A 144,179-nucleotide genomic window follows, 5' to 3' on the forward strand; every position below is an offset into this window, starting at 1 on the left:
AATTTTTTCGTCACAGATTTCAATAAAATCATTTCGGAAATTGTTGTGCACACAAAAATAAAGATCTTGGCAAACTTCACTAAGAATAGACAGTTCTGAAAAAAACAAACAAACACCAAACAGAAAAAAAAAAACCAGGCAAGTAGCAAACTTGAGACTTCTGTTTCTCAGTAAAGACCTAAATATTCTCTTAGATCAATCGTTTGGAAGCTTCACCAGAAATAGGTTCTCAAGTAGATTTTGATGCTTTGATCAAGTACTGACATATACATCTATGAAGAATTCTTCCATCATATTAAAATTGTTGGAGAAGTTCCAAAACAGGGAAAATTGCCTTTCCCACCACATTCTCCTCTATGCTGACTCCATATAGCCTTCAGGAGCAGTACAGGAGCTCATCTTCTGCTCACTCTGCTGAGGGCAGTCCTTCAAGCTCTCTGAAGAGAAGCTAGCTGTGGTCCCCATCCAGCTTTTTGGGGCTCTCAGTCAGCAAACTAACACAGTCAGCATGTTGTCCCTTGCCATCTGCTGTCCTAAGCCTCTCCCTACTAAGCTTAAGTTGAGCACTTCCAGGGAAATCCAGCCTCTCTGAGGTCTGGGGGAGTTTTGTCACTGGCATCACTGCACCAGGACACCAGTCTGAAGGACCTCTATGAACTTAAGAGAAGCCCTCAGTGCTTGCAGGTTTCATTTTTTGTCTGCCCCCGGGACAACAAATCACATCATTGTGTACTCAGCTTTAAGCCCACAAATGCTCTGAAGCACTTGTTTCGTCAGGGCAGGACAGTGCAACACATCAGCAGACAGGTCTGTCTGATGCAGGGTCAGGTGGAGTGACCTGGTGGTCCCTGGAACAGAAGGCTGGGAACAAGGGGGACAGTGACCCCCAAAACAAACAGCCACCTCTGGTCACACCACCAGACGTTTGCCTGCACATGCCCAGGGCTAAACCAAGGGTCATATTTGGGCCAGAGCAGAAATTCCCACCTCTCTACTCCTGGGTGCACTGAGACACCCTGAGAATGACTGGGACACAGGAGAGGACTGCCGCAGGAGAGGCACTGGCATTCACAGCACAGGTCATACCCACATGGAGCTCTGCTTTCCCTTTATCTTCTAAACTGAAAATGAATAACCATTTAAGCACATTTGTTATTTAAATAAGGCCAAAAAAAAGAACGTAATTATTATGAAAACCACTGCACTGTGAAACCTGTAACATTTAAACCCAATTGTTGACCTTAAAGAGTTTCAGCTCATTACACTTCCCGGTGGTAAGAAGGGGCAAGCAAGTACTGCAGAGGGCAGCTACGGTGGCACATAATTCTGTGTTGTAATGAGCTCCTCAATAAACCTCTGCAATACATTTTGTTAACACCTACCTGCCATCCTCCCTTGTCATTTTCTCCTTCACCACTTGATTCCTGTCCGAGCATCTGAAGAGACTGCCTGAATTAATCGAAGAAATATTTCATAATGTTTCCAGGCCTCAGAGCACATCAGAGTTCTTTCAACTCTTCTAATGTCTTTGAAGAGCTGACATGCTCCTGGGACCAGCCTCCAGCTCACAGCCCTCAGGAATGCCGGGAAAACTGTCTTTGGTAATGCGTTATATACTGCATGTTCGACCCACACATCAGCGTTGCCCAAGCCGGTTTTCTCCATGCCAGAACCAGGACCAGCTGAGACCCATCACTGCTGGGCTGCCTGGGACAGGGAGAGCAACACTGTCTGCTCTGGGTCAGGGTGAAATGGATGGGAAATGCTGCTGTGACTTAGCTAAAAGCAGCTGGCTGAAAGGAATACCTTGCAGCAGGAATACCGATGGTACTCAAAGGCTGATAGCAAAGTCTGATTCTTCTCTCAGACATCCAAGATGCTTCACCGTAGAACTGGTGAAAGAGGGAATCTGACCGCTTCATTTATGCAGCAGTCAAGAAATTATGTTAATCAGCCTTGGCAATCAAGAAATGCTTAATGCGACACCAGACACTGCCTAATGCTGCCTCTGCCAGGGAAGCGGAGGGAAGAAGCAAAGCTCTAGGGGAGCCACAGGGCCTGAGAAAAACAGATGACTTTGTTACATGAAGTCCACATTCAACTGTTTTATGTTTTTCAACTGGGTTTATGCCTACTTGGTTAGAACAGTGCTTAACGCCATGCCCAGCTCAGAGGCGGCAGCACCTCTGAGCTCTCCCCACCCAGAGCAAGAGTACATTGAGTAGTTGAGCGCTACTGCAGACCTGATTCCTAACTTGTCACAGAAGGTCAAGATACGGCAACACTTGGACTGTTTCAAGCAGTGCTTGCATTTCTTGCCATCATGTTGTATATCCTTATGGAAAATGCACCTACAGGGAAACGTAACAGCAGCTGCTGTGTGCTCAGCAGGAATCCAGGCACCGACAAACACATGACCATGCAGATAAAGAGCGAAAGAGATACAGTCCTCCTACTTTCTTCTACATTAACACAATCCACAGTAATCAGAAATAACAGGCAGCCCAATTTAGTGAGTTAGTCACTGCACAGACACCCAGCAGAGGCTGTCCTTGCCCTCTGTCACCAGTGACACACGGACACCATGTGGCACTGCGCCAGGGAGCTGTCTGGGCTAGCTCCAGTCCCACGGCCCACCTGGGAGCTGGGTGCACTGCTGCACCCAAACACGGTGTCCCAGTACTGAAGCCAGCTCAGGGGCCTCGATGCAAAACTGTGTCGTGCAGGGCCCTTCTGAAAACCGGTCCCCAGTGGGAAATGCAACTTTCTGGGAAGTGTCCCAGAGGGGAGAGAGCACACTGGGGCACCCCTGCAAAACACGATGGAGTCTTAATAACTGGTAGGCAGGTTTCTCAGCAGTATGTAATGCCAAGTAAAAGTAAAATAACAACCCAAGTCTCACAGTTGATTTGCTTTCTTAAGTTTTCTTAGTCTGAAAATATATTACTCAGTGTTGCCATTTACTCATGATAACTATCAGCATAGCACCCTCCTGCATGTCTTCCCAGAGCCACCCTCTGCCTGTTGCATGTCAGCTGTGAGAAGAAGCAAGGACAAGCAAGTTCCCCTCTAGGCCAAAGGAATAGGAGGAAAATAGGAGACAGCAAAAACAATGATTGGTAAGAGCCAAACAAGGGGCAGAGGAGGAGCAAAAAGCAGAGCCAGAGAACAGGTACCAGCCCTACTGAATTTCAAACACATGTGATCACTGCCCACAGGCTACACTTCAGTGTAGGGGAACCTCCATACTGACTGCAAGAGCCATGATTAGCCCCTCTCACTCTTACAGTGTGGGGAAGCCCCACCCTGGGCAAGGGCAGGGAGGACACAGTTGCCTAGAAGTGAGAAATGAAGTTTGCTATGCTGTAATGCTTTAAGATTAGAGTAGTGCCTGATCCTGCAATGCAGTCGGGGAATGGATCACATTTCCATCTCTGCCTGTGGCACCAACCAGTTTACTTCATTCTTTGGACTCAGTTTCTGCTTCTCGTCTTGGACTTTCTTGCTTAAATCAAGTCTTGGAGTGACGGCTGCCTTCCCCTGTGTGCCTGCACACCCAGACCACTGTTCAGTGAGTTGCTCCCGCAACAGAAACTGCACAATCAACCGTCAGTGTTAAGGTCTTCACTTTCCAGCACTGTGTCTCTCCTGACACAAGGGCCTGCTCACATCACTAGGTCTGGATCAGCAATGCCCAACAGCCTGACCACAGATGTTATCAAGCAGGAAGGCTCCTCCTGCATAAACTCACCAGCTGCCGCAATACCAGAAGAGCCAAACCGCACATGTATGGGAAGTCCAACGCTATGTGGTATTTACTGACTGTGTCCAAACCAAATCCTGAACATGCCCGAGAAGGGTCATCTGCCATGGACATACCTCCATGTGGCCCAAAGAAAAGAAATCAGCTAGCACAGGCCTGCTGCTACATGGACAACATGTGCAGGTGATGAATGAGATCTTCTTCCCCAAGGGCTCTTTGAAAGCAGATAGTGAGCCAGGCACAGGCCAGATGAATTGTGGTGGCAGCAAGCTCCTCCCTTACCACTGTCGTTCCCCTCAGATTTTCTCCATTATATGATGGGGGAAAATGGCAGAGTCTAGGAGAAATGGTGACTGGGAGCAGGCTGCCAGCACAGCAGCCTCTAACCTGCAAGTCTGAGGCAGGCAGGAGTAGGCCAATGGCACACAGCTGCCCTCCAAGTCCCCACATGATTCAGGACGGGCACCTCAGTTTAGATGCCATTAGTTACAGCAGCAATGACCTGCCTATACCATAGATCTTGCTACAACTACAGGCAATGAAACAATGAAAAGCACACTGAGGGCATAGCCTAGCAGTACTGGCTTCCAGTGGCACCAATAGCCACTCACCCTGCAAAAGCCAGTCCATTATATTTTAATTCTGGAAATGCATTCCAGGTAGCATGCTCCTTTGACAGCACAAGAGCTGTGTTAAATAAATTGTGCTAGTCGTTGCAGGCAACGGCAGCAACGGCTGCTGTGAGTCAGCCAGCCCAGCATCAGTTCCTCTCCAGTCCAGTTTTTTGTTCTTCTGAAGTACAATAAATAAAACTTGTTCCACTGCCAAAATTTAGGGGTTGAAACTACCCTGCAGAAAACTTGCACGAATATTGCATTCACTTCAATCTTTTTCCTTTTTTTTTTTTTTCTAGGGGCATCTGCACTGTCACTCCACACCACGAGCCGTGGTGCTACAGGCACAGAGCCCTGCGCTCACAGGAAGGCAGGCATTTAGCAGAGCTCATCAGGGTATTCCAGCTGGGCAACTGACACCTCAGAGGAGCTTTCAAACAACACTACAATGAAGACCTAGAGAAATCTGGGGAGTGACAGCATGAACTGTAGGTGCTTGGGGGTGAAGGAAGAGAAAAAGGGCTGTGGTATCCCCACTGGCTTTCCAGTTCCCCTTGAGGAAATCATTATTACCATGACCAAGAGAGTAAATTCCAAACTGAAAGAGATCTGTGACCCCTGACAGACACCAAAACAGGCTGGACTGAACTTCAGGCAATGTTTTGACTCTTCAGCTAAACTCCTTCACATGCCATTCATTACCTCCTCCCTGACCCACAGTTTTATACCGCAAACAGCTTTACTTTTCCTGCCTAGAGCTCCATTCCAATTAGCTGTGGGCTGCAGGGAGGCCACTACAGCTACACCAGCATAAACTGGTGTAGGAGAAGGGAGAACTGTTGCCGAAATCCAGAATAAAACTCCTTAACAACAATGAGAAGTTAAGAAGCAGGCACTCCTTTATTGCAGCGCTGGGCACACGGGGGATCGCTCCACCTATCGTGTGCATCTGTCTGGTTTAACTATGCAGGTTAAATGCACACCTGTTATACATATTCACTAGATTTCTGAGAAATGTTATACATAATCATTAGTTTTCTGGGAAACTATTAACATATGTAAATGTCCATTACGCAAGCGCAGTGAAGGTCTCTGGTGGTATTCAGAAGCCCTCTGGTGGTCTTCCATAGTCTTCCTCACTTTTCCGCTTCTTGACCTCTCTTAGGTGATTCTGTGCAGTACGATTCTCACCATCATCTATATTAGTTTACATAAAAATGCATACTATGTCTATTCTTAAATTTAACCTTTCTAATAATTGGTCCTTCAGTCACACCATCTTATTAATATTCTTATGTTAAAACAATCATTGGTTAATCTCACTTAACTCTACTGATTAGAATCCTCGATAATTAGATCGAGGTGGGAAGGGTAAGGGGTTTCCAGGCAGCAAACTGGTGTCCATAACGGTTTCCCTAGCTTCCTAAAACAAAACACTACAAACCAACAAATCTTTGTCAAAGTTTCTGTGGTTAACTGATTTTAGACAATACTTGAATTCTTATAGTCACACATAGTACATTTTCTAAAGTTCCTAAGTTCCTATGACTACATTTCAAACTTAATACTCCCATACCTATGCTTCACAATTTTTTACTTCTTAATCAAACCAAACTCTTTTATATAATTAGATTTTAATTTCTTTATCAAAATATTTTCAACAGAACCAGGCCCTTTTTCTTTAAAAGCTCAACACTGGCCTTACTGATTTCCATGGCCAGTATTTTCCTACTTAATCCTCTTTGCTGTAATTCAAAAAAGTGAAATAAACGCTGTGCAGAGGTAGTATCCAAGTTTGGCCATTATTTTGTTAACATATGCACAAAGTGCTAGTTACTGTTATTAACTCAATAAACAATCTTTATTCTGCAATTTTAAAAGAGGTAATAGCTGTAGCCTGCATTAGAAATACCTTTCATGCTGTAAAAAACAAACAAAACGCCACAGATAGTGGAGGAAACACCACAGGCTACAACTTTTCTAGAACCACACACCAGTTTCCCTGATCATAGTAACTCTTTTGAACCCTCACACAATCCAGGGATCTGCATGCTGCTTCCAGTTCCCCTTCACAAAACACATGGTAATAGCGGTGGAAAACAGGGCTGAGCTCTTGTGATTCCTTGGAGCCAGCTGGAGACAACACTGTATCAATGCTTTCCCCTTTCTTTTTAGTGCCACCTTTCAGGTGCCAGGGAACTAGCAAGTCTTGAGAGTGAAAGGAGGTTCGGTTAGTGTGAACAGGCAGTCTGGAGTCTGCTACTAACTTTGCAGCACAGCCTTCATCGTTCAAGTCATTAAGAAGTCGGTCAGAACACGCTGAGTCTTGGCTGCTGCTATCAGGCATTTGATCGCTAAGTGGTCTCTGGGCTCCGCCAATATTGATTTCCTCCTCTTTGTCTTTACTATCATTCTTTTCCTTAAGGTATTTAGACTTCTGGTTTTTGTATTCTTGTTCCATTGCCCAGACATAAATGAGTGCCGTTCCACCAGGTCTTAGAAGCCGGGCTAGTTCACAGATAGTAGCCAGTCTCCTCTCCTATAAGGGAAAAGTGTGAAGCTAGTACATAAATAAAAAGACAGGAGAATGGAATGTCCCCCCTCAGGATACAATAAAAATCAGAGGAATTTTTTTTCACTATTCACTTTCACTCACTCGTAATATAGTCCATCACTATGCGCAAGCCAAGACATTTTCCTAAACACAATTCTCACTGAAACACAATTTCTTCACTGAAAGCCTTGTCAAGCATTGGCACAGGCTGCCCAGGGAAGTGGTTGAGTCACCACCCCGGAGGTATTTAAAAGACACATTAGATGTGGCACTTAGGCACATTGTTTAGTGGTGGACTTGGCAGTGTTAGGTTTATGGTTGGACCTGATGATCTTAAAGGTCTTTTCCAACCTAAATGATTCTGTGATTCTCCTTCCATTTGAAAGTAGTGCTGTGCTGAGCAGGATTTCTTGGACATATCAGCCCAGCTGGAAACGACACATGCCTCTTCAAGAAGGTTGTTCAGTATCTAAAATCCCAGATTCAAATCTACCATACCTGATGATACACACGCTAAGTTTGCAGCTGAAGGAGTCAGATGTACAGCTTAAACACAGGTCCTCTGACCACTCGAACAAAGATACATCAGCATTCTCCAAAACAGACTTCTTTCTACTTTTTTATATTGGGTTTGGAAATATTCACTGTATTTCTGGTATGGAGAGACCAGTAGGCCCCACCTAAGATTATGGCACCATGGTCTGGAAGCTTGTTACAATCACACAGTTCCTGCCAGGAGAAGCTTACACAGCCCAGAGATATGGCAGACTAGCGAGTAGTGTCCCTGTCGCTTGCAGATGGACAATGAAGGCACAGAGAAAAAAACCCACGAGATCTGCTCAGGATCTGAGCTGGGAAGTAACATATCTTGGGTCCCAAAGCAGAGCCCCCTTCTCCAGTGTCATTAATTGTAAGCTGACAAAAATGAAACACAAACACCTTGATCGAAGTGCCAGGAGGAGCAAGGGCATCTTACAAGCAGAGGGAGAACGTGAAGAGAAAGTCTAAGAAGCAGCAGCAGCACAACAGTTTAACTCTGCTCTGACAACTGTTTACACCAAATGCAAACCTTCGATTTCTCCCCATTTTGTTCTTCCCTTTTGCTTTCATGAGCCCAAACTAGCATTTTTTTTGTAGTATTAGCAGCTCAGCACAGCAATACAACAGTACAGTGGAGCACAGAGAGGGGTGACTTACCGCTGTTGAGAAATGGTGGATTACAGCAATAGAGATGCAGGCGTCACAAGAACCACTGCGGATTGGCACCGACAGGGCATCACAGACAAAAGCCTGGAAATTTTTTTCTCCACAAATATCCGCCAGGTTTTTGCTGCGATCACAGCCAACCTATAACAGAAAGTGTTTCATTAAATTTTTCATAAGAGGATAATTACAAAACTGGAAAATGATTTTCACTTGATGTTTACAGTAATAGAGTCACCACAGTCTCCTACTGAGGTAACACATTTTAGTTTAAAATAAAAACAAGACCAAGTGTGAGAAAATAGCCTTAAGAGGAATATATGGTTCCTAAGTATACACAAAAAGAAAAAAACCCCTGACGCTTACTTAAAACAAAGATGGCAGATTGGATATTAGACAGCTCATTATAGCACCCTGATTTTGAACCAGCTTAAGACAGAGCAGATTTCAACCTCACTTTTCCTCAAAACTGGCTCTTAAGGTATCTTGAAACCAGCAAAACGAGAGGTGACCTAACCTCAGTATTTTCCTTTCCTTTCAATTGCTATTTGTAACCTGACAACATTTGAAGCAGCCAAATACTGAACTCACAAAAGCTGAATCTACAAGTGTAAACGACAATCTGGTGACTTTGGTGGCATCACTGAAGTATGTTGCACAGCTTCACTAGTCACCCAGGTTTTGTCATTTCAGTTTAAGTAAGGAAGTGTTCAGGTACAGTCCTCTTCACCCTCAGTATCACAATCCACAAAAATTTAAGCACAACATAATTTTTCAAGTTTCTGTACAGTCCAAATGAAGTGACCCCTAGGAACCATTTCAGGACACCCCATAAAACATTTCTTTTTTTCCCCTTTGAACCTTGTCCAGTGTCCAGGTCAAAGATGGTAAGAAAAAGCATCTGGAAGAGGTTTTTTACATGCTTGCATAAAAACAATAAATCCAAACTGATCAAGACCCTTCTGAAAGAATAAATAGAGCAAGGCATGCACCACCCTCATTTTCATGCCTGCCATGCACATTGAATACTCAAACCAAAGCCCTGCTACCAAGTCATATATCAAAATCAGCTTGCATAAGAATATTTAATTTATTTTTGTTTTCAATGACCAGCAATAAGTAGATAGCAGAAAACAGATTCAGAATCCTTAATAATTACTGCTGACAGTGTTTATTGCATGTGACACAGAAAGAATACTGAAGCATCCTTGATGCAAGAAGAATAGCAAACAACTTGCTCTGGTTAATCAACCCAGCAGAGACAACAGTACTGCTAAAATTAAAAATCTCTTTTGCAATGATTAATGAAAATACATTTATTTTCCATTGTGTCTTTTCATTTTATGAGTTCAAATCATTTCAGCCTTCAGTCTACCACCACAGTTTTGAAGAAAACCAGGATTCTGTTCCAGTCATATGTCCTGAAAGCTTTCAGGTGAGTTGCTTTCTAGTCAGGTCCCTGACTTTTGGTCCAAAGTAACTGAAAAAGTTGTGACAATGCCAACCTGACAACCCAAGATAATCCTCCACAAAAACAGTACTATGAATATGTACATATTGTCCTGCCAATTAGCTCTAAACAGACCTGAAAAGATCAATCCTAGCATTGCTTTCTTCCCATTTATTCCTTGGCCTCCTCTCCATGTTCACTGAAGCACTGGGTGAATAGTGTTATTTATGAACAAAAAAAGGAAACTCTCGTTTACTTGGAAGTAAACATAAATTCCCATAATTACACAGTGGAAGCCAACTGAAGTGTCTTTAAATTACTCTCATCATGGAATGGATTTAGCTGACAACCTGCATGTTAGAGATTCCATGCCTCGTTACCAGTGCCTTCAACTACTTTTGCAATTAAGACATTAGCATGCAGTATTTAATAAAACTCAAAGGACCAAATTCACTGCTGGCAGTAGGAGTGATGCCTTGAACAAAGGCAGGAGAAGGAAAATTTTACTGTATCACTGTACTAACGAACTTTTGCTTGCTTGAAAACTTCAAAATTTCGGCATGTACTAATTAGGTAAGAAAACCTTGAGCTTTGTCAATGGTATGTGTTGGAGGTGCCAACAGACAGGAGGCTTGGGCCTGATGTGCGTCAACAGACAAGAAGCCTTGGGCCTTGATGATAAGTTTTGAGTTCTACTGAGTTTTTGTAATTAAAAATTGCCAAGGCCAGTTAACGAGGAGAAAGAGATGACCCACACTGCACGTGATCAAAGGGTGGACACTATGTAAATGATAATATGAATACGTATGACTGGAATAATATAAATTTTGCTTGCTGCAGGTAATGGTGTGCACGACAGGTGGAGCAATCCCCTGTGCACCCAGCGCTGCAATAAAGAATGCCTGCTTTCTAAAACTCCAAAACCAAATCGAGTCTTAGAGAGTTTCTTTGACCAGCTTTTTCGGTAACAGGAGGGAGAAGAATACTTGCAACTTCCACTGACAACAAGCTTTCCCAGAAAAAATTGCTTTGGCCCTGCATGTCTATAGTAAAAATGGGCTGGATAATGGAACTCAATCCTCCCCTCCCAAAACAACCTTGAAGAGGACTACGCTGTATGTTGATGAAATCCAATGAACTGAGAAAGAGAACAAAGGCGTGACTGCCAGAATGTGAAGTCCTCATTTGCATCTAAATTATATCAAATAACTACAAAGTCAGGCTTACTTGTATTGTCATACTTATTAAAGTGAATCTACATCCAGAGCAAAAAGATTCTGTTTCATAATGAAAATGGAGACCTTGAAATGGATCACTTTGAAGGCACAGCTGCTCTAAAATAGGTATATTAGGCTAAAACTTTATGTGGTTTTAAATGTAAACATTGTAAGAGGTGCTATGCATATATGCATAAATGCTGAACACAAGGAGTCACCACAGATATGCCTAGTGCTAAAGCTAAGCAAATTTAGCATCCTTACTAGAACTACCTCTGCATGATATTTTAAAAGAATTATCATCACCACATTCTTGCATTTTCTAGCTTACAAGAAACATGCATTCATTAAAAACCAAAATATATTGGTTTCAGTTGCTTAGAAAACAATAGGCTAGAAAAAGTAGCTAACTTCAGTGGTGCAATGCCAGCTTACAGCTAGAAAATAAGCATATCAGATTTTTTTATGAGTATAGAAAACATTTACAGCAAGGGGCAGAGACCCCAAACTCAACTTTTCCCAGTCCTGTTACTAACTGATTTCTACATTCTGAAGCATGTGGAAGCTTTGATGTGATGAAGCTTTGTTTACAGAAAACAGCTGAAAGCAATGTTTTAATTTAGAATAGGTTTATTTTTCTCTCTCTAATTAAAAATGTAATCAAAACATTAAAAAAAATTTCTCAAAATATAACTGGAATGCTTTAATTTTTGCCAGTTCATATCTCTTATTTTGATGCTCAGCACAGGATACTGTCCTTGCTGACATCTCTTCTAGAAGAGCGGAGAAAGGCAGATGAATTACTATTAGTTCAGTGTCCAAAACCAAGAGAATCTAGTGCATCTCTTCGCAAGCCAGATTGTATACATTTTTGAGGTTCCCTATTTCTTATTATCTGTGAGTCTTCTCAATCATTTCTTATACCTGTTTTCCCAGTTTTCCAAATCAAATTCCTTGCTCAAACCCCCCAACTTCTCATATATATCTCAAATAGCATGGCTGACTATTCAGCTGAATCCACCTCTTAGCAAGTCCACCTCTCAGCAAGTTGCTCTACACCTTTTAATATTTCCCCAAAGGAGGTTGGCTTCTCAGGTTTCTCAGATTTCACTCCAGACAGCCATTCCCACATCTCTGCCTTTTCGGCAGGTACCTCCACCCCTCTCTTCACTGCTTTTTGTGATGTGGACAATGGCTCACAGGAGCTCCAGAGACTCCAGAGACTAATGGAAGTATCAAAAAAGACTAAGATAAAAGAGGATAATGGAAGGGAGAAACAAATGTAACACCTGTGATCTGTCTGAGTTTGCAGCAGCTCTGTACTGGCTTCCTGGGAACTGGATAACACAGGCAGGGATCTCATCCCGCTCCTTTGCGTTCCCAGGCACCTTCACTGTTTCAGCCAGGAGTAGCTAAACCAAGTTTTATAAAATCTACTTAATGCAGTGGTTTGGAAAAGATCATTAGGGGGCAAAAGACACTAAATAAATAGCTTGTTTTATAACGGTGCCGCAAATCTGCAAGAGATAAATCCTCTTGCAAGCTTAAATAGATAGGTAAAGACAGGTCGATGTTGCCCACCATCATATATTTTGTTTCTACATTATCTCATTATAACTAACTCTACCTGGTAGAATTAGTTCATTTAAGTATCTGGAAACCTGACTGATTCATCACATTAGAAACTGATGAAGAAAATGATATCTAATTCTGAAATCCAGCCACCAAATGGAATTATGTGGTTCCCTGGAGAAACACCTCAGCTATAACTAATAGCATGAGAGCCTCAAGGAACCAAATTACATTCCAGCAAACACATACATATGTAGAAAAAGAGACACCAGCACAGCCACAGCCAGACAGATATAAATGTCCTTGCTCCATTTGGTCTGAGTCAGGCCTTTAGCATTCCTTTCACATAGCATTTTGGTTTTCCATTGCATACAGTCAGGGTGTCTGTGGAAACAAAGTGCTATGTCTAAAACGTGAAGTTCATTTCTCAATGACAAAGCACCAGAACCAAGTTGAGCAATTCAGCTTTCATTCTGGTTTTGTGCTGTTGTTGCCCAGTTCCTTCTGAGCTCTCTTCCCAGATCTCCCATCATTTTAATGACTCCTATTCATTGAGAGAAAAGGGCAGGCAAGGTTCCTCTGGCCCGCCCTCCAATCGCTAAGATACAGTGAACTTGCTCCAGATATACCTTTACTAATTAGTTTTGCCCTTCCTGCTTTTGCCCACTACTACTAAGTAGGAATCTGTTCTCAATCAACACAGACCCAGTGCAACTAAAACCCACCCACCATTATGCAACCATACCGCAGCAAATATTCACCCTCCCTCTTCCCCACACCCTGGTTATACAGTTCTAGTGGATGCTAGTTTGGGACAGTAATGCTGAAAACAGAGATAGACATCTTGCAGAAAAAGGGCGTCTTACAAGGTCGTGTGAAATACAAGCTACGTTACTGATTGCCTTTGAATGACACACACTACAGAAATAGGAATGTTCGTATTAAAGCAAACTATTTGGGCTCCAGCACTGCCATAATTTTTCTTCTTAGCGTCAGTATTCTGGCAAAGAGAGTAATTCTTTATAGATAAAGAAAAAATATCTACTTGAGGGCATTTTCAGTTATTTGTAACTGGATTTCCCACCAGTTTATCAGTTCAATTAAAAATGTAAACCACAAAATTGAAAGGCTTCAATGTCTTTTACTCACACCCTAGCCCCATGAGGATGCTGAATGTTCCTGTGGGGATTTACACATCACCACACCTACCTGAACACTGGAAACTGGGAGACAGAGCTAAAGCTCATAAATTTGATGAGATACATTGCAATGATGTCGACTGGCTCTGGAATGAAACCCTTGTGGTGATGGAGGGGATGGGTAAGGCTGAAACATAGCATTCTGCAAAAATAGAAGTCCTGCTTACAGATGTGAATATTAAGCTTGAAAGCACTTAAATATAAACTGTTAAAATAGTTCCCCTAAATGAGGTTGGGGGCGGGGGGGATTGTGTAAAAACAACCCTAAAACCATTTCTTTCTTTTGCATTCATTCAAACAATAAAAAAGCTGGGCAAGACAAAAAAAGAAAAAGTAATCTGAAACTTTATTAAATTTAATCTTTCTCCAGTCTTTGTCCTAACTACACCAGACTTGGATTCCATCTCTCACTCAAACATTGTAAATCTGAATTTGCTTGTCATGAAATTGCTGCTCTTCCACTGTGTCAGAATAATGCAGCCATTACAGCACTGTCATTTTCCTTCAGCATAGCTGGACTCATGTGCATTTCATTTTCACACAACAATACTCAAGTAGATAAGGCTATATGTAATCATCCAAAGAAACTGAAGCAAATAAAATAGCACCGGCCACAGTGGAGACATTTTCATGCAGTGCCTGAAGATTAAAACCATCAAGAGAGCTACCTTAGCTTTGATCTACCATTAGCACTGCTACTTGAAGTATCCTATCTAAAAATGTACAGTAACCTTTAGAGCACATCATTTACCTTCAGAAAGTGCTTGCCTCAAGTTTTCAGTATTTCTGAGTCAAAACACTCCAACCTACACAGCTGTACTAACAGTGCTCTACCCAACCCCTAAATAACTCCTAATTTCACAGCACTGCTTTATTGCTTCTTTCCCAACGGGACCTAGGCTAACAGCTCCAGTGCACTGTGCATAAAAACTTACCAAGAGCCACAGCAATTGCTGTGAAAGAAAGGTTGCAGCAATTGATTAACTTTCTGCCTGGATTTTATGCCCCCAAGTCAAGAGGAGTAAATGAGGGAGGAAACTGATGCCCTGCATCTAGAGAGCACTCCCCTTATCCCAACAATGCACCTGATATATGAAGCATAGTCTGTAACCTCTCACCCTCGGCTCCATGCCCAGCCCATGGTAAGTGGAAGTAACACAGTATGAGAAACAGCCCTGCATAACCAGACCTTTCTATTGAGCCCAAATAAGAACCCAGGAGGACAACAAAAAGTGGAAAAGACTGCTCCTTTCTCCCTTAGATAAAAAGAATAGTTGAACAGGCTGATTCATCCAACACAGTCACCACACCAAGGAGACTTGCTACCAGTGATAATACCGATACATCGCTGACACTTATTCTACAGTACTTCCTATGGAGCAGTACGGCAAGGGAATAGAGGTTAAAATCCCATTAAGGAATACACAAGTACTGATTTCCCATGAAGGAATAAATGAGCACTGATTTCCCACAAATCAGAATCCACAAAATAAAAAACTGATGTCAGTACCTTCCGCAATCACAGAAACAGCAAAGTATTTAAAGTAGTACCTTACTTCAAATAATAGCCATTACCAGTTGCTTTAGAGGAAGATGCACAAAAAATCATCAGGACAGTTTACTCTCTAAAAAGCTGACCATAAGAAAAATGCCTTGCTAACTCCTGTCTATTGGCACGTTCCTTCAGGTCAAAGAACAAGGGTTTGTATTACTTATGAACAAAGTGATTTTATGTCTCTTAGAAGAATTTGACTGGATCCTTATGACTCCTGTTCAGTGCTTGGCTTTCTGGCTTTTTGTGAGCATAAGTTCTATCTGACAAATGGCACCAAATGTGCCCGAAGTATTTTGTTTTCTCAGCAGAAAACAGTTTGCTGCAGTTTAACCTGCTCCCAAACCATCAGGTCCCCTTGGATCACCTCATTGTTCTCACTAGCAGCAACTATGTATATCCATACTAGGTGATCTATGTGACACTGATAACCCTTCAGCAGTACTGAATGACATCCAACAGTCCTACTTTCCTTTGTGTCCAAACCAGTGTAACACCGCACCGTTCCTCTCACTTATGATAATTTAGTTCTCTTAGTCTTTTTGAGATAACTTGTCAAAAGTTTAAAAAATCTGTAAACACGATATACACCGATTTTTCTTTAACCACACTTTGGCTGACACATAAAAAATAAATATAGTAGAAAGAAGGAGTCACATCCACCTTCCTGAGACTCTGTGATGGCTTGCAGATAAAAATAAGCAAATGCAAAGTCTAGAGTCTAGCTCTAATCAAGAACAGCTAGTTGTCACCAGTAGAAAAAACAAGTCAAGCGAGGCCAACTGAATGAAGCAATTCCCAGATTCTGTTTTTCAACTGTCTCAACTGCTTCTTTAAAAGTTTCCTCCCTTTCACTGTTATTTTTCAGGTTTTGGATTTCTCCTGCCAGCGCACATGAAACAAGGTAACTCCTAAAGTAGCAGCGGAGAGGGTCTGGCTTTCATTTGACTGCCAGTAAATATGTGATCTTTCCTTCCCTTAGTTGGTTAACTGTGGGCTCCAGAAAAAAGATTGGTGCTGGCAATTTCTGAACACAGCATCTTGCAGAGATTTCACCTTAAAAGTCTACCACAAACCTACACAACAGCAATTTACCAAATTCATTCTAAGACCAGGTGACTGTCATGGTACCCTGATAAAACTTTTCTCCTCTCCTGTTAGGTTTGCTGATTATTCTTACAGGAGCCATGAGTGAAAGACTGAGATGTACTGAACATTAATAATTATTTTCAGGCTACAGCAGTCAGGCATAAACATGCCTACTTGTAAATCAGTTGATTTTGTTCTAGCTTATAAGAACAGCAATGCAAATAAATCCATTACTAATACAGACAGGGCTGTAAATAACAACTTAGGTTTTATAGCTGAATATAAATAGCAGGACAGAAACTTCTGAAACAGATAAACAAGTCTGACTTCTACTATTAATAATGAATGTTTTGCCTACATAGAAAATTTTCAAGCCTGATGGATTTCAAAGTGTTTCGCAGTACAAGCACGTGAAAGAATCAGACAGTGCTGGAACGGGGGAGAGCAGATACCATAATGCACACCTCTCAGAAAGATTTCTTTTGGGCAAAAATAACAGGAAGTTTGACCTTTGCTAAAAAGTCTTTTAAATATACGCAATAAAAACTATCTCTTGGTTCATATTTGTATGTGCTTCGTGTCTCCCTGATAGAAGTAAAACTGGGCTAAGTACAGACTGAGAGACAGGGAAAGTGATGAGAACATGGGCAAGAATGATGTCAAAACTGTCTAAAAGTGAAGAAAAGGGAGCGAGTGAAAGACCAGAAATCTGTGCTGAAGTTGAGACTCCCCCATGAATTTTATGTTGGCATATTTACTGGGCCTATGCACAGAGTCAGAGGTGGGAGAGCCAAACACGACAGCAGTCACAAATGAGCCACGCCACCAGGCCAAAGGAAACTGAAGAGGATATAGGAAAAGTGATATAGGAAAAGTAGTGCTGTCCACAGAGATTTCAGGGACATGTACATTGCATTCCCCACGCACCAGTCAAGTGAAAAACTTTTTGGAAGCATTCAAACTGCCCAACCATTTTCCCTTTTAATAAGCTTATTCAACAACAACAACAAAAAAGGCTAAAGCATCCATTAAAATTTTTCAATCCACTGCACCCATTACTATTTTTTTTTATTAACATATTTTGACTTGCAAAGCAAAAGTGGCTTTGAGAAAAGGAAAGGGTAATGCAAATAGTGAATGGATATGGAAACCTAACACAATTGGTAATTGATCTTGGATCAGGAAACAGCTTTCTGTTCTTGGCACTCTTCTCACAACTGAAGCTCCAACACGCTAAAACTGCACGATAGAATAACCAGTAGTACCAATGAAAACAAGTGACAGTAGCTATTACTTACCATGTACAAATCCTTGTTGATGCCTAGATATTTCCCATTACCACAACCAACATCAGCTACTATTGACCCTTTTGGTAGGGACCTGAGAAACTCTACAATTCGGGGCCATGGGCTATGCCTGGTACTGCTGAAGTGTGTGGCAATTTCTTCGTACACCTTGTGTACATATTCTTGCTCCAGCTTCGAGGCCTCCATGTCATTGTGGGGAAATGAAGGTTGTACCTGTCTTTGCTGTCCTTTCTGGCTGTCACAGACAGATGGGTAAACTAGATATAGCAACAGATACACAAAAAATAAATTTTTTTAAAGTAATTCCTTGTTGGTTAAACTTTTTAGCAAAATAAAACTAAAAGTGAAATATTAAAATGCAAAAAATGCTTCATTTCTCCTTTACCTTTTAGAAACTGAAATGCAGGTCAAACTGCAGAAGTGTTTGATGACGTTAAAACAAGCAACCTGCCCGCATGTACCAGAGGCCATTTGCAGTGATCATTCATCCTGCTATGTTAACAAGGTTTATGTTTTCAAAACTGAGACAGTGTCCCTAATACCAAAGATCATGACATCACTGCAATTCAGCCTCTGAAATTCTGTTCTGAGGGCACAAATGGACTTCAACTCCATGTAAGCATTGAGGCACCTATTATTATCTGTGCTGCCCTAAGGCACTTACATGGCTCTATCACTGCAGATCTGTCTGCTTCTCCTTCTCTCATGTACTTATTTTCACAAAATTACAGTCCCCTTCAAACAAAAAATAACCAATACTGATGAGAACCTGAAGAACAGTAGCTACTTCTATTCTGTTACATTATTCTGGCACTTGAGGTCCCAATGAAATGCAAGATTCTAGACTACTTGCCTGGCTCTGGAGCAAGCCAAATGCCTTCCTGTATAAACTCCAGCAACCACACAGATGCAACCAATTCAAGCCATATAGTACGCCTAACCCTGAGCCATTCAGGAATGGCTACCAGGACCACCAAAACTACCCAAAGAGATAAACCGGTTTGCTCAAAAAAAATGCTTACATATTGGTGATAAATAATGATTTTGACTTGAAGATCACCTCAAGACACTTACTGCAATTGCAAGGGCTTCTCCTCACTTTCCTGAATGTAAATGATGTCCTTGTTTCCCTGCGATTTAGTGTCAAATCTCCAACATCAGCAGTGATTGTTCCAACTTTTTGCCCAAGCTCAGATGCTTGAATGATATCATATTTTCGGGGTGTAATCCTAAAACAAAGTAACACAAAATAAAAGAATAAATCAATTTGCATCAGAAAAAAAAAATCCATCTTTATAAGAATGCGATTCTTACATACTGTGACAAGTGCGATTATAACATGCTATTTAATGTACTGCTGCTTCTCAGTTTTCAACTTATTCAATTTCAGAGAAAAAAAGAGGAGCTGACACAAACTAATGATGTTAAAGTGTTATTTAATTGCAAGTAATTACATTTCCCTTCCCTCCCTTCCTTTCCTTCCATAAAGTTTGATTGTTTATTTTTCTAGGACTTTTTTTTTTTAGATATTTATTTTATATAAAAAATATATTTGTTAAAGATAAAATACACTACTAAAAATTGTGGCTATAGGTATAAAAGCACAGAATTGGCTGAGCTCTGCATTAGCAGACTGAAGTTTCTTGTTACAAACGGGCCTCTGCAATGAATTCTGCTTTGCAACAGAATTGCTTTTCCATTTATTGACAACAGAAGATGCAAGGAATGTAGCACTTATGAGATTTGCTAAAATGCCTAAAGGGAGAAACTTTGCTGTAGATCTTTCTTGACCAAAATCTATCTATCTATCAAGCAAACTGGGAGCAAAACTTCTTAAGCTACTTCTGGATTTGGCATGGATCTTAATGGAACACAGAAACATTTTTGCAAGGACAAAATTCATAAAATGAAAGTGATTTGGAACTTTCTTGGGGTGACAAAAGTTTCAAATAATTTTATGAAGTGGTTTACATTACAAAAAAGTACCAAACCCAAGAATTTTTAATAGCTCTACAAATGGATCTCTCTCAAAGTTGAGAAGAGGAAAATGAGAAACTAAAATGCAAAACATAACATGAGGGAAGACAAACAGCTGCACCCACACACGGTTTCCCATCACTTGCGCATAGGAAAAAGTAGATACTCTTGGAACAAAATGGAAACTCTTCGGGGAAACAGCTTAGCACTTCAAAGCTGTTACTGTCACACTGAAACGCTTCCTGAACTTAGTCATCAAGGAGATTAATGCAGAAATTTCCTCAAGGAAAAAAAAAAAAAAATCTCTAAGGAATTGGCCTCTCAGTGAAGCCCCTTCAGAGCTTCTGACTTCAAAGTACTTGACTCCCAGCAGGACAAACTCTCAGCATAAAACTGACTTCGATATTGGTTAGCTGAGTTTAACCCTCATAGGTTGAGCCAAAAGGGGGGGGCGGGGGGGGGAAAGTCTTACATCTTTTAATAAAACGGAGCATTCAGTCTCATCTCAAATTTCTACTGGAACTTTTTTGCAGGTCACATGAAGCTGCTGACCAGTGCCTGTACTTAACCAAGAAGAATGATCCAAATGCTCAGAAGACAGCCTGCAGCCCAATCAGCATTCCCATACTTTGCTGTATGCCATCTTTCCTACCACAGGGAAGCTGATCTTTAATCCAGTCACAGGGAGAAAGAGTGCAGGTCCTTTCAGTCTGGAAATCAGGAAGCAGCACATTGATGCTCCATCTAAATGTTGCAAAAAGCAGACATGGAGCAGCCCTGAGAACGGGAATCTCCCAAAGGCAGCCATGGAAAGGATGGAATCTAACAAAGAACTGCCTTGTTCGTGGTGGATAATGAAGCTGCGATGAAATAATCAGCTGAGGGTGCCCAAGACTCCATGGACAGGGGAACTTCAAATCCCAAGCATGGCAGCTAATATTTTCAGAAATAAGTCTTCTTTTTCAAGGTTCTAGTTTCAAACTACATCATTTCCTTTTGCTTATACTACAAGCAAGAGCTCTAGATAAAGGCTGGGCTAAAAACAGGATTTCCAAAGTCAGAAATAAAATGCTGCACATCCTCTTGCTTGGCACAGAGTTGTTTTACTATTGCAGTGTCAGGAATGGTGTTTTGCCAGGTTACCCAACAAAAATGAACCTCATCAGAAAAGCTGTAATTTTACTTTCACCTATGAGACAAAAAGAGCACGTCTTTTGTCCTTGATGATACTGTATAGCTTATTTCTTAACCATATATTTCTCTTTCAGAAAGAACAGAACAAAAATCCTTTTCCTGTGCACTTTGTTAACAGGGTCAAAATGAAGTCTCTAATTCCCCTGGCATCCAAATATACACACTGAAAACATTTCCAGAATAATTCCAAAACTGAACCTTTTGCTCTCTAATTTGACTTCTGAGTAGATAAAAGGCATCACGAATGATCTTAAACACATCTAGATGTTACATACGCAAGTGAATTAACTACACTTGCTCGCTGAATGATTAATCTTGTTGATGACAATAGTATGCTCCAGTAGCATGATGGAAAGCTTACTCCAGTTGAGTATCTTGACCCACTACTGCTTTTAAAAATATACAGAAAAACTATTTTTAGGGAAGGTGGACAAGCAATGGGACAGGAACAACTTAAACATGAGTAGAAAGATCTGGGATCTTCATTTTAAATGCAGTTTACGTTATTGGTTCTCAAAAGACAACCATCACTTGAAGGTACAAGTAAATTAAGTAATAATCTCATTCCAGTTCTTAGTAGGCAGGTACACTACCCCAACTTGAATGCCTGCTGGCAAGTATTGCAACTGCCCTGCATGCATCCTTCCCCCTCCTGGGAGTTTGGCTGCCCAGGGCCAGCTTGGGAAGAGCAGAGCTGGTGGCCTTAGAGAAACCTGTCATGAAGAGAGCCAGAAGCCTCAGCAAGGGCCATCTCTCCTTCCCCTGGGAGCTGCTTTTAAACAGAGGCTGTCTCGCTGGGCCTTGCCTCAGCTACAGCCCCAGATGCATCCCCAGCTCTGTCTGTGCACAGCCACTGCCACACTGATCCGGGCCTTGACCCCCAGGCTGACGTCCCCACCTGGCCTCAGCCCAGCCCCATGGAGCTGCCTGATGCCCCGGGGCTCCCCTGGCCAACAATGTCACTGACATGGAAACTGCACTATGTTCTCAGAGTTGTAGATAACCTTTCCAAAAGACAACTGACAGTATTTGACAGGACAGAATAAGAAGCTTATAACACTGGTATCCATGTTCAGTTTTGTATACCAAAAAACAAAGGACTTCACTGCCCTGGGCTTCTATGATGATGCACATCAGAAATACCAGCTGCTTTTTACAACTATTTAATTTAATGAGGGAATATACAGGTGGTGTAAGTGGTCTATAAAAATGAACAATGTAAAGGTCATTGGGGAGTTCATATTCACCCTTCTTCATAATACAAATTAACCAGTAAAATTAAAAGGCAGAAAATTTTCTGCCAATAGAAGGATTTAATGTTTAATTTACACAGAATGTAATTAGTGTCTCCAGTTGACTGCTGTAACCTGTGACAGCTTGTGTCAAACAAAGGAAGAAACATTTACCATGGGCATTTCTGTCCAATATGAGGGTTTCCATATTCTCCTGAAGTGCACTACTGTCACTCTCAGAGCTTGCCAAGGTTTTAACCTTTTTGCCAATTTCAGTGCTCCTATTGTAAGTATCTCCCAGTGGTGCATGATTTAAAAAGCATGTATTTAAACTCTACAATAAGCAAAGCCTCAAGACGTATTTCAAGATATCTCTTTTCCAGGATCCCAAATCTGCTCAGTATAATGCAGCCTTATCAGTAAACTGTCCCTAAAGCAGCTGGGAAGAGCTCAGGAAGACTCCCCTTTGTCTCACCGTCATGCCCCCTGCCCTCTGCGCAGGGGAAGTCACCCTCTTAAACCAGCCCTTCTCTAAAGCCTTTGGCATATGTGATCCAATGGGAAAAGCTGTGGGCTGAAAAGAAAGGAAACGGGGAAGCTAACTGCACTACAATCAACTCTTTGCCAGCTCAGAGTCATTGAGGACTTTCATACCGCAGAGGTAAGTGAGAGCAATTTCCTAGCGAAACTTAACTTGTGACAGCAGCAGGAAACTGCAGCTCAGGGACTGGCAATTAGCTTCCTAAAATCCCCAATTTTTTCCAATTTAACCTGAGCAGTATCTGAGCAGTGGAGTGAATTTGTATATTAATTGTAAAACTTGACTTGATTTCTTTCAGAGCAATTTTAAATACAGAATTTCATTAACAAACCAACCAAACAACTCATATTATTCTTCTATTATCAGCAATACAGGGGCTCTTACACATACCCATGTGTCCACAGGTATCTGGATTCTCCAGCCATCACCAATAAACTGCATCGGGGCAGCATAATTGCCACTGTATGGCCATCAGGGTGTTTGAAATCCATCACAATCTAAAAAGAAACAAAACCAGCCACCATGAATGAGCATGACTTACAGAGCTTCGTATCCATGCCAGGCATTCTCATGTCCTAGCTTTGTTTGCCTCTTCAATGTGTTCTCATCAGAATATTGTCACGAAACAATTATGTATTTCCTAGGGATGCAAAAGCCTCTATGTCTCTGTCCTTAAGATCTCTCCCTTTCAGCACTGTGTTAAAAAATCTGAGGCCGTCACAAATATATGTGTATATACAGATAATTGTAATACTAAAAATATATTTTTCTTTCCTTTTCACAGTAATAGCTTTCTTTGTGAGAACATGGTAGCACCATTTAATCTCTGTGTGTACCTGTGAGGTAGAAAAGGGTTGCTAACCCTCAACTAAAGGCAAGGGCAAAAGAGGAATAGAGGGCTCATTTGCTCAGGCATACAAAAGTGAGGTACCTGGGTTAAGGCAGTCAGCCACTGTCTTTTTATGAAGTCTACGCAGAGACAGACAAGTATCTCTGAGGAGAAGGACTTGGGGGTGTTGGTTGACAAGAAACTCAACATGACACAGCAATGTGTGCTTGCAGCCCAGAAAGCCAATTGCATTCTGGGCTGCACCAGAAGAAGGGTGGCCCGCAGGTCAAGGGAGGTGATTCTCCTCCTCTACTCCACTCTGGTGAGACCCCACCTGGAGTACTGCGTTCAGCTCTGGGGCCCCCAACATAAGAACATGGACCTGTTGGAACAAGTCCAGAGGAGGGCCATGAAGATGATCAGAGGACTGGAGCATCTCTCCTATGAAGACAGGCTGAGAGAGTTGGGGTTGTTCAGCCTGGAGAAAAGGCGGCTCTAGGGAGACCTTGTAACAGCCTTCCACTACCTAAAGGGGGCCTACAAGAAAGCTGGAGAGGGACTTTTTACAAGGGCATGTAGTGAAAGGACAAGGGGTAATGACTTTAAGCTGAAAGAGGGTAGATTTAGATTAGATGCAAGGGTGTTCTTCACTATGAGGGTGGTGAGGCACTGGAATAGGTTGCCCAGAGAAGTTGTGGATGCCCCATCCCTGGAAGTGTTCAAGGCCGGGTTGGATGGAGCTTTGAGCAACGTGGTCTAGTGGAAGGTGTCCCTGCCCATGGCAGGGGGGTTGGAACTAGATGATCTTTAAGGTCCCTTCCAACCCAAACCATTCTATGATGATGATCTCCACAGAAGTGATTCATCCTACTCTAAAATGTAGAGCTAAGTGATGTGGAATGAGCCTATGCCCTCTGGAAATGCCCATCCATTCACAGCAGATTGATCTGAGACAATTAACTCTGAGTAGATAGCTAACATTTAGATAACCAGTATTAGGTGAGAGAAATAATCTCCAACCTGCCCACATTCTTGGAGATTTGCAGCACAACAAGCACATGCAGTCTCCCAAGATCCTGACTAACGTGCCAACTACCAGATCATCCTTTTATTATTTGCCAACTGGCTTCTAGCCATGGCAATATATTGAGGTAACGCTTTCGGCTTTATTCCAATTTCGCAGCCCAGATGGCAGTGCTACATTTTGCTTCTGCTTGGGCTAGGAATGTTATCCTTTTACATTTCCCAAATGAGAGAAACTCTTGCTGTGGAAAATAAGGAGCAGGTCATTTAAGCAAGCCAAACAAGTTACGGAAGACTTACCAAAAAAGAAAAGTCGTCAAAAAGTATTCAAGTCAGCGGTTACAGCTACACTGGAGAATTAGCACCATGAAAGTGCTGCCACCTGATCTGTAACCTACTAAGTATGCAATTTAAAAGCAGACTTACTACAGTATGCCAGATCACAACAAATTTAGCAGTTCTGCTTCTGCATACAGATGCGTTTAACAAAGGAAACAGTGGTGCAATGATCACTCATTCAGCACAAAAAACCAGCAAGATAGAGACTGAATAAGCAAGACTTTTAAATGCTACAAATTACCACTTAGAACATTTACCATTTAATGTTGTGCACTGGAGCAAACTACAATGGCATTTACATTTTTAGGAAAAAAATTATTTATGCTGTACTACCACCCACATAGAGTGACACAGCTTCTCCTGTTGGGCTATCTAAATTTAAGACAAGAAATGATGAGGGTGACAAACAGTGGGGCTGAAAGGGGAAAGAGATATGGGGGAACAGGAATAAAGCTTACCTATAAGCTCTGATTAATGATTATGAAACGCTTCAGTAGCTACACAAATAGATGAATGGCAGCCACTTGCTAATGTACTCCTTCCCTTGCACTTAGCAATTTCTTCTAGGTATCCTCAAAGAAGCATGGGGTCAAGAAGGAGAAAACACAGTGGCTTCACAGATCTGATGGGGAGGCTGTCCCATAAAGCACGACTAGGTGCAAACCTCTGTAAAAAGATGCAGTTATCTGGCAAGGCAAAGAAACCAGAGGATAACTAAGCAGGACCAGCAAGTAAAGAAAGGAAAAACATGAAAAGAAGTGGGGAGTGAAATGGTTGGATGAAATGGGTGAGATGGTATCTCGGTCTGTCTTTTGCCCCTGTGGCTCACTGCTGTTGGGGGACAGGTGTGAGTGGTCAAGACAGAGACTGGGTTCTTCAGAAGTATGGCTGAATAAACTGAACATGAGGCTCTGTCTAGGTTCCTTCCTGGAGGCTCAGTTACCCCACTGTCCTTCTTTCTGGGTCAGTAGCAGCTATAAAGCTCTGTTCTTGCAGATGACGTTCAAGAACTGCCCTTTCTCCAAGAGTCAACAAGAAGACCTCTATGGGGTCCCCTACACTTCCAGTTCCCACCTCCCTCCAGGGCCCGGAGGAGGACCTCGTTCCCTTCCACTTCTGCATGCCAGGCTGAAGTGGTGGGAAACAGTTCCTCCAGCTCCCAGCCTTCTCCGCTGCTTTACCTCACGCATCTCCAATTCCTTTTCCCCCACCAACTGCATGGCCCCAGAGTCTCTTCACAGAAGATTCTCCTCAAGTTCTGTCCTGTTAACAACTGTGCATCCAAAATAGCACATGTTCAGAGTACTCTATAACAGATAGCACATTGGGAATGAGAGGCCGCAAAGCTATCCCTGGTAGCTGGATTTTCAGGCAGAAGTGGCAGGAAACTAGACAGTAAAAGAGGAGAGCATGTCCTCCTGGCTGAATTTCAGCTGTGCTAAGCCAACAAGAAATACGTGAAACAAAATTTCTGATGGTGTAGAATTTGAGGCTGAAAAGCAGATTTATCTATGTAACATCTGGCAAGTCTAGTCCTCGCCAGCCCAGGATCCCACCTCCGTCCCTGCCCCCTGGTTTTATGTGGAGGAAAAGCTTCTGTACTATTATGTCGCACTGTGTGGCTGCTCCCCTTCTAAACAAATAACATCCTTATGACAAGCCATGATGATTTGGAGAGGAAAATATAAAAAAAGGATTAATTTACTTGGAAATGGGCAATGACATTAAGTACTTAGCAGTAACTGGAAGAGTCAAAAATCCAAATCCAAAACTGACTTTTGCTTACGAAGCAGAGAGAGATCCTCAGCTAGAATATATTAAAGTTTTGCACTTTCTCTATTAACAACAAATTTGACATTGCAATTCGGACAGAGAATCAAATTTAAGGAATCCACTGTGAATATCTTAAGAAAATTAGTGTAATTCCTATGCTTCATTCCTTTATCTAGACTAACTGCACCTGAATGCTTAAAAAAACCAAACAAGAGTACTTCCATCCTTTGTTTACAGTACGGTGAAGAACATTTAACCCAGAAGGGTTTTGGAAGAACTCTGTTCTTATCTTTGACAAGCCTATTACTGACTGAAGTAGATAACTTTCCCACACTCCTATATGTGTCTTTATCCTGGCAGAACATTCTGAATTGTCACACACATACACACACAAAAGATTAACACATTTGGTCCTCTTTTTAATTTACTAAGGACTCACAACCAATAAAGCAACTCTGCCACTGCTGAATCAATCTGCTTCATGACAACACTGCTTCATGACAGCTTTGCTCCACAGGAGCTATTTCCAATTACTACTTTTGGTTTTACCTCTTTTCTTTTTTCTCTTAGATGGCAGAGTCAATAAACATCAAATTTCCAGCTAGCCCATGGTGCATCATCCAGGGATTACATTCAAAAAATAAAAATAGTGGATGCTTTGATCTTATACAACTTTTACCTTCTTTCTTTGTACTATGGAAAAAGTGTGTCTCTAAATATACCAAAAAACTTAAAAGAAAAAAAAAGCTAATAATACCTACTTGCGGTTTTAAATAACTTGTCATGATGCCAGGTTATTTAAGAAAGAGTGTTCCTGACGAGGGAGCACATGAAGCAGTGAACAGCTTTCAAGGGTAGCTAAACATCAAAGCAAAGGGACACCCACATCATGAACATTGTTCCTGTGGCATACAATACAGCAAAACGCAAAAACCAGAAAAGAATCCAACATAAAAGAAAAAGGGAAGAAAGTATGTTTTTCTTAACTCCTCAGGGAATGAGAAGTCTGCACTGCCTTTCAGTGCAATCGTACTGCACTTCATGAAAGAGCAGGAGGATGGAGGTGAATGACTGGTCTATCAAATAAGTAATGATCCAAAGGCAAAACGGAAATAATGCAACAGGGCTATAAGGACAATGTTGATAAGGATTTCACTGCTACAGAGTGGAATGACATTGTTTTTCTAAGCTTTGGCTATGATGCAATTTGTATTTGATGTTAATAGACCACCTTAGACGAAACATACTCTAAAGCTAAAAAAACTACAATGTGGAACGCTTCTCAAGTCTCTGACATTATTTACTAAATTTTCAGAGAGCAAAGACAAAGACATTATCAGCCTACATAGCAGTTTCCCACAAGTAAAACAGATGAAAAAGAATGTCTACTTCAAAGACAGCTGAGAAGTTTAAAGCCCACACATGGAGCTTGAACAACACAGTGGGGCTCTATGCAGAGACAAGAGCCTGCTGGCTTACACAGGACTGAGGCAATCAATCAGTAACACACAGTGCCTTTCAGGGCATAAACCATGCTAAATTCCAAAATTTGGAATTCAGAAAAAATGCTGACTTTTAAGGGAAAACAGAATGGGATTATCTGCTCCAAATAATCCACATCATAGGAAATTTATCTTATGTAACCTATGCTGATACTTACAACCTATATCATGGTCTCTAGCCATACTTCAGAAAATGAGTGCAACGTTGACAATAATGATGATGAAATACTTTAGTACTGCCTACCTCAAAAATCTCTCAACACATGCACAGGCCTCCCCCATATCAGATTTATGCCAAAGCACACCATCTCTTGCTAAGCCAGCAGGCACTTTGGCACTACAGTGATGCTAGTCAGATGCTTATTATACTTACTAGGTTTTCTTTCTTCAAAAATTGTATTCAATTTTCCATCCATGCAATGCATTACTATCTTCCTGAATTTTCTGTGTCATTTTAAGTATCTATATATTTCTTCCTCTTAATTGAAGTCTAGCATATGAATGTTTAAAGACTATTTCAATATACAGACAATACTTCATTCTTTTCTCTCGGAGGTCTCTCTTTGTTATGATTTTCTTCATAACCCCAAGGAGGAGAGTGTATCCACTGAACAGCATACCAGTATCTCTCCTAGCTATTACGTATGCCATTGACTCCATGATACAAATCCTCTTGCTGTCTGTACTGTTTACAGGATTTGGGTAGTGCACAAGAAGAGGAAAACTACTGCAATGTCCAAGCTAACTCCTGTTGGATGCAGAAGCTTCCAATCCTCTGCAGGCCCTGTCACAGCTAGCTGGTATATACACCGCTCTCCTTTTGTACCCAGGGATGCACCTCTTGAGGTTCATCAACTCCAAGTTATTAGAAGTTATTAGTCACCCCACTAGCTAGGTGCTGGCTCCTCGTGATGTCCAATGGGGTGGCTGCTCTGCCTAGCCTCGGCAGAGGTTGGGATGCTGGTGGTACTTCTGGCAGCGTCACACCAACTTCGGATTGCTGCTGTTCCCACTCCAAGGTCTCTCCCTGCTGCTACAAATTTTTATGATTCACTCATACGTCTTCTCAAGCTGACTCTTCTTTGTTTCAAAAGCCTCTTTGTAAATCCAGGGTTACTGTTTAATCTTGCTGATTGAACAGCCAGACTAAAAGAAGAACACAACAAATCTAATCCATTAAAGCCTATCCATCAAATATGCCAGTTCCTACTAACTCTGAAAGTATCAAGTTTCTTTTGTACATTACAGAACATTATCTGTGGCCTTTGCACCTTCCCAGATCATTACCTGTGTTAAAACTCAATGTTGAATATTAGACTCCTACATAAGAGATTTTTCAATCCCTACAGTAAAAAGCAATAGTTCCATTACCACTGCAACCCTCTCTCTGCCACCACAGGTATAAATTTCTCCTTTCCAGAAAATGCTACCCAACCCCAGCATATGACCTTGATGTCCTTTTGTGAATCCAGAGACAAAGCAGCAGTCAAGTTCTCAACAACATCCAGTTTATTCAATTTTGCTAACATTCCATTTTCATCCTTTAATAAATCGCCTCCCTAGCTCCTAGCTTAAACTCCTTTAGGACAAAGAAAGCAAGAGGCTAATGCTGTTAGTCTTCATTTAATTTCTTTCATTGACTTAGCCTCCTCTGCAATATTTTCCATTCTTTCAGTCATATGACTTCCCTCACATCCACGGGTGCTTCTACACTGACATACAGGGAATTGCATCCACCTACACCAGGGCAGAATGTGCCTCAAATGTATGAAATCACTCATTTTCCTTTCCAAACGAAAGGACATTTCCAAGATTTTGTATCATTTGCTCTCAGAGTACAGTTCAACGGAAGAGCAGAAGAGGACTCTTATACCTCCTGATCCTAGTGGCCTCCAGTTGGCTTAATCTGTTCAAGAAATAATGCCCAGACATCACAAGAAAGCAGTTCTGCATCCTCAAATACATCTCCTCACACTTGCACTTAATGTATTACTCTATGTCCTGAAAGCAAATAATATTTATTTACATGTTTAGTGCTGTACCAAATGTCTACCGAGAAACCACTGAACAAGTCCTTACAACACAGACACAGCTGTTCCGTAATGAGTACAACTTTATATGCAAGTATGATGACATCTACAGGATTCTGGTATGCACCAGAATTACGGAATTTGTAATTCTTTCACACATTAAAAACTTGCAAGTTCTCAACAGATTTTCAGTATCTAAGTAGAAAAGGAAACACTTCAGGGTTCAAGAAGAGCATATCACCTTTTAAAATCATTTATCATTTACAAATACCTATGGAAACACACACTATAATCAGCAATTTCCATGGTACTGAGGTTGCAAATACATGTAGCAGGCCTCTCTTCAATGATAATTTTATTTCCATGCTACCCTACCTGTACACTTATCACCCTGTCACAGACCACTACAGCCTCTAATTGCAAGTTTTCTACAACAGAAGTGGTGTAAGGGACTGTGAATACGGCCTCCACGTAACATAAACAATAATTGATACAAGACAAACTAGGCCTTGGCTCAGTAATACTGCCAAACATGGAGTAAAACACCTACAGTAATGGGAGAGTCATTTACAGGAAGAGGACCTGAAACAGTTACATTCAAGGTGTACACTCTTACCATGTGCTAGTGTGGCACAGACCAACCAGCTGTTGTGTAATAGCCCAAGCCCTTACACTTTCAGGGTATTTCAAGGCATGGGTAAAACATGCTGCATGTTCATTATCCTGCCTAGTGGAAAACCATCTTCCCTCACTCTCTACAAACATTGGGGTTGTTCATCAGACTTTAGTCTCCTCTGCAGGTCTCAGCTTTCTGCCTGTAATGTTGTAGTAAAGGAATCCAAGCTAAATGTAAGTCATAGGGTGGGAATAGTCAATTCAGTTCAAGATTAAGACGTCTACGTTTGGGCACAGATTTTTAAAAATCCTATTAGGGAACGGAAACCTGTGAAACCAGAGACTAGATGTATAGTTTAGCGTGAGCTGAATCACCCCCTAGGCTGGACTGACTCTATCCCCATTTATTACAGAGGAGCTCAGGTGTGCAGTGCACATGTACACACCTACTTGTACACACTAAAATTTCAGTGTCTTAATCCTGGACAGAATACCACTGACAACAAGTTATTAAATAAGGCACCCAAGTATAGATTCAGCAGATGCCTCAACTCTGTTTAAAACAGTCCTGCCCTAATTAAAACCTCTTCCTGCACTATATCACTAATCTTGCCCTCTACATACTGAGAAAGTAGTACGGAAATAGTCCAGTGCTGAATATCTGTAATTCAAAAAGATTAAATGATGAGTTTACTCAGCCTGAGTTTGAAACAAAGGTCAACTAGCCCTTCTCACAACTCCATCTAACAACTGTCCCAGAGACCACTACCACAGCAGAGAATTGCCAAAATATAAGACATGCAAACGGTGCCTTCCTGAACTAATTTTTGCATCATACCTCACAAGAGCTGACAAGACACAGTCTTTAATCTATTGCTATAGAAACTACCATATGGCCTGTTTCTTAATCCTCTACATCTTCACTGTAAAAGGAAAATCTACTGAGGAACAAAGATCTGGGCATAAATTTACAGAAATGGCTTAAATACATAAAGAAAAGTCATTCCTTAGCAGATAAAAGCATGTAACGCTTTAAAAAAAAAAAAAAGGAAAACAAACCAAACACCAAAGAACGAATGAAAGCCATCTTCTTGGTTAATGATGTCTCCTAGGGCCATAAAGTATAATTCAAAACACAGCATGACACAGAAAGACTTCTTTAAAATAATTTGAAGAAAACTGTTTTATCAATTCACTCAATTACTATGTTTCACCCCACGGAAGTACTACACATCTGACATATACATATTACTTTAAAGCACGTAAAACAATCAAAAAGGAAAAACACATTTTGAAGTTTAGATAGGCAGTATTTCAACACTGCTGATTTTCATCACAAGCAACATCATGTCTTTATTCTCTCATTCCCTCCATTTGCTTCATTAGCCCAGTGTCTTCACATAATGCAGCCAAAAGTTATACAAAAGGACTCTACCAGGGCCTCAGCATCTGGCCCTGAATTTACAATGGCTTGCATGAACGTGCACTGCAGATAGAGGTACACAGTAACAGAGGAGGAGGAGGAACAACAAGAACACCTCACAAGGAACTGTGAAGTGTCCAGTTTTCACTGCTTTCAACTGCACCATCAACCTTGGTTCCTCCCAACCATTCTTCTGTTGCCCCAGCAAACAGAACAGAGCTTCACCTGCACTGCCCCTGCACTGCACCAAGAGGCTGCCTGCCTACTTGCTTCTCCTCTAGGAGCACACCTCTCCCCCTGCCTTGAATCAGAATCTTTCTGTCAAGTGTATCAGCATCACAGTTTTGACAGCTCTGGCTCCAGCATACTTTTAACCACTCTAAATTGCCAGTTCCTCAATGAAAATTTCCAGAGTCAACTCTACTGAAATAAGTCTGTGGAGAAACTCCTTCTGAAACACTCAATATAGCTGGAAAGAAAAACAGAAACTGAACATTACAGTATGCAAAATGCTCAGATTTGTAAAGCTAATATAAATGCAGACAGACTTCAAACCCCATTTGCTACACTTACTGGTATTATAAAAGTCCAGTTCAAAGCCAAGAGACAATACACCACAGCAGGAGCTTAACAAGTTAAGCTTGTCTCTTTCCTTACTGACTACTTGTGATTATTATTATTGACTGACTATTTGTCATTTCTACCTGAAATTTGCCACAGTCTTAAAATAGGCTCCTATGACAATAGAGATGACATCACTGGCTAATGAAATTAGATTTCTTTATTGAATTCCAGAACTGAAGTACAGCTAAAATGTAACAGCTAAAGATAACGACTTTTTAATGCCCCAGAGTTCAGTCTGTTCCCTGTTAATTTGTGGCAGATACCAGGATTCCATTTCATGAATCAAGTACTGATCTTCTAAAAATATCATGGGGAATAGAAATAACTTCCACTGATAAATCTTTCACAGAAATTAAAAATTCTTTAAAAAAAATAAAGACATTAGTAACTACTCAAAAAACAATACAAAGGTTTCTATTAAAAAAATTTAACTGTATTTCAAGAATTACAATCCAAAACCTGATTCAAAAATAACTTCAGCTGTAAAAATATTAATTGAAACGTAAATTTAAATGCTCTGTTAGTTTTCTTCTATTACAATGATTACATTTTTCACAGGAATAAATAGCAACTTCATATTTAAACAGTTAATTCATCTCACCACCACTGAAAGGTAGTTCATGTATCACAGTGAAGAGTACATGGGGGGGGTGAAGTGGAACAAGAGAAAAAAAAAGTTTTAGTTTAAAAAAAGCAATATCGTGCATAATAATCTTTTTTTCAAGATTTTTATCTATCTACAAATTTCCTACCACATGAAAAACAGCTAGAAAACTCTAGCAATAGCAAGACATTTTTTAGAGAGTACATTTGCTTCCACTGAAAAATTCAACATCTCTATTTGTCTGTCACAGTAAAGCTATAACAGCCGGACGTCTAAGAATTGGAAATGAAATGATGCTGCCTCAGCATACAAAATAAGCACACAACAGAAACAGCAAAAGCCTGGAGACAACAGGTTCTGTTCAAACAGAATCAAGTTGATAGAGCAATTATGCAAACGTTTTCCTTCATTATTTAGCAGCTATGACCACAGTCAGAAAATCTTAAGGCCTACTGCAGACTTCAAACATTTTAGAAAGTGTTTGTTTCACTCACAGTAGGATTTTGGTGTGATTGTGAGAAAACTAACTGGAACTATATGACATTTTTCATAGCATCTCTATGTATTTTTCCATGTGAAACTGAGTGGATTTCATTTTCAAATTCCTCCTAATTGCAATTTTTTTTGTCTCTTTCCACATTCACCTCAGATGCACTGCTGATGCAACTGCCCAGAGATGTTCAGGAGACCACGAGAACATTCTTCCCACATCCCTTTCTCAACACTACCAACTCCAAGAAACCACAGGATGCTAAAAAGAGCAACCAGCTGACTGGGAAGAAAACAAAGTGGTATGAACCAGAAGGAGCCGCAGCTTTGCCTTCCCTCTCAGCAGGCAAAATAATGGACCACATGCGAGACACATAAAAGTGCTATACAGAATGCAGTAAGGCAACTTCCCACTCTAGCAGACCCAGGAGAAGTATCTCAGCAAGTCACAGCATATTCTGCACATCAGAGATCCCACAGCAATCATACAGGCTGCCCTTCCTTCCTCAGCAATGAAGTAGGATTCTAGCCAGTTTAGGAGTTATTATGCCTTGCATAGTGGGGAACAGCTTTATGGAAATGCACTGTACATGACAAGTTTTCTTCTTTTGTGGAGAGGAAGGAAGGCTGGTATGAATCCAACAAAAGGAAACAGAGCTTTGCAGGGCTATTTGCCCAGTATTGGCCCCCTGGTAGTAAATGCCAGAACTCATAGACTTACCACAGGGACAACTCATACAAAGAGGCACCTGGAAACTATAATGTCTCTCCAATATGAAAGGGGAGAAAAAAAAGGATATTTTTACATACAAAACTTTAAAACACTGGCTCTGTCATAGCTTAGCTTTGATTTTGTTCCTCCCAAGTAGCTGAGGAGGTAGTGGAGAAGGTAAGATCTCCATGCTGTTGTCTTGTTTCTCAATAAATTACTGCCACACAGCTTCTAGAGAAATAATGTGAGTATCATTGCTCTGGGGGCAATTCTGTCTGAATGCTCTTCTTGTAGCATCTCACTGCAAATCAAGATTGGTTATCAGATTCCTACAGCACCTGAGAGAAAAATGCTTGTCTGCATTAGTTGCACACAGCAGGTGTCTTGCTGTTGTTACCTTTCGCTAAAATAGGAGTTAGCCTATAAACAACCATGGCTGTGGAAGGAGGCAATTAGGTATTGCAGGACAGGTTTCCTCTGAACAATTTCCATGAAAGCTGAGCTTCCAAGGTCCTTACAAAGGTTAAAATAACTGATCAGGTGGAAACATCAGCAGGACATGTTGATATCTGTGAACAGAATCCTGTATGCCAACAGGCAAGAGACATCCAGCACAGAAATAAAAACTCAGAACAGTATGTTTACTGAATATTCACCTTTCCCAAAAAAGACAGTAAGACTATTACAAATATTCTCATGAAGGGCTGCAGGCTTTGTTGCTTATCTCAGAGGGCACAATTCAACGTTCAATTATATCAACAGAAAGTTCTCCCTTGATTTTGACAGGTCTTGTATCTGATCCAAGCTCAATGACACTACATTATGATATGACATGGACGGAAACACACAGGACATTTATAAGAGCAAACGCAAACAGGAGAGACAGATTTACGAAGCCTGATGCATTTAACTTGTGGTGCTCAGGACACCTTTCACACGGAGAAGCTCTTCAGTAGTTTTCAAAAATGAAATACTGGTTTAAATGGAACAAACCAACTAAATTTGGTATACAATTATAAATACAGTCCCTTGGGGTTTCCAGCTAAATGATAGAGAAACCACTGCAAATCACTACTCTCAAGAACTGATGTAATCCATAACTGTAAGAAGGGTACAGCTCAAGAAACGTGTCTTGCAGATCTGAAAAGCACACTATCGAGCTTCAGGAATCCCACCAGACTCACTTGAACAAACTTCTGAACTCAGCATTAGGTTGTAGTGATTAAAATTAATGTCTTCCATTTAGGTTAAGAGACATTTTGGTTCTGCCAATCCAATCTCTCTTTAAATATTGATCGCTATTACTCCTCTCTCACCTACTACAATCATGCTGCTAGCATGGACAGAGAAAAAACTTTGGTGTAGCCACTACCAGAGTAACTCTTTAAGTAGGTAAGATGCTCTCTGCCTTCCCTTAAAAGAAAAATAAAGCAATGTAAATATAAACAATAAATGAAACTAAATCAGCAACTAACCAAGATAAGCAAAATAAGATTGGGACCACAAAGTTAACACAACAATATCCAGTGCCTGCCTACCTTGTTAGAGCTCATACAAGACACGAAACAGGTGCTAACTGTCAAAGGCTGGGTACAATCTAGACTTTCTAAAGGCTTCTGGTAGCCTCTCTCAAGCAGCTATTACAGAAACAGCTGCTCCTATAACAACTACAGGTTTCTGTTTATTAACCAAGACAGATTAGAAATAGAACAGATAAGAAGCAAAAGTGTTGGAAAAATGGTCAATTATCAGCCTGAGAGATGAGTAATAGCAGCATACCTCATTCTATCAGTTCTAGAACAACCATTAGTCACATATTTCAAAAGGTCTGGTGGAGTTTTTCTTTCTAACATTGCTCTGCTTTCAAGGCTTAAGAGAGTCACATCTTTTCTTTACAGATCAAGGCACTTAATATCTGCAAGCTAAGACATGATGAATATGTGTTCAGATGAACAGAAGTTAGGCAGAGGTCAAGGATGATCCACACACAGCCCCACTGTTTAACCCTGAGCCACAGATCTGACTCAAAACCCTGAAGCTTCCCTTTCGCAGACATTAGGTCAGGGTCCTAGCCAGCGTGTCACGGCAGTTCTCAGTGTTTATCCCAGCCTTCTGCCAGGCCAAGGCACAGGGATAGGAAGCAGAGTAAGGCATTCAAGAAGGAAAAGCAGAAGCTAAGGAGAAGAGAATGACAAGCCTGGGGCTTCCACATCAGGGCTGGATATTAGGAAAATGGGACAGAACAACATAAATCATAGTATGGTGCCAACACAACGCACCCTTCAGGAAAACTATGACTGCGCTTCACCCTCTGGCATGGGGCAGTGGGTATCCCACAGCAGTCTTGGACAGAACGGGGCAGAGCTGATGAGGAGGGACTGCAGGGTGTCTACTGGGGGTAAGATATGCAGCCAGGAAGGGAAAATTCTTTCCTGGGTTAGATACACTCATAGCACTACCTAGCTCATTATAGAAATGCTACCTCTGTATTTCTAAAATTCTAATGAATCAAGGCTTACATGACAGCATGTAAAATGGCAAATTAGGAAAAGCTGAAAAACAGAAATCTCAATATTGATCAAGCTCCTGCTGCAAACCTGCAAAAGGAAATCTGGCACAGGCTTTAAGTAGGATTTTTTGAGACAGCTGCAAACTTGGCCAGGTTCCCAAGATGAAGTACTGTAAAATTACATATCTTTAGAGACACCAAATGGAGGCACTGAAAATAACACCTAACTCAAATAAAAACAGAAAATTCTCAACAGAAAGGACTGTTCCCTGTTTTGCAGTACTTTGTTCAAATTCATGGACACAGGACATATGGTTTGCCATTAAGCTTAATAAAAATCACTCTGAACTACATTTACCCCATTGCCTGTCTTCTCCTACTATGACAACTTCTGAATTAAAGAAAGTTGTATTCAATAACACAACATTGAAACTGATATTCATTAACATTTTCAGTGTATCAGCTCCTATAAAGAAAGGGTGAATGTGGTGATTTATAAAATGCCATTACAAGCCCACAAGACATTCTGGAAGTCTCACTTTATTCTGCAGTTTCCCAGGAGATGCCAAAGAAATGGGTCAAAAACAGAGAAGTGATTGGGCTGAGACCCTCACTTTTCCTGGAGTATTAAGGTACAAGACATATCGCTGCTTTGCCCTCAAACTATTTAATGGTTTTTATAAGCTAGGCAGAAGTACAAAGTAATAGTGAGATTTTTCTCCTTCAAATCAAGTTTAATCTGTCTTGTAAACTCCCCAAAACACAATGTTTTGCACCAACTAGAACAAAATTGAGCCACTTGGTTTCTCTGTGCCTCTTGACAAAGCTGTTCCATGTGACTGAACATGGGAAGAGACTCTCATACCTACATTTCCGCCTCATTTCATACAAGTGTAAGAACTTGGATTGCCATCGGTTATCTGGTGCAAGACAAATGCAGTGTTGTGAAGAATCATGCCCTTATTTTCTTCTCAAGATTGTATGTTCATATTTAAAATGAACATATATACCACAGGCTAATAACTATTTCTTTTTCAACATAAATCAAGTTTGCACAAACAAATTAAACTTACAATAATTCCTCTAACAAAATAGTACAAAGCACATTGTTACTGGATAAAGTCATTCGCCACTGAGGAAAAGACTGATTTTCAATAATGCGATTTAAGTTGCAAGGTATCACTGAAGATGGCGGTGGCACAAAGTGCAGCTGGAGACATGTCACTAGTGGAGTACTCTAGGGGTTGATACTGGGGCTAATGCTGTTTAACAACTTCATTAATGACCTGAATGATGGGGCAGCATGCACCCTCAGCAAGTTTACAGACAATGCAAAATTGGGATGAGCGGCTGATATACCAGATGGTTGTGCCACCATTCAGAGGGACCTGGACAGGCTGGACAACTGGTGCCAACATGAATCTCATGAAGCTCGACAAGAGGAGTGCAAAGTCCTGCACTGGGTCAGGAGTAACCCCATGCATGACTACATGCAGGGGGGCTGATCAGCTAGAAAGCAGCTTTGTCAAAAAGGACCTTGGGGTCCTGGTGGACAAGAAGTTGAACATGAGCCATCAACGTACTCTTGCAGAAAAAAAGGCCAACAGTCTCCTCAGTTACATTAGGAAGAGCACTGCCAGCAGGTCAAAGGAGATGCTCCTTCCTCTCTACTGAGCACTGGTGAGGATGCATCTAGAGTACTGTGTCCAGTGTTGAGACTGGGCCTCCCACTACAAGAAAGATATGGACTTATTGGAGCAAGTCCAGCACAGGGCCATGAAGATGATTAAGGCATATCTTTATATGAGGAGATGCTGAGAGAGCTGGCACCAATCAGCTTGGAGAAGAGATGGCTCAGGCTCAGTTAAGATGGCTCTTATCAATGTGTATAAATAGCTGATGGGAGGGAATGAAGAAGAGTGAGCCAGACTCTTCCTAGTAGTGTCCACAAACAGGACAAGAGACAATGGGCACAATTTAAAACCCATGTGACTCCACCTAAACACAAGAAAACAGGGGTTTTTTACTGTGACAGAGGTCAAACACTACAACGGGTTGCCCAGAGAAGTTCTGTAGTCTCCATCTGCAGAGATATTCAAAACACAGCTGGACAAAGTCTTGGACAACCTGCATTAGCTGACCCTGCTTGAGCAGAGACCTCAAGAGGTCCCTTCCAATCTAAACAATTCTGTGGCTGTGTGAAGATAATATAAGAAGTTTGAGAAGCTATGCTGATAACTAAGGCACTAGGCTAGGAAGGCACTTGTGTTTAGTCCCCTGCTCTGCCACAGACTTCTTTTTCATAAGCCAAAGCATTTATCTTAGTTATTAGTTAGTAGAATCTGCCTAACTCAAATCCTGGAAGGGCAAGTGTCCTGGTTTCAGCTGGAATAAAGTTAATTTTCTTCCTAGTAGTTGGTATAGTTGGATTTTGGATTTAGGATGACAATATTGTTGATAACACACTGATGTTTTAGTTCTTGCTAAGTAGTGTTTATACTAAGTCAAGGACTTAGCTTCTCACACTGCCCTGCCAGCAGAGGCTGGGAGTGCACAAGAAGCTGAGAGGGGACACAGCAAGCACAGCCGACACAACTGAACCAAAGGGATATTCCATACCATATGACATCATGCCCAGTATATAAACTGGGGGCAGTTGGCCAGGGGCCACCACAGCTCAGGGATTGGCTAGGCATCAGTCAGTGGGCAGTGAGCAATTGTATTGTGTATCACTTGTTTTGTATATTCTATTATTATTTCCCCTTCCTTTTCTGTCCTATTAAACTGTCTTTCTCTCAGTCCACAAGTTTTTTTCCTTCTGATTCTCTCCCCCATCTCACTGGGGGCAGGGAGGAGTGAGCAAGCAGCTGTGTAGTGCTTAGTTGCCAGCTGGGGTTAAACCACAACAAGCACACAGACAATCAAAAGAAAAGTTCTTTCATGACTTAGCATAAGAACAAACTATATGAGGTATCCTGCTGTCCTGGTTTCAGCTGGGATAGAGTTAACTGTCTTCCTAGTAGCTGGTACAGTGCTATGTTTTGAGTTCAGTATGCGAAGAATGTTGATAACTGATGTTTTCAGTTGTTGCTCAGTAGTGTTTAGTCTAAAGTCAAGGATTTTTCAGCTTCTCATCCCCAGCCAGCGAGAAAGCTGGAGGGGCACAAGAAGTTGGCACAGGACACAGCCAGGGCAGCTGACCCAAACTGGCCAACGGTGTATTCCATACCATGGGACGTCCCATCTAGTATAGGAACAGGGAAGTGGGGGCGGGGAATCGCCGCTCGGGGGACTAGCTGGGTGTCAGTTGGCGGGTGGTGAGCAATTGCACTGCGCATCATTTGTACATTGCAATCCTTTCATTATTACTGTTGTCATTTTATTAGTGTTATCATTATTAGTTTCTTCTTTTCTGTTCTATTAAACCGTTCTTATCTCAACCCATGGGTTTTGCTTTTTTTTCCCGATTTTCTCCCCCATCCCACTGGGTGGGGGGGAGTGAGTGAGCAGCTGCGTGGTGTTTAGTTGCTGGCTGGGGTTAAACCACGACACCTGCTTTCTTTTCTTCCTCTGAAGTGTCTGGTTAGCCAACTTCTGAAATAGGATACAGAACCAGTTAGGTTGGAAGCTTATTTCTTTATGGCACTTTTTATTTAAATGTATGCATTTACTGTTTAGGAGAATAGAGAGAGGACAAGACATACAACTTTGTTTATGTATGTTTTCCATTATGTTGCAGCCTAACCTATTCAGGTGAAAAAAAACCCCAAAACATCACACTATAGTGAGAAGAAGATACATTACTAAAGTTTGCTGCTGTATATGCAACTCCAATTATTTATTATCAGAGTGTGTAAATTTCGTACATGGTAAGCTTTAATGGGAATAGAGTAGGGGGCTTCACTCCTAAAATAGCTAACTCACATATTACTGCAACTGATACTTACATTTTAAAATCAGATTAAGAGCTAAGTGCACAAAAACACATAAAAGAAATCATTAAAAGTTGTAAAAGTACCAGAAAGAAAAGCCATTAAATAATGCAGCATTTCATAGGCCACTGGCCTGTTTTACTACACATGTGCTTTGATTGTCTGCACCTGAAAAGCCCATTAATGGCCCATTATGAAAAGGCACTGAAACTTAGGAGCTAACTAACAGACTGTATCCAATGCTTATGCCTGAAATACCTACAAATGGCCCAAGTCTGGCTGTTTCCCTGATTGAAATGTACACATTCCAAGTTTTAACAGCATCATAATGCTCCAGGCAGTCCACTTCCCAGAAAGGCTTGTGCTTCTCAGGTGATTAAAATCATTCTGCTTTTGGCCATCTCTGAGACCATCACAAAGGTGTGCTGTAATATAATCATCTAGAAATGCACTGCCTATGGTGCCTCATCAATGATGTAACAGAGCATTTGTGCCAGAGTCAGCCTTTTAATTGAAATTGAAAGGGTAAGAAAGCCTGGGCCTGCAGACTGAGGCAGAATATGTGAAACGACAGCACCAATATAGTTTTTATAAAGTAAACTAACTTTTTTTTTTATTTACAAGATCAACATAGGAAAAGCTGTAAGTTGGGATCATCTGCTGTTGCTGTGCTGCTCTGAATGCTCAGCATGTATTAGAGAAATTAAACTTAGGATGGATAAACTGCACAGAAGATCAATTAGAGCCCTTCTCCTAGAGGAACTGCATCAAAGAAATGGATGTTCCCATGTGCTACCTAGCATGGAGGTGTTGACACTGTTACAGACAACACTGCAGTTGAACAGAGGAGAATACATGATCTCCAAGACAAGGCTAAGTGCAGAAGCCACATGAGGAAGTAGCCCCTAGATTGGGAGATTCCAAAAGTAGTAAGAACTCTACTGCTACTGTGCATACCACCCTCACGACTAATCCCAGATGTTCCTCTCTAGAGTGGATGCTTTTGTGAATGGTGGACAAATACATCCATGGTCAGGCTGAGAGGACTGGCAACACTGACACTCCATTTTCAAGCAACCAAGAACACACATGTGCCACTGCCACACATGTTAATGAAAAAGTGATCCTTCCTTAGACTCATCCCTAGTCCCAGGAGCTCCACATTCACTACACAACTTGTAAGAAAAGAGGAAGTCGATGCCAAAGCCCAGAATAAAGATTCAAAACAGCAGTACTAAGTGAGACCCTTTGAGCTCTCCTGGACTGCAGCAGGCTGCATCTCCCTCTCAGCGAGACGCCTCTCAGAGCTCGCAAACTTTTAAGTTTGTGAAGACCGGAGGTCTGTCACCAAAAGCCAACAAGACTTGGGCTGATACTCTTTGCTCCTTGAGGCTTGACCCTTCACCTGTTGAGAAAGATGCCAAAGCATTTGACATGAATATTTTCACTGAACTCAAGGGGAATTTTTAACAGGTATACCTCTTCTACTTGCTTATGTATCTCTTAGTGCCTTTATGCATGTATGTGTACTAACCTGAATACACTATAGCAAGTATATTACAAGTTATCACTTTTCAAATCTATACTTAAATTACTGCCATGAACTTTATTCAACTGAATGACTCTCAGGCTGTTATTATACTCATAATCCACTTCGATATAAATCGTTGACCAAGTCTGGGACTAGGAGTTGATCCAGCTGCACCTAGACTCTGACAGTTTAGAAAACAAGTGGGTCTTCTCTGAACCTCGTGACTCAACAGGAGGGTCTCCCTTACCTTTTTACATTCCCGATCTCTGTACAAAGTCACAAGAAATCAATTCTAACTCCATTTTTCTTTGTATATTTCTCTTTTACCCTATTGCATTTTTGGTCTCTGTATACCTAATTTTAGTCTGATTCTAACTTAATTTTCCTGTGTACGTTTCATCCATGTATTAAGTAATAGAGTGAGCCTTGCCATCGCATCCTGTGAAGTCGCACTTTTATATAAATTCTTATTAAATAATTTTTCTTTTACTAATACCATTGGAAGTGATTCTTTAAGCGGTCCAAACCACTCCATTTCATGACAGAGGGTTGCAGTCAGTTCATCACATGTGGTCTCTGCTGCTCCTTCCTCCTCAGGGGGAGGACTCCTCACACTCTTTCACTGCTCCAGCATGGGGTCCCTCCCACAGGGTACAGTCCTTCATGAACTTCTCCAACATGAGTCATTCCCACAGGCTGCAGTCCTTCAGGAGCACACTGCTCCAGCATGGGTCCCCTGCGGGGTCACAAGTCCTGCCAGAAAGCTTGCTCCAGCATGGGCTCCTCTGTCCACAGGGCCACAGGTCCTGCCAGGAGCCTGCTCCAGCCCAGGCTTCCCACAGGGTCACAGCCTCCTTCGGGCATCCACCTGCTCTGGCATGGGGTCCTCCATGGGCTGCAGGTGGATATCTGCTCCACTGTGGACCTCCATGGGCTGCAGGGGGACAGCCTGCCTCACCATGGTCTTCACCACGGGCTGCAGGGGAATCTGCTCCAGCGCCTGGAGCATCTTCTCCCCCTCCTTCTTCACTGACCTGGGCATCTGCAGGGTTGTTTCTCTCATATTCTCACCCGTCTCTCCAGCAGCAGTTGCTGTTGTGCAGGTTGGTTATTTCTCCCCTTCTTAAATCTGTTATCCCAGAGGCACTACCACTGTCACTGATGGGCTCAGCCTTGGCCAGCAGTGGGTCCAACTTGGAGCCGGCTGGTATTGACTCTATCAGACATGGGGGAAGCTTCTAGCAGCTTCTCACAAGCCACCCCTGTAGCCCCCTGCTACCAAAACCTTGCCATGCAAACCCAATACAGAAGGCCAAGTAGCCAAGACTTGCTGCAGTAGTGCTTAAGGGAGAGAAGGTAACACTAAATTTGTAAAACATGGATGGGCAGCAGATGAATCCAAATAGAGTAAAGACACTAATCAGAGCACTGAGACTAGATGATACGGACTGTTTTCAGCTCTACTCTTGATATGTTGCATGACTTCATGCTACTCAACTGTTCTTCCACTTCCCTTCCCACTCTTTCTCTACATCATCTGCATATGTTGGAAGCTGCTGAGATGAGAGTCTATCTCTGCCTGCACCACGACTAGCTCAGTAGGGTTCAGACTTTGACTGGACCTTCTACAGGTAATACATCTACATTATCCTACTGTTGATGTACCGAATATAAAAATAATGGCAGGCTTATGCAGACCAGAGGGAACAGGGGATGACACAGGGAAAAATGGAAGTAGCAACATAAACAGGAGTGATATGCTTTCTAAGATGAATACAAAATGAAGGAAGGTCGATGGAGAACTGGATGCTAAGATTTAAAAATCGGGTATCACTGCTATCACTGGCAAATCTTCCAGTGACATCTCATTGCAGTTACTTATTTAATTAGCATATCACATTACCTTACATGCTTTATATTAAACTCAGATGAGTGTGAACAGACACCACGGAAAATCAAATTAACTTGTATTAAACAATATAAAAATGAAACCTCTCAGTAAAGCATCATCAAAACACATACAAACATGAAGTTTACCTCAGCTCCTAAACTGAGAGAGATTATTTTATCCTCAAAAGCGGAATGTGTATCAATATGAGGAGGAATTCCTGCATAACAAAAAACAAAAAGGTCAGTATAATAATAATAGAATTCTATCTCTATTAGCAAGCTCTGTTTCTATGATGTCCATATAGAGAGCTGGGATGTACGGTTGAAAAAGCAAAATCGTAAATGAGGGAGTTGCCTTCCAAAAGAATTCAGGACAATTGTCCAATTTACATGCCCAGATTAGATGCACACAGTTAACACAAGTGTCCTGTATCATCAGTGGAAATATCTACAAGACAGTTCAGGGCACCCAAAGGCCCCACTCACCCTCTGAAGATGCCAAATTGCTCTCCTTGCTGCAGAGAGCACCTGAAATCACTATGTTCTCCTCTTAGGCAGTTTAGCAGTTAGCACTAGCAGTTATGCTACATTAGGTGATTTTGGGCCTTAGTTCATCTGTGATCATGTATTTCTCCCTCACTTTCTTCACAGAGAAGGAATCATCCCAAATACGCCCTCTATTGCTAAGCAAATGACTGTGCTAAGGGTCTCAGGTGCTTAGGACCTACTACCATAAATGCAGGCACTGCTTTGCAGTTCCCAGGAGAACTCCACACACCATTGCTAGGCCAACCCTTGGGTAGTACATCTGTTGGCATGTGTATGAGTAGACACACATAGTTGAGAATTGCCAAAGGGACAGCAATTTCTTTTTTTTTTTTTTTATTTCAGATCTGCTAATTGGAAAGAAACTGCCATTTCCTGCAGCTCATGCCACACATTTTAACACCAAGTGCTGAAACAGCAGTGTGCATGCCACAGAAAGATCTCACCGCATGGTGGGGAACTGTAGTCAGCAGCAGAGCAAGGTCAGCAGATAGCCTGGGAGAACTGCAACTGTGCATTCCTTTGACACCATAGCAGGCACAGACAGATAGAGTAACTCTTATGTGACCCAAACCAAAACAGTTATATTTGCTTATTAAAAACTCTACCCATGTTAATTTTGGACACTATCAAATTCCTGAGCTGAAAACATTTTTTCCTAACACTGTCAGTCAGCCCTATAAAGTATCCTTATTATATGCCAGATTTTACCTCCAGATGTAAATATTCTGAATTCCATTACGTTCAGTGAAAGCAATACAAATGTTTTACGAGGTAAACATTTAATCTGATAGAAAAATCAGCAAGACTTGTGTTAAAGAATTTTCAGTCATGGGTTTCTCTAGGTTTGCTTTGTTAACAACTCAGAGTTGGGCCACCACCGCAGTGAATGGCAAAAGGTAACTCAAAAACACCTATATATATATATGATTTTAAAAACAATATGCAATTGATGATTTGTCAAAAGAAGTTCTAGGTGTTCTTCCATGAACTCTCACTTCTCTATTCTCCAGTGATTTCAAAAGTCCAATACATTTTCCTGTCTCAACTGATTCTTATTGTCTTGTCCTGGTTCTTCTGAAGTTAGTGGTCGTAGGCAGAAGGTCTCTCATCACCACAGTCACTTATCTTCTTACACATCAAAGATCACCTTTGAATTTCTGAGAATCACTCAGGTTGTTTTATTAATTCATCTTACTCTAAAGTTAATCACTTATCTATTCTTATATCTTAGGTCTAAGATGTATGATCCTTTTTATGTTGATTCAGCTTGACTGGGTTTTAAGCCAGCCATGGTGAGGGCTACACAAGGGACAAATAAGCAACTTATGCATACTGTTTTATAAGTACCTGCATTCTATTAATCGCATCTAAAACAATCTCTAATCATTAGTTATATGTCTGATATGAATAGTCTTAGAAACAATGAGGCTTAAGGCCTAGTTCCCTTTTACAACTTGAAAACCAAGGACACACATCTGTTTGTGTTTGCTTATCATAACTTTGCCTCAGTATAAAGCACTGCAACTCTGCCTTCAGATGCACACTGAAGTCAGTACAATTCACCGTGCAACAGGAGAACGTTGACTGATCTCTTCAGCATCACCCAGACAATTCAATCAAGACCACACCAACCTACCTACCTGCTGTTTATACACCATATATGCAGCACATAGTAAGAGACAGTCACCTAAGCATTCAAAAGTGGATGGTAACTTTCAGGCATAAATCTACAACTTTAAACATTATTAGGACCCTGAATGAAAAAAGTGCCCTCAAAAAGGAATTCATTTAATGTGTCTTAAGTGTGGCCCCTACAGCTTAGATACCCAAAGTCATCAGTCACTTCTTAAAATCTCAAGTGTAACGTCCAGTGACAAGCTGGCTCAGAACACAGATACTAAAGGTATTAATCTGACGGCACTCTGTGCTCATTCATATCCTAACAATTTGCACTTAAGAAAAGGTATTTTGCTCTGGGTTTGTTTTTTTTCAAAAAAACTCTGCTTCTATTCTTGATAGAAATCTACAATTCTAACTAATCTCCTCTGATGTCCCAGCCAGAAGTACATTACTGTATCAGTTTAACAGATTGTCAGATACAGAAACAAATAGGATCAGCTTTTCAGACCCTTGTTTGGCAGATACTGCATTAGCTGTCAGACATTAATTCTGGGGAAAAAAGAAAAAAAAAAAAAAAAAGGCTGTTGTCCTTTCTTCCTATGGACAAATGAGATATCCACTCTAGAAAGCAAGCCAGATATTTAGCCTTGATGATCGACCTTAGCAAAAAGCATAGCACTTGATTTATTCCCTAGAGGTGTGATTAGAAGCAAATTTCTCTTCAGATGTCTCCAGTTTGGGAAAGATTACAGAAGCAGAGGAGTTTCTTATTCCTCAGATAAGGGAACACTGCCTGGATCATACTTAAGAGTCCGTATATCACATATACTAACATTACATTACATGTACTAACAGCAAGAGGTTTCCTGGAGACTGTATGCACAATACAGGGAGCAAGAAGAGTTTGAAGTGAAAAAATGCACTTGACTACAAAACCAAGTATGACTATTTATTCCTGTATCTTTTTATGGTTAGTTTCCATGCTACAGCCATGGACTCTGAAACACCATCAACTTCCATAATAGTGGTATCAAAAACTGTACTTCTAAACACAAGCTCCCAGGTTCAGAAATCAGTATGAAGACTTTCTGGTCATAGAGGAAATACATTTAAGCAGGTGCTTAAATCCTGTCCCTACACCATGTCACATTTAGATGCTACTCTCTTCTGATTTTCAGTTAAGTTGTACTGGTTTGGCTGGGATAGAGTTAATTTTCTTCACAGTAACTAGTATGGGCTATGTTTTGGATTTGTGATCAAAACAGTGTTGATAATACAGACATGTTTTAGTTACACAGCATCAAGGTAATTTCCAGTTCTCACGCTTCCCTGCCAGCAAGTTAGCCAGGGAGGCACAAGAAAAGCTGGGAGGAGACACAGCTGGGACATCAACCAAAGGGATATTACATACCATATGACATCATGCTCAGCAATAAAACTAGGGGTGAAGTTTACCAGGAATGCCATTATTCAGGGACTGGTTCGGCATTGGTTGGCTGGTAGTGAGCAACTGTTTGGGGGTTTTTTTGCATCACTTGTTTTTCTTTGTTTTGTTTTGGGGGTTTTTTTTTGTTTTGTTTGTTTTGGTTTTTTTTAAACTTATTAAACTGTCTTCATGTCAACCCATGAGTTTTCTCACTTTTATCTTTCCAGTTCTCTCCCCTACCCCAATGAGGGGGAGTGAGCAAGTATGGTGCTTAGTTGCCTACCAGGGTTAAACCACAATGTAAGGTAAAGAGCTCAAAATTTTTGAAGGACAAATAAACTTACCTTGTCCAGGTTCATACTGATTTACAGTCAGTTGATCAGGTTTATGTTTGATATAACCCTGCTTCAAGCACTTCTCCAAGAATAGGTCACAAATTTCAGGAAGACCTAGTTATACAAAACAAAACTGTAAGCAAGACAGGATAGCTTTTTACATTTTTATCCTTTCTTTTTACAATAAACATAATAACTGGACAAAATACATAGAAACAGCTTCATAGATATGCAAGTCCATCTTTAATAACGATCACTCTGCATTTGCTGTAACACACACATCAGAATTGGAGGCCTGATCTGCAAGCTCGATGTATTTTTAACACCTCACCATTAGAAAGGCCATTCCTCCAAGGCCTCTGCATTCAGAAGCAGATCACTCCTTACAAATGCAAAGTGCCCTATGTCTACACATAAATAAAAGCATATCAAATCAGAAGCAAAGTTTCCACCAACTACGGTAAAAGAGTTGCAGTCAAGAAGCAAAATTATTATGCAGAAAGTCAGAAGTTGTGCAGAGAGCTCTCTCAAAAATTTACCCCCTAAAAATCTGTTACTGAATTAAATTAAATATCACCAAAAAAACATGCTGAAGTTAAACTGGTCTTGAAACAGGAATGAAAGTTACAGGCCTCCACTGAATCTTTGGTTTGCTATTTTACCTGAGGACTTCACTGTAAAATTCTGTTGGAGGTAACACTCACAAACATGTCAGTAACAGCCCTTCCATGAACCTATTGATTTTTATTTTGTAATTGTTCTCCCCTAATGAAGTGTTTATGCTTTTCTCACACAAAATAGTCTAGCTGTAAGACTAGAGAGCAGCCCAAATATCAATGCTTTTATGATTATATAGCTTCACTGTTAAAATCACAATGTAACCAGAATCCTTCTGTTGGAAGCTACATCCACCCCAGTACACACGCATCACCTTAAAATTCCTATAAAACTTGGGTGTTAACTCCCCTATTTTACCATTTTTAAATCTAAGACTATATGATGACTCACTCACTTTGCTCTGACTCACAGCTCTCAACTCCAAATAAGAGTTATTCAAGCCTTTGTAAAATTGCTTTCAGACCAAAGGAAATCTCATTTTGGTGTGCATCCAGCAAGCCTCAAGCTAGTCAAGTTAAATATACATAGCAGTATACATCTCAACTCCCAAACAAAGAATATGTAATTTGTAACACAATTGTTTTATGAAACAAAAGCTAAAAAAGAATGACAATTAAAGTCCCAAAAACCTTATTTGACTGGACCTCAACAAAGGGCAGCAATGCCTGGCTGCAAGTGATTGCAAAACAAGCTTCAAGCACTTGCAGTAATTTGGAATGGATGTCATTTAAAAGCACTGCTCAGTGTGTGCTTAAGATACAGTGAAGGCTCTCCTTTTATTAGGATCTCACCTCTCCTTTAATTAGGATCTCACATCCATATCTCAGTGAGGCTTAAAGGCTTTATACAGTGGTTCAAACATCAATGCAAAATAAGTGTGATTTAATAGGCAAGTTCTCACCTCCAGGTAAAGGTTTGTCTTTATTAACATTGTTGTTATCATAGCAAAACTCATATCCAAAATGTTTTACTCTTCTATGCTTTAAAGTCTTCTGGGCTGTAAAAACACACAAGTTTAAAGATTAGACTACATAAAGCAGTATAGGCAATTTGCTATGCTTCCCTATTCCATCTGACCTGTTAAACAGAAACATTCTTTAATTAAGAGTTAAAACATGTAAGAAGCGGAGAGTACCAATTTTGTTGAGCCATGTTTAATGCATCTTTATTCTTGTCCTGATCTGTGAACTTGCACTTGATTAATATCCTATGGATATAGCAGGATCCTTCACTTTCACCAATCACCAAGTTACATGTTGGCTAAGGTCAATATAACCCTTTGTGTTGCTCCAAGGAACAAACTTTACACAGAAACTTTGAAGTGAATTCCAAGAACAATTCATTTATTAAGAGAGTTAACTCCACGGAGTTCAAGTGAAAGCACAAAAGCATCTAGAATGTGTGTCTCACTGAATTCTTTTTGATTTAGGAGAAGACACAGCTCCTCAGACATCAAATTACAAGGGTAACTTTCACAGAACAGTCTTGTGCTTGGCATAAGACACTTAAAGAGTTTAGTTGTTTCTGGATGCAGGAATATTATTCCAGTAAATCCATACCAGAATATCAATTCAGACCACTTGCACCCAGGAGCTTATCACTTGTAATATAAGACACAATTTCTAAAATACAGAATAATTTCAAACAATACATTTACCAAGATGTAGACTTCTTGCAAACTTAAACTGTAGGAAAAAACAGCATAAAAATATGGAAGGTCTGCATTTTATGGTTTTGCCCACCATTTTGAGTATCTTCATCTCCTATCCAGTCAATACTTTCCAACATCCTCCTTTCCTCCTCTGGAGAAATAATCTTTTCAATGACCATTAGGCCTGGAGGCAAGCTTGTAGGAACAGCATTCTGCAAGAAAACTAAGGTGTATAGAAAAAGAGAATATTGTCACTGTTTATAGAAAACAAAACCATGTGTTCCCTACAGGGATATTTACTATGTATGAGAATATAGTATAGCTGTAGAAATATTTACTCTAATGATACGATGGAGCCCTCATTGGGGTCTTATCTGGTGAATGAACGATCCCTTTTTGGTATGACAAAACAGGATAAGGCCCAAGTTTTGCATCATGCAAAGCACTTTCCAAAAATTTTACTGCCTAAGAGCAACAAGACCCCACACTGTTCAAATGCAAAACCACTTGTGATTTTCCTGTCAAAATAATGGTAAAAAGAATTTCCTGATCACTTCAGAATTCTACCTGCATTTCATTTTAATTTTCTAGAACTTTGATGATTTACCAAATTTACTCTCTGTCCAGAGAAGCAATCTGTAATCAAATATGGAGATGTATAATGCAATCATAGAATCATAGAATCATTTCGGTTGGAAAAGACCTTCAAGTTCATCGGGTCCAACCATTAACCATGCCCCTAAACCATGTCCTGGAGTACCCTGTCCACTCGCTTTTTGAATACCTCCAGGGATGGTGACTCAACCACTTCCCTGGGCAGCCCATTCCAATGTTTGACAACCCTCTCAGTAAAAAAATTTTTCCTAACATCTAACCTAAATCTCCCTTGCCTCGACTTGAGGCCATTTCCTCTTGTTCTATCTCCAGCCACCTGACAGAAGAGACCAACACCCACCTCACTACAACCCCCTTTCAGGTAGTTGTAGAGAGCGATAAGGTCTCCCCTCAGCCTCCTCTTTTCTAGACTGAACAGCCCCAGGTCCCTCAGCCGCTCCTCATAAGACTTGTGCTCCAGGCCCCTCACCAACTTGGTTGCTCTCCTCTGGACACGCTCCAGCAGCTCAATGTCTTTCCTGTAGTGAGGGGCCCAAAACTGAACACAGGACTCGAGGTGCGGCCTCACCAATACCTAGGTGAACACAAAATGTTGGTGATGTAGGGACATTGTTTGCTATCCTAACAGCTTAAAAAAAAGCTATTCGCTGGCAGAATGTACAGACCAACACCAGGAACCCTTTTCACTAGGCACCATAAAAGCTCACAGAAAGAGCAACAGCTCTTGTACTAAATAGCTTAAAGTCAGCCACAAAAAAAGCCTGGAGAGAAGAGGAAAAAAAAAAAGCAGGAAATCTTATTGTGCCTATTTTCCTTCTTGGAGTTGAGATAGAGATTGCAAGACTAAGGTCACACAAGAAATCCAGTGAACTGTCCAGAGATCTCCTGGGTCCCAATTTAGTTCCTTAATCACAAAACCTTCATGTGCAGTATTGAATGGTCTGAAAACTACCTAAAACCTTTCTCCTTTTGCAGCCAAGTAAACAAGTTCAAATTAGAGTATTCTATCATGAAATACATGGAGCAAAGATCATTTTACATCCTGAATCTTAGATTCTGGCTTTCATTTTCTGTGTCTACTCACAAAGACTAGTGTGCTTTTAGCTGTATTTACAACCTAGGAAGTGAAAGCAAAGGGAAGCAGTTTGCAGGAAGTCAGATATATAGGAGAGCAGAAAAATTATACCTTTTTCCACAAAATTAATATATAGAACAATGTTTTGGCCAAAGTCTTCCAGTGTTACTTCTTTTCCATTAAGGGCATCAAAGGCTTTCTTGGCTTCTTCTGTTGTCCCATATTTCACAAATGAATATGGTTTATTCGGTGGCATTAAGAGTGTTTCCACCAAACCATATTCTTCTACCATTCTGAGCAGCTGCTGTCTACTCATCCCATTACCAAGACCAGCATTGGCAATAACCAGGCTCTAATTGAAGAAGAATTAAAAAAAAAAAAAATGGAGAATTAGTGATTACTGTTGGTTCGTTTAAAACTAACCCTCTACCAAGAGAGCAGCTCTATAAAGAAAAATTAAGCCCGTAAGTACTCTTTTATGTATTCCACCCAAGATATTTACATTTCAGTGAGCTTGGTATATGAGGCTAAGACAACCTTTATTCGCCCAGCACATATTCTGGCAGAAAGGCTTGCAAACTCTATCAGAGATACCTCCTCAATTAATGCATGTAGTTACTATTACAAGAGCATTTAAGCTTTGAACCAGCATGTGTGCATCAAGTGTACTGCAGGCAAACAGTGACACTGGCAATCATAATTTTGGAGGTTTCCAAAATGGAATTTTTCCAGAAACCCGTTACCACTAACAAAAACAAACAGAAAAACCTTTGAAGACTGATTTTTTTTTTTTTAAGAAAGGTTTTCTCATCTTTGCCAAGGAGTCTCTCCAAGCATAGAGATTGATATTCCCAGTCCTACCTCATGCCCCCCATACATCAGGATCACCAAATAAAAGCAGCAGCCTCTAGAAACAGAGCATCTAGTTCTGCTCCAACACTCTTACCTGAAAATTCTCCCTCTTGTTTTTATAAACAAATGGGATTTATGTCCCATCCTTAGTTAACACAGATTACTTCATGCACAATGCTTCATTCTATGCTTTCACAGTGATTTATGTCCAAAATTATCAAGGAGTATGCAGTTTCTGAGGACTGTTGCTGGTTTACCAAGTATTAGAAGAAACAACAAAACAGAACCTTTCAAAGGACTATTATTCAAGAAATAGCTTTTGAAAATACATAGGCCTTTTCAAAATAAATTAACAAGTTATTTTGACATCTAAATAGCTATATGCCATAACTAGATGTTCAATCTAATCACGGTGGTTGAAAGAACTTTAAGTCCCTTTTTAAGACCAAATGAAGATGCAGTCTTAAAGTTTTGATTGAGCTTAAGTGACTCCAAACAGCTAGCAACAATTTACTCAGATTGACTTCATGTAATACCTTTCCAGAAAGCTTTCAATCTTTTCCTTAAAGTCTATAAACGTTCTATGACCTTTTCTGAAGGCAGCTGGTAAAGTGTTCAATTATTTCAAATGATAGCATTTCACTCCTCTAAAAGACAGAAAATTAGGTTTAAAACAGAAGAGAAGGATTATTTTAAAAATAATTTATATAGTGAGTACTGCTGTGATTATACCTATTGCGATGGCTCTACTAACACTTTTTCTTAGCACTGCATCAGGCTGTCCATGATCACATTTTTCAAAAGTGACCACATTAATAATTATTATTATTTTCTAGAATGTTATTAATGGAGAAGCCCATGTGTGTAAAGGAAATGCAGAGACTTAAACCAGTTATTTCACTGGCTTCATGAAGGCACTTCATCTACAAAGACCACCACTACACAACAGCAGCATGTACAGCAACTGATCCTGTTCTCCTGACTGAACAATTTCAATATAATCAGACTCTTGCACAAAGCCTGAAAGCATTTTCTGTATTTTTGACACAAGTTCATCACTAGCACTATGATTTTGTTTCATACATCACTTACTCAAATGTTCTATCATTCACAAGGATCTTGCTGGACCCCAAAATTACTCTTCGGACAGATTAGATGGATAATTTGGTATGTGGGACAGTGTCGAGGGGAACAAGTCCTGGATTACAGACCCATTTCCAAGCTACACTAGAAAAACACAGTCCCTGCTCCAAAGAGCTTACAATATATACAAGATTGCTGGGTCATTTTAGCATATGTCCACGTGGTGTGAAATCTGAGTGAAGACTAAGCCCAATTTTGTTACAAAAAAGTATAAATATCTAACTGATGTTTCCATAGTTGAACAGGAAGAACTTGCAGGATCAAGATGAACAAGGCTAGAGTAAATGACACTGCTCTACAGTGCTTCAAGCCATTAGCATCTCCCCACAATTGACGGAGGGAAATTATAAACTCTCTAACTTCTTCCTTTTCTGTCTACAAGTTCCTGTCACTTACTTTTTGCTACCCCAGTATCTGCTAGGTCACCCTCTGATCTGCTGTAACTCTCTGCTGTGGCAGAAAAGTACAAATCAAAAAGCCGAGTAGTCTTCTGTTAGGTTAGGATATAAAGCAGCTTATTGTAAAGTTCATTGAGCATCGTAAGAAAGCAGAATTCCCTCCTATCTTGCCCCATTTTGTGCAAGGGAAGAGAAAGTTGTCCTCTTTTCAACAGCTGCAAGTCAGTCAATCAGTTCAACTCCCACAGAACCACAGCCTAAATCAAATTAGGTGAAGAAAACAATGTGGAAAAGATTTTTAAGATAGACATGTTTTTAACAGGGAGTTTAGACGAGACAAATTATACTTGATAGAGAAGTACAGAGGAAAGAAAGATACAAAAGCTGAAAGCCATAGAAGAAAAGAAATCACAAAGAGACAGAGAAGAAAAGTTTATCTACTTCTAACAAGGTAACATTTCCCATGCTTCCTCCTCTCCTCCCCAACCCAAGGAACTACTGTTTCAGATTTTAAAAAAACAACAAAAACCCCACAAAAACTAAACACCTTATCCAAAGGCCATCAAAGTCTCTCCACAGATATTAAACTGCTGAAGTACAGTTCGGCTTTGAAATCAAAGAGGCACAGAAAACCCTCAGTCTCAGGAACTGCAGTTTAGAGAACTGCAGTTGTTTAGACAAAGCATATGTGAGAATAATAGAACACAGATAAAAAGCATTTTCACACTACCATCAAAATCAGAACTACCACTCACCTGTGTGGCATGGGAGATACATTCAATGCCCTCATGTCTCATCAATGTATGCTGAGCTCTGACTTGCTTCCTCAATACCTTCTTCTTCATTTTATGGACTTTCAAATGACCTTTGCTGGTTTTAACTTCCATGCTGGTGATCTGGGAAGCAGAAGTAACAATACATAGTAAGTGTCCTGCTTGAAAAATTAAACACTTCAGTCTGCTCTAGAGAGACAGCCTCCCCATCTCATATGTCATCTCTAGGATAGTAATAGGACTTTAGATAATTCCAGATTTTATTAATTATTTAGGGCTGACAAAACTGAGTCTGCAAAGTATGTTTTTCCTCAGTCAATAGCACAGTTTTCCCCATCCCTGAAGTTCTGTTATTAAACTCTCTTTTATTAAGTGGATCCCTTGCAAAAATAAAGCTTTATAAAGATTGCCATGATGCTAGATTTCATTTTCCAGTTTTTCTCTTCCTCTTCATTCCTTTATTCACAATATCACTACATCCATTTGCAGTTTTTAACCTGCCTGCTCCTCCTGTTTTCACATAGTAGTTTCAGTTATTCCTTCTCTCTACAGTCTCTCCAGAGCAGAACAAGAGAAAAAATATATGTGGAACTGCCATGAGATTTGTATCGTCTTAAGCTTCAAAGTTATTCATGCCTCACCAAATGCTTGAGTTAGAGATGAACTGTTCCCATCTGGTTCCTTTTTCCTAACTGTCACTTTCAAGTGAATATGACATTTGACAAAAATTGCTTTTTTGAGAGTAGGAAGATGTGTTCAATACTTAGATGTCCAAGAACTAGCAACCAGGATGCTCCACACCTCATTTAGCACATCTCCCAAGGCTAAACTTCACGCAAATCACATTCCTGTCATGAGAAGGAACAGAAAACTTTGTACATATATTAACTATTTAATTTAGTGGCAACACAGCATTTACCTACCAGTGAGTTACTTAAGGGTCACAGTCACTGGCCTCCTCCAAGTTTTGTTGCATCTTTTGCCACTTCCAGCCTACCACTACACTGAGATCATACAGTACTTTCCTACATCCCTCTAAGCCTACTTTCTTTTTCCTTCTCCCTTCCCACCTCCTTCAAACCCAAAGGAAGAGTCCAGACCTCACATAAGACTATGACAAAGCTCCCAGACATTGATGTGACTAGACTTTGCTTTCCTCTTGTTCTCTCCCTATAGCATAATCCCTTAGCCATATTTCAGGGGTTTCTTCTCTTCTTTCCCCCAAATCCTCCTAACAGTACAGCTGGACAACCCAACCACAGTTGTCTGTCCTTTTCCATTCTTTTATTGTCATTGATCTGATAACAATCCTTCCACCTCATCTTCTCTTCACCTCAAAAAATGTTTTTGTTTCTGTTCTTCTAAGAAAAGGAAAAAAAAAAAGGAAAACCAATCACCACTATATTTACGTATTTAAATGTGCCAGCTGCTCCAACAGTCAGTCATCCACTTGCATACCTTCTAGCTTGCAAGACTGTGTAGCTGTTTCCCAATACCTAAACTGCAGGCACAGTCGTGATAATATGATGATGTACCACAGAAAAATTGTAAAGGTAAAAAAAACCCATTTCTTATTAGTATTTGATGCAACTTTGTATTGAATGACTTAGCAAATATTTTCTTTTAAACAAATGCAAATATACTAGTAAAGCTGTTATGAAAATACTAAAGAGAAAAATAATATTGCATAGAAACTGTAAGTATGTATTCCCTGAGGCTGCTGCAGCATTACCATCATCAACATGCACAACTATTAACTGCACCAAAAGAGAAAAATCTTAAAAGGGAATCAGAATGACAAAAGCACCCCATGGAAATAACAGATTCTAATCCTCCAAAAAGGAGCAGAATAAATGCTGCCAAGGACGACTCTGTCTTTTCCCACTCCTTACCATTTGTTGGTTCTTCCTCCTACCCTTGCTCTTCCACTCTCAAATCTGATTTTACAGCAGTCTTGAATTAAAACACTTGTCAAAGAAAATGAATTGACAATAACAATTTCAAGCAAATCTAGCAAGTTACTGGCATGGTAGGTAGGCTCCAATGATTCTATCCTGAAACAGTTTCAGGTGCTATGAAATTTGAGATGGCACAGTGAGCATCTACGTGGTGCTTAGTTGCTGGCTGGGGTTAAACCACGACACGCATGCATAGCCATAACAATTGGAACCCTGACCTCCTGGCCAAACAGCATTATTCAAGTTTTTACACATATCCTGACCACATAAAGATCACATTCACATCTGAGCCTGACAAAAAAACCTAATAAATTACTCAGCACCAAGATCCATCTTACCACCATGAGACTCTTGCCAGTCCCTAGGGTCTCTTACTCAGAGCTAATTCAAGCATAACCATGTTAACACGCAGTGGAGGCAAAATGTATGAGAAGGAAATCTCACAAGTGACAAAACTCTAACAGGGCACAGTTTCAGAAAAAGGAGGAGACTACTGAAATAATTATTTCATGTGACTTCAGAAGCATAAAGTGTAGAGGCTGAAAAGATCAATGGGTTATAGAGCCAATCTTCATTTCTGTAAAACTATTTTTATTACAGATTTGTTAGCAACTGTCTCCCATTTCCCTTCAAAGCAACAGTGCACACTAAGGGCTTTTTGCATATTTTACACTCCGATTTTCTCCCTTCCATTCCTGAATCTCTTGGTACTTTCTTAAATAATCATTTTCCCTTCTTGATGGCAGACCTGCACACAGGCCACAGTTCATTCTTTGACAAAACCACACTTGCTTCTAAAGACAAAAAGTTCAAAACAGTTTTCTTATTGAGGATTCTTCACTTAATCCCCCAAAAGGGTTAAAGACACAGAGAGGAACAATCTTCTTAACCTTCATTAGTTAAATAATGATCAAGAAATCTCAAACTGGCTTAGACAAAAAAAGCATAGTGAGACACACACACACACACACAAAAAAAAAAAACCCTAACAAAAGATAAATGGAAGCAAAGGTACCCAAGAGGGAAAAATTAAAATGTCTCATGAAGAGAGGCATGAAAAGTTTACATCAAGTACATTCCCTTAAGTGCATCTAACAGGCTACCCTTACCAGGATTAATCTCATTTGCAGGCTCATTCAACAAACTCACCATGACTAAACTGTCCAATTAACAAATCTGGTCCAACTTTATTTGCCATATGCAGATGAACAGAGGCAAATAGCTTTACAGACCACTCATGTGCAGGTTCTTATATTCTGGAGAGGGGGTCAAGCAGTCTCAAATTACTTCACAGGAAAGTATAGGAGAGACTCCTCTTTGATTTGGTGAGGTGGGTTTACTGAAAGAGAGTAAAAATATGGGATGGGTTTACTCTTTGGAACCATGCAAATCTGGTTCAGATCGAAAAGCATGGAGGTTATGTACATCACCCATACATACCAGTCAGAGCACTGTCATGCAGCCTCTGCAGAACAGACCCAGCCTGAAGAACAGGATATTGAACTGAAAGGCTCACGCCTCTCCCATAACATCTACACCTCTGCACACTGGAAGACTCCATCTGATCTCAGGGGAAAGCAGCCCTGAGTTTAGTCAGGTCCTCACAAAATCCCACATTCTCCACACAGAAGCCAAGAAGTCATGGGCCAATATCTGGCAAACTAGCACAGAAACTGAAGTTGAAAGACTACTTTCCATCCCTTCATAACATCTGAACTACACAACAGAACAAAGGACAGATAAGGTGTGACTCAGCTGCCTAAAAAATGGCAGAGATGCCCTACCCTACACTGCCTGGCCTTTCACTTGCTGCTCAAGAAACTGAATACCTTCCCTATGTGCTATGTCATGCTTGCCAGCATCAGCCAGATGCCTCTAGCCCCTGAAGGAACCTCAAACAGCACTACCTGCATTGCTGAGACAGCAGAACCTTCCCTTGGTCTCTGTCTGAACTGGGCCTAAACTCTCTGCCTTGTCTGTTGCATCATTACCCAAGGCTCAGTTCTGCAGGCACAGAAACTAACAGTCTGCCTTGATTTCTGAGTTAAGGAATCACACTCAACTGTATAGAAGTGGAAAACTTTATTCGGTAGCATCCCACACCCCCTCTTACAAAGGCCAATATGACTATAGAAGAAAAAGCATGCAGCAGTGGATTATTCATTACTGTTACTACCTCGTTTCAGAAGTATGAAAAAAAAGTAGCTCCTGAAAATACACTGAAACGGTCTCCCCTTGCAATGCTAGCTCAGGTTATAGCAGGCCACACAATTGGCCTGCAATTACTACAAAGGTTAATGTAAAGCTTTAATGTAGTGGGGGAACCTTATTTGCAGTAGAAGCCACTTCTGAAACTGAAAGTGAATTGTTACTGGAATGGAGCTAAACGGCAGCTGTCAGCAGAGGGAGCACCACGCTCAGTTATCAAGTTTGGCAGTTTATTATTCCGTTTTGGCTTGGTTTTGTGCCGCAGACACGTAAACATAAATCTATACAGACACAAACATCCAAACTCGTGGAAAAAAACGAAATTCAGAAGCCCTGATGGGGAGATTTAAGAGTTCCAGTACTGGGCAAACACGCCTCAAGGCACCAGTACATCCCTGCGGCTATCCCCACCCCATCCCTGCCAGTGACAGCCAGCACTTCAACCGCCCACCGGCACCCCTCAAGTCCATGGGCTCCGGGCACTCCTTAAAAACAATAACGGTAACAGGAGTAACAACAGGGATGTGCGCATGCTGTTCTGCCCTAAGTAAACACTGCGCGGGGGCTGCAAAAGCTGTGAGGCAGACGCACGGGTTGCCTTGGCCGCGTGTCCCCTCACACCACCTCGCCCTGACTGAGGCAGGGCCAGGGGACAGGCCGCCGCGGGCTCGGCTCCCCCGCACACGGCGGCGCGGCGGGGAGGGAAGCCCGCGGCTGGGGCCGTCCGCGCTCCCGCCGCCCCCAAGGTGCCCCGCCTGCTCCCCCTCCCCGAGCCGGGAGCCGGGCGGGGCGGGCGCTGCAGCCCTGGGCCCAGCCGGCGCAGCACGTTACCTGGCTGGCGGCGGCCATGTTGGGGCAGGCAGGCAGCCCGCCCACCCCCGCCGTCCGTCACGGCGGCGCTCCGCCCCCGGCGCGCCCCGGGCGGGGGGAGCAAGCCGCCGGCGGGGCCGGCAGTGCCCTGAGGATCGTTACCGAGAGAAGGCATCTGCGCCGTTATCACACGGTGAAGGAAGCCAAGCCTCTCCGAGCCACCATCACAGCCAGCACTGATCACATTACCGCTGGCATGCCCCACACTAGGGACAGAGGAAGACAAAACCATGCCAGTGCAGCCAGGGCCACGTGAAGACCGAGCCTCTAGTTGTACGTACGTGTTTTCCCCACGCCACTCTTCAATTTGCTAGCAACCCCACTAAGGCTGCTTAGTAAACCCACACTATTGAGCAGCCTGCACCTCCCTGAAAGGAAGCATCTCCACAGCTCGCTGGCTCCCTGCACGAGAAAGTGATCCCTTAAATCAGAGACAGAACATATAAGCCTTCTCTTCCCTTCATTTCTCTCTGCCATCATAGACTAACCAAGCTTCGTAGTATGCCTCTAGACTAACAGAGCCCTTTACCCCTTCTTTATTCAAAATACTGAAGTTCAGAATTACCTACTTTTTCTGTCTTTACCTAACAAATATTTTACTTCTCACTATAACTTATTACCTAAAAACTGTCTGTCTTTTTTTTTTTTTTCCTTCCCTCTCTCTATTTAAATACCAAGTTGATTCCCCCCCAGCCTCCTGTGGGTATTTAACCTTTCTCAAGATCAATTAGGTGTGGGATTCCCAGGTGGGTGGTATGTAGGGAGACTGATGAGCCTGTAAACCTGTAGTCAGAAGCTAGTTCTTTAACTTTGTCCCAGATCCACACTCTCACTCTGGAGGAGTCTACATATGCTGTTAGATAGGGCTGTGCTTACCCAGAAAAATAACCTTTCTCTTTCCCTTGGAGCATATACCATGCCCTGTGCCAGGGACACAGCTGTCCCATTTGCAGGAGGTACAAGCACACTAAAGATGTGAGGCTGATGGGGCACATCCACCAGCCTGTGAAGGCAGTATGTGGTCAGAAAGGTGGTCTCACTTCTGTCCTTCCACCACGGTCTGTGGCATTACATCACTGTCCATCTTTGACCCACGCAGTGGGTAGCAAGATACTGTGATAGCACAGATCTTTTACTTAAGTTTTCTCATATGTAAAGTGTGACTATTAACTGCCTACCTAGTAAAAGTATAGCAGGGAGCTTGTTAACCTTTGTGAACACCAAGCATTAGCATCATCTGGTCTTTTCGTAAGCCAGAATGAATGGGGCGAAAGAACATGCAGGCAAAGTCAACAGCTGCTGTCTCTATTAAAATATTCTCTGAGGCCCTCAGCCCTGGAAACCACCAAACCTGAAAGCTACTGAAAGGATGATCCTAGTGAAATCAGTTTGTAATTCATTACCAATTTGTTCTGACAAGTGGAAAATACCTGCCAAAAGGTTCTTTCTGTTAAGTGCCCATGTTCCAGTTCAAAGCCCTGATTGTGTGGGCTCTCCATTCTTCTACTTGGCTGTCCATGTGTGGTTTATCCCACTGGGATGCATTGTTGGTAGGTAAGAGGTAGAACATAGGCTTAGTGGAACTTTACATCTCAGAGCACAAACCACAAGGTTCTGGCAGCTGCCTGACTCTGTGTTTGCCAGTCATTGTTTGGATTTATTCTGCTTTATTATTTTGAAAATTATTTTGGGGGGGAGAACAGACTCACTGTGCATTTTTTTCTTGAAATATCTCTGTATGATTAGCATTGGTCAAGAATTTGTGATGCATACTGCAATAATATTTCCTCTGTAAATACATCAAGATTTTACTTCTATAAACAACATTCTTACATAGGACAATTCCACCAATTAAAAGAAAAACAGTTAAAGGCTGGCTGTGGGGGTTTTAATACAAGCTTATTTTGGTCAAACCAGAACTGTAATTCCCCTTATAATTTAAGCCCTGAAGCACTGTGCAGTGTCTTATGCTAGATAACACGGGTACAGACTTCTCCTACAGTACCACAGTGCTTATTGACCACAAGTAAAAATACATCTCCATATGGTTAACAACATTATCACTGACTAACCCACAAAATAGTTCACAGAAGTGGGGATTCAAATACATTTGATGTTAATATAATCTCTGATTAAAAGTGCTTTCACAGAAATCTCAATATTTCTAAAAAAAAAAAATGCAATTTTTATAATGATAATAGTTTTAAAATTCAGCAAATATTCTAGTTTGAAATTAAGTTTTCATAGGTTTCTTGAGAAAAAAAACCCAAAAACTTTTATATCAGAAAATCTGGGCTCCGACTCTTTTTTTTTTTTTTTTTTTAATTGATAACCAGGAAACATGCCTTCTAAAGCAGAATGTCATGCTCCCATTTACTCAAGGGTGAGAAATAAAATGCTGCTGACTCTTCCCAGGAACAAATTACAATACTCACTATGCTGTTAGCTGTTTTATCTTTACCACATTCCTAGAGAGAGCCAAGGCATTTGTCAGTCCCTGGGAATCCACTTCATATGACAGTAAGTAAACACTTCTGTTTCCTTCAGCAAACTAGAGGTTACTGGTCCATATCGGGAAAGACAACCTTACTCCCTTTTACAGCAAAGCAAGCCAAGCCATGCTTTAGCCTAATGTGATCACACGGGATTCCCATCACTTTCAAACCAAATTAAAAGAAAATCACAGGAAGATAGTAGGCTTTGCTGTATCAAATCTCTTGATTTAAGAATCTGCAGTTTAAGAATCATGACAAATAGGATATGTTTCAGGACTGCAGTTTGTTACAGAAACAAGAAGAAACCTCTTAGCACAAAATCCAGCTCAAAATCACCCACAACTAGTACTGTAGAGGAGTACCATAGTAAATCATGAGACACAAGATTAATTGTTTTAGGATAGCATTCATGTAATAGTTAAGGACTTTTTGACAAATATCTGTTGACCTAAATTCAAAATGTGCTACTGCTGCTGCTTGTGATTGATAGTAAAATTCTCCATAACAAACCTCTGCAATGCCAAAGGCTTATATTTTTCAGGAAGATAGCAAGGCTGGCTGTGTGCTGCATGTCATTTTGATTCTGCATTTGTACTGTTCAGTGCTAGATTTCATATTTCTTTCTGAAAAACAGCCAAAAAACAACTTTCAGAATTTTTTAGTAATTGCATAAGACCAGAAAGAGGCGTGAGAAATCTAGGCACTGGTAAAATCAATGGGATTTTCAAATACTAGCAAACAAAAATCTTTTATTCTCAAGAGACTTAAAATGTCAAGTAATATCAGTGTGCTTTCTGATTTCTAAGCTTTAGGCTACACTGTGTTCATACCTCCAAGCTTTTTTTCCACAAACATAAGACTTTGGAGTACATTTTTTTTCCCTTCCTTTAATAAAAGCTGAAATTTTCCTGAAATCTCTAGACTCAGGGTACTGGAACTTTAAGAAATACATTAAATAGCATAAATCTCGTGATAAAATTGTACCATTTGGCAACACTGGTTTTGTGGCACAAATGCGCGGTTATTGGCCGGTTCGCTTCCCTTGTTACAAGGTATGATCCCCATGTGGAGCAATTTCTTTAGCATGACAACACGACTTCTTCTGAGCACGGAGATTTCTGTTCTGTATTGGGACAGTTACAGATCTTGTCATCCAGAGAACCAAACTAGTCAGTGAAAGTTTAGGATCAGGCAGAGATTAGCTAAATTGAGCACCTCCGCTATGCCATGAGATTGCATTAATGAAATGGAAGCCTGTGTTATCAGAGTGGGGGAGGAACAGTTTTAAATTCTGTTGTCAGACACACTGCGAAGGTGTGCCTACATTGTTGGGTCACCATTAATATCACGCTAGACCTGGGAGCACAATTCTGTAGGCTTCAATAAACAGAATATCTTTGATCCCTGCCTGGAGAGTCCTCAGACAATTCCTGTGAACTTTCAGGCAGAAGACAGAAGTTACTATATTTATGATGTGCATGCTGCAAGTCTGAAGAACTTTCATTATCGGTACTGCCAGTCCAAAGCTCCAGCTCTTGCGAGGTTCCTGCAACATGTGCACGCAGATGTCAACAAACAGAGAGTTTCCTCATTTGATTAAGGAAGAATCCAAGAGATGTAAATTCCCTAGGCACAATTACTGGAAAGCATAATAACCATGGAGATCAACTAAAAGCTCCCAATGCAGCTCGTGACAGCTTTTTCTGCTCACATAAAACCTCTCAGTGAATGGTCCCCAGCCTTCAAAGTCCCACATGCACCAATACTAAGCAAGTCATACATTGCAGGCAATTATTTTGTCCTCAGTTTTAATTTTCTAAATTTTCTCTGGCCATAAGCAGTCTTGGAGACTTAGGGCTTTAAATCTTTCCAAAGCTGTCTAGGCTTTGAAAAAGAGACGATAATTCTCTGCTGAACAGGAACTGCTGCTTTCACTGCCCAGGTGACTCTTTCTCTGCAATTCAGGCAAAGTCTAGGAAAGATCTTCTTATGCCAGTCTAGTACACTTTCCAGGATGTCAGAAAAGTAATACAAAGTACTGAAAGAACCATACAAAATATTGATTTCCCTGCAAATCACTGAACCCATCAACACATGGTTTAGTTTAGCCTTGAAAGCAACGCTGTTAGAAAGATTCAAACAAAATATTTCTGTTTTCTCTGGCACAAAGGCTGAAAATCATCATCTCTTCTTCAAAGCCTGCACGTACTTTACATTCTCTTCTTGCTATTCATGCCTGTTTTCCATGATGAGACAGGAAATATTATTTTTTGGAATTACTGATTGAGTTATATTATTCTCTTCTGGCCCTACATTCAAAATCTTACACTAACCTGGCAAAACCCAGTTCTCTCACAAGCAGTTAGGATTTGGTAGGTGTTCAGAAAGCAATGCGACCCTACACAGGGATCCTCCCTGATATCTACACCAGGCAGGCAGTCTGCTTTCCTGCATATCCTTGGAAACCATCATTTCTCACAGTTACGACTTCAGGGCATAAATATATCATAAGGACAATCATGGGATATCAGGCAGTGAATTTGCCTACTTCATCAATCAATACATTTTTGAGGATACAGTGCTTGCAGTCCAGACACAATCTGCAAAGTTAAAATACAAAGGCATAGTATTGTTTACATACAGAGAACTAAATATCACATTTCCATTGTAAGAAAGATCTCAGTGCCTCCAGTGAGACTGGAGAGAATATTGCAATGTATTTCTTAGACTGGGACTCTATCCTTTCAGCCCTTTTCAGGCATCATCTCAGGAGGTCTCATTAGCTGTTGCTCATGCAATAGATTTGCCTTCTTTGGAAGAACAGCTGTGCAACCAAAAGTTAAAATTTTCTACACGAAAACATGGCCAGTTACTTGAGTCACCCCACTTGCTGCTCTTGTAATCCAGTTTTCATTGACTTCTCTGGGTCTGTATGCACACTTGACGCATCTGAAAAATAGAAGTTGTAAGTTTTTCAACTGAGTAGGCCAAAAAAAAGATGCATTGAAACTTCGTGGAATTTTTTTTACAAATACCACTTCTTTGTGACTCAGTTTGCCAGTCTGTATGACATTTACATAAATATTTACCCAACTCACCAATGGCTGTGAATCTTCATGAATCATTGTTTGTGTAACACTTTGTAATCCTTGAATGAAACATAGCATATGCACTCAGAGTATGGATCTGATTAATGGCAGAGGATAAATGAAAAGAAGAATAGATAAAAAATGAACACATCACATTTTTTTCCCTTGTTCAAAATTGGTTTCAAAGAAATTCTCTATTACAAATGCAAATCTTTCTTTTTCACACAGACATAATATGGTATGGTACACATATTAGTGAAGAAGATTAGGATACAGCCTGCTGTTAATCAGCATATTCAAATTTGTCCACTTTTTTTAAGATAAAAAGCAGATGTTGTTAGCATATAGTATTTGAAATTCATGTCTACATCACTTTATTTTACTCTTTCTGTATAGAAATATCAAATAGAATGATTTAAATTATAACATTATAACATTAAATGCTCTTAATTCATATGCAGACGAGGTCCTTTCTGGCAAAATTCTTTGCTTCAAGAGATGGGTAAACTAAATGAGCATACTGGCTGCTTCACTTAGCTGTCATCTCTCTAAAGGCTATATGAGTAAGCCTGACACACTTCATCTCTCATGTTATCATCATCTACATGCTTTTGTTATTGTCTCCTGTGTTAAACTTTATGGCGTCTTCAGTCAAAGGAATACAAGTGAAATGAAATGTGGCACTGTAAATGAACAAAATAACTAGGAGAGAGGTTTAAGAAATGATCATAAAGCTTGTGTGCAGACTGCTTTAGTTGCTATAATATCAGCACACGAGAGCCATGTAATACACCATCTCAGGACAATTCTGTATTTGACACCTGTCCTGAACTAGGCACAAAGATTTGCCAGCTGTTCAATATTTCGAAGTAGAACGTTGACACAGATTTGAAGCACCACAACAATTATGAAATCATTGTGATACGTGAAATAGATACTCAGACATAGCAAGAAAATAGTTTTTAATTTGGGGAACCAGATTTCTTAAGCAAACAAAATTATATTGGAAATCTATTTTGTCATCCCACCCTTCTGTTCACCACAGCAGGATGGTTCTTTATAACAAAATTCTATAGTGTTCTGCAGCTCAATTGTAGGAATGCATTTGTGGGGGGAGGGTATCTGCAGGAAGTCCCCATACACCTGTCAGTCGCACAGGGGACAGTCCTAGGAATGGAATCAGCATCTGCTTGAATGTGCATGGAGATCAAAGAGAGGAGTCCGTCACTGAATCACATAATTCAGGATCATGCTTAAATCGGGAAAAGAAGTAAAACTTGTGGATTGAGATAAGAACGGTTTAATAGAACAGAAAAGAAGAAACTAACAATGATAATGATAACACTAATAACACGACAACAGTAATAATAAAAGGATTGGAATATACAAATGGTGCGCAGTGCAATTGCTCACCACCCGCTGATCAACGCCCAGTTAGTTCCCCGAGCGGTGATCCCCCCGCCCCCCACTCCCCCCAGTTTATATACTGGGCATGACATCACATGGTATGGAACACCCCATTGGCCAGTTTGGGTCAGCTGCCCTGGCTGTGTCTTGTGCCAACTTCTTGTGCCCCTCCAGCTTTCTCGTTGGCTGGGGATGAAAAGTTGAAAAATCCTTGACTTTAGACTAAACACTACTTAGCAACAACTGAAAACATCAGTGTTATCAACATTCTTCTCATACTGAACTCAAAACATAGCACTGTACCAGGTACTAGGAAGACATTTAACTCCATCCCAGCTGAAACCAGGACAAATGGTGACAAGCTGTGCTCAGACAAATGCTGTCCTCCCATCTGCACCTTTACCTGAGCATCCCATTCACATAGACTGTATAACACCTCCCAGAAGACATAGCTGGATGTTTGCTTCATGACATCCTACACCTAAGGTAATCTGAGCTTGATTCTTCTGTGAACAAAACCTGTAGTGATGATCAGACTCACTAATTACAACATTCTTTTGTCATCTGCTTGCTACTGGCTTTGGAAAGGCTCCATTTCACCACATACCAGTGTTTGGTGATTTCTTACACCAAGATCTCATATAGTTTCATATAAATGTTTGGGTTTCCAAATGACAAGAGGTGAGATGCCTTTTCCTGTGGAGTGAGGGCAAATAGGTGTTTAAACCGAAATCAGACTTCATGTGTTCCAGTAGGCAAGAGTACTAGGAGAAAGGTATGGCCTTTTTAATGCAAAGCTTTTCCCCACAAGCAAAAAAGTTTGATCAGCTCAGTCAGAGTAATAAAGAAACACAGCAGCTGGTCTTGCAGTACTTAATCCACTATTGTTCCTTTGATATCACAAGTATCATTATACATAGTATGCTTCCGTTACAATAATTTTCTTTTAAATGCACAGCACTGTCACTAGTTGCCTAATGTATTATGGTTTCTTAAATTACACTTAGGCTAATAGAGCCAGAAGATCAAACACTAAGAAATAAAAAATAAAAACTTTTAGCTGATCCACAGGTCTTAGGAAAAGAGCTAGCAGACTAAAGATGAGGGTGTGGTTTATCACACCCTGATAATGCCCAGCTGACAAAAGGGTCCCCTGATGCCCAGGGCAGGTGAGGAAGATTGAAAGCAGTCTGAGAAGGTTTTAATTTATGCTGAGAGTAGCCTGTTTTATCCTGAGTAAAACCTGAACAGATTGATAGTCTGGACTATAGTTTTTGAAAACTGAGGTAAGAAAGTCCCTTATGTAAATGGGGTGGTGGTGTGGTGTGTGTTTTTGTTCCTTCCTTTTCTTTCACTACTACAACTTTTAAGATTATTCTGGGAGTACTAGGATTGTTAGGTAAAACATATTCTTTCTTTTGTCTTTTTTAAATAAAAGAATACAAGAATACCTAAAGTATTTCTGCCACCATTTGTATTGTCACAAAATGAAAGAAGTTACTTGTTAAAAAGAAAACAATGCTATAAAAGTATTAACTAAAGTGTAAATCCTTATGGCGCACTTAATAGTGCTTGGGTGGTATGTCTTCTGAGAAAAGTGCTGGATGGTGTTGAAACACATTAGGTTCTTCACAAGAGCATAGCATGTGTACTTTTTATCAATCTTGTCTTTATCAGTAAATTGTGCAATAAGAGCTTCTATCCACAATAATAAGGGACCTGAGCTTTTGATTTTTAACCAACGTCTGAGCTAGGTATGTTGCTATCTGTTTTTTTGCTGCTTCTGTCACCTTCTTTCCAATGCTAAATTAATCATGTACGTGACCTTGCTGGTTTTTATTACGCATAGCAGGCTGTGTGAGCTATTGTTGGAAAAGTGTGATATTGCTCAACTAGTGGGGTCCTGTATCTAGTTCTTCTAATATGTTTTTCACTGGGACTTCTAAGTACAGGCTATATTTCTGCTGTCATGCACAGTTTCTTTTATTTGCCATAAATTAAAAATAATTATGCTGTTAGAAGGAAAGTACAGCATTGTAATATGTTCTGTAAGTGCTTATAATCAAAAGAGCTGGGGGCTTTTTAATCCAGGCTTTAAAATGCTGGTTTGCCTCAACTTTCCATAAGAACAATGGTGCTGAACGTAGGAGGCATAGTAATCTGGGTAACTTCCATCCCAAGATATTGAGTGAATGGGTACATCAAACTGCAATTTGATAACAAGGGTCTTGTAAAAAGACTGAAATGGCACTGCGTGACTACAGCATAGCTATGTGCTACTACGTGATTCCAGAGAATGGGTAGGAGGCCATCTGGAAACTCCAAACCTTTTGGTGTGATCCCCTAAATTTGCCATAGCAGTAAGGGACTAGATTCAATGAGCCTTTCCAGCTTACATTTTAAATTCCTCCACATTGGTGGACAAGAGTATAGCATCTGGGAAGGTAAGGCTACTTTGTAGCATGGATCTGGCTTTTCATGCTCATGATGCATCTTGCATAATTATGAATGAATTGTCTCTCAAAGCTCTGTTCCCAAACTTATTTTGGGAAGTGTAATTGAACTCTGCTCCTGAAGCCCCTGAAAATTCCCCAATACTGGGTTTACTCTGTTCAGAGATGTAGTGACCTGTGGTGGCTCCTCCAAACTTGTGCTAGAGCAGTTCTGACAGGCTTAGGAACTGAGACCAAGTATGTGTGAGGGGGCAGAATTCACTGGGATATAGTAATTGGAAAACTCACCATAACGTACGAGGCAGGAGAAAGAACTACTTTTCTAGTTTCATTGATGCATGGAATTAAGCTGGAAACCTTACTTCAATCTGCAAAACATGAGGCAAATAAGAGATAAGATAGTAAAGCTGCAGCCTGATACCCGTCATTTAGTGGGTTCCTTTGAGCATTGGACCTTGGCTGCTAATGGACAGCACGGCTGCAGCGGAGGCAGCTGAGACCTGTCCCTGCCATTCAATCAGCTCTGCAGATCGCAGCATCTGCCAGCCAGGTACATCAGGCGTGCTGATGTCAAGAAGTGGAAGAGGGACTATGTAGCTCTAGCTAGGAGGTGGATTAAGTAGCAGTCGTCTTTGCCTTGAGTGTAAGACATGCACAGCATTTCCTAGTTGTTAAATGTTTAACTTAGTGACACTAGCGTTTTCACTGTACTTCTTGAAAGTGACAGTTGATTATAGGATCAAAATGACTGAAAAAGGAGATTCAGAAGAAATTACACCATGCCCCTTTAACAGGCATGCAGAAAGCTATTTTCAGTTTAGGCATAGGAAACACTTTGAAAAAGAGGTTAATTAGTGTTTTCAAAGGACGTCTGAAAGCCCAAGACTATTGGACAATGTGGGGATGCCAATGTGTCCTGACAGCCTGCTTACAGCTTCAAAGGAACGTCTGGACAGACGCATGCAGCAGTAAGGATGAACAGAAGCACAGACTATTTGCCTAGTGGCAGTAGTTACAGCACTGGGCAACTTTAAATGATTCTGTGGACACTTCAGACAAGGGTCATTATTCTCTTGGAGGGGAGAGCCATATAAATAGACTAGCATGCCTGTGAGGCTGATTAGCAGATTTTAAACTTTGAAGATCAAAAGCCTTTGGGATATACTGCTGGGGAAGAAAGGACGCTGATCTCCTTGACAGGTAGGTGGGATGGGGTATGGCGGCAGGATGCCGACTCGCAGGATACTACCCTAGCTAGCCGGGATCTTAACACCTCGGAGATGTCCCCCGCTCTCCCGTAGGACCTTAACTGTACCCTTGTGGCTGGACTCCCCTCAAGCGCAAACAGGTATCGTCTTTCCTCGGCAAGCGTGGGGAGAACGGGAGGGGAGGTCTCGGAAATCCAGCTTAGTTTCGGGACAAAGGGAGGTCAAAAGGGGAGGAGAGGTGCATCCTTCGCCGGGGACCGCCGGCAACCGGCCCCTTCCCCTCCCCGCGGGGCGGGCTCGGGCCCCGCCGCAGCCTTCCCCCCGCGCTCGCCGGTAGGCGGCACCGCCACCCGCCTTCCTCCGCCTCCTCTTCTTCCTCCTCCTCCTCCTCCTCACCTTCGCCGGCCGCCGCGCCGGGTGACCCAGATCGCGGCGGCGGCAGCAGCACACCCGCGCGGCCAGGAAGGACGGCCCGGGACGGCGGGGATGGCGCGGCGCGGAGCGGTGAGTGCGCGGAGGCGGCGGAGGGCCCTGCCGCCGGTCCCGCGGGTCGCTTAGCGACGGGAGGCGGCTCCGGGCATCGCATCGCAGCCCCCTCCGCTGCCCCTCCCCCCCGCTCAAAAGGGAGCGAAGTTTTGCCCCTTTGAACGCGGGACGCTCCCTGGGAAGACCTTGCGGCGTAAGGAAACTGGGGGGACGCTGGGTGGTTTGCGCATTTGGGTTTTTTGTTGTTGTTTTAAAAAATTTTATTCATGTATTTTTTAACGCCCCCATCCTTTGTAACTGGCGAGGGGGCGGCTGGAGGAGGCCGGCGCTGGGCGGCAGCCAGGCGCACGGCTCTGCGGCTCCGCAGTGCGCTCCGCGCCCTGCCCCGGCAGCCCTCCCTGCGCCCGGGGCCGCCGGCCTGGCTTGCCCCGCCGCGCAGCTGCCCTGAGATCTGCGGACCTCAGTTACACCGACATGTGGACAGGATAATGATGATTTCCCCCCCCCCCCCCCCCCACGGCACGCTCTTCTTCCCTGCCTCCCCTTCGTCCCCCCGCATGATCAAGTTACACCTGCTCCCGAGTTAACTCTAGGATTGATGTCTGCAGGCTTTTATGTTTCTCTTTGTCCTGGCCGTTTCTGCTTTTCTTACCGTTTCCTTGAAAATGGCTAAAAGAGAGTAGCTAAAGTGTATGTCAGAATGGGGGCGCCGGGGAGAACGACACCTTCGTCCCAGTTCAGTCAACTCAACAGTCGGATCACAACAAGCTGGGTTTTGTGACAAAGGCGTTTGAAACAAGGGAGCCATTTTAAAAACTGAAAGAAATTTATTTTGTAGCTTGCATGCTTTAGTAAATCCAGGTTTTCATTCTTCTCTCTTCTGCCCCTCCCCCACTATCATAATTTATCCTAAAATGAAGTAGAACAGGAGAAATGGCATCTCTTAAATCCTGCATCATCCCTATGCACTACAGCAAGCTTACTGTTTGCCTTCTGTTTCAAACATTTCCTTATGCATTTTTAAAGATCATTGTTTGGTACTGGTAGATCTGTGAATAGTTGAAGCAGTTGAGTGGGCTTGTGCTAAGAACATCTCGTCTCCCTAAGATGAGAACAGCAAAAGACTCATTAAGTGTAGTAATTTGGTAGGTGTTGCATACTTATGTCTATTTAGCATATTTAGCAAAGTGCAAGTACAGAGATTTATTGAGTTTTAGGAGACCCTGCTTTCCTCTGACTTCCTTAAAAAATATGGACCACTGCATTTCCAAAACAAGCAGGTGGAGTTACATCTAGAAATGTGTTTTGACTTGTTCAATTCTCATAATTTGCATAACATTTTAAACAGTATTTCAACTAAAACTAACGCAAGACCACATTGCTGTAGTAATTGACTTATCACCAAGCATAATAGATGCTCAGAGACAGGAAGCCTATGATTTTCAGGAGTGAAATCATGTGACAGCATCAGATGCTGTATCACTCTAGACAGAAAATCAGCACAAAATACTTCCAGGAAAGCACTAAACAACAGGACAATCATGTAAGAGAATACATTTGTTAACTTTCCTGCTGGTTCACTGATACATAGTAAAACATGTTCTGCTAGTGTAAAAACCTGCTAGGGCTAAGCATATAACCAAAGTGTCTACAAATCCTTTGCCTGCTCAGCTCTTGAGACAGGGCTTTATTAGCCATGGGACAGCATCACATTAGTTGCATTGACACTTGTGAACCCAAGAATTTCCTCTGATCAAACATCTTTCTGTCACTCATGCCAGGGAATTACAGCCCCTTGAGCTAAGCTATACTTAAGCAGGGAAACTTCAGGGCTATGTTGCATGAGGTGGTTATTTTGTTATCTGTCATCTCCCGTGCACAACAGAGTCTTGCCACTGATTGCAGTGGTGGAAGCAGAGAAAATGCTGTTGCACAATTGCTAGTGTGTGCAGGGTTCCAGACTGCTGCCTGTATTTAAATCATCTTGTATTTTAAAGCTGTCTGGAGAACTTGTACTTAAAGCTAAGCTGTGATCAGCTGTAACCAAAGTTAACAAAAATTCTGTTTAGTTGTACAGACAGGGCATAAGTGCTATACAGAGGCAGGCAAGCTTTATTTTTCCCAAGGGGTCATTTGAAGTGTTAGCAGAAAATTGCAATAAGAGCAAGCTCGGGCTGCCTGGAGATCAAATCTTGTTGGATTTAATGCCCTCTGGCTCATGAGACTTTTTTTTTTTTTTTTATGAACATCTGCTTAGCCGCCTTGATTGGAAAGCTTGCTTTATTTGACATTCCTTTGAAATCTTTTGCTTGGTGATGTAGGCCAAAAGACTGCATGAAATATGGTACCCTTCTTGAATGGAAGCTTTGGGAAGGAGGCAAGAAGAGTAAACTCCAGGGTATGGTTTGCTGGAATGTGGGAAGGAAGCCAGGTGGTGAGATTCCAATCAGGAAAGAAGGATAAAGTAGGGGAAAATAAAATGAAAAATGAGACTGATATAAAAAGATGTGGAGAATGGTTGTAGTAGTGCAGGACTGAGGCTGTGGTTCGGGCTTAGGATCCTCAGCATCCACGTAACATGGCATGAGATCAGCCACATAACTGAGCTGGAGTGCTGAGCTGTGCTGCACCACAGGGTTTGCCAAGCCTGAGCCCAAGGTGGAAAGAGTAGTCTGATGGCAGAGGCTGTGGGAGCAGCTTCCCGAGTCATTTCTCAGTGGTACATGGGACTGTGTGGGCAATCCTTTTCAAGGCAAAGCAAGCATTTCTGTGGTAAACTGACCTGTTTGACTTTGCCTTGAAACAAATTATGGATATGTTTACACTAGCAATTTGGCTCGTGTCCAGCTTGAGTATCTGTCACATCCTCCGGAGACCTTCTCCAGTTGCCTTGTGGCTGTTCAGGTCTTGGAGCAGTCTTGCCACAAGAGACCTGAACTCTCCCAATGAAACTGAACCAGGACCCCTGCTCTGGGAGCACTCCCAGTCAATTACTGAGTCTTGTGTGAAAGATACTGGTTTCTTAAAAGTACCTCTCAGCTGTAATTGAGTGAGCAGTTCTCATCCACTTTAGCATAAAACCAATGAAGAGCCCCACACCAAGTTTGTTAGCTTCAGGCATTTCTGGCAGTTCATTCTGGAGTGCTATTTCCCACTCCCCTGCAAAATGTGAGCAAACACTTCTCAGCTTTCTGTTACAGCTGAGAGGCCCTTCAAGAAGATAGTTTCCAGCACTTACAGTGGGTATAGTACCTGAGTGGAACCATGTGGTTGGGCATGGTGTTTTTAACATGTCCCAGTCTGTCTGTAGATCCTCAGACTGAGCACTCTATTCTGGTTCAGCCAGCTACGGTCACAGATGTACAAAGGAGCCTGGAGAATAGGAGAAATATGGGAGATGCAAAGACTGGAACTGAAAACAATTGGCAGACTGAGCAGGTGAAGTTGCAACTTGTTAGAGCAGATTTAGGAGGTATGGGATACTGTGGTCCTCATGACTGTGTCTATAGAAAATGGTGCGTACCTGTGAGCTCTCCCCTCTTTGGTGGTATTGTACCTAGAATTATTTCGCAGGCATTTTTAGTTTTAATATACATGTCTACACTAATGTTTTAGCTGAGACAGGGAGTGTGTTTTTTGAAGCAAATGTTCCAGTTGTCCATGCCTTTTTGTTCTTCACCTCACTTTGTGGACTAGTCTTGGGGCACCTGAGAATAAACAGGAGGAACTGTTTTGGGAGCACATCAACTGCAACCTGGCATTCAGTCCCAGGGACCAGGTTGGAGCTACTCCAGCATCCGTACTGGGTGTTTTGTTTAAAAACAAACAGCCTTTCCTCCATCTACGTAGTTTCAATTTCAAATGCTTGGCACCACTTTTTTTCATCAGCAGAGCCACTTCTGTTGGTCTGTGCTATGCACTGATGTAGCTGTAGGTCCTGTGGTAGGTATATATTTTGCCCCTCCAGGGAAGGATGCTTGGGTAGAGAGATTAAGGGACAGGACAGACCCAAGAAAATTAGTTACATGACGTCTTGTCTCCACAGCTCCCTGCATCATACTGCTAATCCACTCACAGTTAACTGATGTCTTCTGAAGGTGCATAAGGAAGAAAGGCTGTTCCTGTAAAGAATGCTTATTTAGGACTGTGTACAACTGGCTATCAATTTCACAAACATAAGAGTTATTCCTTAGTCTATACACCATCTGCCACACAAGCCCATATTGTGTGCCTGTGTCTGAATCTGCCAAAAGTGAACTGATAAGTTTCCTAGGACCCCAAAATTCTGATGCTACTGGGATCAGTATATTGAACAAGGGCTCCTGTGGCCGATTCCAGATTGCACAGATAATGAATGGAAGTTTTGCCACTGATTTTTTTTTTTCTTCTTTTTTTTAGTAGTCTTATTTATATATTTAAAAACAAAAATAAATCCCTACCTTTCATTGTCCTCCAGGATGCTTCAGGTATTGAGACTTGTCTGTGGTGTCACAACAACTTGTTACTGCGTTGATAATACTTGCACAATTGGGTGGGCATGCAGGTGATATGAATTGGGCACCTTAGTGCAAAGCAGTCCTGTGGTCATGGAAACTAGTCCTCTTCCATAGCTCTGGTAGGCAGTTATAAGAGCAAGTCTCTTGTTCCTCTCCCACTCTGCTTTCACAAAGCCACATCCATATCAACTTTGGCTTGGATGCTTGCCATCAAACAGGCTGTGCCTCTGAAACACTAAGATCAATGTGGGGTTTGTTAAATTTGGGATTGCTAGGCCTTCACGCTGTCAGTGTTAAGGCAGCCTGAGGAGAACAGATGGATTGAAGGAGGAAAAGAGGAGTTGTTGCTGAACTGAGTGAGGAAGGGAAAGGAGTGATGGTGTTCCCATAGGAAGATATGGAAAACAGGACATACCTTGGGCACAAATTAAGAAAAGGTCATGGAATCTGCCCCAGCTATTTGGTGGGGAACCACAACAATATCTCCCCTTTGGAAGGGAAAAATGTTTCAGCTTTTTTTTTTTTATACTATAGGCTGTTTTAGTGAAGTGGCTTTTCTTCCCAGCCCTGCTTATTTATTGTGTTGTAGGAATTATTTTAAACTTGGGGGGGAGGGGTAGGGGAGGGTATTTTTCTTCTAGAGTGGGAGGTGAGTGGTGCAGCATGAGCAAGGGAGGGCTCTTGCTCTTGTGCATCTTGAACACCCAATTAACATCATATGCAAACCAAGCAATTCAGGACTAGTTCTAAAGCATAAAACATGAGATTGTGGTCATCGTTCAATCCAAAAACTAACCAAACAACAACAACAAAACCACAAAACAAGAACAAAAAAAAACAACCAAAAAACCCACTGAAAACAACCAACCCACTGAATCTGGGCAAAATTTTGGTCTGCCAGTTGTGCTATATCATACAGGTTACCATCTCAAGGATGAGATCAGTTCATAGTACTGAATTATTACGGGTGTATCTGCTGCAAGTATTCTGGAAACTTGTTTTATTTATTTTCTTGTAGAATTTTTTCTGACTATTGCTTTACACTTATGAGGTAAAGGGTAGGACTATAAAAAAACCATACGCCCCATTATTCTAAGTAGAAGGAGATGCTGAAGGAAGAAGACTTTCACTGTTGCATTGTGTTAAGAGTAAGTGTATTATGGCAATGCTGTCAATCGTACTGTCCTAGTTTGTATTCTTGGCTCTGCTTTGCTCTTCTTCACGCTCGGTAATGGTGTTGCAGGAACAGTTTCCAATGGTCTTCATGTCTCTTCTGTCTCTTCTCTTCCCACATTGCCTTTTCCCCTCTTTCCAATTTTCTGCTATCAAATCTTTGCCAGCATCCTTTTCTGTCTGAGACTGAGCACCTAAAAGAAAGCAAACACCCAGTAGGACCAAGCAGGAAGTGGCAGAGGGAAGGAGAGCACCACGGCACCTCACAATTCCCATGCCACTGACTTTTTTTTATACTTGGTTGAGAAAGGGCATCTTGTGCGATTACCACATAAGGTTGGTTCCTGGGCCATGCCTGAAAATGTTTTGTAAGTCTTGCTTACCAGGTGGTATAACTTCATTGACCTTCAAACCATTCTTTCCATGTTTATCTTTTGCAGATCTTCCTCACCTTTTTCCTTTTGTTTCATCATATCAGAGGGGTGTTTGTGTTACTGTATCCCTCCTTGCTATGAATGTCCCTGTCACCAAACTCCATCCTAGCTTTCTTTTTCCTCTACTTATAGAAGCAGTGCTTGATTTTGGTGCTGCTTGGAGTTAGCTTAAGCTACAGAAGGGTGAAGTGAGTCTTAATACAGTCACTTTTACAGTTTTTCACAACCTTTGTTGATAGAAACTCAAATTTGGTAGGATACTTGTGACTCTTCCAAGTTGAAGAGTCAACTGGTAGCTGCTGGTACATAGTCTTTCTGAACAACAGATTTGGGAAAATGTCCCTAAATTTTCCCAAAAATGATTTTTTTTTTTTTTAAACCATGTTGCCATTCAGACTTTTCTCTAAAGAAGGTCTTAAACCTGTTTCAACCAAAGCGTGGAGTTTGCAATACTTATTGCAGAAACTTAAGAAAACTCTCTGGTTTCCATGGGTAAATAGATTATTTCTCCCACTTCTCCTCACTCCAGACATTGGTAAAACCAGAGCAATCTACCCTGCACATGTTCTTCTGGGCAGCAAGTGTGTAACCAGAGATTCCAGCAGGGTCATGTATTTGGAGCTGTCCTGGTTTCCTGCCGCTTGGGATGCAGAACATCTCGCTGAGCAGCAAACAGCAGATGAAATAGTAGGCCATGAAGTTTGCAAAAAAAACCTGCAGTGGGATTTTTAGTCCTCTTGTCTGTAGGTTAAGTATGTTGCTCATTTATTGTGGTCCTGGTGCAGATTGCAGGACTGCAGGCAGCTAACAGGTGGTGCATAACACTTGCTGTAGGATGCTCACAGTTTCACAAATATGGTGCTTCATGACATCATCTAACTGCCTTACTGCATGGGAGGTCATTATTCTTGAATCCTGTCTTAGAGAACAGTGCGTCTGTAAAATTACAGAAGGACATGCAGAAACTCTCATGTACCCTACTCTTGTGTGTCGTCTCGGAGATCTGTGGAAAAGTTGTCACTTTCATGCCAAAGTAATCCGGATACAGTGAAGGGAAAACTGGGCACCACATGGAACAATTTTCTGTTAGATCAGTATGAATTGTGTCTGACCTTCACCAAGTTCCTGGGTAAATAAATTGCATTATGCTCCTCTAGCCTGAAAGCTTTGTCTGGCCTTTGCCCTGACACCTCTGGTGTGCTTGTCTTAATTTTTTTTTTTGTTGTTAGTTAACAAAATAAACATGAAAGTCCTTAAATATACATGTTTTCAGGCTGGTGCTTGGTGTGAGATTGTATTGATCTGAATGGCTTAATTAACTCTGCCTGGTCCAAGCAAATATAACAGGTGTTGGAAAGGTAGGAGAAAGGATAGAGAGCAAGCATCTCTGGTGTAACTCTATTGACATTGCAGATCTGCCTGTGACCCATTGATAGGATGATGTTTCTTCACCACAAACTACTGTATGTTAGGAATTAGTAGGGCTCTAAAGCAAATCTAGACTTCAGTTAATTTTGGTGGCAAGTGAATACTTCATCTTTGCCTTTTACCTTGTACCCTCCTCTCATCTAGGCAATGAGGTGGAAACCAAGAAGGGAAGGCAAAAGAGCATCAGTCATTCACTTTTGGAAATAGTAATTTTGGTTTTTTTCCATGGAGCTTCTGCAGTAATTAGTCCAGGAGCTAACCAGGCAGCCTCTCTGGATTTTATGCATCCAGTCCTGTAGGATTTATTCTAAACTTGAAGGAATATTGCTACAAAGTGTGATGTTTTATTTAGAACGGACTTCCCTGCAGTACAAGCTGTTGTACGGTTTGTCTGGAAACAGAGCAAGTAGGCCAGAAACATTGCACTGCAGACCATGTAAGCACACACGAGTCACCCAGATGATGATGCTGTTCTCCTGGGTGAACTCATCAGTGGTCAAGTGAAAGTTCATGAGAAGCGTCTAAAAGTGATGCCTTTTTATAATGCATGAAGGGGTGGGGGGAAGTTGCTGTGGGTTGAAGGCTGTTTTCAAGCACGAGACTTCATTTTTAGCTGATATCATCTGCTCAGGCCTCTTTTGGATAAAATACGCTTTCCTCAATAAGTAAAGTAAGCTTGTTAAGGATGGAAACATTATAGACAGAGATGACACTTGGATACTTTTAATTCCTGTTGAAGTTAAGCATCTGATTAAGTTACTAGAAGTTTACAGTACTCTGGGATATGGAGAGCTTCCTCTGCTTTTTAACTTTGTATTTAGTATTAGAAATAGAATGTACCCAGTGAAGTCTTCACTGGTGACCTGAAGTGACTTATAATTTTGTCCTCAACATCTTTCAACACTGTGATAGAGCAGAGCTAATAGAAATTGGTAAAAGTAGATTAGTGCCATAGTTCTGCACACAAAATATGTCTGTATCCATGTACATCTCCTTTGCTGTATTTTGGGGATCTAGTTTGCTTTAAAAAGTCAGTTACAGAACCATAACCTTTTTCTTTTAAAGGGATCAACCATGAACTGTGGAGATGCTTCTACAATGCTGAGTTTTGATTTGATGTTATCTTCATCAAACTGGGTTATCAGTGAGCAAAAATCTACTGAGGAATTGCAGTGTGTAGGCTGAACTGGATGGTGTTAGAGGTCACTTGCCATGTGAGATTTTACAAGTCTTGAACCCAAATGCAGTCCTATGTGACTGTGTCTTACAGGTATTGTAAGACCCTCTTGATGCTTCCTTGTTTCTGTCTCATATCTGTGATGCTATTTACCACTTTAAAGAGGCAGTAATGGACAGAAGTGAAGTGCTAAGTTAGGACTACAAAATTAGAGACTTTCAAAGCACTGTTCTGTGGCTTGGGAGAAGGGGCTTTTATGCCCTCCTGCCCCCCAACTCTGTTGTGATTTTAAGCTTTTATTCAGGGCTCTTTCTTTGTGTTGCTTAATTGTGTTGTATGTGCTCGTGCTCATGGGCTTTTTTAGAGAGGACTAAAATTCAGTGAATTTCTACTTCGTGTCTTTCCCTCACTCTCCTAGTGAAATACAGAAACATAAAATGTCAATGTGTGATGGAGATTAGGAGAGGAAAAAGATCTTATTACCTGTGACAGTGTGACTGAAGTCAAGTCTTACTTATTAGCTTCATCAATCAAGTGTGACATTTTGTTCCAAGGTTTTATTCTAAAGAATGCTTGAAGTTGAATACCTGCATCCTGGGCACATGGAAATGGAAATACTGTTCTGTACTGAGATGGGAAACGGAACTCACACAAAACAGGCATCCACTGTTGATCTTTGAGGTGGCTCCTGCCAGTGGCTGCATCTGTTCGTGTCAGGCAAAGCCACTTCTGAGCCAACACAAAGTGCTTTTGAACTCCATGGAACTGGGGTTTGATACAACCTGTTCCTGAGAGCCTTTTTGGCAATAGAGCCGTTTCCCAGGATGCGTTCTGAGCTGGAGAGGTCTATGTACTGTTCTTACTATAACATTCAAAGACGTATAAATGACTATGCTGCAATTGAGATGGTCAAAGGTTCTCTGTTTTTACTGGGCTTTTAAATATATTTTTAAGTTACTTGCATGCATGCCCAAAGGTAGAATAAAAGTTGGAATGTGCAAGTAGGTACGTGTCTACCCCATATAAAGCCTGACAAACAATACCTGCTGAGAATTAGTATGGCTTGACCAAACTGGGATCCTAGAGTCATTGGGGTTTTATTTGTATTTGGGGGGTTTGTGTGTTATATTAATACTGGCAGGACTCTTGCAGACTCTTATTCTTGAATTGTAGGTCCCTTAAAATGACTTGTTTGTGGTCAAACTGAGTGGTGGAGGCTTTTGGGTGGGAGCGGTGGGGAGACATGAGGTAAAGGGAGTAATCTTGTTCCATCTACAAGCTAAGCTTTTTTTCATGGGAAACACTGCAAATTATACGGGATTTTAGTGAGAAGTTAGTAGGTCTTAAACTAATAAAATAGCAATGACTTAGGAACGCTGTCTGTTATATAGAGTACTTGGGTATCACTCAGAATATCTGAGAACTCCCCTTAAGAGTGACTGTGGGGAAAGCAGAGAATCAAAGGCTGGAAGGGACCTCAGAGGGTCTCCAGCCCAACCTCCTGCTCACAGCAGGGTCAGCTCTGAGGTCAGGCTTCTCAGGGCTTCATTCAGTTGGGGCTTGAAACCTCAAAGGTTCAGGCTGCACAACCTCTCTGGGCAACCTATGCCACTGCCTGACTGTCCTCTTGGGGAAAAATTTTCACCTTGTATCCAGGCTGAACCTCTCCTGTTTAAGTTTATGCCTGTTGTTTTTCACCTTCCTGCCCTGCATGGCTATGAAGAGTCCATCTAAAACTTCTCGATGGCTCCCCATAGGCACTGGAGGTTCTGTTAGGTCATGCCAAAGCTGTCTCTGCCCTGGGCTGAACAAGCCCACCTGCCCCAGCCTCCCCCAATCATCTCAGTGGCCTCTGCTTAACTCTCTCCAGTTTTTTGGTGTCTTTTTGTGTATTGCTGGGGCCCAAAACTAGACTGTGTCTAAATGTTGTCCAAAGAGTGCTGAGCAGAGGAAGATAATCTCTTCCCTCAATCTACTTACTGGTTCTGCTTGTATTCATGCAGCCTAGGGTGCTGTGGTCTGGCTTTGCATACTGCTGGCTTGTGGCCAGCTTGCTATCTGCCAGGGCCTCAAGGGACATTCATAACGTATATCAGCTATTCTTCCCCTTTCTAATTCTAGTTATCGCAGATTGGTGTTCAGGATAGAGAAGCATTAACATTCCTATTGGGGGAAAAAAAAAAAAAAGAATATAGAGTAGCAAAACACTTTTGGTGACATAAGGCTCAGGATTGTTGTCCCTCACAAATAAATACATGTAGGCTTTTGAGGTGAGTGAGGGATAGGTAGCAACCCAGGATGCTACTGGAAAGAAAAGTTGCAACCTGAAATCAACATCATGATGGTAGTTGGTGGTATTCAGCTCAGAAGAACCTTCTCTGAAACTGTAGGAACTAAACCTAAAAATAAATGAGTGATTTTTTTTTTTTTCTCTCCGCTCAAGATGACTGATGCAATTACTGCCTTCTACTTCAAACATATGTCCCCCCCCCTTTTTTTTTTTTTGTGAGGAGGAAAGTTGGGATGAACTGTAATCTAATGATCCACATGAAGTCCTATATTCAGCCTGCTCATCTTAATTGTTATGATGATTTGTCTCTTCAGCACAGCTATTCTTTCTTTATAATTAGAATATAAACCTTCTAAAAATGTTTGCAATATGCCAGGTAAGTCATTAGCTTGCAAGACAAACATTAGGAAGAAAGCTCCCTTGGTTTTATATGTTACTCTGCAAATATGGTGATTTGTGTTATTTAACACAATTTTTTCCCTCAGCTGTATCTGTAGCTTTCTTGAAGAGAAACAAAGCAAACTGTCAGCTTCAGATAAAGAGGTGACTTTTAAGGCTTACTGTTGACTTCTTTCAGCCTCCAGCAACTGTTAACCTTTCAGATTGATGCATGTTTTGCTATACTACTTAAAAGATCATAAAGTCACAGGAATTCAAATACTTAATGTTTATTTAAGGAAAGATCCATTTATATTTTGAGAGAGATCTTGCAATAGTGCTGCTGTTCTATGGGATTGTCGTAGTACTGCTTCTCTTCCAAGAAAAGCTGCAGCTAGTTTTACAAGGGGAAACTCCTGTCTAGTTTAAGATAAACTGGATGAAACAATTGGCAGTGAATGGGTACATGGGTGTGTTGTTGGAGGGAGGAGGAGGCTGATTTTTGTGGAAGTGGTGTGGTACGGGATACAATCCTGCAAGCTGAGAAACTAAAGCATATGGGAGATCCAAACAGTGTCCTTGCTCTGTCATCCTCACTCTAGAGCCTTAGAACATGAGTATCTTCATGCCAAGGAGCAAACTTTAAACATTGGTCCAAGAGGTTTTCAGTGGTGGATCTGTGGTGTTGGTGTGAGCTACTTCTAGGGAATTAATGAAAGATAGTTAATGAAATCAAACCTACTTGTCTTTAGGCTTACTCCAGCCGCATAACTTAAAAACAGAAAAGGCTGAAAAGCTGCAAAAGGAGAAGAGGGGAAGTATCTTGCAGGTTCCTTACTGAGAAAATGTGAGTGTCTATAGCTTAAAGCTGGAACGTTTTCTTAGGCTGCAGAAAAACACAGCAGCAAGTTCACATGAGTGAAACTATGTAAAAGTGCAAACTCAGATTCTCAGAGTGGTGGGTGGGTGCTGCGGCCAACAGGCTGCTCCCCACTGGGTACCTGCTGGCTCTGGGCGTCCTGCTGGAAGTCTGGCACTTTCTGACAAAAGTAGTATTTCAAAAGTGCAGGAAGTTGAGTCTTCAGAAACTTGTATTTCAGTCTCCCCAAATCCATAACTGCTGTCAAACCGCTCAACTAAATTGTATAATTGTTGTGTTCTTTCTTTCAACAAGCTCACAAATATTCATTACCCTGATCATCTATCACTTGTAGAAATATTTTTCTCATATGTGTCTTCCTTTCCCACAAGTGGACCTTGAAAGCCTTCCTGATCTGCAGACATCCAACTTGCTGAGGAAACTCTTTCCTTAAGGAAACAGGAGGCTGTAAGTCAAGTCCCTCTCCCTGACCACAAATGCTTTTTCTCTAAGCACACCTAATGGCAATTGACTGAAACTTTTCAGGCAAACTCCGAAGTGGTGTAAATGTTGTCCAAAGCTATAGCTGTTCTTGTTCACTGGGATGCTGTGACAAATTTACTGGAAGTAAAATAGAGTACTAGTTTATTTTGTATGGGATTCTATTTCTTTTTTTTCACTTAAAAGAAATCTACTACATTTTGAGAGGAAAAGATGTTGGCAGAAATTGTTGGCTCTACGGGTTTATGAATAGTTGAATTTACTCAGCTGTGAATTGTGGTAACAATCTTTTTAAAGAATTTAAATACTGTTTTCATCACAGAAAATCTTTACTGAACTCCCCTAGAGGATCACTCATGGAGGTATATGTAAATGGTGAATGCTGCCCTCCAGTCCTGCTTGTCTAAAGATGACTGTAAATTCTCGCCTTCTGATTTGGCTTCCCAGTCTAGTCTGGATGTCAATAGCTTAACATCATGTGTATGTGTGTGTCCATGTAAGTGATATGTTGCAAGAATTGCAGACCCTGGCATGAATTTCTATCCTTGTACTTAGCAGATGACAGCACTTACAAAGCCTGTCTGCCAGACATTAAAGTAAACATTTACCTTAAGAACCAAGACAGCAGCATAGACTCTCTGTACTTTTGTTTGTGCTGGAAGTCTTGCCTCTAGGTCTCAAACTTTCTTGGTAGAGTCAGGTGGAATTTTCTTGCTTTGTGCTCCAGTGGAGGAAACTGCTTTTGAAGCCATAGCCTTTCTATGGACCTGGTTATTGGCTGGGCCTGTGCTGTAGGGGACTAGCTGTTGAAGCCTGCAGGGTGAACTTGTCCTTTCCAAGCTGGAGTGTTTTGATGGTGACTTCTGTGGCATCAGGACTTCAGCTGTAAAGTTGCATTCTAGTGACTCCCCCCACCCCCTTTTAATTAAAAGGAGAGAAGAAGGAGAATTTTTCTTGTAATTCCAAGGATGGGCTTTTAAAGACATCCCAAACTGGCACTTTGTAACCACTTGTCATGCTTGTTGTGTCATTTAGTTATGCTTTTCCTTTGCAACTAAAAATCTTCCTTTGAGTTTAGCTTTCTGGGTAGAAGGCAGGGGTTTATGAACAGCAACGTTGACTTCTTAAAATACAGTTTATGAAACAGTCTAATTTTTAATGAGCATTCAAAACAAATTTATAATTGGATGTAGCTGGTAACTGTTCTTGAAGGGAGAGTATCTTGAAGCTCCTACCATGCCACATTTGGATGAACCAATTCTGGAGTTTAGGCAAGTGGAACTTCTCTTCCCTTTAAAGCAGTAGTAAAGAAGCAGCATCATTTTCAACAAGGACTTTGATCAGAATCAAGGAGGAGCTGACCTCAGAGGCTGAGGCCAGCACACACTTTTAGAGGGGGTTGATTTGACAGCTCCTGGCACTTCTGGAGTGTTCCTTACACTGCTGCCCTTATGGGTCAAATATTGTGGTGAAGCTTCCTTTGTTCAAGTTGATGCTAAAAAGCTGAGACTCAGCTGTGAGAATCTTTCACAAACTGTATCTTTTAAACAGCAAATTATTAGACTGGAGAAGGGGAGCAGGTTACATCCCCTCTAGTTTTTGCTTATCTTCTGTGCTCCCTGTGCTTGCTGTTGTCGAAGACCTATCAAAAGCTGTAGCAGGAAGTGTTAGGAGCCTGCCTACTGTGTTCATTAATGAACCAGAGTTTGATGTTAGCATCACTCTGCCCTCGCAAGCAGGTGTCACTGCAGCCAGCACCAATTACAGCTGTATTCAGGGGACAGCAACATGATTCAGCCAGTCAAAAACAATATAAATGAATGAAGCTTTCACAGTTCAGGGATTATATATTTTTAGAAAGCTGTATGTGATGTAATCCAACAAGATAGCTGCATTTTTCTCAACTTAAATGCTTGTTCTGTTCCTGTCAGCAGGCAACAGCATAATGTGAAACTTGCAAGTTACAAAAAGGAAAGAATATGAGAACAAGGTAGAGTAAGAAGATTTTTATCCCATCAGTGCTGATAGGTCCTGCAAAAGAAAATACATTTGAGGTCCTCTAGATTTATAACTTTGTGACAAAAAAGGCTAGATTTTTTTGAAGGCCTTCAGGTACTTTCCAGCATGCTGCATGCAGTGCTAATGAAACATGGGGTCTTAAATGATTTCTTAACAGCAGAGCTTTCATTCAGGCCTTTGTGTGTGGTTTGTACCAGTACAGAGCTTGAAAGGGCGGTCTTGCTCCCTTTAAGTCTTGGATTAAGCTGTCCCAATAGCAGACGTGTAGCAGTACCCTGTTTTCTGGCAGCAAGTAAAGATGTCTTATTGCCTTTTACAGGATATAAAAAACAGTAAGCTGAGAAGTCTGCATCTCTTAGTCAAATATCGCTTGTATGTGAATACTTCATTGTAGAAACCTGAAGTAAAGAGGGTGGTGACTGGGGAGAGTCTGCAGTACATGGGCAGGGTTGTATTTATGATGTTCCTGAATTTTTCCTGTTCCTCTCCTCTACTGGAACTAAATGGTAATTGTAATAAAAATTAACTGTAGGACACCAGATCTTAGAATGGATGGGCAACCTGGTCAACTGTATCTATTTTTAAGACATCATATGTATCACTTAATAAAGTTGGTCACCCGGAAAACTGATTACCTGACATCTCTTATAGTGAATTAAATCAGGACCCAGTAGCAGCTCTTTGCTTACATGCTACTCTTACCCAAGGTCTCCAAATGCTGTTGCAAATTCTGGGGAACAGAGGGCTTTTAACAGCAGAGTGAGCCGAGTGTCTCTTGAAACTGCCACTTGGCAGCTGCTGTGAGCCAGACAGGTGTTTGAAGAACACGAGAAGTGTTTGAAGTTCTCCAGATTTTTCTTTGAGCTTTCTTACTTATTTCTGTACTCTTATTCAAATTCTTTACTCCTTTTCTGAGAAGAGACATGGGTAGTGTAGTCTGGTCAAAGTATATGCTCAGGCTGAAGAGTGTAAACAAATTACGATTTTTCACTTTGCTTTTATTGACGTGAGTTTTCTTAACATCTTTCCCATGTATTTCCATAGATGTTTGTTTTAAGAGTAATTTAGAAAACTGAAGTACCACTTCTTTTTCTTTTTTTTTTTTTCTGTTAGTAAATACATCTCAATTCTATTTCTACAGCACTGATATCACCTGCAAAGAAGAGGTCATCAGTGATCAATAGATTACGGTTCTAGCAGCACAAACCAAACGGTCACCATGAAACACTTCCTAAGGTAACTGTTCTGTACTTTTTAAAATATGTTAAATTATTCTAATTACTTCTATACTGCAGTGAGTGAAGTGTTTTAGCTGTTACCAGTGGTACAGAAGGTGTAAACTAGTTTATACTAGATTGGTTTCTGTTCACCTAGATTTCACTATTTAATTGAAGTTATTTTAATTTAAAATTTCCTTTCCAGTTCTTTATAGAAGCAAAGAACGTGGGAACTGTCTTGTGGGATTGGAGCAGTGATGTTTCAAATCGGTAGTGCCTAATATATCAGGGGAAAATAGGAGAAACGGTAACATAGAACAAAAATGTTGGGTTTTTTCTTTCCCATTCTTGTCTGCTGTCTGGATTTTTGGAGTGTTATTTGTGAAAGTGGAGAAGGGGAGAGGCTTGGTGAAGATGTGCAAATGTTTTTGAAGCTGATTGTGTTCAGTTTGGGGAGAAATGTCTGTTACTTGCTCCTATGTATGACTTGCAGCTGTTTCTCTAAACCAGGGGTGGAATGGGGAACTTGCAGACACCAGCTGTAAGTACAGAAAGCCCATGTTGTCTTTGTTCTGTAGTCAGTGGAGAGAATTGAGGACTCCTAGAAACTAATACAGATCAAGAGCTTAATTTGTGTATAAACCAAAGAAATCATATTTTCTCTCGATGGGAAAAACCTTTTCAAGAGAGCTGAAACGTGCTTCTGTATAGAGCATCTGTCACTATATTTTTCTCTCTTTTTTGACTGTTTATAGCAAAGAATCTTATACACTATGGATATCGGCATCATTACCTCTAGGCTGATCATCTGTAATGATTTTGCTGCCAAGCCAGCCTTGGCTTAAGCATTTCTGTGGAGTGTTTGGGTCAGTTTCCTCAAGTATCTTGAACTAGCTGCAAAAGGACTCTGTAAGCAGGATACACGCAAGTTAAAAGTATAAAGCAATTATTTATTTGCCAACACCCATGAAAGACAGCTAAGACTTAATGAGCCACTAGGCTAAGTGTTACTGTGCTCACCACCCTGATGGTCACCAGTCAGGAGGGAAAGGATTGGCCCCTGCAATTCTGTCCCAGATCCTAGATGGTCCCAAGTCTTTCACCAACTCCATTGATACTGGTCCAGTGACTTGATGGCTGACAACTAGCCTGGCTAATGTCCCTGCGGTGCTTTTTCCCTTTACAATTTTATAATGTCCCATGCTGGAGCCTTCCTTGGATCCTGCTAATGATTTTCATCTCGGCAGTCCTACCTCTAATTTTTACCTTTCTTTCTCCGTACAGACTTGCTCAGCAGCCTGGCGCAAGGTCACAAATTGGTGCCATATGGGATCTGGGCTGTGAATCCTGCATAAATGGGACCATCCTGTGGGAGGGGTGGGAGCCTCTAGCTGGGTTCACAGAGGGTGTTACAGCTTGCCCTCATAATGGCCTGGTATCTTTTGAGCATAATGTAATTTTGCTCCTTCCTGATTGAGAAGCTGAGCTGCTGACAACTTCTAAGCTGCCAGCTTTTCCCTGACTACAGTAAATGCTTTGCTTCTCCCTTTAAACTGCTGGTTCTGCCCTCCTTTGGCTGTCCTGGCCCCTTGGTGTTTTTTCCATGTTGGAGAAAGTGTGCTGTTTTGAATGTATGGATTCCTGAGGCTGTCTTGAAGAAACTACTTCCTACTTCTTTTCATGGTATTTCTAAGGTCAGTGAATCCTAAAAGATTTGAGAAGTCTTGATGGCATTAGCTTCTCTTAAGTAGCCAAGGTAGATCTTCTGAAAAGCAATTGCTTATCTAAGTAACAGTCTAGGATTTTGTTATAGAAAGTCCAACATTCCAAATGCCAAACAGAAAGTTGCATTGGGGGGTCAATACAGAGCACCTCAAATCGGAAAACACTGTTGAAATAGGAAAGCTATTCTGTTTACTTACAAGCATCTGGATTTTCTTATTTTATGTTAATCCTTTGACATGAACTGATATGAGTACTATACTCCTCATATTTTGTAAATATAGAAGAAATATGGGGAGATTAAGAAATGAACTGGGGTCATCCTCCAAGAAAAGCACTTACTGGGGATAGTGAGTTCTGTTGTATGTGTTGTGGTTGCAGGTTTGTGTGATAGGGAATAAGGCAGTGAAGTTTGGAGGTACAGAGAGATATACATGCAAGACATGGATATTAAGTCTTCCAGCTTGGAAATCAGCTGGAAAATAAACAAGTTAACGTATAACATGTCCCCTAGTGTTTGTCCATTAACAATAGCAGCAGTGACCCAGGAGCTTGCTAAAAGCATCCTTAACTGTTTGTGAAGATTAAATGCATGGCTGAGTGTGGTGTACTGATGGCAACAACTGCTCAGTGGCATGGTGTTTTCCTTGTTGCACAACATGGAGTATACACCGGACTAGCTGATGCTGATGGCATAGATTATCTCTGTGTTTAAATCCAATGAGTTAAGTCCACACGAACTGCAAGTCATCTTGTTGACTGCAACACAGAAAATGCCATAAAACAGATGGAGAGAGGAGCCAGTACAGTTACATCTGTAAAGTTAAGATAATCTCAACTGCTCTCTCTGAATAGTGACTGTAGTTTACCTGCAGCAACTTCATGCAGCAGGTATTCGCCTGGAGACCCAAGGAGGACTTTCAACAGTGGCTTTCAAATCCAGCTTGTTGTAAGAGAAGATTCTTACCTGTAGGCAGACTTGCCACTCAGGTCTGAGTTAGGTTTGTGTATTGGAGGCACACTGTAGTCTCTGCTGCTACTATCAAAGGGCATGCTGCATCAAGGTTTTCTGATTGCTACTGAAGTTTGTCTTCTAAACAAAACACTGTAGATGTGAGTACAGATAATGAGGAGCTAGTGTAATTTGCATACTGCTTTTGCTGTGCTTACTACTCATCTGTTGGACCACTAACATGGCTTTTTATAATCAGCTTGACATCTCCTGTCTCTCATTTGACATAGTCTATTTTGTATTTAATATCAGTGAATTGTCTTTTTTCCACCAGACCTTTCCATTTAAGAAGCCCCGTTTAGTCTTCAACTATTCTGTGATTCTGTGGTTAATGAGGTTGAAAGACAGCTCTGGAAATCAAGTCCAATCCCCTTGCTCAAAGCAGGGTCAGCTACAGCAGGTTGTTCAGGGCTGTGTCCAGTCACGTTTTGAGCATCTCCAAGGATAGAGACTCTGCAGCCTCTCTGAACAACCTGTTCCGATTGTTTGATGACCCTTACAATTTAAAAACAGTAACAAAACAAAAATTAAAAAAACACCCTTAGATTTAAATGCAGTCCCTGCATTTTTGTCTGTGCCTATTGCCTCTTGTCCTATCAGTAGGCAGCACCAAGAAGCGTCTGGCTCTGCCATCTTTACTACCACCATCAGGTATTTATGCACACAGATAAGATCCCCCTGAGCCCCTAGCTCTCAGTCTATCCTTCTACAACGCATGTTCCCAGTCCCTTAATCACCTTCATAGTCCATTGTTGGACTCTATCCAGTATGTCCATGTCTCTCTAGTACTGGGGAGCCTAGCCCTGAACATAGCACTCCAGATGTGCCTCACTGGGGCTGAGTATAGAGTACAATCTGCATGATCCACAAATATATGGAGCTTTAAGGGCCTCACATGAAAGGCAATGGAAAAGGTAAAACTTTGAATGTTGACTGCTCTTCCACAATTGAAGCAATTGCTTAGTTTTATACAAGTAACACTGGTACATCCTCATGTTTAAAGGAAGTAAAAAGATGTTTGCTTCATGCCATTGACAACACTGGCTAAACTGCATTTTACGTGAAGGTGATGGAATTTGTTCCTACTGATATTTAGAACAATAGACAAGTAAGCAATATCCCTTTAAAAACTTATGGCATAATGTTTTATTGCTTTTGACATGGGTGTTTACTTGAGATGTGAGGTGGGTTGTTTAGTTTTGGGGGAGATTTTTTGTTTGTTTGTGTATGGTTTTTCTCTAAGATGTACTCTGAAAGGTAGTCTTTACCTGTTGAGAAATGGCTTGACCCTGAAGTTACCTATCTTCGCTGACAGTCACCATCTCTACTTTAACTGGAAAGTGAAATTGTCATTGTAAAAGTAACTTAAAAATGTGTCTCATAGTACATTTCTAACACAAAGTTCAGCCATTGAATGAGACAATTAAAAAGATATGAGAAGATACATGTTGTGGTGCCATGCAGTAAGACTGCTTTTAATAAACTGAAGTCCTACAGTATTTGAACAATTGTAAAACTTCAAAATAAGTCCTAAACTGAATTAGTTGCTTGTGCAGTCTTATTTCTCAATCTGAATTACTTCCTCTATCCCTGCCTTTCCTAGGACTGTTTTACACATCTGAATAGTGAAGAAAGGGTCTATGCTTGCACAAACAGCAGCTGGTTTGACATCTACATCTCTTATAAGAATATAATTTTTAGACTGGGGGATCCTTAATTAACAGAAGTTCATCTCTGGCTTTTCATCTGCCTGCTTTCAACAGCTGCTGCTTTCCAGTAGAAGGAGAAGCTTTTTTTTTAGCAGTCTAATACTTGGAATAACTCTAAATCCCTACATTTAGGGGAGTGCTGTTGGCCAGTAAACTACAGGACTCTTATGCTTATGTCTCTAATCCAAGGCAATGTCTAAATGAAAATAGCTGTTCCAGGTTTCTTTTTTTTCTCAGCTTGCTCTGATATGAATTATTCCTAAAGTCTGAAGTATTACTTATGAAATAATAAAACTGTTTCTCAGTGAAATATTTTATCTTTCAGTGCTTTCTTTTTTTGTAAAGGGGTTTTGAAGAGTCTGTCAGTGACAATTCCACTTTGACTAACTTACCTTAAACATCTGAAATAATAATGACTTGGAGAACCAACTGTAGCAGACACTTAGGCTTTTTCAATAAACCCTGGAAACTTGACACCTCTTGATCTACTGCAAAACAGTCTGTAAGCACTGGCAGATTTTCAGCATAAGTTCTGTTTTACTGGAATCACATCAGATAAAATGAAAATCAAGTCAGCAAAAAGTAAGAGCAGGTAAAGTGTGGAAAGCTGCTGTTAACCTACTCTTATGTCTTCCTTAGTTGCCACGGTGACTTGCTTTTATGTCTAAATGGAGAGATAAGGTGGATTTCAGTTGTCAAGTCTGCAAAGAGGCAGAATGAAAAAAATTTCTTGTGTTTGAAAGGAGCTAATAGCAGGTTTGCCTATGGCAGAAAGGGTGATTGGTACATTACTACTTAGTTGACCTTGTGTACATACTGTAAGTTTCACAAAAAACCCCAAAGATAGTCAAGTTAATCAGCTCCTAACAGGCTAGTATCACTTGCTTACTCACCCATTTGGACAGCTTGTCATCCATAACTAGTATGTCCTTGACTTCTCAAGCCATAATCAGAATTCTCAGGAAGGAAATACTGATGTGTAACATTTTCTTCTCTGAGCTGAGTATGTCCTTCAGGAAAAATAGCTGAGTAAGAATCTTTCCTATCCATAGGAACTAAAACAGGACACACAGGAAAGAAAATGATGTGTAAGTAGATAGAGTAACCTTTATTTTATTCTTTTAAACTAGTGGGTTTGGGGGTTTTTTGTTGGTGGTTTTGGGGGTTTGCTTGCTTCCCCACCCCCCTCCCCCAATTTTAAGTCCAGTCACTAGCATTGGGTATCTTGTTGAAGTTTTCATTTTACCCGAAGTGTTTGTTCTGTTTGTTACTAGCTCTGAAAATACTAAGGTTCTGAAATTACCAGGGGAGGGAATAAGCGCTGTCAATTTTTAGTTTCAAAAATGTTGCACAATAATTAATCTCTACTTCCCTTCATGTCAGTGAAATACCACGTTGCATTATACATACACCTTGCTACTTAGGCGAGCATACCTCACACAGGAAAGAGCTTCACAGAAATATTAGACAACTTTGGAAACCTTTGCTCAATTTTGCTTCTGTCTCCTTATCAGGGAGAAGGCTGTCTAGAGCCAGTTACCTTTAAATAAGGAGCCAGATTTCATGAAAATATGATGTCATACTGTCGTTGGAGAGATATGTAAATTCTAATAATGATCATGTGTGCCATTCCCATCACACTGACCCGACATCAGTTGGGCTAGTTGAGGGCAAACCTTGCGACTGCTTGTTGAGAACCACTTCTGTTCTTCCCTTTGCAATGTCATGGTGTGAAACAACATGCTCGGTTCTCTCTGCTTCTTGCTGTTGTATGCTTTCTTACCCCAGGCAGAGCAGCACGTGTTGTGGGGAATAGAAGTGTTGTGACTGCAGGACCAGTACTCTTACTTTGTGCTCTTTTTGGCTCTAAATTTCTCTGTTTTGCAAGGATCCTAGCAATTGGAGAACCCCCTTTCTTCATCCCCTCCCTCATGGAAGAAAGCTCTCCAGAACCCCTAGTGAGCCCCATTATTGCTGATAGAGATCGGTTGCTTGCTTGGTTTTGCAGTATTCCTGATAGTCCTTGCAAGGTACTGACTGCCTAATTCTTTTTTTGGTTAAAGCTGTTCTTAGCAGAAAATTAGAGCTTGGAAGCAGTGACATACAGCAGGGAAGATATGAAAGAGTTAAAAGTAGAAGAGCAAGGAAGAAGGAGAGGTGAAATAGGTGCATATACCAGCCCTTAACTGATGTTTGCTAATTATACAAAAGAAAACTTTACATTTCTGTGGCACTTCAGGCTATTGTGGTTGTAGCTTTAAGCACTTGGTGGTATTCCGTAAGTCTCTTCCAGATATGCAAGGGAATACTTAATAGTTTCAGAATATTTTGTTGTTTTGATTTCCACCACCACCACTCCTCCGCCCCCCTGCCTTGGAACCCAAGTAACAAGTACATTTTTCTGTAGTATTGATCTTGGAGTTCAGTGACTCTTTCTGTGAGCCACGCTGGGAGAACTATGCTGAGTTGCGTTGGTATTGCTCAGAACCTAACAGGTAGCTTCTGATATCCAAGTGGTTGGCATTAACACTGGGAATGTGTAACCCTGACTTCTCATGGGAGAATGGCTGCACACTTTTCCACTCATACGGCATCCTTGGCAAGGGAACTGCCTGTTGATTAGGCCTGTGTGCATCAGCATCTTATTATGCAGTTTTTTCTTTGTTTTACCTGAATAAATGTTCATATGAACTCTTGTAACTCACTGTACATGTATAAACACAAATCTGTAGGTCTGTGCAACTGTATGTAATACAGGAGGAGAAGGAGCTTGTATCAGGATGTGGAAGAGTAGAGTGCAAGTCCCTGAGGAACACCTTCATTTCTCTAATGCTTCTGTTCTTAAAGCTCACCTGGGGATCTGAAGTATTGCTGTACATGACTACGCAAACTGCTGGTGAAGCACGCTATTTTCTGTGCTGACAAAACCTGCAAAGGCAAGCAGGAAAAAAAAATACCAAAGAGATTGAGTGGAGAGGAGGTTTGGCATTGGACTCTAAAACAAAGCAGAGGTTAATGCCACCATGCTGTAGTCAAACACGTGGCTCATGCTACACTTCCATGTGGCTTCTTGTTCATGATATACCGTGTTTTGTTTTATAGCTGCCAGCATCTCCACTTTGCTTACATGAACTGAAGTGCGTAGTGGCTAACGTAAAACTTGTCTTAATCACTAGTGTGCTTTTATTACAGGACTTCTGCAAGCAAGAATTCCCTTTTATAAAGAACAACCCTTTGAAAACAAACTTGTTACTTTTTATGCCGTTCATGTTACAAATGGAAGATTTCAACTGTTTTAAGCTTGAGATGGATGAGTAGTAGAAAATTGAAGGTATCCACAAAGGCTAAGGTTTTTTCTATAAGCTGCCTAGTCAAAATTAGTGTTTGTTTGCTTTATTAGTAATAGCTGCTAAGTATACTTTAGTGAATCACAGATGTAGTGTTTGCGTGCTGTAGTGACATGTTTTTAGTAGATGCATTCTTATTAGTTAATCTTTGTGTAAATCACAGCCAAAGCAAAACTTTGGTGGGGAAGGTGATTGCAATCATGTGGTCACAGCTCTATCCCATTTAGAGTTTTTCCTTTGATTTGCAAATCTGTCACTGAGCTTAAAGGCAGCAACATATAATTGAAGTGCACCTAACACCTTCCACTGCCACCCCTACCCCAAAACTTATCCACATCACACAGTATAGTAAGAAACAAGGTTTTGAGTAATGAAATGGGTTGTGATGTTTCAGCCCTGGAATTAATCAAGTGTAGGCACGAGCTTTCTTAAAGGACATGTGGTTTTTATGGGAGCTATCTTGCTCATTAGAAGGAAATCTTACATGGGTTGTTAACATGAAGTTAAGTGAGTCATTCATCACTTCTTTCACATAAATGAGCTCTCTGGGTAGTGAGTTGCTCTAACAGAGACCTAACCTTTGGAAACAAAGCAGGCCAAAAGAAAGCACCCCTAATTTCTGCTACAAACGTATGGTGAAAACCCGGAACTTTGTTTTACCACATTCCACCTTCCAGTTTGGCATTACTCTTGTATTAATTTCTCTGGGCCTTCAGCCTTACTACAGAGCTGGGGTGTGCTGAGGAGGCTGAGGGATGGCTATAGGTTGTGTTTGGACTCTTCAGGGATGGTGGACTAGTCAAATCTGTGAAGGTTGATATCAAATGTGTACTGGAAAACCAAAATGCCCAATGTTAGCCTGTGGCTTTTTTCAAGCCCCTATTAAAGGTTGCAGCTGAAGGCATTAGTTGACTTTATATGAGATTGACTCTTTAACTGACTTACATTTCTGACTGTTGGAAACTTAAATAACAACTGCTTGGCTGATGATGGACTTGCCTCCTGGTAACTGGCCTAGTTCTTAATACTGAAGGTGATAACCTGCTGTGAAGCATGTAGGAACTCCTCACAGTAGCATGTTCTGGCACGTCTTACAGTGGATGGCGTGGGACAGGACACCCAAATATTTCAGCGTCAGCAGCTGAAACTTTTTTTGCTTGTCTAAAACTTGATTCCAGTGTGGGAGTGATTCCTCATTCTTTAGGTTTCACTTTGTATTTAAAATAGAGCCTTCCTGTTGCATAAAGACAAGGGGGTTGCCTGCATGCATTTGGAGCGTTAAGTGAATTAACTAAAAGTGTGAAGATAAAGTGGATGCTTTTAAAGCATGTTAAATACTCATGTGGATGCTCTCCATTTAGACATAAAATGGCTTTAGTTCCCCTAGCTTAATCCTCCTTCAAAGGAGATTAAGCTAAAGTGAACATAAAGCAGATTAAACTACTGTGTGGACATTAACATGAGTTAACTTATCTTCCCTTCCCTGAATGTCCTTCTACACCATGCCCTTCAGGATGTTTTTAGGAGATGATTGAGCTCTTCAAACTTTATTAAAGCTATAACAGATTTGAGTATCTGGAATTCAGTATTTCAGAATAACCACCAAACTCCATTGAAAAGAATAATACAAAGTCTCCTAACAAATAACTGTCCTTTGAAAGCATCAACAGCATGTGGAGGAAATAATGGGCTAATGATGAATATGCATACATACAGGCTTAGAACATAATGGACCAAATTATTTTTGACCATTTAGTGGCAAGCTAACATATCAAAGCTGTATTGACGTTTTTCTATAATGTAATCGTAGAATGTAATCACAGAGAGGTTGAGGTTGGAGGGGACCTCTGAAGGTCATCTAGTCCCCACCCCTGCTCTAGCAAGGCCACCTAGAGCCAGTTAACCAGGACTGTGTCCAGATGGCAATGTTCCCATTGTCAGGTCTTTGCAGTGTAGCCTTTTCTGAGAGGTGCTTCTTCTGAACTCAGGGACCCTTGGTGGATCCTACCCCACCTCAAGTCCTGGTGCACCCCATGGGGACTGACAGTTGGGTAACATGGCAGGATCTGTGCCTTCATAGCCACAGAAACAAGAAAGCTAAATTGTGTCCAAATAATTTGTAGCCCATGTAATCTGTTTTTGAGGTGTGTTATGTAATTGTGGTAGCAGTATGTGGGCTTTGGTAGCAGCTGCAACGCTAATAAACTTTAAAATAGAGTGTTTCTCATATATGCAGACTTTTTCAGGCTTTTATAGGATTACAGGCTAGTTCAAGCTGGGAGGGGCATTAGCAGGTCTCTGGTCCAACCTCCTGCTCGCAGCAGGTCAGCTCTGAGGTCAGACTGGGCTGCTCAGGGCTTCTTCTAGTCAGGGCTTAAAAACCTCTGAGGAAGGAGATTGCACAGCCTCTTTGGGCAACCTGTGCCACTACTGGAGTGTCCTCATGGGGGGAAAAATCTTCTCCTTATATCTAGGTTGAGCGTCTTATTTTTCAGCTTATGACTGTTGTCCTTTGTCTTCCTGCCCTGCACCACTGTGAAGAGCCCAGCTCTGTCTTCTCCATGATCTTCCCACAGGCACTGGGGGCTGCTGTTAGGTTGCCCTGAAGTTCTCTCTGCTCCAGGCTGAACAATCCCAACTCTCCCAGCCTCTCCTCACAGGGTCTGTGCTCCAGCCTTACCATCTCGGGTGCTTCCACTGAAATCCATCCAGTTTGTCAAAGTCTGTTTTGTATTGCTGGGGCTTGAAACTGGATGCAGTACCTAAATAAGGGCTTTCTTGTCTTACTGTCTGTTCTGTACTTTGAGAAATTGCACAGCGTCAGTGCTGTATAACAACTGATCTTGGGAAGAACTGGCAGTCCTCAGGACAGGTTCTTAAACACCTTCTCTCCTAAAGCGGGGGAAGCTTTGGTTTCCTTAATTGTAGCTTTTTGCTCTTAGTGACCTGATGTGAGTGTTGATTCGTGTTTGTCAGGATAACCAGCCACTCTACTTGGAGCAGCCGGACACAGAGGCAAAGCTAAGCCAGGGTGTAGTGGCTCCCTGGATCCTCAGCAGCCATGATAACAAGGTGAGCTGTGCTCACTTCTCATGTAGTCCTGTTTGCCCAAAGCATTAGTAGGAACTATATGGCCCTTTATTTTAAGGGGACAAAGAGTTTTCTAGAAATACTCTTTTGAGAACTCTGAAGTGGACTTATTCTGTGCTTCCAGTTCTGGTGCTTTGTGCGTGTTTTGGTTTTGTTTGTTTTTTTTTTTATTGGCTAAGACTAAAAAGCATGATTTAACACTTACCAGGGTAAACATTTGCAGTGTGAATGCTGCTTTTGCTTTAAAGCTGCCTTTAGGCACTGGGAATTTGGGGTGAGCAAGTACCTTCTGTTTGGGTGGTGACCTTGTTGAAACAAACTCTGCTCAAGACTCTTACTTTCAGGCTTCTTCTTTTGCCAGGATGTTTGTCCAGGTATGCCTGTACTTCTACTGCAAATGCTTGTGGCGCTGCCTGAAATTCGTGGTCAGGAAACTAACGGGTCAATGTGAATTGCAAAGGATCTGTTACAATACCAAACCTGGAGCTGCCAGAACTATGAAAATAGGTAACTGCAAAATACTTAGTTCTGCATGCCTTTGTACCTTTCTGCGTGAGCTAAAAATAGTATAACTTCATTCTTATAAATAAATAAATTGTTAAATGAATCTAATATAAACTTAGCTTGTCTGACATGATGCTTTCAAATACTGTTCTCTTACAGAGGCATCACTGAAAGGTTCAAAAAGTAAGGTGAGTGAAAGATCTCATCCTTCACCTTTTCTGTTGTGCCCTGTGCAGTTGGTTTGTTCAGTCTGCTGTTTGCTCACCCCAAAAAATCACTTTAAGGTTTGATATGATTTTACATTAACACCATCTTCTATTGAAGAGGGTCTAGTGTCTGCAAAAGCAGGTGATCTTGCAAAGTTGGGGACAGTGTCCTGTGCTTCAGGGACAAACACGCTGTGAAACTGATGGAATCAAGGGGCAACAGGCCATGGTGGAGGGAGATGACAAGGGTGATGTGTTGTAATTTGGGGTTTCTTGGCTTGATTCCTCATCCTGTCTTAGAATTTCTGTAATCTGCAGTCAGTCACTTACACACTTTACACCTCAGGTTTTTTGTCTGGAAAGGAGCCATAAAAGAGGCTGAAGACAGCAGTACCTAGATAGCCAAGACAACTTTGTTCTCTGCTTTCCTTTTAAATACATTAATGGAGAACAGCCTCTGTCACTTCATCCTTTCACTGTAGCACTGGTGGTGCTAACCTAAATTCTTCTCACAAAGCATGTGTGTATATGTTAAAGGGCATCGTTCAGCCGTTCATTTCTCTTTGGCATGAGAATCAGTGATGTTGAAAAGCTTACCTCAGCATTAGCAAAAATGATGTCACATAGCTCATAGTTCAGCATAGTGCTTCCAAATGTACTTCTAGCACAAACAGAAAGGCAGAAACTTATTTAAAAGCTTGCATTTAAGCAACTGTGTAGTTTTGAGACAAAGCACCAGACAGTTCAACCTCTTTTAATTTTTGGAAGGTGTGTTGATTTCTGAATACTGAACTTCCAGGAGCATTTCTACAAAGTGCAATGACATGCAAGAGAAAGCAAGAATGTTTTGCTGTGTTACTGCAATGTGTTGGGAGAGGGGATATCAAATGAAGCCTAGCGATTCCAGTGTAATTAAGTGGCTGGTCTGAAGCTGCTTCTTGATCAAAAGCCTCAGTGCAGATCACCTTCACTAGCTGCTGCCACAGAAATGTGATAGACTGACTACACGGGCATGGCGAAGCGACTCAAGCTCTTGTAGGGCTAGCACTCTAAAACTAGTCAGTAGTGTTGAATAGGCTGGGAAGGTGTGTATATATATTGAATTGGGTCTTCTGGGCTCTTAATCTAGAAGTTTTTGGGTATCAAATTTACCATTGTTAACTTCTATTGAATAATATCTTCCATAAGAATTAATATGTGTTTAAAACCTTTTTAGCGGCTGCAAACTTCAGTAAGTGTTCACCCTGATGCTATTGAAAAAACTATAGATGACATCATGGAGCTGAAAAGGATTAATCCAGATATAAATCCACAGTAAGTTCATGGTTTCCTTACAAAACAAATGGGAATTATTGATTTCTTCAGTGCCTAGGTCCATGGAGAACTGGTTCTCCATAGCTATTGTGGCACACAACTTGAGGATGAATTCTGTCTCTCAGCATAAAACTTCAACTTAAGCTTTGCTGTCAAAAAGCTGATGGAAAAATGAATGATCTTTTATGGTGACTGTAATAGGCAAGTCCTGAGTCTCTTTCTCTAGCTGCTTCCTGAATCATGCTGTCTTAGTATATTGTTGATGCATTGATTTATGGGGCCCACTTCCCCAGGGTTAAAATACCACCAAGGCAGGTGGTCCTGTCAGTGACAGTGATGGCTTCTTAGCGAGGCTGTGTGGCCTTTTGAGTAGGGAAGAAATCATCCTGTTGTAACTGATATAAATGGCATACTGCTTTACGTTTTAAAACTGCCCTTGATTATCCAAACACAAGTTCTAACAATACAGCATAGCTGATATTCTTTTAATGCTATAAGGTCTTGGTGGTAAGAAGAGATTTCCAACAAACCATTAAATTTACAAGCATGTATTTCAAGAGTAAGTGGTAATGCTTTTGTGGTTGCCTTACCTAGCTTAAGACCCTAGCTTAAGGCACAGGATGGTCTAGATCAGGAATCAGTGGGAGAAATGTTGAGGGTTGTATTCAGGTGATCAGTCCGAGGTTTGCTCCTCTTCCCAGACTTGAAAATGATGTACACAATCCATAATGGGCATCTACAAATTAATAGCTGCTTTTCTTTAAGTGGTCAGCAGCATCAACAGGTAAGGTGGTCCTAAGGCCTTGCTGCAACAACAAAACCCAAAACTTCAGTTGGAAAAATATAACTTTTTTTTGTCTCATTACAGGAATGACCCCCCAACCCTACCCCCCAGTGAAAAGGACAGTAACTAGGTAGTCTTAAAATGAGGCTTCACTGATCATAAAGGACATAGAGTATACTGGGTATCTCTCTAACTTGAGAGACAACTATTGTGGACATGACCACCGTCCACCTGGATTGAAAAATTGGTGACCCAACCATTAAAGAAGGGAAGAAAATAAGAGAAACAAAACAAAGAGAATACCTCATTCTCATAGATGAGAAGCTCTGTGAAGTTTTTTTGGGAGTGGGCCCAGAGCTTTTCCAGGGGTGTCTCTTCACAGGACCTTGCCCACAGGACCTTCAAAGGGAGGGTGATGAGAGAGCAGCTGCTTCAAGTGGATGCGAGGCCTTGCTGAGAGGTTGCTCGCCTGAGGAGGATGTCACAGCTCTGGTACTCTTGTATTGCACAGGATGCTGATAGCAGAAATTCAGGAAAAAAATCAGTTATGGCAAAATTAGTGAAGGTGACATATGAGGAAAAACTGCAGGATGTAAATGTGCACAGCTCGGAGCCTGGCCTGTGGACATCAGTAACTGCAGTGTTAGCAGTCGGGCTGATTCAAGTGCTCGCTTCTCAGTGTTGGACCCTTGGGTAACTGGGTGGAATAATTCCAAGAAAAAACAAGGAATTCATTACAGTAGTATTTTTGTATGACTCTGGAGATCACCATCTGATTCTCCTCATGGCATTGCCTTTGGCCTCTGAAGAAATGCCGTCTTCCAGAAGAGAGAGCAAGCAGAGGTGAAAATGATTTCTGCTTTTTTGAATCAGGCCCCTGAACCTTAAGTTACATTTTGAGTGATCTGGTCCTAATATTAAAACAAACAAACAAAAACAAATAAACAATAACAACAAAACCCACCAAAACAAACAAACAAACAAAACCCAAAGAAACAAACAAAAAATCCCTTGAACTATTTTTTGTTTAATGCAGGTGGTGTTCATATGCTTAGCACAGAACAAATGCTTAATTGTTTTTCGACTAGAACCCTTGCACTCAACATTTTACAGGACTGAGTCTTTCATCCCCATAGCCCCTTATACTCACCTCAGTTTGGTGAAGTATCTTTTCAAAACAGTGAGGAATGGAGGCCTGGGATGTGCAAGGTGATGCCACATCCATAGAAACACACCCTGCCACTAAATTGCTCCTTATATTAAACTAACCATAGTTCTGCTAAACTTTAAGCATCTGCACTGAAGTTTTACATGTGAGGCACTTATTTTATACTAAAGTTTTCTGGAGAAATTTCAGCAAAAACAGGTCAGCTATTTCTTTAGTCAGGATTAAGGAAAATCAATTGGCTTGCCTACTCTTGAACATAAAAAACCTGTACCGAAACTGTCTTGTTCAGAAGCTCTGGCCTTCCCTTGCGCAGTAGAGACTTGAAATCTCCTGGGGTAAGGACAAGGGGACATGTGTCGTACTATATGTGTTTCTGCAAATCTGTATGCAGTCATTTTTGTTAATGTAGCATCTTTGCAGAGCTGAACTAGCATCCCAGGCGCATTTGTGCTGAGCTGTTCTTGAAGGCTGTAGGCTGCCGTGACCTGAAGAGGAGGAGGAGACCCACAGTAATTTCCCTTTATCAATGCCTCTGAGATAAACATGTATATTTAGTGGTGGGAGCAAGTAGGTTGAATAACCAGGTGGTGACATCTGCAGTCTGCACTAACTATGGAAGCAGTCCATGAAATATTCCCAGTTTTGGACTTGCCTCCATCTGGTGGAGCACCTGGAGATGAGCGCAGTGGGGGTGCAAGCCCAGGTAGGTCGCTCATGTGCTCTGAGAACTGCTACCACCAGCACAGAGGTGGCCAGGAGGAGGTGCAGGGCATCAGCAGCTCACCCACATCCTTTGTTTGGCAAGGAGGAGAACAAAAGCTTAATGACAAGGAGAGTGGGGAAAATAATTCTGTATCCCCCCCCCCAAATAACATTGCATGGGGCATTTGACTGCCTTTAGATAAAGTGCAAATGTGGCTTGCTTTGTGTATGTTGTGCAGCCTGGAACTTAAAAATATATTTATTTTTTTTAATATAAAATTACTCTGCCACTGCCTGTGGTGTTCTGCTCTAAACTACTCTGAGGTTATAGAGTAGTTAAAAACATGGCTGTGGTTTAGTGATGTACTATAGCAATTCACGTGCAGTCTTGATAGGCTTTTCAGCTTTCTTGGAAATGCAGCCTTTCTGTAAAACTGTAGGATACAGCAAGTAAAGCATGTTTTTAAAAAAACCAACCAAACAAAAAAAAAACCCCAAACCAACCAAACTAAGAAAAAAAACCACCCCACCCACCAAAAAACAAACCACAAAGGAGGGAAAATACTGCATAGGTTACTCTGAAAGGGTTATAGCCACAAATAGCATAAAATTGCAGCAAGAGAAATGGCCTAATGATGACATCTCTGATTCTGTAGATTAACCTTAAAAGATAAGCAGTGAAAATCTTTCTGCTCAGAAAATTTAACAGTATTATGGAATAAACAAAATGTTTCGGTATATCAAACAAGACAGACGAGGAACCTGTGCAGCTTAACATCAGTGTAGCCTGCGTTCCACAGAGGAATGAGGGTACAGATTTAACCATGCCCTCCAAATTCGTACTAGGACTTCAGATAATTTCAGACGTTATTAAAAATTAAAGGATTTATTTCCATATATAATTAAATATTCTTATGAGCGTGGCAGTTGTGTACTGCATTAATTGCATTTAATACTATAAAATCTTATCCTAAAACTGAATAAGGCATTGTAATTTAAAGCCTTGGAAGCCACTTGTTTGGGATTTGGGGGTTTGGGTTTTGGTTTGGTTTTGGGGATTGGTTTTTTTTGGTGTGGTGGGTTTTTTGTGGTGTTTTTGGTTTTTTTTTTTTAATGATGATGCATCAGGAAATGTAAAAAGGAAACGTAAAATCTACATTATAATGAAAAGAGAGCCATTATGGTGATTCTTAACATGAGACCCAAAAAAAAGCTGCCTGGAGGCAGATCTTTCAACTATGTTACTTTAGGTTTTTGTCGTCTTTATGCTAGCTTTTGTGGCACAGAAGCAAAATGAATATTTTTAGCTTTTTGCTGAGCTTTCTCTCCCCCTCACCCCATTTATAGTTCACATCTCTGGTCTCAGGGTATTGCTTGAGAAGCTGCTGTTTGAGTGAGTGGAAGGATTCAGTGATGTGCTTGTTGCAGGCATTTAACGCTGCTGTGTATAGTTATAATGGGATTTCAGTGTGAAAATTCACCGTTCAAAGTTTTGAAAAATCCCAAATTTTATTATCTAAGGCAGGCACTAAATAAGACTGCATTTCACAAGGCCTTGTTTAATGTAATATTGATCTCTTGGAAATTCTCCCATTGTAATTAAAGTGTTACATGAATTCATTGTAACATTATTCATGTGAATTACAGGTATGTATGCAGTAGTGCTGTTTCATGGATACATATGAATGAGTTGGATTATGTTGCTCCTTTTTCCCCCCCCTCTCAGGTTGGGAGTATCTCTTCAGGCATGCCTGCTGCAGATTGTGGGGTACAGAAATCTGATTGCAGAGGTTGAAAAGCTGCGCAGAGAGATGTATGATTCAGAGAATCCGCAACATGAGGAAATGCTTCTGAAGGTAGGTGCTTAAGAAGTACTTAGAGGGCATCCTTTATTCATGTCAGCTCCAAACAGCCTGGTTTAAAAACCTCTTTAAAACATCAGGAGGTATTTTTGCCTTCCTCCATTGTATACCTGTTTTAAGATAAGGCTATACAGCATATTAATCTGGCTGGGTGTAACACCTGCTAAGCAAGCAGCTCACTCCCTGGCTGATGAATGCGTGTCCCTTGGCTGGACTGTATCCAAGCACTGGATACGCAGCTCTTACTGCAGATAACAGCTCTACGCTATGAGCTCTGGAAAAATAGCCTTAGGTCCTACTTCAGTACACCTTTCTTCAACACGAGAAGGGTATTTTTCTGTCTTAACCAGAATAAACTTTTTTTTCTTTAGTTTCTTGTATTTTTTGAAGACATTGTCTTCAAAACCTCTAGCTTTCATTGTGTGGGATGGAAGGGTGGGAGATGATGACTTACATGTTTATATTTCCCAAATATATTTTTCAAATGAAAACAAAATAAAAACATTCTTTAGTTAATACACATAGAGTGATGAAAACCATACCAACTGGGTTTTACTTACTTCATGCTTTCAGGAAAGCCTTGCACTGGGGCAGATAATAAAAGTATTTTTTCAGGAAGATGATCTTGAAGCCATAAGGAGAGAGAGAGCTAGAGAGCTCTTAGAAAGGAATTGAGGAGAGAATAAAGGGGGTAGAAAATAGCCTAATAGCAAGTCCTAGTATTTCTTCTGATCCTGTTTGTGACTGTAGCTAGTGCAAGATGCTTCAGACAAATGGCAAGAAACACAGAATTGTGATAATGAGTTTATCTACAAGCAAAATGCATTCTTACAGAGTTTTCAGAGGTGTTATAAAAACATACCACCTGTTTGGGGGTTTTAAAATTATTTTAAACAAAAATATTGAAAACTTAAACACTACCTGTGCTTCTGCCCCCATCCAACGTTGACTGGATTTTTACAGCACATGATGATGAAGCTGTCTTCTACACTCTAGCTTGCAGTGTAGTGCTTTACACAGGCTACAGTGGGAGCTTCTGGAAACTTTGCTATAGTTACTTGGGCTTCCAGGTACTTCTAAAAATCCCAATAGGCATCTTGTATAAGCACTTACGGACGCAAATAACTATTTCTAAAAAATGCTTGAAATGGTCAAAGAGTTCCTATAGGTGTCTGAAAAGCTGTCTTTAAGGCTGGCTCCTTGCTGTGCAGTGGGAGTCTTGCGAGGAAGTAAAAATCCAGAGCTGCCCCTGAAGGAGTGCTCTAGCTACTAGGTAGGACAGAGCAGATAGATTCCTCCTTTTCAGGTCCTGCCCCTGTGTAGCCAAACACCCAAATTTCTGGGGGTGGAGTATGCTTTAACTAAAAGTACACATCAGCTTTACCCAGTGAGGAAGCCTGTGTCTTGCAGGTGGGAGATCCAGGTGCCAGCCTACAATGTTGGTCCCTGAAAATACCAGGTAGCTGGCTGCAGGTTTAACGAGGGCCCTTGGCTCCAGGAAAGCATTCCTAAGTACACTGGGCATCTACACTGCCCAGAGAGCAAGAAGTTGGGTCTGAGGATGCAATCACAGGTAAGGAGCACCAAGGAGCTGGCTGTGGTCTCCTTCCTGGCCACCCAGCCTGTGAGGGCAAGGTCCTGGTTCTTAGATGCTCCTGAGAATCATGTCAGCAATGACGTGTAGCCACATAAGTGGTTTAAAAACATAACTGCATGAGAATAAAAGCAGAATAAAAACTGAGCGTTTGTCTGAGGGGAGACAAAACAGTGCAGCTTAGGCTTTAAAACTTGTAATGTTGAAGAAAGTATCAGTTTCACCATCTGCCTCCAGTATAACCTGTGTATTAGCACTTGTTTACAGTAGGCATTTTGCTTTTGCAAATTTTCATGTCAAATGGAAATATGTCCAAGAGTTTAATTTGGTTTCTAACCCAAGCTGGGAAAGAATAGGCCAGTTGGTTTTCAGTCCTTCTAGATACTTTGCTAAGTGATCTCTGCGATGGGTAATTGAAGTTCCTAATGTCTATCATTTATTCATGTTTACCAGGAGGGCACTTTATGAATGAAAGATTAACTTAATGTGATTGAACTAATGAATAATACTGTATTTACTGTTGATGGATGAACAAGAAAGACAGCAAATATGATTTAAACAGTGATGCTTATGCAGTCATTACAAAGTGAAATCATTAAAGTTTTAACCTTCCTAAGGCACTTCATTTTAAAGGTAATTAGAATAGGTAAAATTAATACAATTTCTGGGTTTTCTATTTGGGAAATGTGCATACAGCTCTTTCCCTTAGGTAGGCTTTGTCTAAGTGCATTTCTTGAGGCCCTACTTACCAACTCATGGTTTATGATCTCTTAATACACTTTAGAAAGGGTGAGTTTGTGATATGGCACAAGATGCGCAGAAAGGTATGTATTTGTCAGACACATCAATTTAGGCTGCTTTTAGGTGCCTAGCAACATATTTAGGCACTAATGTTGCTGGACCAGTGTGGCTAAGTGGATTTATTCCAGCTGAGGATCTGGCTTGTTAAATCACTTTGTCCTTTTTTTTAATGTGAGATCAATGAATGATTCACCCCTCAGTTAAATATGGAGGTGGTACATGCTATTCTTGTATGGATTTTTTTTATATTCTCTGATTTGCTTTTCAGCACTGTGGTAGCCAAGTCAGCATTTCTGATTTATAACCCTTCCAGAGACTTGCAAAAGATGCCTGAGAAAAGATTGCTGCAGAGCCTCAGGGACCTGAGGGCTGATTGCCTGCTGCTCTGTCAGTGATTTACAACCAAATTCCAGGCCATTCCTCTCTCTGCACTTAGGGAGGCAGATGCTGTTTTGTTCGTGCTTTGTGCATCAAACTAAGTCCTTGTGTGAGATGTTACAGCGGCTGCCAATAAGGTTGGAAGGGCCTTGTAGGGCTGAAACATCTGCAATACTTAAGAGTGGTTTGGGATTTCCCACACACACCCTCTTTACCCCCCAGGAATTTCATTTGATTTTATGTTTGGGTTGCTGGGATAGCAATGCAGTGATGTTACATTGGAACTTAGCTTGGTTTAAAAAGAAGAAAAGGCCATACTAATGTGTGGAAGTTTAATTATGTTTTACCTGTAATCTTCCTAGTTGTGGAAATGCTTGAAGCCCAATTCGCCACTGAAAGCTCGGATTTCAAAGCAGTGGTGTGAAATTGGTTTCCAAGGTGACGATCCTAAAACAGACTTTAGAGGAATGGGTCTCCTGGGCTTATATAACTTGGTGTAAGTATGTTCCTCTGTAGATAGGTTTATGTGTGTATGAAGTCATGAAAAGCAGCATTACTTGCAGATTTTTTGCAAGTCTGTGGGAATAACTTATAAAAGTGCTAGGGACTTCATATAAAAAAATAAAATAATTCATGTCCTAGCCCAGTTTTTTAAGGGTTTCCCTTCTCAAAGGGGTTTCCTTTCGTTCAGTATTCCTAATTCAACTCAGTAATACTGTTTGCTAAGCCCTTCTTTTAGTTTCTCTGTGACACAGTAAGTTAGCACTCTCTTCCTACAAGAAAGAAACTGAAAAGTATATTTTCGCCAATGTCTAGATCTCCTCAAACAAAATGACCTGGAAGTGGGTAGGTGAGAGGGTTGTGTTACTGCTCAGCTTTTGTGTTTGGGAATTTCATGCTGAATTCTTAGGCAAAATACTTGAAATGTAGCCACCGATGGCAGACTTCTGTAGTTGGACTACTACTTCAATTTCTGGTGATACTCAAAATTAAGTGGTGAGTTTACATCACTTTCCCTTCCGCCTCATGCATACCAGGTGTTGGTACCATATCTGTCTGGTAATTTGGAAATCGGTCAATGCTTGTTATTTCCTCCAGCCCTTGTATCTACTGCAGATAGTTACATAACTCAGAAACATTTGGTAAAATAACCTCTCCCTGTGAGGGGGAAAAAGAAATATTTTCTGCTTTTACAGATTGAAGGACATGAATCATCCACTGTCCATATGTCGTTCTCTATCAAAGCTCAGTTGAGGATCTGGACTCTTGACTCTGGCTTTGAACTTCCGTTGGAGATGAATCTTACCATGTATTTTGTTTCCTGTGATGACTCTTATCTTGCTTAATGAATCTGCCAGATCAAGAAGCCTGAACTGCTTTCTCTTGAGCTCAGCAGCCAACACGCTCTAGTAATAAGCAACTGACTTTCTGTAGGGTGGGTAGAAAGGGGACTCTGGTAACTTATGTTCACCAAGTGCTTATAGGATTGCACTTGTAATTTGAGGCTGCTTTTAACTTTCATGTTGGGGGTCTAAGTAGCAGTTTAATGAATTTAACATGTTAAATGCTGCTCATTGCATAGCACATGTAGAGACCTTTAAAAGGGTGTGTATGGGCAGCTTAGTATGCCTTAAGATGCCTGTTGTTGTTGTTGCGTTTCTTTAACAATTCACCCTAAACATATATATCTGCAGGTATTTTGCTGAATGGGACACTGAGATAGCTCAGCAAGTTCTCTCTGATTCTCTTCAGCCTAAATACAGGTAATGCTTGAGATCAGAAAAAATAACTTGAGAGCACTGTGCTGGCTGGTGTTTGGGGGAAGGGGCTGTTTGTTTGGTTTTGTGTTTTTTTTCTTTGTTGGGCACATGGTTGGGTATTGCCACATGCTATCTGTCTTCAAGTACTGATCCTGAAAAACTGATCAAGAGGCAAACTTGTATACTGAATCTTAGAAATAGTTAAACTTAGTGTTAAATGTTTTCACTTATACTTCTAATTTCAAGTGATTTTGTATTTTTATTTACCTTTCTTTTAATTCTTTTGTCTTTTCATAATGAAGGGAAGTCACTAAGAAGGAACCAAGGTATTTTTTTTTCTTTTCTCTTAGTTTTATGAGACCCCACATGTAAATAAAGATCAAACCATACTGTAATTTGGCGTGTTATAAACTGAAAGTCTTTGTTGCAACACCAAGAGTTCTATATTCCTTTCTCTAAAGTTAACTCAAACATAGCTGATGGTGCAACACTGGGTACATCTGAGCATGCTTATATATAAAGAATGAAATCAACCTTGCTTGATGTAGTTAAAACACTGTATTTTAGACCTATTTAGTACCAGGCTTAACGAACAAATTTTGGATGACTTTTACCTGAAGGAAAAAAGTCTAAGCAGTGCCACTATGGTCACAACAGCTGTAACTGACTTGATAATAAAAAGTAGTCTAGGCCAAGGACTTGTTAGTACAGCTGAAGAGCCCCTTTACTTAGTCGCATACTCTGTCCACCTTGACTAATGATGGGTCTAATCTGGCTAGTCCATTGTCCTGACTGTTGAGAGATCAGGTACCTTCAAGTGGCAAAAATTTTGTGTTGTGCATGATTTGTGATTAGGAGATTTATTCCATAATCGGGGGGGGGGGGGGGCACTTTTAGCCAGTTAGATAGTAATCAGTTGCCTTAAAAGACTTTCTTCTTCTGCCAGTAATGTTAGATATCCATATAGCAGATCCACAACTGCATCCTGTGAAGCTTTTGATCTCCTCAGTATTTTGTGGTTGAGTTCCCAATAGTAATTCTGTGACAAAATGCACTTAGAACACATTAGTGTTCTTCATTTACGTGTTTGATTACCAAGGACCATCTTGGAGTGCTGTGTGAGCATGTGCACTTTCTATCCCTTGAAAGACCATTCAGTAGAAGATGGATGCTGTTGGTGGTGCTTATGGTGTTCTTCCTGATGTGGTTGTTTAGCAGCCATGCTGGTTTCTACTGTGATCATGATCAATGTAATTTCTATTTCTGTTGAACTGTATTGCTTGTCTACAAACTATATGTGCCACCTTTATTATTCACTGTTTGCCTGGGGTTTTTAAACTGATGTTATGCCACAGCCTACAAAGATGGTTAAGATTTTAGAGAATTGGTGAAGACTGATGTATTCCTGTGTGTTAAGCCATTTAGGAGGTAAAGTTTTGTCCTCATGCATGCCACCTGGTAACACTCAGATCAGGATGGGTATGAGCCGATTAGCATCTTAAATACTTAATGGCAAAAATTTTTAAATACTATATTTACATGAAGCTCAGGGGATTGTTTTTAATGTAATATACACTTCTTGTAGTTCAAGTATAGTCCAAGAACAATGCTATCACACATAGCTGTCTATAATTTGGTTTCTAAAGCCTGCAAACTCTGATCTGCCTTACCAAGGCAAAACTCCCACAGGCATGTCTAAGTTGTAGTCCACTGATTAGGGTTGGTTCTGTGCCTGCTTTTAGCTGCTGATAAATGCAGGCAATGATTTCTGCTAAACTTGCTCCATTTGAGCAGATTAAAACCTGGTTAGTGGGACCAGCTGACTGGTTGCATCACACAGCTCTCTTAAATGAAAATGTTGTTGAACAGCACAAATTTAGTCTAAAATCAATCTGTTCCCTAATGAATTTTTTTTTAAGGGAGGGACCTTTTGTGTCCTTGAAAAGCTCTGCATTATTGTGCCAAATAATAGGAAACACTGTTCCTTATTTTTGGCTGTTGAGTGGTTTCTAATTTGTCTGGATATAAAAACTTTCTATCAGAGGAGTATTTTTCATGTTTGCTGCCTCAGGTGAATCATGCCTCCAGTGACGAGTGTCATGTATATCTTTGAAAACACAAAAGGCTAAACACATCTTTGATTAGTTAAAAGAAATGTAATATTTTCCAATTTTTGTATAGCTCAGACTTAATTGAAGTGGAACATCTTTGTGGCCAATACAGAAAATAACTGTTTTTTACTGAGAGCATTGACATAGGAGCATACTTTGTAATGATGAGAAGTTTATCAGCAAGGCTATAAAGCCAGTTACCCATTTCAAGTCTTTTTGTGCCAATCCATTCAGTCAGAAGCGGAGTTAAATGTGACTAGCCACATCGATGGAGGTAAAATACCATGTTCAGTCAAGGTTATCATATCAAAGCAATTGAAAGAAAATATTTGTCAGTTAGTAATTCATAGCAACATCTGGATTTTAATTTTTTTTTCCCCTTCAGCCAATTCAGCAAAGCCGAATGGGAGAAGAAAAAGCTTGATAAGGCAATCGGGTAAGTTTAAAAATCTTTTTAAGGTTGCCACAAACACGACAGTTAACAATGATGCTGTATATTTGAGGGGAAAAAGGTGTTTCCTGGTTACTTTTTAAAGGAAATTTCAGTGTACATACTAACATGTATTGTCTTAACCACACCTTGGTTTTGATCAAAGATTACAGGAAACAGTTTGAAGTAAGGATTAGGAAAAATAACACAAAAACGTAGCAAGGAGAAGCTTTCTCTGTATGCTATGAATAGTGCAGTGATGAATAGCTGTTTAATTCTTCTTAACACATAATGTGATCAAGTCTCACTTCTTACTGTCAGAGCCAGGTTCTGATCTGCTTTCTGGAAAGTATAATAGGGAAGAAATAGTAGTGAGGTTTTTTTTTCTTAAGCAGTGGGTTTGGTAGAGCTGCATTATTCATAAGTATGGAACTGGATGTTCCTTCTGAGTATATCTGAAAATCTGTAATACAACATTTTAATGCCCATATTTCATTTTTCTGTGAAACTTGCCATTAGGCCTCATGTTGCAGTTAACTTCTGAACTATTGTTTATTATTTTTTTCTCCTGAAATATTATCAAAAGTTAAAGAAAAGGAAAGTATTTTGGTTTACTTGATATAGTTGGAAAAAATACCCAAGACATTCTACAAGACAGCTGTGTTTTAGAGGAGGGGGGAAAAAAATCACTGAATAACTAAACAAGTTTGCTTTTATCACTAAATGTCAGTGTGGGATATTATATGTTTTCTTGGGAAATAGTGACTGCCGGAAATGTCAAGTTCTTTATTCAACAGGCTCACAAATTAATAAATAACTTCCAATTTCTGAGTTCTGTTGTGCCTAAATATACTTCCCTTGTCTATATCCCTTAGCAGGACAGGAGTTTGCTTTATGGGTCTGATTTTCTTATTTCTGTTTCGAGCATGCTCTGATTTAGGGTTTTTTGCCTGTTTTCTGGCCTGTGTATCTAGTTCTGTTAGGAAGAAATTGAAGGTGACTCAGCTGGATCTTTTTCAGAGGCTTTTTAGCCATATGAATGTCTTTATAGGACTGATTGTTGAAACCTGATGTTCCTTACTGTGGGTAATAAATTCCAGTGGGGTAGATGGGTTAAAATAGCAAATGATGGGTCACCCTGCAGACACAGTCACCATGTGGAGTGCTTGCCCTGTGTCAGAGGCGGGTGCAGGAGCACAGGGATGCCTGGGCTTGTTCTTATTCTGTAGGAATGAATCTGTGCTGCTCCACTAAAAATGCTATCACAGTGATGAAACTCCTGTTTTTACTGTGACCATATGTTTCACAAGGGAAACACTGCCACTAGAGTGTACAAAGCAGGCAGGATACATGTCTGTCTTGTTTTCCATCCCCCTACCTTGGAAGCTCAAGAAGGAGTGAATTAATACACCTCAGTAGCACACAAAACCTGCAGTGTCAGTGTCATCAGTGTTTCTTACAGTGTGCTGAAAGAAGACAAACTCTCCACAAATGTTGCTGCTTTTTTTTTTTTCTTACAGCTATTCTTTTGCTATCGTGGGCATTAACATAACAGACCTCGCATACAACCTGCTTGTGAGTGGAGCTCTGAAGACCCATTTCTACAATGTTGCTCCAGAAGCACCAACACTAACTCACTTTCAGCAGACGTTCTGTAAGTGGCAGGGGAAATACATAACTTGTACTCCTGCTAACACTTTTGTACTACCCATATGCTTTTTTTAAAAACAAACAAAAAAATCTGCTGACACAGCACAGAGACTATCATGCTAGTCTTGCTATCCTGTCTTTAGGATGCTTAGATTCAGTTCTTGTGATGGATGCCACTACCAAACCAAGGGGTAAAACAAACAAAACAAAACAAACCTCCAGTAAATCCAAACAAAAAACCACCAAGTGCCTGAACAAGTGGCCTTCCTATCTTCTTAGACTGGTTTTAAATAACAATAATAAGAAACTAAAAGTACTTGAAAGAGCTTCTGGAGATTGCTTCCCCATAAATCAAACTGTCTTAAGATATTTGCATCTACATTCAGGTGTTACCCTCCACCCTTCAGTAGAGTTGTCCCCGCTCAAAATAATGTTTTCCCAGCCTTTTCCACTGTATTCGAGGATCCTTTCTACAGCACAGACCTGCTATGCATCCTTGCACCATGGAAAAACACTTCTAATTTTTTTCAATATATAGGCAAGAAACTGATAACAAGAAGTCAAGACACACTGTTTTCCACATTTATGACAATTGCAAAGGTTTTGTTTTGTTTGTTTTGGGTTTTTTTTGTCTGGCTATTTAGGTAACAGATTTTTTAGTTTGCAGCTACAATAACTAATTATTGCTCAACTGGATAAATGACAAATATTAGTGTCATGTGCATTTCTCTCATTATTAAATAGTATACGTTTTTCAGAACAAGGATGCTATTTAATAAGACTCATTCACCCAAAATCTTATGTGGGCAGATATCATACTGTAGCAGGGCTCTCCCTTTTGCAATGGTTTCTGGGCTGCTGCTCTGGATAGGCTACCTGGTAGGAACTCTGGGCAGTTTAGCTGCTAGGCTTTTGTCTTTTCGTGGTGCTTGGATTGATTAAAAAAAAAAAGACAAATAAGTATTTACCTAAATATCCACTTATGTATCTTCAGGTCATCTTTTCATTGGAAGGGTTACTCTGTCTTTTCACCACATTCCTGATGTGCCCATGGCCTTGTGAACAGTTATGTCTAGTATGATTGGCTTGGCTCCCATATTTCATGATCACTAGCCCTTGTTCTCATGGGGGACTTCAACTTACCAGATGTCTGCTGGAAATCCAATACAGCAGAAACAGCCTATGAGGTTCCTGGAGTGTGTGGCAGATAACTGCCTGACACAGCTGGTGAGTGAGCCAACTAGGGAAGGCGCCCCGCTGGACCTGTTTTTTGTGAACTGTGAAGAACTTGTGGGTGATGTGATGGTTGGAGGCCGTCTTGGGCATAGCAATCACAAAATGATAGAGTTTTCAATTCTCAGAGAAGTAAGGAGGGGAGTTAGTAGAACGGTCACCTTGGACTTCTGGAGGGCAGACTTTGGCCTGTTTAGGCGACTGGTTGACAGAGACCCCTGAGAGACAGTCCTAAAGGGCAAAGGAGTCCAGGAAGGCTGGACATTCTTCAAGAAGGAAATCTTAAAGGTGAGGAGCAGGCTGACCCCATGTGCCAAAAGACAAGCTGGCAGGAAAGAAGACCAGCCTGGCTGAACAGAGAACTTTGGCTGGAACTCAGGAAAAAAAGGAGAGTTTATGACCTTTGGAAGAAGGGGTAGGCAACTCAGGAGATCTACAAGGATGTTGTGAGGTTATGCAGGGAGAAAATTAGAAGGGTCGAAGCCCAGCTAGAACTCAATCTGGCTACTGCCATAAAAGACAATAAAAAATGTTTCTGTAAATACATTAGCAACAAAAAGAGGGCTAAGGAGAATCTCCATCCTTTATGGGATGCAGGGAGAAACATAGTGACAAAGGATGAGGAAAAGGCTGAGGTACTCAATGCCTTTTTTGCCTCAGTCTTTAATAGTAAGAACAGTTGTTCTTTGGGTACCCAGCCCCCTGAGCTGGAAGACAGGGATGGGGAGCAGAATGAAGCCCCCATAATCCAAGGGGAAATGGTGAGTGACCTGCTACACCACTTAGACACACACAAGTCTATGGGGCCAGATGGGATCCACCCAAAGATACCAAGGGAGCTGGTGGAAGTGCTCACCAAGCCACTGTCCATCATTTACCAGCAGCCCTGGCTAACCAGGGAAGTCCCAGTTGACTGGAAGTTAGCAAATGTGATGCCCATCAACAAGAAGGGCCAGAAGGAGCATCCGGGGAACTACAGGCCTGTCAGTCTGACCTCAGTGCTGGGGAGGGTTATGGAGCAGAGCGTTTTGAGTGCCATCACATGCCATGTACAGGACAACCAGGTGATCAGGCCCAGTCAACATGGGTTTATGAAAGGCAGGTGCTGCTTGACTAACTTGATCTCCTTCTGTGACAAGGTGACCCACTTAGTGGATGAGGAAAAGGCTGTGGGTGTTGTTTACCTGAACTTTAGTAAAGCCTTTGACACTGTTTCCCACAGCATTCTCCTGGAAAAAAAATGGCTGCTAATGGCTTGGACAAGTGTACTCTGCTGGGTAAAAAACTGGCTGGATGGCCGGGCCCAGAGAGTGGTGGTGAATGGAGTTAAATCCAGTTGGTGGCTGGTCACCAGTGGTGTTCCCCAGGGCTCAGTATTGGGACCAGTTCTGGTTTAGTATCTTTATCAACGATCTGGACAAGGGGATCAAGTGCACCCTCAGTAAGTTTGCAGATGACACCAAGTTGGGCAGGAGTGTTGGTCTGCTTGAGGGTAGGAAGGCTCCACAGAGGGATCTGGACAGCCTGGATTGATGGGCTGAGGCCAGCTGTATGAAGTTCAACAAGGCCAAGTGGTGGGTCCTGCACTTGTGTCACAACAACCCCATGCAATGTTACAGGCTTGGGGAAGAGTGGCTAGAAAGCTGCCTGGAGGAAAAGGACCTGGGGGTGTTGATCGACAGCCAGCTGAATATGAGCCAGCAATGTGCCCAGGTGGCCAAGAAGGCCAACGGCATCCTGGCTTGTACCAGAAGAAGTGTGGCCAGCAGGACTAGGGAAGTGATCATCCCCCTGTACTCGGCACTGGTGAGGCCGCATCTCAAGTACTGTGTTCAGTTTTGGACCCCTCACTACAAGAAAGACATTGAGTTGCTGGAGCGTGTCCAGAGAAGGGCAACGAAGCTGGTGAGGGGCCTGGAGCACAAGTCTTATAAGGAGTGGCTGAGGGAACTGGGGTTGTTTAGCCTGGAGAAAAGGAGGCTGAGGGCAGACCTTATCACTCTACAACAACCTGAAAGGAGGTTGTAGCGAGGTGGGGGTTGGTCTCTTCTCCCAAGTAACAAGTCATAGGACAAGAGGAAATGGCCTCAAGTTGCACTAGGGGAGGTTTAGATTGGATACTAGGAAAAATTTCTTCACTGAAAGGGTTGTCAAACATTGGAACAGGCTGCGCAGGGAAGTTCTTGAGTCACCATCCCTGGAGGTATTTAAAAGATGTGTAGATGTGGCACTTGGGGACATGGTTTAGTGGGACTTGGCAGTGCTAGGTTAACAGTTGGACTTGATGATCTTAAAGGTCTTTTCCAACCTAAACGATTCCGTGATTCTATATCCTATTCTTGGTTCTGGTTTCTTGCCATGTCTAAAATGCCTCACCACTGAATTTGGGGGAGGAAGAGACATATTTCTGTACATTTACAGTGTTGTCTTGCCATTGCCAAAGTCTTGGCTGCAGGAGGGACTGTTCTGCTGTGGCTAAGCCTGGGACAGTGCCCCAGGACCAGTATGCTTGCTGACCAGCATGGCCAGTCCGTCATAACACTGGAGGGAGAGCTGATTTTGACACCTCTTCCATCTACAGCCCATGCACGTATGAGTTATGAAGCATGATAAAACTTGCATGGGTCTCTGGTGTAGTAATGGGCCAGTAAAGGTGGTGGATGTTCCTACATGGTCTGCCTGCCATCCTAGGAAAAGCTTGAGGTTATCAAATGGACTTTAGTGTAGAGAAAGCATCAACAGACAAACTTTCCTGGAGCAAGGGCAATTCATCCAGAGATTATCTGTTTGAGTCTGACAAATCCCTGCTCTTATGCTCTCTTACACTCTCTCCTCTCTTATGCTGTTATGCTCTGTCCTCTCCCTACCACAGACATCCTAGGTTTCCTTCAAATTTCCTTCAAACCCAGACATCATTAGGCTGCATTAAATGCCTACGGTCTGCCTGACTGAACTGGAAAGTCAAAATTACATTGCCTAGCTGGCAGCGTTGCTGGTAGAGGAACACAATGGTTGTGCTGCATGGACCTCCTAAATGCTGATCCACCATGTCACCTCATCTGCACACTTCTGCTCCCTCAGGCTACAGGGACACACGTGAAACAGAATTGCATTTGGCCCACTGCTCTTGGGCTCTGTTGCCTTGTCTGGCTGTACAAGCAATGCATGGAACTGCATTGTTCAGTGGCATGCTCAACACAGTCACTGCTGAAGTACAGAAGGTACCTCTTGGAAATCTAGATTTTGGGGGGTGAAGATCTAACAAAGTTTTACATTTTATATAGTGATTTTTTTTTTTTTAAAGGGGTTTTACTGAGGTGGTTTGTGGTTTGTTTTTTTTTTTTTTTGAAAGTAACATCTCTTGGAATGAAACAGCCTGTGGCTGTTGGAATACATGGTGGAGATTTGAAGATGTACTTAAAGTACCTTTTGAATGAAGTTTCTCAAATTGATGATGGGGGGGGGAAATATGCCTGCAAATATACCTAGAAATTTAAGTTAGAAATATGTGTGTTGTAATTGTCATACAATAGAAAAAAATGGATACAAGCAATTAAGCCTTTTTTACAACAAATACCCTCACTTTCTGGAATACAGAAAACTTACTTGCACATTTTGCTGTGTTAGGATGAAAGATTATACTTCTTCAATGGTTCATCTACTGTGGTAGTTGGGATCAAGAGACTGGGTCCAGTTCATTGAAGTCCCAGTGCTGGATGTAATGTTTTTCCTGTCAGTGAAACTCTGAGTCCAAGGATGGCACAGAACTGAGAGGGTAGAGGCCTTAATCAGAGCCTGTATATTAAACCCCCTTTGGAATCAAGTTTCTTGCTATAACAGGGATGTCTTACCAAAGCTAGTGGTTCTGTATATCACCTTATCATTCATCTTTTCAGGATCATAGGCATAAGTGTTACACAATATTTCCAGCAAGGTCATGCACACACAAGGTAGAATTGTGCATGAGGAGCAAGTGTTAATACAGAAAGATGTGATGGTAACTGTTACATTACCTATGAGTACGCTCTTTTTTAGTGGAGAGTAAGCAATGTTCCCGTAAGGAAATATATGTGAGGCAGAACTTGAATATAAACAAAAGGCTGGTGGAACAGCATCAGTAGCATCTTCCCCTGCTTTTATACTCTTTAGTTTAATGTTTTAGTTCATGTAACCATATGTCAAGACAACTAGTGACTTCTTGTATTTTTTTTTTTTTGTGAGAATTTCTGTTAGTGTATGATATTCATCAAATTTGGGGTTTGTCCAGAACGGGTTTAGTCTCGTCCCTGCATAGTGTTGTGAGGTGTCAGACCTCAGTGACCAGGATACTCTGTGTAAATCTTAATTGTTTACCGCAAGTTTCTTTCTAATTTTGTATGTGATCTTTACATACTGTATTTATTTCTTCTACTTCTTTTTTGTTATTTCATAGGCTACTTAATGCATGAATTCCACAAATTCTGGCTTGAAGAGGATCCACTGGACATAATGGAGTTCAATCGTGTCAGAGAGAAATTTCACAAGCGACTCTTGAAACAGCTCCAGAACCCAGAGATGGCTCTGTGCCCTCATTTTGCTGCATCAGAAAGTTTAATCAATATGTAGTTACTCACTCGATTTTATTTGGAAACACTATCTCACTCTTGTGTTAGATCACTGTTTAGACCATCACTAGCATACTGAATGACCATGCCGATTGTATGCATGTTTTTGGTGCAGTATTCATCTATTTTTGTCACAGGTACTAGATCCCCTTATGCTTCTCTTTTGGGGGATTTCTCATTTTAAATGGGTGCTCATATTGCTGCATTATGCAATGTTACATTCTGAATTGATGTCCATGTATCAGAGTTTTTCTATTTTTTTAGACTTCCTCATAATTCAGCATTGACAACTGAATTGTATTTCTCTAGCTGTGTTTTTGTATGTGTGGAATAAGTAGCTGGATCTTGTATTGTGAAAGCTTTTTAACTTCTTGGTATGTTTTAAGGTAACTACTGGCATTTCAAGCAAAATATATGTTTGGACCTCGTCTAGAAAATAATGTGTGTAATTTAATCTGGTGCAGGCACACACTTTAAAGTCCAATTTTCTCCATGCAGCCATTATATGCTTAATGCAGAATTAGTGAGGCTTATGAGATACAAGTTTCAGTGAGAAGAGTTTATGCAGAATTACAATCAGACTCCACAGCTGCATGAATACCAAATGGTCTGGTGATGCTAATACATTCACAGTGAACTGCAAACACACTCACAACTACTGGATACTGGCAGGGACCAAAAATTATATCATCAGGCTGTTGTCACCACCACCCCCATGCTGAAGCATGGTCTAAATTCCTGCACATTCCTTTGAATATACAGGGGTTAGTATTTTGTGTCGCATGTTGGAAGGCAACGTGATTTGGTCACATTGTGCTTGGTGAATTCAGGGGAGCAAAAATCTATATATTTTTTTGAACTACTGAAAATGTTGTGTTGGTCGTCAATTCAGTTCCTAAGAACTGGGAGAAATAATTGATTAGAAGGTTTAGAGCAAGACCACTTGAGTTTCCCAGACTACTTATAAAAAAAATTAAAAATGGCAAACTGCCTTTTTCTAAAAACATAAATGGGTAAAAGTGTCTGACACTAAGATTGTGTAGTATATTGAACAGCATCTACCATGGCATTTCATACCCATGGTATTTTTTTACCTTCTAAGCAATCAATTTTAGTATTATATGTTTGTGTAAATCACTTGCATATGGAGATTAAATTGAGTAGTGTCCAACTACTTGTGAATTATATGAATAAACTATATGTCATTCTAAACTGAAGCACTGTGGGTTTTATTTTGGAGATACGTAGTAATACAAATGAAAGCTATTTAACAGATCAGGTAAAAGGGGATGTTTTTGTGGTATTTCCCTAGTCTGAAGAGTGATCTGAACTTCCTCAGATCAGGTTCTTTATACCATTTGTGGTTACAGCTTGGGCCACTTTTTACTTTAAGTAAAAAATAAAGCAATAGGAGTGGTAAAAGTTCTTGGGAAACTCCTCCTTGGGTTTAAGCCCTCTCATTTCTTTGCTAAAATATAAGATAGGGATCAGGATGTCTGTGCAGGGCTGGAAACTTACACTCATTGCAGTTAATCAGCAAAACTCTATGGGTGTTGTGATAATTAGTCTTCTCCAATGAATTTAGAAATATGGAACTGGAAATATTAACTATTGCATATTTTGCATGAAAATACAAGGAATAAAAACTGTGCATGTTTAACTTACTCCTATTGATTTTGGAAAGTGGTTATTTACAATCATCAGATACTGAGGATTTCTTTGTGTCACTCTTGAAGCTTCTAAAATAAGTTTCTAGCAACAGTTTTTATTGGTTGGAATCTTAGACTCTCACTCTCTTTCCCTGGCCCACTCTGACTTAAATACCTTCTGCAATTTGTTAGGCTATGCTGGTTTATTTTTAATACCCTGCACTGGAGTTCATGGAGTTGGGGGGGAGGGAGGCATGAAGGTCCCTGATACCTTCTTATTGGTGTGATCCTCTCAGTTGTTGTGCCTTGTTTCAAGGTGTCACCTTCAAATGAAATCAGAAAGTGTCATCTGGCTGAGTGTCAGATTGTATCACCATAATCTAGCTGCTTTGGGTGATTGTTTTTCCTGTCTTGCAGGGAGATGGATTTAATGAAGCTAAGTGTGAAATTCCTCCTCCTGTGGAGCCCCTGCATGCTGGTGCCTACCAATCTTACCATCTTGCTCACTCATGCTTCAGCTTTGGCCTGTGATGTCCTTGCTCTCAAAATCCTTGTCAAACCTGGGGGAGAGGATGACCCTGGTGACTGCCAAACTGGCTGTGCGCTGCTGAGGGAGGATGCCTGCCTGGCACTGCATTCCCTCCTCCCCAGGAATGGCCTCTTACCATGATGCAAACTTAAACTTTTCTTTAAAAAATTAGAATTTACACCTTATCATTGATGCATCTCCAAACTGACCTGTAAGAAACTGGATGCTGTTTTCCCTAGGGTGGAGAAAATGAAAGAAACAGGAGAAAAAAAAAATGTAGTTGATGAAAACATGATATTGGCAGGTTGTATGTGATTTAAAATGCAGAAACACTTACCCTGGTCTGCTTAAAGCTGGAAAAAAGGGCCACGTAGTGTTATGGGTCTTTAATTCCGTATGCAAAATTATACAAGGGTGGTCTGTATTTCTCAATGTTACAGATTTAGCCACTTCCCATAGCACAGCATTTCCTTATCCCAGCTAATGTGAATTTAAATTGTTGCCAGGGCTCCTTCAACAGCACAGGTGGGTACAGATTTGTCTTCAGTAACCTCGGTGCTCTGCCAGCATCTGTAGAGCTGGGGCTGTGAGTGCTGGCAGGATCTGTGCCTGGGGTTTTGATTACAGCTGGGAGGAGAGTGAGTGCTGCTCCAGCTTCCTGTCACTTTTTGGCTTGTAACTTTTTTATTCCTCTTAGGAAGAGAGAATTATTTTTGCTGAGGTTCTTACTGGCTCTTTTGGAAGGTACTTTTTCAAATGCTGGTGATGGTGGTATTTCTATGTACTATTTTTAGACGCAAACAAAGTCCGTCTTATCTATGCAGTTTGTCTTGGAGAATTGTATCTCCTGGCTGTTTCCTGGACCAGCACTGAAGCTGGAGTGGAAAATTTCCTGTCGTGTAGAGGGTAAAGGAGATTAATTCATTGTCCTTGTTAATGCAAGAGCAATCTTTAAAAGCACCTGTATCTGCTGTGTGCCCTGTGGGGCACAGCCAGGTGGTCATGGCTTAGCAGTGCTGGCTGAAGCACTTTGCTGCAAGTGGAGAATTTTCAGCATGTTCCCAGTTGAAATAAGTGCTGTTAGGTGGAGCAGGATGTATGTGAACAGAGTGCTGATGCTTGGGTTAATGAACCCAGATCTGCTGCTACTGACCCAAAGAATCACTGGTAGCACCATGCACACATTGGTTTCCTTTACGCAGCTGGTATCATCATTTCCTTCTTAATCCTGCCCTTCATGGGCTGTGGTTAGCTTTTAACATTTCATTTGCTGACCTGTCCACTTTTGTCATAAAGTGACCTGAGGTTTTTGACCCTTCCACAGGGGCGACCAGCATTGCAGGGTTATCCATTGGTGCGGTCTTGCAGATTGGAGTCATTCCTGCACGAGCTCTAGAGGAAACCTCAATCTGCAGCTCTGCTGCTTGGACGGATCTGACTGAGGTAGAAATCGGTTACAGCCTGAAAGAGTAACTGTGTGCAATTCTATAAATGCTAAGTTCATGTGTATGGCAAGTACTGTTGGGAAATAGGGGAACTCAGTATATACTTCCCTCTGTCCCCCAGCTGGCTCTTGACAATCTTGACATTGTCAACATATGACCATTTTGGCATCATAGGAAGACTCCTCTGTGAATGACTTTCATAATCTCTGATTTTCAGAGAACTGTTCTGCTTTGAATCTTGCTAACTACCCTGATTTTCACCTCTCACTCCTCACTTGGAATTTGGTCCAATGAGATCTGGAATTTTGCACTAATGAATCCTCTAGGCTACACCAAGAAAAACAGTATGGCTCTCCTCTGTACACTTGCACCTGCAGCATGGTGCAGCTAAAAATCATATGAATTATTAAAATAGATGTTTTGCAGAAAACAATCCTGAAACAGATAAGAAAATGAATTATTCATTGTTTTCCTTAGTTTGCGGCAGTGCAGGTTTTCTGTAAGACTTGCCAAAGATTAGACAGGAGTCTTTCTACAAGATAATGTAGGAATATAGCAGGAGTGGCTTTGTGCTTTCCCCTGTGAGCAGCACGTATAGAAATCAGGTCACTACTTATTCTAGTAAAGGACGCTGTCCTTCTGTATATAGAACTATAATTAGAAAAAGAGATTTAGCTCTAAAACCGCCAAGCAAGAACTGGGTAGAGCAGCTTAGTTCAAAATGAACTATGGGGAAGGGCAGAGGGTTTGTTACTTGTGTTGCTGTGTTCCTAGACCTGGGCTCCACTGTATCCACTGTACTGAAGGACTGTAAAAACATGTAACTAAAGGTAGTGTATTCCCCAAAGAGCTTACAGCCTGAAACAAGGGAGGTGAGCAAGACAGGGGAGCATGGGATCAATACTTATCAGCACAGCTGGTAGCTCAGCAAAGCAGAGCAGCACAAGAGGAGCTGGAGAAAGGGACATGAGGAAGCTTGTTTCATGTTTATGGGCAGTTTTTCCCAATTGCAAGGGCAACCAAGGAAAGAACATGGAGATGACTGTGAAAAACCTAACCAATGGGAAACAGGGCATGGCACTGTGACATACTGGAAATGAGGACAGACATATCCCTAGTGGATACAACATGGCTGAGAAGGTCCTTGAAAGAAAAACGTAGTCTGAATTCACAGAGATGTTGGTGTGGTTAACATGGTGCTGGCGCAGTTGGCACAGAGAGCTCAGCAAGGGCTGTGTGCCAGGGTCCTGAATGGGTCTGAGGATGGCAACACTGCATGGTACAGGTCATGAGAAGATAAGGACAACTTCAGGGGCAAATTTTACTTCTGGGGATGGATAAGAAAGGCTGTGCTTCTCAAGAGAGGCCAGTCAGGAAGTATCAACAAGATGTAGACATAGCCTAGGCGTAAAGCTCTGAAGACAGGTTAAGGGCAAAAGGGGAGCCATTGGTCATGGTCCAGAGACAAGACAGGAGTGTTCTCCACAGCTGGAAAGAGCTTTGTAGGAACACCAGGCTTAATCCGGGGAGAGTTGTTAGGAAATGGTGAACAACTTGGGACTAATATGGATATCAGGATAAAAGTCTGGAGCTGAGAGAGCTCTGATGCATTGATGGGGCAAGAACTGCCAAGATTGTTCTTACAGACAAGATTAACCGAGGAGAAAATGTTGAAGCAGGAATAAAAAATACAGCAGAACCCTGTAGAGAACCCCATGGATAGAAAGAATCCTGCACAGGACTTGTGGCATTAATGATCAGAAAGCTGGGAGGCAGGAGAGGGCAGTCTCAGAAACTAAGGGGAGACCAAATTTGAGAAAACAGCCATGGTCACCTATGTCAAAGGCATTTGATAGTTGAGTGCTCTGTTTTTTCCCTGGTGATGTACTCTATTCTGAGCAGATTCTTTTTAATTCATCCAGCAAAGCACTCGTGCAATGCCCAACTTGCCACAGACCAATCAGCAGTGCATACACCCAGGAAAACCAGTACCAAAATCCTCAAAAGCAGTAAATCAGCTCAGCGCCTTAGCTTTTGTCACCTGCCCTTGTCAAACCAAGTTGACTCAGTCTTAGCCAATGGGAATGGCATGTGTTCTGCACCTCATGACACAGACCTTTCAGGCTGACCCAGCCTATGAAACCTGCCTGCTCACCCCAGTGAAGCTGCCCCTGCTTGACTTGCTGGATGGGGGGAATGCCAAAGGGGCAGGATGCAGAAGACATGATGATGCAGTTTGCTGCCTCTCTTTGATGGGGATATTTGTGATGCTGATTTGGCTCTGGATGGTCTCACATGTTCCTTTAAGCTGCTGTGACTAAGCCATCATCTGCCTCTTCACTTTCTCCCAGTTTTCCATTCACATTGGTTGGTTTGAATTTAAGCCAACTGACATACACTTTGCCTCAAGTTTCCATGCCTCTGTCCCCACTGCCCCTCCAGCTTCTCTCCCTTTCACACTTTGTCGCACGCATTTGGCAGAGAACCATTTTGCAGAGGTTTTGGGTGTCACCTCTCTGTAGCTCTGTGGCCAAAAAAGAGCAGAAAAAGAACAGTGGGAGCAGAGGTCTGAGCAGGTGCCAGCTGACCTGGTGAGCCCCCTCCTCCCACCCTGACCTGGTCCAGCTTGCAGGGGGTCACTGTGACACCAGAGGTAGGAGGGTGAGGAGATTGAAGTAGACGGATGCCTGTAATCTTGAGAGCAGACAGCAGACGACCCTTTATTGTTAAAACACACACATACTTATAGTCACATATTCTGCAAAGTCACTGTACACACGCACGAAATATGATTGGTTATATCAACACTGTACACGCGCATAAACATAAGATATAATTGGTTATACTAACTCTGTACACGCGTATAAACATAGGACACAATTGGTTATACTAACTAAAACATGCGAAACTTGTCTCGGTCTAATTGGTCAAGATAAACTGCCAAATTGCGGTTCTTTGTGCCAAGTTCCCTTTATCGTGGAATGTGCACCTGTGTTCTTCTAATTGGCATCTTTCCTTTTTTGTCTTCTTGTTTATTCTTTTCAAGGTCTTCTAAAGGCATCTGGAATGCTCTTGCGACTGTTAGCTAAATATGTGTCCACAGGAGGGTTGCTCTAAGCTTGGCCATCTCAAGGCTGCTGCTTCCAGCTGCTTTGTGCCTTTCGTGAGGACTGTGGGAAAGGGGTACAAGCATGTGGCTGCAGGGGGAATGCAGAGCTTCTCTAGCTCAGCTGCTAATTTAATGTGTGGGATTGTTCTGCCCCGAAAGCACCCTCAGTCTCCCACCAGGGCCTCTCCAGGGAGAATCAGCTGCTTCTGTCTTGCAGAACAGAATTTATTTTATTTTTTTGTCCATGCCTGAGACAGGTCTCAGTGTAAGTCATGCCTGTCTGCTGTTAAGCTGTGCAAAATTACACTGGCTCCAAATCTGGCCAGAAGAGATGAATCCAGCAACAGCAAAGAATAGGGGACCCCCAGCAAGGAGGTACAATCCCAGCACAGTACTCTCCTTCATCTGCTGGATAAAAAGGCAGGTCTGAGGGAGATGTGAACATCCACTATCTACTGAGTGGGTCAGAAAGCCTTCCTTGATCAGTGGTTTGCATGCCCTTGTATTAAAAGCTAGACTAAGCATTCATATCCACGGAGACTATTTGAAAAGCCAGTCAGTGACTTTCTTATCATGTAGAAACATCAATGCTGTTGGAGCACTCAACTCATTTCTAATTCCAATAGAGATCCAAAAGCTACAGAGAGGTTGTGCAGTGCATTTGGAAACCTGCAGCAGTTCAAGTCATTTTGGAGCTGTCTGAACTGCAAGACATAGAGACATGCTGGCACTTCAATGTTTTATTCTATATTCTTAATTTGCACCTATAAATGCAAACTAAACATTTCTGTCTAACAACAGTATTTTTCGTGATCCTCTTAAACTTATTATGGATGTCTATAATCACTGCCTCTGAGTCTCATACATAATGGTAATTACCTTCTATGCCACAGTTCTATTCCATTATTTTTCAGGCACAGCAATGACAGCTCCTAGACATTTGAATGATGGGAGTTAGAGACTCTCTTCCTCCCAGAGAGAGAATTGCCTTTGAGGTGGAGCATCGTGGGATGCAGTGCAGCCTATGTCATTTGGGTTAGGTCATCTGTGATGTTACTGAAATGTTAATCAATAATATAACCCTAATATCAAATGCCTAAACTTCAGAGAGGGAGATAAGCACAAGCAAAAATGTTTATAAGACCATGCACCAATCTAAAAAAAAGATGAGTCTGAAATACCGCAAGCAGTTGGAAACTGTGGAGTGATGTATTACCTGCATAAACAGTAGGACTTCTACATCTGTCTTGTATTCTGTCAGAAGTTAATTCCAGGATACTTCAGCTCACTGCTCTTAGGATCAAAGCGGTTGTAATAAATTGATTTTATTCATATTAAATTACCTGTAACAAACACTGCAATGGGAAAAAATACTGTGTTTTAGAGAGAGAAAATTTTTGTTAGCAAGCCCACATAATACCAATGTATCTCAGCAAGTTGCTGTTGTATGACTGATTCCCAATAGCCATGCTCCAGCCAGGACAAATAATGCTTTGCACATCAGAAGGAATTCAATTTCACAAAATCCCTGTACAAGGACAAATAACACCTACTTATCACATTTGGGGAGAATGAGGTGCAATGAAAAATAATCTAGGTTTTCGTTATGCTAGTTCATGGGAGAAGCCTGAATTCCCAAGCTCTCCTTCCTTGCTTCAGCCACAAGGAAGCTTTCTCCAAAGAACAAGTAGGATATTCTTTGAGAATGAAATATATTGGTTTATAGGTGGTGAGTAAAACTTCTGGGTATGATCTCACTATCTTGACTCAGCTACTGTAGTAGCCGCTTCTCTGACATGGCTGAAATGTGTGTTAGTCAATATATATACCAAGTATGGAAGACATTGTCTTGTCTTGTTTAAAGCTACCACATCACCATTCTGCAACACCTGAAATCTGACCCTTAAGTGACATCTAAATGTAGAAAGTCAGATTCCCCAGGCAGAGGGGGCAGTTTCCTCTGTTTAATGCCTGGCACATCTTCCAGTTTCTAGCAATAATGAGTTAACCGTTGTGCCATTGCCCTCTTTGGATTTTGTCTCCTTACCTATTTCTTTCATCTGCATTCTTAGCTGCTCAAACCAAAGTCTGACTCCCCTTTCAAAACTTTTCTTCTTGCAAGGCCCCCATAACCTAGTCTTCATTAATGTCTGACTACACAATGAATTTGAGGTCGTAAGAGAAAAAAACACAAAAGACAACTTCAAAGCCATAAGCACCCATATTTTTAAGAACAGCCTCACATTAATTGCCTTCCCGTTGACCCCCTTGAGTTATAATCAAGGAACGTTCTGCGGTAAAAGCAAGAGCCCTCTGATCTCGTGCAAAAAATCCCAGAGGTTTTGGATGACCCCGTTCCCCCTGTGTCAGGGTCCCTCGCACGCTCTCCGCTGCCCCCGCCGGCCCCGAGCCGCCCTGGCCCAAGCGAAGAGTGAAGAGCCGCCGCTTCAGCACCCTGGACAGCGGCAGGCAGGGACGGGCAGGGCCAGCCCACCGCCCTGTGCTGCTGGGTCCACCCTGTCTCTAAGGCAAAAAAATTAACCCTGTCTGCTAGCTCCTTGTTATTCTTGCATCTACCCCCGTGTTTCGGCCCCTTGCTGCTAGCTGACTGCTGGAACAATAGTACTGGGGATACTTCTTAACTATCTCCAGGAAAACTCTGTTAATCAAATTAGGTGAATTATACTTGAGTTTCTGGTGGAAATCAGAGTTTGACAATCACGTTGAGGCTGTGCCCCTTCAGGGGTTTGGAATTGTATTGGGAGATCATCACTCAGTTTGCCTGTCAGAGTTCAAGGAGCGTCTGGACAATGCTCTTAGTCATATGTTTCAGTTTTAGGCAGTCCTGCAAGGAGCAGGGAGTTGGACTCGATGATCCTTATGGGTCTCCTTCAGACTTGAGATATTCTATGATTCTATTCTATGACATGTTGCCTGGATAGGAGTCAGCTGTTGTGAATGCCCTCACCTTGGAGAAAGACTGCCAAGGATCCTGCACTCCAAGGCCTGAGAGATCCCCAAAAGGCTGCAGCAGCCTGGAGGAAATAAAATTTCTGTAGCACTTGTCTTCCCTGAGGGAAGCATTTTCCATGCTGGGAAACACTGCTCTAAGTCACCTAAATACTTTCTAAATTCCACCAGGAAAAGTGCAGATTGGCCTAGTCACATAACCCGTTGTTAGTTCCTGTAAGCAAATTGCAGCAACTTTCTATTAGCATTTTTCTCCATTGTAAAATATCATCCTTTTCATTGAGCTGCGCTGGGGAGTCTGAGACCTCTTAAGCACTGAAGGAAGGAAAGCCTTTGGTATTTGCTTTCGTGGAAGCTCCCCAAGAGATAGTATCCCTCCTCAAGCTGGATGTTTGAACTCATTCTTAAAAACCATCGACAGCATCTCTTGATATTGGTAGCGCCTCATCTCTCAACAGTGTAGGACAGTACTCAACTATACCCTTGTGACGGTCTGACAGATTCAATGTCTCAAACATTCGTTAAAGAACTTTGGTGGAGAAAACGGCCTCTGTAAAAATGCTGGAGTTTTGTGAACAGGATAATGTGGCCGGAGGAGAGGGCCCCCCGGAGGGTGGGACCGTGCTTCTCCAAAGCCACAATTCCTTATCTTAAGTGACCAGGAGAAGCAGCACAGCATATGCGCCTGGAGGAGGGGGCCCCACGGAGGATGGGACTGTGCTTCTATCTTAAGCGGTCATGCCAGCAGAAAAAGAGAGGCAACTCTGTGATGAACCCCCCCCCAAAGCTCTCCGACCGATTCCAGAGAACCCCGGGAATGGGACTGCACATGTCAAGACCATCGACTAACACACTATAAAAGAAGGGAGAACGAGTCCTCAGCGCGCGCCCTCCGGAACTGGATCTCTACGCTGGCTGGACCAACGCTGGACCCACGACTGGTGAAACCCTTTCCTTCTCTCTTTCTTTCTTTCTTTCTCTCTCTCTCTCCCTCTTTCTGTTCTCTCTTTTCCACAGTCCCTACACCTCATCCTTTTAAACATAAACCGTTGACCAAGTCTGAGACTAGGAGTGGATCTAGCCGCCCCTGGGCTCCTCTTTGAGAAGGAGTCCAGAAAGCAAGGGGGTCCGCTCTGAACCTCATGACTCAACGGGAGGGCTCTCCTCCTGATACATTTCATGTTTCTTCTTCCATTTCTTTTTCTACACCTCCCCTCTCTTCTCAAACAGCAGCTTGATGACATGTTGCAAGGTTCATATTGATAAGTTCACGTGTACTTGGGCAACGTTAGCTAGGTTGAATAAATGTTGATTGTTGTTTGAACTCCCCTGGTGTCGTTTCACTTTAATTCTGACAAAGGAAATCCACGAACCTGAGTCACTCCAACTTTGGGACGCGACAACCCTCTATTAGTTACACTAAGAAAACTGCTCTGAAATCTCCTTTGCTAACATTCAGGCCCATTACTTTGTGTGCAAGGAAAACAGTTTCTTGCTGTCTTCTTTGCTGCCACGTTGTATATATTTGAAGGCCGTTAACAATCTTCTTTTCTCTTACTTGGCCCATCCCCATTCCCAGCGACGTGCCTGATATCTGCTGCTGAGGCTGCCACTGGTTGCCCCTGGCCTGCCCTGCTCCATGGCTGGAGTGGTGGGATGGGCCCTGGCTGCCAGGCCCTGCTCTGCTGCCCCTGGGGAGCCCCTGGCCCCTGCGGTGCCCTGACGATAGCTAAAACAAGGAGAAATAACTCTTCAGAATACCTTCTGAGTTTTGACAATCCGTGGGTAAAGCTTCCTATGGAGCCAGCAAGACTATCCTCATATTTAACAGGTCTTGATGTTTTTTTTTTTCCTTGCACAGATTTGTCTAAACATTTTTAAATATGTCTGTCCTGTTTTCTTTCAGAACATCTTGTACTTCTGCATTTTACAGTTCAATTTTGCTCTGTGAAATGCCGCCTTCATTTTATATGTCCCTATTATGTTTGCTATTTATTTGATGGACTGAGAAAGTGTAAATAGCCAGTCCATGTGCCCTTATTTGTTGCTACTCATACCCTTTCTTCAGTCACCTTTTTTTTTCAAGTTAAAGAAATCTAGTCTGCTTAATTTCTTCTCAAGCCAAAGTTGTCACAATGTTTTTTATCATTTTATTGCCCTTCTCTGCAATTTTTCCAACACTGACCATGGAGCTGATGTGTTGAGGGAACTCTCTGCAGTGATTCCTAGATCTTTCCTGTGTGCCTGTGTCTGCTGTGCTCATTATTTTGTGTGTTGGAGTGATTTTTCTCCCTATGTGTCTTACCTCACTTTTGTCAACCTTTAATGTCATTTACCATTTTATCACTTATCATTTGGCATTGAGATGACATTCTACAACTCTTCATCTATGACATTCATACCACCAGAAAATTTTGCAATCCTCCTGCTTTTCATGCAAGTATGTTAAACAATGCAGTCTCTTATGGACCCCCTTTTATTATGCAGTGTCACTGTTCACTGCCACCTTTCTCTCTTTCAACCAGTTAAAGAGAGAACGTCCCTTTCCATTCCATGACAATTTGGGGTTTTTTTAATTTATCGATCAGCTCACTTTTACTGACACGTTCACTGACTCTTTCAGAGTTGTAATAGATACCAAAAGCAGGATTTCCCTTTGCAGAAGCCTTGCTGATTTTTTCCACTTATGTGCCTTTGAACTCTATCTGTTTGCTTTTCTGTGGTTTGGGCTTTTTTCCAATATGGAAATGAAACTTCCTGGTCTGTAACTGCCCAGCTCTCCTCTGCAGCCCTCTTAAAACCTGATACTGCATCTGCCACCTTCTGTTCCTCTGGTACCAGCCTGGTGTGAGCAATAAGTTACACTCCACAGTAACTAGGCAGGCAATTCCATATCTGAGCTCCTTTAAAATCACTGGGTGAACATCTTCTGGTCCTGCTGATATATGACTGTTCTTTCTATTGACTTCTGGCCCTTCATTTGAGACCGTTTCTCCAACTCATCACCTGCAGATAAAAGTTATAGTGGGGAAACCCTCCTAAGCCCTTCCACAGTGAGCACTGCTGCAGGTAATTAATATAACTTTCCTGAACCAAACTTCTATTCTCTGAGCACTCCTGTTCTGCATCTATCATCTGCAGACCCTGCAGTCTCTGTGGCAGGTTTCCTGTTTCTGATGTGCTTTATTTATCATTACTTCCTGTGCTTTGTTGATTAGTCTTCTGCCATTCCCATTCCCATAAGGATGTTTCACTCATGCACATTGTGGTCACTATCGCTATCATCATTCTACAAAGGTAACATTTGATCCTGATCCTGTGTGTTGTTAACGGGTGCGCATTTTCTCCTTCTGTGATGTCTGACTGCCCAAGAAAAAAATATTTATGTTGTTAAAAAATGTATTAGGGCCCAGTCTGACATCTCCCCACCTTGTGGAGGTGGTGTATAACTGAGGTGTTCTGTGCCCACTGTGCTTTCTGCCTTACAGCTTCACTGGTGTTCTGTAGCATGTCATATTCTGGTTGACAGTTTAGTCCTAATTGCACTTTTCCTCTTTTTGAAATGTCAGGCTAGAGGGGTACTATGTTATTTTTTTGAACAGTTAGTTTATTTTTCTAAAGCTTTCTTTAATGTATGCTCCACCTTCCTTATTAGTACCATCTTGTCTTTCTGATACTTGCATTATCACCGTGTCCTACTGGTTCTCTTCCAGTTACCACCTCTCTTATAGGCCAGTTCTGATTAACAACCAGATGTTCCAGTCTACCCAACTTCATTTTGTAATTAGTAGTATTTCCAGAAAAAAAACCCCAAAACATATGTTTAACTTTGGTCAGATTCTAGCTAAATAGGCCTTTATTTGTTGAAATTGCTGTTTGTTGTGTTTCCCATCTGAATCTCGTTGACTTCCGTCCTGTTCTTTATCAGAGGGCACAGTATGATATGATTTTACATCTAGAAGATGAGCACTATAGCTTTCGGGGTGGCCGTTTATGCAGGCAAGCTTTCCCCAAGCCTGTAAGGGAGTTTTCAGTACTTTCTGTGCTCTGGGGAGTACAGCCTCAGCAGAGAAAGAGCCAAAATTCACAACCAAGACTGCAAAGGGAGTGACACTCTAGTGCGACAAGTAGGAGCTCCCGCTTATTATTCTCCAGAAGACTTTATTAGCCTCATTATGTCATGGAATTGACTGTATCTTATTGAATAGTTTCAGTTTAATTGTTTTGCTGATACACAAGTGAAAATGCAGCTGAAGTATCCAGAGGTGTCTTTGAGTAGGGAAGTATCCTAGGCTGAAAAAAATCTAACTAAGGCTCAGTGTTTTTGATGCTTATTAGTTTCTGAGTTCACTTAGTTTTAAACCATTCAAAAAAACCCAAAAATCAAAAAAACTGGACTAGATTTAAAGTTCTACTGGGACTGTAAAAAAAAAATTTGTTGCAGAAACCCATATTGGACTCAGTTAACTGTTATTACTTATTTTGTTCATAGCCCAATAAGTTTTAGAACCTAGCAATTCAAAAGTATAGTTTAAAATACAGCTATGGATTTAAAGTGTGAAGCTTAGTGTTTCCAAATCATATGTTCATTAAAGTATTAGTTAATATAGCTTAATAAATATAGGATGTAAGATTTCTTATAGTGAAATTCTTCTGTTCAAAACTGGGTTTAAGTGAAAGATCTAAAACTGCTTCTGGCATATCTCTTCCAGGTGATGCTGAAACAGACTTCTGCACAGAGCAGATCAGAACCAGGGAAATGCAAAGGGGCTGATCCTTGTCTGATATAACCAGGCCCAGCTCCACTGAAGTCCATTGGGGAAATGGCTTGCAGCCTGTGGAAGCAGGTCTTTCCTAACCTAGTAGAAAATCTCAGGTTAATCCTACTGGCAGTCGCCAGTGAAACTGCACTGCAGGTATTAAAAAAATTATGTCCCTGCTTTCAGATATGCCAACAGATGTCTGTGGACAAGAAGCTGAACAGCAAAATGGTTGAATACTGCAGGGAAAAGAGGTACATGCAAAATCCATTCTAGATGATTATTTATTGCTCAGCGTGTTCCATAGTTTTGATTAAGGAATTGGGTCACTCCTGCTAGATGTTTTGGAGAATGCATCTAGGCCAGACTGTCACAGTAATGTGCAAGACCAAAGTTACGCCAAATGCAGTTAGAAATGTGCAGATTTCTATGAGCACAAGCTAGGATCTTCTCCAGGAACCCTTCTCCCAAGGCACATCTCTACAAGGGATTGAGTCCCTCCTAAGAAACTATTAGATACCTGGGTCACTGTGAATATCCTGACCTCAACGATTTTATCTTCAGGTCACCTAAGCCACACTCATTCCAGGCTTTCCTACATACGGGCAGGGAGAGCAGCGCAGAGCAGACATGAATAGGGCATGACATTGTTGTGGTAGACGGTGTACTGCTCTGGCCATGAGGCCAAGAGATAAAAGCCACTGCCTGCCTCCCAAGAGCGCAGAGGTGAAACACGAGGAAAGCAGTCATTTCAGAGAGAGGCAGAGCTCTGGCTGCTCTTCTGGGTACACAAAGAGGCATATATGCAAAGCCAATAGATCAAGGCACATCCATGAAACATCTAAGCACCCTTCTGGACCCTGCCGTACAAGCTGTAAGGTCTACATTTAGCTAACAACTGCTTCCAAAACCAAATTATTACTCATCTCCCTCATCCACCCACTACAGCGAAGAACTGGCAAGTACAAGTGCAATACAGCATGCACACCAGCACAAACTGACCATCTCCATCCATTTTGCATGAATTTATGCTTCTTTATACTCCCTCGCAGATCAACCCAGTGCAAGTAGAGATTAGCATCAGCTGATAATCATAATGGAGCCTGCTTGAAAAATGCTGTCATCTCTCTTTAGAAGCTGACGGCTGAACTGTTAAGCTAAGAGGTCAGAGTTGATTGGCTTGAGCACCAGCTGTATACAGCCCTGGGAAATGCGCCAAAGGCTTTTCCAGCTCAGACCTGCAAGATGCTAATCTGTGGGTAAACCCTACACACAAGGGGCAAACCAGCTCAGCTGTGTAGGTGAAGAATGATTTAGGAGCCCCTGCAATGGCATCCCAAGGTGTCAGCAGCTGTCTGTCTTCTTGATCCCTTCTAGCTCACTGCACCACCAAAATATAGATAATTATTGTGCAAAGTTCTTCTTGAATTGCAAGGGTGTCTATCGCCTTTGGCATACTTCCAAATGCAGTTGTATAAATAGAACCATGCTGGACTTGCTACGTAGCAAGGAAGTTATTTATGCTTCACATTTTCTTGGTTTGATCCAGAGAAAACTTATATGCATACACAGGAATGCTGTCTTGATAAGGCTGAGAACCTTGGGTTTTGCCTTTCCTTCTTCTATGTCATCTACTGAGCACACACACACAGAGCTTACACTGTGTGCAAATTTTTCCACAGAAAACTGAATTTTGAGTGAATCTTTGCAAACTAAAAAATGTCAGCAAGAAATGGTTTGTAATCAACCCACTTAGAAGTGCAGCACATGCAGTTCCTCCGTGTCAATCACTTTTTTTTCCATTCTCATCTCTTTCTCATTGCATGGCAGTTTCCTACCCTGTGACTTGTGGGTGACATATCATGAGAGTGGTTGGTTATGTCACACAGGATAGAGAACCTGGCTGGCCTGGAGCCCAGGTAATAAAGGACAAAGGGGGCACAAGCCACACAGTCTACAGCAGCCATGACATCATTCAAAAGCAAAATGGACACAGCTGGTTTTCAAGCATGTCATTTGCCTTTGATAAATTTCAGATTTTCTTATAAAAACACTCTTCTTGAAAAAAAAAAAAATAAAAACCAGTTTCAAGTGAAAACACTTTTGATTGATAAAAGTGTTTTGGTAAACTCCACTGAACAATTTTCTGATGTTTAGCCAAAATTTCAAATCTTGGTGCCTGAAATTTGGTTTCTAGGCTGGTATCCAGGCACACAAACTAGTGGTCTGATTTTTCCCAAAAGCCTGTTGAACATCCTGTGTCTTTAGTTTCTGTTAAGTGAAGTGCTGAGTGCTTAGCAATTCTGAATTACCAGGCCTAGAGCCAAACTTTTGAAATCAGAACATCTAAAATTAGGTAGCTACGGTCTGATCCAAAGCCCAGTAAAGTGAACAGAAAGGCCACCACTGAACTTCTGGTTCTGGGTGAGGCTAATTCATCCATACTTAGATGTTAGAATGAAAATTGGCTTGTTCAGGTCAGGTCAAAGTCATGAGCAACCACCATTTTACTTGTTGTTGGCAGCTCCTGAGGCACTACACAGAGTGCCTTTAAAAAAGTAGGTGGGATGAGAAAGGAAACAGGGCAAGTACAGTGTCACCTTGGCAATCCTCTCCATGAGCAGGTACTGTAGTGCGTTCATGTCCTGGGCTCATTATGTGTAAAACTTATAGCAGGTCAAATGTTGATATACATACATATATACATATAAATATATATAAAAAAAACCAAAAAGCTTGCATATATACAAGAGAGCTTGCATAATAAATACTCTTCAAGGTACATAATTCATAATGTGTTGGGGGCCAAAAAGAAGGGATAGTCATCTGCAGTTCAAAACAGGTATGAGTTAATTAAAATGATGTAAAGTATATAATTGTATGTATGGAAAGATGTACAGTAAAGATATAGAACTGTAAGGAGTGGCTGAGACACCAGCGTGTTGTCCTGCTCAACAGGCTGGAGAGATGAACTGACAGGAATCTCATGAAGTTCAACAGAGGGAAGTGCCAATTTCTGCCCCTGGGGAGGAATAACCCCAGGCACCAGGACAGGCTGGGGCCAACCAGCTGGAAAGCAGCTCTGCAGAGGACCTGGGGTGCATCGTGGACACCAAGCTGACTATGAGCCAGCCATAGGCCCTTGTGGCAGAAACCAAACAGCCTCCTGGGCAGCATCAGGCAGAGCATTGCCAGCAGATTGAGGGAGGTGATCCTTCCCCTGTGCTCAGCACTGATGAGACACATCTGGAATGCTGTGTCCAGTCCTGGGCTTCCCAGTACTAGAGAGATGAGGAGATACTGGAGAGGGTTCAGCAAAGGGCCATGAAGATGATGAAGGGACTGGAGCCTCTCTTCTATGAGGAAAAGGCTGAGAGAGCTGGAACTGTTCAGCCTGGAGAAGAGAGGGCTGAGGAGGATCTTATCAATGTATGGAAACAGCTGATGGGAGGGAATGAAGAAGACAGAGCCAGACTCTTTTCAGTGGTGCCCAGTGACAAGACAAGAGGTAATGGGCACAAACTGAAATGCAGGAATTACATTTAAACATAAGAAAAAGCTTTTTTACTGTGTGGGTGATCAAGCACTGGAACAGTTTGCCCGGGGAGGCTGGAGGAGTTAGAGTAGCTACTTTATAGTTTTAATAAATATTTTGCCTAAAATAATTTTACTGATAAACTAAAGACAAATCACTGTTAGCCCAGAAGTCCTCTGGTGTTCTCGATCTCCCTTACACCTCAAAGGGCTGGAAAACACTGGTAACATACATGTCTAAAGAGCTGCCTCTCCTCCAGGGCCTCTTTGGCAACCAGGAAGATAATGGAGAGAGTTTGAGACTCAAGGGTCACACCAAACATCTACATTAAGGTCCCTCAACCTGGGAAATTTTGTCTGTATATGTATATTTGGCTGATGTTCTTTGACACTAACAACGTGCCTGTGCACCTGCACAGTTCTGGCTCTTCACTACATCTGGCACTAACAGCTGAATTGCCTTTTTCTTCACTTTTAGGCAAATTACTTAGGCAAATAACTTATCATCTCATTCAAAATCTGCTTAAAAATTATAAAAGCCTGAAAAGAGAACTGCTTAAACTGGTATTCTCACTGCTAGCAACTTGTTTGGGGTGCTTTACCTTAATCATATTGTCAAAGTTAGATGCACATCTACTCTCAGAAAGACTGATGGCTAAAAGTTGTGGATGGTCCAAACTCTCCAGAACATTTTCTCTTCCTATCTGAAAATTGCTAGGATCACCTTGAGCTGTTGTTGAACCACTTCTGGTTCAGAGAGTGAAGCCCGTAACTCTATTTTTTCCATTGCTAACCTGAGATGAGCCCACACACATCAATGTTCAGCTGCAGTAGGGAGTCACAGGTGGTGAAAGATGAGAATCTTTCATACTGAATTATCAGGTATTCACCGTATTTAAAAATAGATTTTTCCATGTCCTTCTCCAGTCACTGCTCCATGGCTTGTCTCAGCCAAGCTTGTGAACACAAACTAACCGTGTAAATTAGTGAAAATATAGCAGCATCTGGGGCAAGGTGGGCTGCAGAGAAAGGCTACGTCCACTGCTGGCAAAAGTTCATTTCAATGTGTCGGTTTTCTCACACAAAATTTGCCAACCTTGGAAATGCTGGAAGGAGGTTTGTTCAGTCACAGCCAAGAGTAAACTAGAGGTGATTTGTATCACTGCACTGGAGTGGGCATTTCTTGACTGGGAGGATGAGTGGCACCAGCTGCAGTGGGGGTGACTGCAAACCCGGACAGATAGTACAAATGACACAGGGCAACGGGTCATTTACTAGCAACCTTTAAGTAATACACACACTTAAAAAGTGGTGCTACCACAATGTTTGCTGTCTTTCCTTAAAGCGCAGGCCCGAGTCCCAGCTGTCACTGCCAGCACCGCTCCACCTAACCATACCAGAGACCTGCCTTGGGTCACTCACAGCACAACCCTGCTTTGTCACCTGCTCCTTGCAGGCTCCTGGAGGGAAAGGAGACCTGTATCAGCAGAATGGTGCACGTCTAACTGCCTTCCTACAGAAATCTCTATTTTGTAGAAGATACTGATTCTCTGAAGCCATTAAAATAACAGATGGGGAATGCCTAGGAGGAGTTTAATTACTGATTTCACAAACCCAGGGACTGTGGGCTCTTCAGGCTGGCTCCAGATTTTTTAGCAGGTGACAACACCATCACAGCAACCCTGACACACTCTCGCCTTGTCCCACCAAGGCTGAGCGTGGCCATGCCGTGGCACCTGGCATGCTGCAGCGGACCCCAAGGGACTGCCACCCCAGGCAAGGCTCGTGGCAGGGCTGGGGCGCCAGTGGGTGCCTACGCCTGCGACCGGCCCGGGCTCGTCCCTCCAGGCACTGCTCCAAGCCTGGCTTGGCCAAAAATAGGATCCTGGGAATCCCTGCCCGAAACCCAGCTTCAGAAAATGCGATTATTGACAGTGCTGCTGTGGGACAGAGGTTCTCTTTGAAGTCCACGTCCACAGGCACCAATGGTCTAAGTCACTCTGGACAGAAAAGTGACCTGAACAGCTCATTCATGTGGATATGCATCTGTTAAGCTGCAGGATTTCAACTCTAGAGTGATTTTTTTTTTAAGTAAGTACAAGTAAAAATGCAGGTGGGAGGAACAAGCAAACCACAAGACTTGCACGGTGCACTGTACCACGGTTATCGGCAGGTCTCTCAGTGAACAGCAGTCAGGTCAGGAGAGGGATAAGGAATGTTACAAAAAATGGTTTTACATGTTCTTTATTTAAGTGAAATGAGCAAGTGAAAGTAGAGGTTTCACATTCCTTTCTGCTAAGCGAGTTTGTGCCTCTTACACTGGCTAATACAGACAGTTACATTGCATACTGCAGTTTTATTCCCTCGAGAACCTAACACCGACGCCAAACAAGCCAGCGTGGCGGGCAGGGGGCTACAGCATTCACAGTAACTACCGGAGGAGACAGCCACATCGAACAGTTCCTAAGGATCTTGCATTTTACATTTTACAGCTGGATCACTGCAGAATAAAATAATTACACCATCATAGACCCATCACAAACATAGCACAGGCAACAGATATGAGAGAGTAAAAAAAAGATTCACGACATCCTCAATTGACTGAAAGCTAATCATGGCGGTGTGCTGTGGGTGTTACTTATGTCTGCGGAGACACACGCTTAAATCACCTCCTAGAGTTTCTGATTGTCTTTTACTCCTGATAAGACTTCACAAGGAGCCACATAAGCAATACAGTAATCAGGACAATCATGAAGTTGAGGAAAAGTTCTTGTGTGGATCGCTCCATTTTTCGGGATTAATCAGGGGAGAGCAGAAGGCAGCAGGTAGAGCAAAGGGAAAACTTCAGTGACTTGCCCGGGAGCGCCCTTGAGCTTAACCTTCAGGTCACAGGCTCTTTTAAGGAAAAAGAAAAATATGTGAAGAACAGGTGCATGAAGGTTCAACAGAGCTATTTATATTGGTGTAAATAAATGTTGTTTCAGTGGCTAGAAGTTAGTAAGCGCTGGGGACGCTAAAAAGTAAAAGCTACCTCTGGCAGCTTATCACCTCCTTTGATTTCCAGCATTTGACAAGGAGCATTCTCAGTGTCACCTCAAAATACACCACGCAGGGGTGAGCAGTCTGTGGAAATTAGTAATGCTTTGTACAAGCATTTTCAAATAAATAATGCCCAAGCCCCATTTACTGCTTTCAGCAGATATACATTGTAAATATACTACTGTTTACAGTTCTTTTAATTCCTATAACTGTTTGCATATTTGCATTTTTAAAGAAACTAGGTGCAAACTATCATTTTATAAAGAAAGACTAATAAATCTGAATTACTTATGTTACCACTAAAACTACAAGGAGAACCTAAGGTTAGACATTTTCATTTCTGAAGAACTTCATAAATTTTGTAAGTTAATCCTATGGATGAAACAGTATTTTTCTCAAGAACCTTCTGACTTCCCTGCACTTTCAAGCTGCTATAGATCTCTTACTTCAGAAATCCCATTCAAGTTGTATTTTAAAACTTTTCTGTTGGTTATTTTTTTTATTTAGTTTATCACAGCAAGTTTTGGATTTTATATGGTTTTGGCGTTCATGCAGAGAAATGAGAATACTTTATCATGAATATCATGCACTAATCCCATCTGTATGTCATGTAAATAAAATAAAAACTTTTAAACAAATGAGGCATAAACTCTAGACAAAGAATTTCAGCCACACAACCAAAATCTCAGCAGAGAAGCCAGGTTAGGCTGTAACATCTATGGTGCAAACAAGAGAAGCCCTGGGACCAAACCAGCATGAAGACAGAGAGTTTAAATAGAAACTGCTTTAGCTTGCAGATTAAATATTAAAAGCCTAGTGCATGCAGTTAACAAATTCCTTCATTCCCAAGTTGTTTTGCCAGCCTCTGATTGTCCTTGGACAAGAGAAAATCTGACCTAATAAGTAAGCCAAGTTTTTTACCTTGAGGAGATAAATGGAGCCCAGTGGTTCTGCCTCTGGACTTTGGGACGCTGCAGATATTATTTCCCTCCAAGCTTCTGCCTATCTGCCACTTGGTCTGGATGCCCCGTCCCTCTGTGGCAACTAAAGTAGGCTGAGGGAGGAGAGCAACAAGTGCATTGGCAACCCAGGTGCTGACATCACCCCCAAAATATTTTAAAAGAGCTAAGCTGGGCTGCAGGATCTGGTTAAGGCTGTTTATGCAGTGGGCTGATTTTCTTCTTTTAGTTCTTCTGACGTGGTGCTATGCTAAGAGCAGAGCTGCGTGCACCCCTTGGGAGTCACTGAGATTTGGTGGAATTTCTTTTGGCCCGTTGGTGTCTTCCCCGATGTGGGGAAAAGTAAAGGAAAGAAAGAGCCACTTGCAGAAGTCTATGAGCAGAATTCAGGATCTCTCAAGATCATTTCCAGGGTATGGAGACCTGTCTACATATTTACCTTCTTAAGTACAGTACAGCTGTTGCTGTCCTATATACCTGTAGTCCCTACAGCTTCTGAAGTTCATATGCATTTAAAAGAAAGTGAATAGCAGCAAAATATTATTTGCATTTAAATACAGACTACTGAAATCCAGGATCGTTTGCTGGATAGAAAAGTTTGGGACTAGGAGGTCTGAAAAGCACAATCCATTGCTTTAAAGAGCCACTGACTTCACCTGCATGCTCTTCCCTCATTGATTTTCAATGCCGATGTTAATGCTCCATCTGCCTGAGCATACAGAGAACTATTTCTGCCACCCTGCAGCATTTCTTCCCAGAAAGCACACTGCTCTGTGGCCTAGATAGCTGTAATCCCCACATCACCTTATCTTTGCCCAAGGCATTGCTAGAACTTGCTATATACATGAACAAAAAGAAATGGCTATTTGTTTCCTTTAAATCAATACAGCTGAAAGAGAGTCTCAGCAGAGCAGGCTGGACTGAACCGGGAGCACTCTCTGCCAGCCTTGCGCTGCCGTGGGTTTCCTCCCGCTCGGAGCCTTTGCTTCAGATGAATGATATGAGTATTTCCACTGAAGCCAGAGGGGTCACTTCTGCAACAAAGTGCTGCCAGCTGAGCATGAGGATCGTGATCAGGTTTAAGTGTGTAAGGCTATCCACAACGCTGGCTTTATTCTCAGTGCCAAACACCACACGATACATAGCATGCAGATTATTTACTGATTCTGATGCCTTTTGTATATTTATATTTGGGCATGCTGGGAGGTACTGTAGCTCAGAGTATCCAAGCTTGCTGTGACAGTCCCCCTCCATCAGCTCCCAGGCTTCTCCCTTTGCACCAGCACTTGTGTCACAGTGCGATGGCCCCATTAAGGGAGGCCGGCTGGCTAGAAACCAACCCACTGAAAAACACAACAAAACAAATAGCTGTGGGAGGGTTGCTTGGGTTTTGTTGGATAATCTCCCTAAACAGTCTTCCCGTGCAATCACTGGAAGTAGGAGGGGGACCAGAGTCATAGAAATCTTTCCTTTCATTGGTTTGACTGCCTTGCCACTGCCCTCCCAGACACCCAGGCAGCAGGTTCGCAAAAGCCAACATGCTGTGTGGGAGTCCTGTGCTAAAATATACACATGAAAGAGCAAAGGCTTAACCTATGCTTCATTCAGGAGTTAGATGCCTAAGTAGGTTTGCAGGGTCCTATTGCGATGCATGCTCTGCTAGGCTGTGCCACCAAAGCCCATCCTCTCAAGGAAAACTTGGGCAAACCTGTCCCACACTTACAGCGGATTTGGGAAATCCAGATTCAAAATGCTGCCCCTCAGCCTGAGGGAAGCAGGGTGTATATCTGCCATGAACCTGCCCCAGCTGGCATGTCCTGCAGCATTAATCTCTGGATTTTTCATGCGATGGCTAATCCACTTCACCTTGAATCACATAAATATTCACTAGGAAAAGGGTGAAACATTTGAGTGCCATTGATTAAATTAATTTATTTATTATTGCTAATAATTAAATGTTGCACATCAGTGCCCAAATATTTGCCTTGGACAATGCATCTTGGAGATCTTGGGGTTTATTTTACTCTCTGCCAAACAAAACTCAAAAAACGCCTTTCTTTAACTGGAACCCCTCAGCTCTGGTCCCCAGGCCTGTATCTGCACTTCCACACTGACAGGGAGCCCCTTCCTGCTCCATCCCAGCTCACCTCCTTCTTGCATTTCTTCTGTGACAGCTAGAAAACTTCCCTTCTGCAAAGTAGGGAAACAGTGCTTGAAATGTCATTAATCAGCACACACAATACATGCCCTAACTCCTCTGTACAGGCACAGATGCTTCCCTCATTTTTTGTGTTGAGGATCTTCCAGGAGACTGTGGAAGAGCATATAGGATCAGAAGAATTCATCAGTGCACCAGAACAAAGGTTCATCTGACCCAATATACTGACTGGTAGGGAAATCTGGGGAAAGCATACAGAAACACAGCGAATGTAACATGATCTTTGCCTGGATATCCTCAAACTTCTGGCATTCAGCCTATTCGGATTGCTAGCTTGGGACTACAAACAGGGTTGAGTTTATGGCTCCCTCTTGCTTGTACTGTCAGGGTGTCCCTTCAACACAAGGGTCTGTTCCTGCAGCTGTGATGGCTCATTCCATGAATAGTTCTAGACCAGGCAACTTGTTCATAGTTGAGCTTCTCTACACAACATCCTACATACTTCCAGCATTACAAAAATGAAATAGCAAATACAAATATTCCATATAACAGAGAA

The 144,179-nt window shown here is 41.5% G+C and overlaps 3 protein-coding genes across 13 annotated transcripts; 1 reads left to right on the forward strand and 2 right to left on the reverse strand.

The window, feature by feature from the left end:
* Window positions 1–6,214: 6,214 nt before the first annotated feature.
* ALKBH8 (alkB homolog 8, tRNA methyltransferase) lies at window positions 6,215–60,382 on the reverse strand. Of its 5 annotated transcripts, none has more exons than XM_052812744.1 (12): window positions 60,342–60,382; window positions 55,327–55,467; window positions 52,290–52,530; window positions 50,580–50,711; window positions 49,739–49,834; window positions 48,229–48,333; window positions 44,437–44,507; window positions 22,855–22,961; window positions 18,595–18,749; window positions 17,512–17,777; window positions 8,129–8,278; window positions 6,215–6,916 (listed from the first exon to the last, which is right to left on the reverse strand). In XM_052812744.1, exons 1-12 carry the CDS (start codon window positions 60,357–60,359, stop codon window positions 6,347–6,349), a joined length of 2,052 nt encoding a protein of 683 aa, XP_052668704.1. In that variant the 5' UTR covers window positions 60,360–60,382; the 3' UTR covers window positions 6,215–6,346. The 5 variants fall into 5 exon arrangements, with proteins under 5 accessions (XP_052668704.1, XP_052668705.1, XP_052668706.1 ...); XM_052812745.1 differs by lacking the exon at window positions 60,342–60,382 and adding an exon at window positions 56,268–58,176; XM_052812746.1 differs by lacking the exon at window positions 60,342–60,382 and adding an exon at window positions 56,108–56,228.
* A 141-nt stretch (window positions 60,383–60,523) lies between these two features.
* On the forward strand, window positions 60,524–121,135 carry ELMOD1 (ELMO domain containing 1). 7 transcript variants are annotated; one of them, XM_052812835.1, is made up of 12 exons: window positions 60,524–60,653; window positions 87,415–87,509; window positions 98,732–98,877; window positions 99,034–99,062; window positions 100,297–100,394; window positions 104,775–104,904; window positions 108,046–108,179; window positions 109,378–109,446; window positions 109,746–109,769; window positions 111,940–111,990; window positions 113,505–113,638; window positions 119,300–121,135. In XM_052812835.1, the coding sequence occupies exons 2-12, from the start codon at window positions 87,493–87,495 to the stop codon at window positions 119,470–119,472; spliced, it is 1,005 nt and encodes a 334-aa protein (XP_052668795.1). In that variant the 5' UTR covers window positions 60,524–60,653; window positions 87,415–87,492; the 3' UTR covers window positions 119,473–121,135. The 7 variants fall into 7 exon arrangements, with proteins under 7 accessions (XP_052668795.1, XP_052668793.1, XP_052668798.1 ...); XM_052812833.1 differs by lacking the exon at window positions 60,524–60,653 and adding an exon at window positions 71,425–71,536; XM_052812836.1 differs by lacking the exon at window positions 60,524–60,653 and adding an exon at window positions 98,257–98,352 and having other exon boundaries at window positions 87,421–87,509.
* An 18,560-nt stretch (window positions 121,136–139,695) lies between these two features.
* On the reverse strand, window positions 139,696–140,361 carry SLN (sarcolipin). The gene has a single exon (XM_052812662.1). The coding sequence runs from the start codon at window positions 140,253–140,255 to the stop codon at window positions 140,160–140,162; it is 96 nt and encodes a 31-aa protein (XP_052668622.1). The 5' UTR covers window positions 140,256–140,361; the 3' UTR covers window positions 139,696–140,159.
* Between the last annotated feature and the right edge of the window lie 3,818 nt (window positions 140,362–144,179).

This window comes from Harpia harpyja, chromosome 17, assembly GCF_026419915.1.
Source record: "Harpia harpyja isolate bHarHar1 chromosome 17, bHarHar1 primary haplotype, whole genome shotgun sequence".
Taxonomy (NCBI): Eukaryota; Metazoa; Chordata; class Aves; order Accipitriformes; family Accipitridae; genus Harpia; species Harpia harpyja.

What these genes read in the sequence shown, in the direction of transcription:
- ALKBH8 (XM_052812744.1), bottom strand. An exon ending in TATTAATTTTGTGGAAAAAG is followed by an intron (nt 50,712 to 52,289) that starts GTATAATTTTTC and finishes TATACACCTTAG; the next exon opens with TTTTCTTGCAGAATGCTGTT. An exon ending in TCAACAAGGATTTGTACATG is followed by an intron (nt 8,279 to 17,511) that starts GTAAGTAATAGC and finishes TTTCTGTTATAG; the next exon opens with GTTGGCTGTGATCGCAGCAA.
- ELMOD1 (XM_052812835.1), top strand. An exon ending in TGAAAGGTTCAAAAAGTAAG is followed by an intron (nt 99,063 to 100,296) that starts GTGAGTGAAAGA and finishes AAACCTTTTTAG; the next exon opens with CGGCTGCAAACTTCAGTAAG. An exon ending in ATGAGGAAATGCTTCTGAAG is followed by an intron (nt 104,905 to 108,045) that starts GTAGGTGCTTAA and finishes TAATCTTCCTAG; the next exon opens with TTGTGGAAATGCTTGAAGCC.
- SLN (XM_052812662.1), bottom strand. Translation starts at nt 140,255, where the DNA reads ATGGAGCGATCCACACAAGAACTTTTCCTCAACTTCATGATTGTCCTG.